This window comes from Trachurus japonicus, chromosome 7, assembly GCF_045865225.1.
Source record: "Trachurus japonicus isolate A0001 chromosome 7, Traja_1.0".
Taxonomy (NCBI): domain Eukaryota; kingdom Metazoa; phylum Chordata; class Actinopteri; order Carangiformes; family Carangidae; genus Trachurus; species Trachurus japonicus.
This window is the reverse complement of record NC_140913.1, coordinates 21,779,767-21,922,537: the sequence shown is the minus strand read 5'-3', so window position 1 is coordinate 21,922,537 and position 142,771 is coordinate 21,779,767. Positions and strand designations below refer to the sequence as shown.

Here is a 142,771-nt window from a genome sequence, read left to right as displayed (position 1 = left end):
TTCCAATCATCATTTCCATCCGAGTTATTAAGAAGTTCAAGACAACATGATTATGCTCAGAATCTCATCTACAGTTTCTCTTCATTTTGGCATGGCACACCCAAATCTTTTTTTTTCCTTGATGAAAGGATGTAGCCAATGTGTAAAGCTCTTATGCCTTCACAGCGTCTTTATAAAAGTGGGGCTCTGATCAATTCTGAAGTGTTCTCAGAAAATGACCTATCTGTGGGTAATGACCTTGTTTTAAAAGGACACTGTTTGGACTCGTCTTGTACATGTAAGTGTGTGTGTGTGTGTGTGTGTGTGTGTGTGTGTGTGTGTGTGTGTGTGTGTGTGTGTGTGTGTGTGTGTGTGTGTGTGTGTGTGTGTGTGTGTGTGCCAGAGCGCGTGTCTACAAGACGGAGAGGGCAGAGGGAGGCGGGAACGCCCAAACGATGGTGTTGAATGACGCCCGTCTGTTGCTTCTTGTGTATATCGGTGCGTCCTGCCATTGGCGGAGGACAGCGGAGGGTACCCAGCGCTGGCGCACAGGGGGCGGGTGAAAGGCCTGTTTATAAACCCAGATCTCTCCCCGTGGGCGGGAACAGCAACAGTAGAGAGTGAAAGTGAGGCGAGAGAGGGAGAGACGGTGGAGGAGACGAGGCTGTGGCGGTTGTGGCTGACCGGGGCTCGCGGAGGGGGCGAGGCGGCCGCCCCTGTATGCGTCTTCAACCGCGCATGGACGACCACCTCAGCCTCCTGCAATCACCCCCGCCGAGCGCAACCAAAACCCGGGGCGACAACCTGGTGAACCACGGATACACCGACACAGAGGCTGACATCATGACGGTTGTGGCGTGTGACAACATGTTAGAGGAGTCGGCGGCTCTCCCGGGCCACCACTCTCTGGACCGATATGAACCGGATCACGAATGTTGCGAGAGGGTGGTCATCAACATCTCAGGGTTACGCTTTGAGACGCAGCTCAAGACTCTCTCCCAATTTCCAGAGACCCTGCTGGGGGACCCCAAGAAGAGGATGAGGTACTTTGATCCCCTCAGGAATGAGTATTTTTTCGATCGGAACCGACCCAGCTTTGATGCCATCCTGTACTACTACCAGTCTGGCGGGCGCATCAGAAGACCCGTTAATGTGCCCATTGACATTTTCTCTGAGGAGATCCGCTTCTATGAGCTGGGCGAGGAGGCTATGGAGAAGTTCAGGGAGGATGAGGGCTTCATTAAGGAGGAGGAGCGGCCGTTGCCAGAGAATGAATTTCAAAGACAGGTGTGGCTGCTTTTTGAGTACCCGGAGAGCTCGGGTCCCGCCCGGGGAATAGCGATAGTGTCTGTCCTGGTCATTCTCATCTCCATTGTCATCTTCTGCTTAGAGACATTGCCGGAGTTCAGGGACGAGAACAGGGATCCGATCACCATTGCGCCTGTGATAAATGGCACACTCCCATACTTCATCAGCCCCTTCTCAGACCCGTTCTTTGTGGTGGAGACGTTGTGTATCATCTGGTTCTCCTTCGAGCTGCTGGTGCGCTTCTTTGCATGCCCGAGTAAAGCCACGTTCTCCAAAAACATCATGAACATCATAGACATTGTGGCCATCATTCCCTATTTCATTACCCTGGGCACAGAGTTGGCAGAGAGGCAAGGAAACGGACAACAGGCCATGTCATTAGCGATTCTGCGCGTAATTAGGCTTGTTCGGGTTTTTCGCATATTCAAACTCTCGCGTCATTCCAAGGGGCTCCAGATTTTAGGACAGACTCTTAAGGCCAGTATGCGTGAATTGGGCCTGCTGATTTTCTTCTTGTTCATCGGTGTCATCCTCTTCTCCAGCGCTGTTTACTTTGCTGAGGCAGACGACCCAGAATCGGGTTTCAACAGCATCCCGGACGCGTTCTGGTGGGCTGTTGTCACCATGACCACAGTGGGTTATGGGGATATGCACCCCGTGACAATTGGAGGAAAGATTGTGGGGTCTTTATGCGCAATCGCTGGTGTGCTGACAATTGCCCTGCCTGTACCTGTCATCGTCTCCAATTTCAACTACTTCTACCATAGAGAGACGGAAGGCGAGGAGCAGGCACAGTACCTGCACGTGGGCAGCTGTCAGCCTCTGGCAGACACTGAGGATCTGAGGAAGACTCGCTCCTCTTCCTCACTCAGCAAGAGCGAGTACATGGTGATAGAGGAGCACGGGATCAACAGCGCGTTCAAACAGCAGCCTAACTTCCCCACTACCACCACCACCACCACCACCACGACCACCACGCAAAACAACTCGCAGAATTGTGTGAACATAAACAAAAAGATTTTCACCGACGTGTAGCCAGTTTTAGAGTCATGGCCCTGAACAACGCAGGAAAAGGGGGTGGTGTGTCAACAACACAGCTGGTTCTGTCGTTGGCGCACAAGCGCGTGGAAGCCCCGGTAGATCAGACGAGGGAAGAAAGGAGTAAAAGAGATAAGTAGAGTAAGAGTAAAAAGAAAAAGCGAACCCCGTCTGTTCAGAGACGCCGCTTTGTGCTCCATTCAAAGAATCAGGATTTTTTTCATTTCACTGATCTTAATTCATAACTCTGTACGGTTCCATTCGCACTTGGAGAGAAAGAGCTCCTAAAAGTATTAGGCATATACTATTCTTCTCTGAGGGAGGGGATTGACCTGTTGTGCGTTGTGCAATAGCCAATATATTATCACAACAGGTAGACATAGAAGCTTTGTAGCTAACTGTGAAAGATGAGTTCAAATGTATGGACACTCACTTTGTATTAACATGCGTTATGAGTCGTGATTCGTCAGTCATAGCCTATGTATAATATTCAGAATCATTTTAATATTTGTGTGTGTTTAAACACATGTAATGTCTGAAAACACAGTTCAGAATATATTATCTCAATTAGACCGTTCTGTGCTATGCCTTTATTGTGCGTTAAAGTCTAGTCCAAATGCTACTGTCTTGAAAAAAAAAAAACGCCCCTCAGCATAAACCGTCCTGATAGGTTATTTAATGCGTAAACGGCACCATGTAAACACAGGGGCTGGCCGGCTGTCAGTGTCTCATTATCGGTGCGAGTCACACGTGAGAGAGGAGAAACAGAGCTCTTCCACAGACACACACAGCGATCAAAGATGGAGCGTGCTTCTCTTTGGATGCCTCAAATATAGCCCCGCTGTGATGCAGTCTCCATGGCTACGGTCGTTTCCTCGGTAACCCCCCAGTCACCGTTGCCATGGCGCCCTTGTTTCCACAGTAACCTCCCTGATGACTTGGAAGCTATATTGAAGATTTCTCATCTAAATAGCTTGTCTCCAGTCTCTTATAAGACTGTCAAGTCATCGCGCATCCAGCGCGTAAAAATAACGAGTCCAAACGTGCCCAGCGCCACTATCACTAATCAGCGAGCTCACTTAGTGACTGTGACATTGACACGCACAAAACAAATTGGAGCAAAGGAGGTCTGTTTACAAATTGCCACCATGAACTGCCCCCCCACCGAAAAAATGAAACAAAGGCACAACTCAGAGAGGTGCCAAGCCGGGAGAGAGAAAGGAGTGACAGCGTGTGAGGAATTATGAATGGACTGGGAGCACATTGTGTCTGGCTGTCCTGAGTGCACTACTGCGGGCGCTCAGCAGAGGCTGCTGTTCTCCCACTGATAACATTGGTAAGTTCTGGGCACTGTTATGCCCCTGTCTCTTTATGAATTACCTATTTGCCTTAAGCTACGAAGCCCCTGTTTTAAGTAACTGTGCATTTACCTAAGTGTTTTACAAATTTGTCAATACAAAATCACTGGTGAGAAATGACATGGTCACCTCTAAGATGTCTTATCAGGATAGTGTCAATTCTTACATTAGTTTATAGTATGTCACAGTAAATTAAGATGTATTTGTTTAAAAAATATATAGTAATGTGTTACTAGATGCAGATGTATGTGTCTACTTCCATCAGTCTGTGTGTGTATGTTGGCTTCCCTGTTTTGCATAATGTCTGTGATGCTCCTGCTGTGTGCCCAGGTGGTCTTTCACCTTCAGCTGACTTTGTCTATGAAAGGAATAAGGGCACCAACTGCAAGCCCACCCAGTTTGCCTCAGTGCTGCCCCCTGGTGGCCACCAGAACAGGTGGCTCCTACCTGCTTTGTGTGACTTTTTGTCTTCTTTTGCCATCAGCATCACCCAAACACAGATGCCAAGTAACAGTGAAATGCCAGACAGCAAGAGTAAAGAGTAAAAACAGAGCTGCTGGTTGTACACTAGTATTGATGCATACACCCCATTTTCTCTTGCAGATTGTTTGTTCAGTCTTCCACTTGCTAAAAGAATGAGAACAGGATATTAAAATCTGCATGTGTATATTATTTAAAATTTCAGTGTTCCTTGCTGTAGATTAGCCACAGTGCAACCATCTCCTTTTCTTTTGCTTTTCCTGCACTGGATTCCTTTCTTTGAAACTGCCGCACTGCTATCCTTGCAGATTTATGTCTAGATTTATTGCTCTGTGTCCACCCTGACTGTGATTACTCGAAACAGAACTGAAACAGAGACGAGGGTGAGCGGGAAATAACATTTTAAAAAAGAATCTAGCAGGCAGTCATGCTCTGAATCTATTTAGAGTGGCTGTGAGTCCACTTGCACGTTGGCTTTTGTGTCTGTAGTGCACTAATTGTACGTATACCACCCATATGCTGGTTGAGTATTAATCAGGGCAGTCTCATTAGCTTCAGTACCCTAAAGGCTAAGTGGGAGGTCCAACAGAATGACCTCCTCATTGATTATTCCTTTCCATGTTGACCCCTGACCTTGACATCATAATTTTTTCTATGAAAAACTCCATATTAGTCATCAGTTAAATGGACCGCTCATTTCTCAGGGCACATAAAAGCTCCAGTGAAGAGAAACAGTTCTATTGATCAATTAGCAAGATATATTATGGGAGCTTGTCTTCTAATAAGATTGGTCAGTTTGGAAGCTCCTTTTATGCACATAGGCAGGATGGATTGTTGGATACAAAATACTGGACCATGCACACTCATCTTTTCTACACTATACACTGTGCCAGTGTGAATCCTCACAGCTCCCATTGGTTAAATATTTGTTTCTGTCAGATTCTAGGTATTCTCCTTGTCTCCCTTCCTCTCTGTTTAGGTTTGCCACAGCATAGCTTAGTTGATGCTCATATACAAGTTAACCTGCAGTTAGTGAGCTGCACATCTAATCACGATAAGACAGCTGAATTTATCCTCTCCTCTCCTCCTGAACTGACAGTGTTACAGTTTGATTTTGCATGAGTGGTAATGAGACAGCGGGGACAAAAAGAGCAGCCTTGCATAGTTAAGAAGACGTGTGTGGGGTCTGTCTAAACTGTGTGACTCTAAGTATGTGGTGCGTTTTCTTTTCCTTCCCTTCCTCCCCTCATTCACTGATCTTCCCTTCTCTCAGGTAAAAGTTGTTCCACTTTTCTGCTCAGACCTCCTGGAACCCCTGCGACCCCAATTAGACTGCCTCACATTTAGGTAAATTGACTTAATTTTTTGAAGGAGTGTGATTGTGACATTGCTGAACTTCAACTTAAACATTCATTGCTAATTTTTGAGAGAAGTTTTCTTATTTTAAAGCTGTAAAGAATATCCATTAACCGCCAATGACCTTTTTTATTTTTGCAGGGGCACAATGACTCTGGTCTTTCTGTTGGACCAGATGGACCAAAGTTAAGAGTTGAGTAATAACTCCCACTGGATCAATTTTCCTTCCCCAGCCCTCGTCCTCCTGACTGGTGTCCTCCAACCTGGACTTCTAATACGCGGTGCCTAGCAGTTCTCCTCCTCCTGTGGACCACCATTCAATCCAAAATGCAGCAAAATGCAATCACAGCAATGAAAAGAAACAACAACAACAGACGTATTACATATCCCACTTACAGTTTTTGTAGCCGCAGTTTTATGACTGCTTCTGTTCTGGAGTTAACACACTGTGAGTGTAGCCATCACAGGATCAAAAGTGGTTCAGACAGTGACAGAATTCAGCTGGGGCTGTGTGTTATGGACTCTGACACTTCTCCATACTGCTTTCTATATACAATTCAAAAGGACAGCTTCAGGAAACAGCCAGCAATTTTGCAAAGCACATTTAATTCCTGGACTTTACAAGGATTTCTATATTCTCTATTCATGTTTCTGGGAAATGATGCTCATCATTACGGACAATAACAGCTTTTGCTTCAAGTCAAAAGTGGCAAAAAAAAAAAAAAAAAAACTGAAGCCAACCGTGATTTGCTGATATGAAACTGTGATACAAATCAAAGACTGTTAGCCATATGCCTTTGTTAGCTCTGTGTGCTCTGTATTGCTAATATGTGAAACACACACACACGCACACTCATACATACATGTGCTGGTTGCTGCTATTCCCCTGACCTACACATGGAGAACAATACAGAGGTATGCACATACACACAAACACACACAGACACACGTATCCACTTGCCTGTGGATGTCTATCATTTATCCCAGAGTGCACTGGTGTTTTTTTTTTTGTTTTTGTTTTTTGTTTTGTGTTTTCCGGATGGGCAGAATGTTGTCAGGGGAAGGCAGTGTATGCCAGTATTTGTTCTGTGTTATTCTGTGCTGTCTTAAACATGACCCATATAAAGAGATGATGAGTCGTACTGTCTTTATTTGAGAGGAGCTGCAGCTTGTTTTTACTGAATTACTGACAGAATGGTACTCATATATGTCTGAGAGAATATCTAGGTCCAACTGCCAACCTTATTACCTACACTATGTTTATTTCAATTATTGAAAAATGAGGAGAGAAGGTTGAAACCCATTGTTAAGCTGCCGTGTGTGGATGTTTGTGCACTTAAACCCCTTCCCTCATTCAGTCTCATAGTTGTTTTTACAATAGGCACTCTGACCACTTTGGACTTTATCATTTCACAGGTGGAAGAGGGGCAAGAGCAAAACCATTAAGTTGAGCATCATATCAAGTGTTTACAGTACTTTGCATTTACAAAATGTAATTCTATCTATGATATAAAAACAACAAAAAACAAAGACATGTTTCAAATTGTCCAGGTCAGATCGTTCAGAGTTCCATTCAAGTTTCCTGAGTGAATGATACTATTGTCCATTAAAATGGTGTTGAAACAGTGTTTCAGTTTTTCCCATTCAGAGCCTTTCAGTAGCGAACAACAGTGTCTGGCTCACAGCCGTTTAGACGCCTGGTTACGGAACAAAACACTCATACAACAGAAGTCTCTACTGTATAGTTGACTTCAGAAGACAGAACAAGGCAGCCTCTCTGCAACAGGGTGACAGGGTAAGTCCTTTATAAGAGGACACCGCATGCACTTCCGTAAACAACAGTGAAACAGGAGAAAAATATTTAAAACACAAGACAGCTTTCTGTCTGATTTAAGAAGTGCAACATCAGAAGCACCAGGGAATTGTATTTGGCATGGTGGTTCCCAATTTCAATATCATTATATCATGCGATTTGGCTGCTCCCTGAAGTGCATGTCTGGGCCTTAAAGAGAAATGAATAGTGTAGGAGCCCAGTGGAAAACTTCAGATCATCTCTGAGCCAGAGGAGATAAATATTAACATTCTTACAGAGGTTTACAGCCATCATGCTGCCATGCTGTGTATGAGCAAGTGTGCTTTATTGTTCCAGTAAACCAACCAGCTCCATAACAGCTCAGCCATCTACCTTGGCTATTGCACAAATATAAAACTGCCCGTGTGTGGTATATTGGAAATTCAGTGATAAATTTCTGGAGAAAATACCACCAATATTTTCACCTAGAAGACAATCGTGAACAAATGTGTCCATTTCTGCCTTTGCCTGGTTTTGTTTTTCCCTGGCTTTACTATTAAATATGCTAGTGAAAGGTACTGTATAGTACTGCCTTTAAGTTAATTAAAATAGCTGTGATGTCACCGAAGCTCACAACCAGCCATGGCGCTACAGCAGGAAATCTCCATAGCAACAAGGGAGGGTTGTTGGTAAGATAAATTGAGGAGCCATATAGAACAAATTCAGCTCTCTGCAGGTGCATTGAGACATCACAGTTTAAGCCGTCTGTATCAGCGACTGCAGCAGTTATGTGCACAAAGCCACTCACAGCAGTATGTCATTTTGTGTGTGTCTGTGTGTTTCTGGGTATTTTATAGGCCTACAGTATGTGTGTGTCTGTTCCTCTGGCAGAGGATCAGTGTATTGCCCCAAAGGCACACTGGGCCTTCGGGGCTCTATTTGGACAGCAGGTCTAAGTAGAGTTGAGGCAACGCCAACATTACACATTCACAAGCCAACACCAGATTATTAGCGCGCACAAATAACACAGATGTATTATGGGGCTAAATGCCAACAACAGCAACTGAGGACACTCCATGAGATGACCTAAACCTGTAGTAACTTTCTATTATGTTTTGTTTTTGTTTTTCCACTTGGGGGCAGCAGAAATAAATTTTTAACAGTGATAAGCATTACCATGCATTTGAAGCTGTACTCTGAAACCCTGACATTTACTCTCTTTTAGCTTTGTTTTTGGTCTCTATACCAAGTCCTGACTGATGCATGTGACTGTTTGGTTGCTAAAGGCTGAATTAGCAAGTCACTACTGTAAGTGTGTTTGTCTGCCATTTGGTGTTAACTAGATGTGCAGTGGGCTTTTCACTGAATATATAGGCCTGTTGCTGGTGATAACAACACTAGAGTGAACCAAACTAGTAAAATTGTAGGCCAGCTCATAATGAGCTGAAACTCTCTTTAAAAAGCTCTGTAAATCAAAGGAAAGCTGTGGAGTGGTGGGTACCTGTGGCTCCATTTTCACATGCCATCTAATGTTGCATGCATTATTCCTTATTCCTTTTTTCTTTTTTTCTTTGGTGTGTTAAATGTTTCTCAGGTTGAAGAGCCCTCTGAGACATGACATGATTGTTGAACCTTATGAAATAAGCACACTGGTATAAGTACATGTGGCTCACCTTTTCTTTCTGACATCTTCCCATGTTGACAAGCAAGAGTCACACCACTGGCAGTGCAGGGAAGGACGGTTGCTAAGGCTGATGATGCTGTTGCTAGTGCTCCCACAAAATCTGATTATTTCTTGATGCTGATTGGCTGATCAGTTCCCATTCCCAGCCACAGGCGAAGCAGACCAAGCGGGACTCCCTATCCAGACATATGTTCCCTGTGCAAACACACACAGATGCACTTTAACACACAACGGGACACACATTCAAAATAATATATTGCATATTCAAGCATGAAAAACATATTTATTTTAGTTATAGCTGTCGTATCTGCCGCCCGTCATCTCAGGTTTTGCTGTCAAAACAGACAGATGGTGGAGAGGGTGATAGTGTAGAATGGAGAGAGGGAGAGAGAGAGATGCTGCTGTGCTCTACTGGATGACTCATCACTCTGTCATTGTGACCTTTATCTGCCACCCTCTCCACCTCTATTGTCCCATCCCTCCCCTTCATTTTCATTTTCTCCACTTCTCTAACTGCATTTCCAGCAGACTACGTTACTCTGCCCACTCTTTTTTTCCCACTCCCCTTCTTCTCTGTCTGCTCTTCCTGACATAATTCCAACCCCCCCCCACCCCCCCATCAGGTGTCACATGAAGTCTTTCTCAGGATGTTTGCTGGCTCTGACCATTGCCACAAGTTGCTGTCACATAAGACACACACTAAAGGCCAAATGGTAGCTAATGCCTGTGGCTGCCAGACTGTGGTCATATACATTAACTGCTGATTTGATTGAACTGACTAGACAGGCAGCACTTAACTGTTGTCTGCAATGTGGGGGAGAAATTTGGGTGAGATTTCCTGTATCACAAATTCAGCAGCGTTCAATACAAAAGGTACAGTAACATATTTGTACATATGCCAGGTCATGCTGCATAATACAGTATACATAACCCAAGTTTCCCCTCTTAGCTAGGCCACACCTCCACATTAGTTAGGCAATTGATTTTTCTTTGTTTTCTATGGGCGAGACGACAACAGAAAGTGAAACCACATCCAGAATCAATACCGCACTACTCTACTCTGAAGGTGAGGACATCTCATCATGAAAGCAGTGATCATCATCAGCTTGACTGCTCTCAACAGGCAGCTGGACATCTTCCAAGGTCACTCTCACAACCAGGAGGGAGAGACCCCAAAGGGAGACATGCAGGGGGAGAGAGGAGTGAAGAGAGAAAATTAGGGGGAAAAGAGGGATGAAGGGTCAAAAATAACTGATGATAGCATTCTCTTGTCCTTTCACTCACATTCACTGTGAAATTAAAGGTTATGTTGTCACGTGGAGCTGGCATTCGGGGGATTTTAGTGTGTGACGATTTTCTTTTTGCATATGTGCTTGTATTTGTGTTGTATTGCTCTTTCAATAAAGAAAGGTGGAGTCTGAATGATTTTGTTTAAATGTGGATTGCACTGTGTCATGGTGGCACATGCCATGTGGTGGCTTAATACAACTCTGAGGGTGTGTGTTTGTGTTGCAGCTTGTGAGTGAGTGATCACCTGCTGCAGCACCAGCAGAGGTCATCCAGGACGACGCTCCTCCCCTGCAGTCTGCTGTCACAAGTTGGATCGGCGCCTTTTTCTCCACTTCACCCCGTTTTCTTTCTCACCCTCCTCCTCCCTCTCTCACTTCCACATGTCCTGCTGCGTAGAAAAGGGTGAGGGATTTTAGGGGTTTAGGACTCACTCACTGATGCAAAAATATGTTGATTATTATCCCACAATACAAATCAAATGAAATCAGACAACAGTGAAATGACTGAATGTGGATGATCTAATGTTAAGTGGTTCTCTGTGAATTAATTGAATATGAGAATAATGGACTCTGTGCTGGGAATCCCTGCAATTTCCTGCTGCCCCGGCCATCACCGTCTTTATTCCATCTACAACAAAGATATGTCTTTATCCACTGGTCAGTCACTTTGTCTGGACAAATTGGGGTCCCTTTTAGCTAGGACCTATGCCCTACAACTATCATGCACAAATGAGTTACAACCAAGTTAAATCTAAAGGATGTTTTGTACCATGATCAATGACATGCTTAATACAGTCATGTGGAGTCATTACTAGGAAAGTGCTCTTTTGTTTCTCCAGGAGGTTCCATTTGGTCTGCCTGGATGAACACAAAACTGAATCAATGGTCCCATTCTGCCGAGACTTGGCAGAAGTTGGAGGTGAATGGGAAGTGGAGACATAAGTGAGGATCTAAAAATGGTGGGAGGGCAATGGCCCTAAAACTGCAGGTCAGCTGTGTGCCAGTAATATAGAAGTTAAGAGGAGCATCGGATTTCTGTGATTTAGTAGCAAATTAGATATTTAATCACAATGGATACTAGACCATAACCGTGTCTTTGGAAAATCATAATGAATCTAAAAATAACAACTGTATAAACTGTCTGTTTAGTTTAGACTGAGTTATGACTTAACACAAATTGCAGATTGTGACAGCTGGGTACTGAGTGTTTCTAAGTACTTTAATTGCCTCCATTAGCTGTCACTGCTGCAGCTCCAACAGTTCATCATGTCAATAAACAGGCTGATGCAGAGACTTGCAGAAATGCACTTGCACTTGTAAATCATGTTGATTTGCAGTTTTTTTTAATTATTCAAATCTGTTGCTTATGAGCACTTATATTTCTCGGAGACATTGTAGTGTACATATCAATCTGAAAGAAAAACACCCAACAACCGTGTTTTTCTATTCGTTCGTTTTCTTCCTAGATGTGATAAATACAGATATATATGTTAATCTTAGTAATGTTTAAGGGCTTATACTGTTGATACTGTAAAGGTTTCTCTGTTCGTGTATGTGTGTGTGTGTGTGTGTGTGTGTGTGTGTGTGTGTGTGTGTGTGTGTGTGTGTGTGTGTGTGTGTGTGTGTGTGCCTTCCAGTCCAGAGGTATCCAGTTCCTCCTGTCACTTACTCACCCGCACACCTAATCTACCTGGATCGCTCCTCCAGTCTTTGCCAGACTGTTTCAGTTTGCCAAGCTGTCATAAAACTTAGCCAGTTCTAGTTGCATCACGTTTATTTCTTCGTCTTCTCTCAGAGTTAACACTGTCTTATTGCCTGTGCTCAGGTCAACACCCCCGGTGGCTCCAGAGCTTGCCTCGTCCAGCTCCCCAGTTCTACAAGGCAGACATTCCCTTCTCATTCCCCAGAACCCCTTGCACAGCACCAGCAACTTAACACATTGATTATAGCGTTAATGTATGATTATGATCGTAGATCATGGTTGTAGTCATGAACATCGCATTCTAACTTCTAACTTCTTAGTCATAACTAGTGTATGCAAATGTAAATGAAAAATAGTTGCAAGGATGAAACAAAACATTACAGTCAGAGGATATGACTCACCCCTCCCCCTACAAACTTAATCCCATATCTCTTACTCTCCTCCCCGTCCTACTCATAAAACTGTTGTAGGTAATTGCTGTGAATGTGGTGGTGGATGATGAATCGCTACACTTCTGACACCAAGCGCTGGATATTGGTGGCCCGGGCTCTCAGCTGCCCTGCATTTAGAAATGGACCCTCTCCATTTACATTTATGGACGATGGAGATTTAAGAGTTCCTAGCCATGAATCAACCTGTTTATGTTAAAGTGTCAATTGCTCTTCACTGAGACCCTCAGTTGGGGTTGGAAACAGCAGCTCACTTGATCCCTATGGTCCCATGCCAGCATTTTTAATCAGTATTTTACCACTTTGAAATTGGACAAGGATTGCATATCACATTGAACTTGTCCTTGAGCTGTGGAGAATGCATGAGGGAGGACATGAGGTGCTCCTGGTGTATTCTCCAGGGAGTCGTGGAGTCTCTCGTTTTTGCATGTGCAATTCTTGCTCTCTGCTTTATAGACATATCTGGGTTTTCACCTGGCCCACTTTCAAGCAGCAGAGTGTAGTATATTGTACACCTTAACTTTCTTGCTTTAATATCTTGTATCGTCATCATGTATTGTATTATGTTCTTCTTTGTATGTGTGCCTTTTCTGGAACTTAAGGAATGTGTGGATCTCTGCTCTGCTGATGGACTCTATATCCTGCTTAGAAGTCATCTGACTTCATGGTGTGTGTCTGGTCAATGTGAATGATTGGGTCTTTTGTTTTCTCCAACAGCTAACGGTTGTGAGAGACAGGATGTGGTGACTTCATAAGCCTAAAGGTTAAGGGAGAGGTCAAGGGTCATTTACCATGCTTTAGGGTCCTTCTCTGCCTGGAGAAGGGGGAGTCAGTATAAGGTATATAAGTTCAGAGTTCTGGGCCAGTCGGAAGGACTTCAACATACCACAAGAGGAAAGAAGGGCAGGAAACACCGCCTGCAAGAGAAGTTCTCTGCTCCAGTCAATTTCACCATATCATCGCTGGACTCTGGGCAAGTATTTCATCTTCAGTATGTGATTGCATTAAGAGCTGTTAGCATCAGTCCCCTGTGAGTGTGAGTGCGAGTGTGTGTCGGTCTGCATAAGCTTAATAGGTGGGGGCAGTAATTAGTGGATTGTGATACAGTATGCAGGCCTGGAAATGATCAGAGTGGAATCAACAACTCAAAAAACTGCACTAGAGCCAGCCTCTGTATTTCACCTCACAGGTGGCACACACCGTTTGCTCATACATTTCAGATCTACTGTCATAATGTTTGAGCACATACTGTACTGTTCTATTTGTGCAGACAAACAAAACAAAGCATACAGACAAACAAGCACAGACAAACACAGGTCTTCTGTCAGTCACCATTCAAACCTGCATAGCCAAGAGCTCAGATCAGGGGAGACGGAAGAATTACGATAAAAATGACTCACTGGGTTACTAACAGCTCAGACATGCTGACCCAGGACTTTGGTGTTTTGTTCACACATTGGTTACAGACATCCACACAGTTCCTCATTCCTGTTTTTTTCTTTCACTTTTTATTGCTGGGATTTTCTTCCTTGCCCCAATATATAAAAACGCTGTTAATACTGTGTGTATTTCTTTTTGCTTATTTGCTTTCTATCTTTGGACTAGAACTAATGCGCTATGCCATGTATGTCTGCTGTCAAGTGGAAATGTAGCGGGGGCACAGGGCAAAGGACTATTAGACCATTTCAGGAGATTATCTCATTCATCTTGCTGCATGTCGCTGTCACTTTCTACTCCCGACTGATGTTTGGATCCTTTTATTCTCTTCAGAGACGCGCGTGTTTTGTTGAAAGCCGTTCCCACCCTGTGGTGGGCGATGCTTCCCCTTTAATGTGAAGCAGCAGAGGACTGGAGGGTCGGAGAAAGGGGGAGCGCAAAGGGACGGGGCGAGGCGCGCCAAGAGAAGCTTTTAGTATGCGCTGCGATGCCCAACTGCAGCCCACGCATCTCAACTATGGTGAATTATGGTGAAATATGAGAGACGTGGGAAGAACCGGCAGCTCAAAAACAGTTGGTCGTGATGAGATGACACAGCCGCTGGATAGATTAGTCAAATGAGGGAAGAGGGACAGATATGAAGGAATGGACTCACGACCTCAAGGCACCTTTTAAGAGGAGACAAACTGGATAAAAAAAAAAATACACGCGTCTACGCACCACGAGAATCGGGGTGAATTCCTGCATGCCATTATCTGAACATATGCTGTAGTCCGACAGATGATGCTATGCTGCTTTGTTTAGTGCATGGAGTCTATTGTGGCTGTCCGCGATCCACTCAGGAGAGGGCTGCAAATGGCTTGAGCATGTCTGGCACCTGCCTCTCCAAACTAACTCGCCAGCGCTTTGCGTAATCAACTACAACACTGTGTCTTTTAATGTTTGAATAACCCAGTGCATGAACTTGGCTGCTTTGTCTCAAATTCATGAAAACAATAGTTATCCACCTATTGCACCCGCCATCAGAGGACTGCGTTATTCCATGGAATGGGTTGTGACCATAAGCCTGCGTTTGTTACTAATGTGCATCATTGGTGGGTTCGTATGGATATTCCCCATTAGGAAAAAAAGATGGGTGGAATTTACGAAGAGGATCAATAGGGAATAACTGTTTTAATAAGCGAAACGCCGATCTGCAAAAGCCTGCGGGGGGAATACGGAGCTGTTTGGGGATCAAACAGGTGATTTCGCCTTGAGATGAAATGCGCCGGAGCGAAGCATGGGTGCTCCCGAGTAGAAACAGGCGACTGACAGCATCGCCGCCACCCGCAGCCTGCTTCCTCAGTAAATCTCTGCAGATATCAGACTATATGATTACATTTGTTGCTGTAACAGGCGGTGGCATATTGTTTTTGAATTGTGTGTGCGCGCGCGTGCGTGTGTGCGCGTTGCTGATTACAACATTTTAAGATTTAATTAAAAAACAGACTAGAGTCCCACTACTACTAGCCTACTACCACCACCACCACCACCACCACCTGAAGCAGCAGCAACAGCTTCAACCTGTAGCCATAGCTGCATCACAACATGTATCTGCTGGTGACTGAGGGTAGGGAGGTAACTCCTGCATCCTCACGCCTTGTCCCCTCTCCCACTCCCACTCCTGCCTTGCTGCAGAGCTGGAGCTTCGGGTGATGTGTCTGGCAGGAAAAGGAGCTGCTTTGACCGTTGGGGGACTGACTTTGGACAGGACACTTCTGCTGGGCCCACTTAAACATTCCCATTAAGAGGACAGGCTATAAAACAAGCCTCACAAGTGCCTGTGAAAATAGGTAGGACTTGTTGTTGTTTATCCAGACATTGCTGCTTTTATTGCCAAAATTACTCTTCATGTGGCTGTGTGATGTAAAATGTCATACTTTTCCTATACCCTCATACTGATAGTCTTTATGCAGTGGTGTATGAAGTTTGAAGGTGTGCTGCCCAAACATTTCCGCAGTAATGGAGACGGCTATGTCCGCCACAGGCTATGACAAATAACCCTATAATATACTGATAAACTATTAATTTGATAAGTGACTTGATGAAGTTTTTCTTGGCTTTGGGATGGAATGTAGATCACATCACACCTACAGAGGGAGGAAATTTATCTCAGAGATTGTATGGAGCACTCAGCATATAATCTGATTTGTTGCTTGTAATTGCACCCTGTGAGAGCTGATACAGTATTACTGGGTAGCATATTGATCCTGTAGTGTGCGCAAATGAGAGAGAACTCATAACCTAGTACACATAGACACAATGGAGCCAATGCACTGAAATGCTTCTGCCCCTCCTGCCTGTTATTCTCAATTGAACTGCCCTGCTTGTGCCTGTTTGCAAGAAGACCTTGGGATAACACTGCATTTATGATGATCTTTTGTCTATGAGAGATGTTGTATTTAACAAAATTAATGGCTACTGTATGAATATATGTTAGAAGTCAGTGGATATGCACGTTCAAATTCTAAATTTATATATCAGTTTAGGAGTTTTCTTGCTCAGTGTAGGTAAAATGAAACATGAAAGTCATGGTAATCATGTTAATGTCGCATACTTTCTCCACTCTCTGATCTTTCTTGTAGCTCGTCACTGGCAGATCTGCTTGCACCTCAACCCACCAGTGTGGGGAGTCTTTATCCCCTTGTGGCCCAACGTGGCCCCACCCCGTCTGAAAACTGCAGGTCCCATCTCCCTCCAGCATGACGGTTGCTACGAGCGACCCTGCAGATGAAGCAGCAGCACATCCGGGTCAGCCTCATGACCACTACGACCCAGAGCCGGATCATGATTGCTGCGAGCGGGTGGTCATCAACATCTCAGGCTTGCGCTTTGAAACGCAGCTCAAGACTCTCTCCCAGTTTCCGGAGACACTACTGGGCGATCCCAAAAAAAGAATGAGATATTTTGACCCTCTCCGGAACGAGTACTTTTTTGACAGGAATCGCCCAAGTTTTGATGCTATTCTGTATTACTACCAATCAGGAGGAAGGCTGCGCCGACCTGTTAATGTTACTCTGGATATTTTTTCTGAGGAGATCCGGTTTTATGAATTAGGCGAGGAGGCTATGGAAATCTTCAGGGAGGATGAAGGCTTCATAAAGGAAGAGGAGCGGCCTCTGCCAGAGAATGAATTTCAGAGACAAGTTTGGCTGCTATTTGAGTATCCAGAGAGCTCAGGTCCTGCTCGCATCATTGCCATTATCTCCGTCATGGTGATTCTTATCTCTATCGTCAGCTTCTGTCTAGAGACACTGCCAGTTTTCCGAAACGAAGAAGAGGAGATGTACAAATATTCATCCCTGGCCATGTACAACACCACCTCTACCTCTTACAGCTCGACATACTTCACGGATCCCTTCTTCATCGTGGAGACCCTCTGTATCATCTGGTTCTCTTTTGAGTTCCTGGTTAGGTTCTTTGCCTGTCCCAGTAAAGCTGGATTTTTCGGCAACATCATGAATATCATCGATATTGTGGCAATCATCCCCTACTTCATCACACTGGGCACAGAGCTAGCAGAGAGGACAGAGGACAGCCAGGCAGGTCAGCAGGCTATGTCACTGGCTATTCTCCGTGTCATTCGTCTAGTAAGGGTGTTTCGCATATTCAAACTCTCACGTCACTCCAAGGGGCTGCAGATTTTGGGACAGACTTTAAAGGCCAGTATGCGTGAGCTGGGCCTCCTCATCTTCTTCCTGTTTATTGGTGTGATCCTCTTCTCCAGTGCCGTCTACTTCGCAGAAGCAGATGAGCCACATTCCCAGTTCAGCAGCATACCCGAGGCCTTCTGGTGGGCCGTGGTTTCCATGACCACTGTAGGCTATGGAGACATGGTCCCAACAACCATTGGTGGAAAGATTGTGGGGTCTCTCTGCGCGATCGCTGGTGTGCTGACTATTGCCCTGCCTGTACCTGTCATCGTGTCGAACTTCAACTACTTCTACCACAGAGAGACGGAGGGCGAGGAACAGGCACAGTACCTGAACATCCCGAGCGTGCCTAAAGCCAGCTCAGCTGACGACCTGAAGAAGAGTGGTCGGAGCGGCAGTGGATCCACTCTCAGTAAATCTGACTATGTGGAGATCCAGGAAGCTGTGAACCACAGCATTGAGGACTTCAGACCAGAGGGCATGAAAACAGGAAACTGCACCCTCGCCAACACTAACTATGTAAATATCACTAAGATGCGTACAGATGTATAATATGAGCTACTGTCGATGGTTCAACTTAGGCTGAAGTCAAAAGGGACTGTAACAGTGAATGAAGGCGTGACCCCCTGTATTGACCAACATGTGGCGCCCAGTATAGGAGTCCAGAGCAGATGAGTGAGATCAACCTGGAGAAAAGGTCAGTAGAGAGGACAACATATTCTCCCACATCTTGCGGACCTACCATTGCATATCATAGAACTGCCCCTGTCTTATTTGGGACATTGTCGGTGTCTGCATGGCGTTAGTCTTACCTATGTGACAGTAATCGTCCTGCTCGCAACAGTAGCCAAATAGTAGCCTAACCAGTAATAATCAATATTAACAGTGTAAAGGGACCACAAGTTTCAACCTTCATGCTCAAACTGCCGTCGGGAGAAGATGCACAATAAGATTAATTCCAATCAGCGTGACTTTTTCATTGAACTTATGAACTTGCAATTAAAAACCGGCCATAATATCAGCGATCCATGAGCAACTTAAATCTGCTGCTCTAACTGCCAAGGTCCTGGAATAACAAAACCACTAATATCACAACTGTTCTGTCGTGGGGGAAAAACTGAGAGAGATCATTATATTGCTTTCTCTGAGAGAGAGAGAGCATGGTGGACTAGCTTTACTCCCTCAGCCCTCACTAGATTGTCTAGTGCAAGCTAGTGGCCTCTGTAAAGACCACCAGATATATGACAGTTTTTTTCTGTAATTCGGGACACCAATAGAAAACCACCTTCTTCGTCCTGGATTTATCATTCTTAGACACTCACAAAGACTCAGCCTTTTTTCTAGCCAATGCAGGCTAGCAGGTGGACAGAAGAAATGTCTCTAAACAAAGCGAATGTCTTATTTATTGTTGTGGGTTAAATTGATTTGTGGTAATGTATGATTTTTTTATCAATATGATGAATGTGTGCTTCTCACCTACATTTTCTATGATTAATGTAGAAAGAAAGACGTGAATCTTTTCTCTGTTATGTACTGAGTGACTGCCTATTCTCCATTCTTAACTACTGTATACCTACGTATATTTGACCCCACTGCCCAGCATTAATGTTGCTGATCTTGACTTCATAGCATTCCATGTTTGTAGAAATAGATGAAATGAGATTAAGGAACAAACCTGGGAAATATTTTGTTTGTTTGATTTTTTGTTATTTTGTTTTTCTAATTTCAGCACAGTTTAATGTTTATTGCAGCAAAGCTAACTATTTTGATGTACAATCCATTCAAACTTTTTTTAACTCTAAAAATTTCAAATGAACAAATACCAACAAGTTCAGTGACCAACTAATATAAATCTGAGATTTGGTACCAGCAATGTCATCTACTCTAAGCTTGCATATGATATCAAGAAGTTTATTTGCAATATATGAAATTGATTGATCTGACCCAATCAAACAGATTAAGTCGTAAATGATCTTTTTTTTAAATCACGTCACACAGTCTCTCCCATATGTTTCTCCCATTCAATACATCAAAATGAGTAAACTTTGCCTGCCTATGGAACAAGCAAGATTTTACTGTGGTTAAATTTTGCTAGTTCTATTATCAGGTCACCAAAGATCAAAGAGTGTGCTGCCACCTGTGATATTGTATCTTGACTTAGATTAATTTTGTCTCAGAACTTTTTTTATGTAATTTCAAGAGTCATTCCATTGTTGCATTTTGCCCACATAATACAGGACATTCAGTATATGTCCTCTATTAGCTTTTTATCAGACAGATGCTATTCTGCTATTGTAGAGCTGCATGTCTTTGAAGTATTCGCTGTAGCATGCATTAGTATGGATAATACTTAAAAGGCAAATTTACTTCAGTATATTCCTATATTTCTGGAGATGAGGCGCTATGTGCAATATGTGAAAGACAAGTGTCTTGGTTAACAACTGTGAGTGATGCTTTGCATATGCATCATTTTTTTTCCATTTGCTATTGGAAATATTGTTAAATCCAGGTGAAGTCCTTAAAGCAAGGGAGAGGGAGAGGAGGAAAAAGAGAAAGATGTGTGTCCATGAGAAGATTTGTTAACTTTCTCTAATGTAAAGAGGACTGAAGGGGGAAAGAGGGAAGGCTTGATAGGTTTAGAAGATGCCAAGGAGACCTAAGAGTCCAAAACAGGGATTGGTACAGTAAACAGTTCAGTAATTAACCAATGTGCCGCTCCCCTCCCCTCATCTCTCATGTCTTTTTAGACTATCGTGAGTCACAACACAGTAACTGTGTCTCACAGTGAAATCACAACAACAGCCACTATCTGCTGCCAGCCCGGTGAATGTCGAGAGATCCAGACAGTTGGTCAGTCAGACTTTTTGCTCAACCAAGTGTAACATAATGCTCGGAGGGACTGTCAGAGTGCCCCTATCTCTGACATACAGCACAATCATGCTCAGTGTGTAGTGTTGTCTGTGCATGTGTGTGTGAGAGAGTGAGAGAAAGAGAGAGAGAGACAAAGACAGATAGAGAGCTTTCAGATGCAAGCTGAGCGTGTAGCTTTTAGAGACAATATGGTAGCAGTTATCTAAAAACACTGCTTTTCTTGACTGCAGACCAGAACGACTGTGGTGCTCTGTATATTTCATTCCATCTTAGCACACTGTTTACAGACTGTATATACTGAACATATATGTATGCAGTATATAATAGAGAGAAAACCGAAAGGAACGCCGCCACACTTAGTCAAGATGAGATCTACAAACACGTGCTGACTTATGAGATAAGCCACAGCATCAGAGAGGGCTGATACTAGGCATTGAAGAGAGGAAAGGATGAGAGGGAAAATATGATCATGAAAGTAACAGATAAACACTGCCCACACCCTGTGCTTTTTACTCTGATGTATACTTGTATTTCTCTACACTGTACTGGAACACCTATGTGACTTTCTGTGACCTATAAGCTACGTCTGGACTGCCGTCTTTTCCACTCTTGTTACCAAGCACACAATTGAAGTGACACCCTCTGTCAAGACAGAGACACTCCTGGATAAACCAACAAGACGTCACATCAGGATCTGAACCAAGGAAAACACAGCTTTGCTCTTCTTCTTCTTCTTCTTCTTCTTCACAACACAGACAAAAGGACACTTAACACACGCGAGACATACAGCCAGTGTACACACATGTACACACACACTGCCTGTGAATATATACTTTGTGCTGACATCTGGCGTCGAGACAGATGCACAGCTGTGGTTTCATTACAACTTCAAGGACACAAAGTGACTGGACTTAAAACCCACTGCTGGTGGTGAAAACACGTAGCCATGTAAACAATGTATCTACAGTTACAGCTGCTTTCAATGATGTCTTAAAATGCCTAAAGCTTTAGCTTTAAAACGAGCTTCTGCCATTTACTGATTCCTGTGTAGCAGGGAATCAAAGTGTATGCTTGTCGAACTAATCCAAGAAACTAAAGTTGTACAGTAGGTGAATTATCTCTTAGGTTTAGTATGTTCCAGAGACGGAAGTACATTTTAAAAAAAATCAAAGAGGAAATATAGTTTCTATGAGAACCTTATTTTATTTTTTTTTGTTCGTTTTCACTATGTTCTTGAATTGAAATTGCTGAGGCTTGACTGAAGTGCAGGCACAGACTTTACTCAAATAGAGTCTGTAATCTTAATACATATTTATCCACAGACAACAACAACAACAACAGCTCCCACTTACTCTACTTGCCTCTTCCTTCTTCAGCTATTTGTCAGTCAGAAATATGTTTTAATGCGCTTCAGATAATCCTCAGCTCCTTCACTGTATTATGTTCTCATGGTGGATTCTGCTCAGCTATCTGTAGAAAACCTGTTTGTTTTTTTACCATTGTGAAGAAAAGACTAATCCGCGATGCAAACGGTCCATTGAGGAGGAAATGTGGATCTGAATGCTTGCCATGCCTTTCACAAGGACATATGAAGAATATAACCTGATCAGTAGAGAACATCTAGAAAGAGATACTTTCATCACTCAAAAGAATTGTAAATTATAAAACTATTATGAATAATAATAGTGCTCTGATTATATCAATAATAACACCTTTACAATAACCTCAAGCTCCTGTGTCTCTCATGTTATGTAATGTGTTTCATAAATGTTTCAAGACATATCGAAAGGAAACTTATACACTACTTTATTTGTCCAGGGAAAAAACAATGTCCAAAAGATCCAACTCTCCTTTAGTTTAAAAAGTGTGAGAAAGAAAATCTAGAAGTTTCAAAAAATGTACACTACTGTATATATTTCCATATCCTTTACACAATGGTATATTTTAATTGGCTATTGACCCTCAGCTCTTCAATTGTTTTCCCCTTAAGTCAATCTCATGCGCTCTGTGGTTTACTAAGAAAGCAAAGTGGTCTATTTATAACACCCAGCGAGGAGAACGTGTGGCAGAGAGAATGAAGAAGACAGAGGACAGCACAATGCTCTTGACTCCTGGTTCAACATGGAGTGAGACAAGTACAAACACTCGGTATCAGTGCCGTTTAGTTGGGTCCAACACTGCCACCGGTAGCTGGAAATGTTTGTCTCTCCTCTCTCTGTTTTTCCTCCCTGACCTCATCACAGCGGTTCTCGCTTTCCCTCTCTACTATTTGCCCCTCTCACATTTCATTTCCCACACAAACCCTTCCAGCAACTCTAAGCACCAAAGTAATGCACAGTGGGTGATCTGATTCTTCTCCCAGACATATATTAGCAGGAGCATAGTGCTCCCTCTGGCCATCTCAGTTGACCGGGTTCCGGTATTCCTGCTAAGAACAGAAACTCGGCAGCCATCCAGATAACTGATGGGTATTGATCCACTGATTGCAGTTTGATTAGCTATGTATTAAACATGAGCTTGAATCAAGCCAACCAGACAGACAATATCCCAACAATATCTTACATTTGTGGTTCAGCCCATCTTATAATGTGCAGGAGGTTGTTCTCCTGACGTGTGCTTTTATTTTGTAGGCAATATTTATTAAATTATTTAAAAGCGGTCAGAAGAAAATAATGAAATTCATGTATTACCTGTAAGTTTTCCAATTAGTTTCTCTGCTAAGGCCTGTCATTCTGATGGACACAAGTGCACTTGTGTTTGAATGTCGTATATGGCAATACCCAGTGGACTAACTGAATAGCTCACACGCTGTGAACATTTGCCCACTGCAGCATGGGCTGATTTATAACCTAATACACAGCCCACTTAATGGCCTGTCATTCTGAACTTTCTTTATAGCATAGCAGGTTCCACAGGGGAAACCTGTGTAAGTACTGTGTGCACATCTGAACATGTATGTGTCTGTGTGTGGAGGAGGGGTAGCCCTTTCTTCATCACTTCTGTCCCAACAGTGGAAGCCCCCCTATATTTACCTCCTCTATTTATAGCTGTAGGTTTCCTTTCTGTTTATAGGGATTGTCTGCTTCCCACTGTAAATAGCTTAACAGCCAGTGGATTATATTTTACAGTATATTGTTACTCTAAAATGGATCACCAGGACTTTTTGTTGCACATAGACAAAAAATTAACATCAAGTTATTGTTTTTTGTTTGTTTTCTGTTTTTTTGAAGAGTAGAACCTGGAGCGAAAGAAAACACTATTTTCGAAATGGTTAAAAATAAATGACAGATCTAGGAACAATGTTTTTGCTGAAACAGTGGGTGAATAATAGAAGGGGTGGAGTGGGAGCAGGGTCAGATTTAGAAGAGATGAGGAGGCGGGTGTATTTGTAAAGAATGCCACTGGGGAGCTCCGGCCTGTCAATGTGTTTAATGAGCTGAATTGATTTACGGGTTTGGCCTACATTCTCTCGACTGCCCTCCATCATATAGCTTTACTTACAGCCCAACACTGCACTACAAGGGTCTCACATATTGTCTTACCTCCAAATATGCATTTAGCTGTTATCGGTGTATAACAAGGTGATATTTATCATTTGAAATTAAGCTATTAAAAAAAATGATGTTCACAAAAATGTTAATTAGATTAGTTTTTGTTTTTAGATGCTATAGTTAAGATATTATAAATAGTGTTTCAAACATTCTTTATTTCATATAATTTCTACAGTATAAATAATCATTTTATAGGTTCACATGGCATATGCGAGAGGGAGGCATCCCATAAACATAATGTATTTTAGTCATGCTGTTTCTTCACTGCACTCCGTCTGTCTTTATGTCAGCCATAGCAACACAATTAGACAGTGAAGCAAAACAAACAATGCACGGAGGAAGATGTGGAGAGCATTAACAAGGTGATCTACATACAGTAGTCGACAATGCATGACAAAATAAAGGAGTAAAGGAGTACACACACGATGAGCCCCATGCTCTTTTTAGCATAAACACTACTGCATAATAAGAGGCAACCTGCACTGCTGAAAGTGCAGAGACTCAGATACACTTCGCACTTGACAACCACAGTGACAACCACTGTGCAGACTGCATGAAAAAATCCTTTCTGGTAGCCTACCTACCACTGTGTGTAAGTGTATGGAGGACAAACTATAATACCCCCCTCTCAGCTGAAGGGCATCAATTTAAACAGTGAGCATGAAGATAGTAAAAGGATAAAGGTTTAGCATTCCTGCAAAACTCAACGTGCATGTGGACTGACAAACAGCATGACATCTTTGAATCCAGGTGCTGCAAAAGTGAAACTGAGCACAAGCAGCGGACCTGTATCAGACAAACAACATCAGGATGTTTTTTGTTTTGTTTTTGAACTCAATACCATTAAGAGATTGTGAACTGAGTTAAAGGGACTCATTAAAGGTTGTCCAGCAGGTTTCTATTAGAGGTTTTGTCATCAGTAAATAACTGAGTCACTGTCAACCTTCCTTCATTGATTCCCTATCAGTTACCACATGTGCCACCTAGTGCCCACGAGGAGGTATAACTATGTCTAGAAAAACTGAACTGGAATCATTTCCTGGCTCTGTTTTTGTGGTATTGTGTGCAGCATGCTTTGAACTTTTGATTCTGTTTCTGTCTCATAAGAGTCCAAATTAACCAGATTATTGTGTCTTTATTCAGTTAAGTATTGATGTAAATCAACTAGAACTCCAACTAGAAAAAAGCTTGTCTTACATGACAGACAAATACTTTTATCTTTCTGTGAGGAGGGTTTACCAAAAGTGAAGTTATTAGATGTTGTAGTTGCAAAAGAAATAAATCAAAACACTTCACATCACTGCCAAAAAACTCACTTACTAGTTGCCACAATGTGTGAGTGTGGGGCTAAGTATAATAAGAGTCCCCCCAGAAAGGACACAGGCGAATGATACCCACTTCCTCTCCCCCTCTCTGTACCCCCACCCACTCATTGCTCACAGGCCCCCAAAATGATATCATGGGGCTTAAAATATCCCACCCAGATAAATAATTCATAACCTCAGAAACTATATTCTACAATCCCCATGGTCTCTGGTTTTCTCTCCTGTTTCTCCCTTGTTCTTTGGTCCCTGCTGCGATCGTTACATTTTCTGCAGGTGTTTGTGTTAATCTGACATTCATTCATTCATTCATTCATTCATTCATTCATTCATTTGTCTTTCCTGCGGGTTCAAGTTTGCCTGTTATCAGTGATCTTTGTGACTGCTTCTACTTTATATGAGAAGAACGCTGTAAATCACACATTTTCAGATGTGTTGCAGGTCCTCTGGACAAAACACATACAATAATTGGCTCTATTCTTTTGTTATACCTCTTGGTGTATTGATCTAATGGGTGGTGACTGGAGAGCATTAGCCATCAATGGTTACTTAGGCCTGATGGGGCATTTATTTTCCCATTTAGTTTCCTAAACCAAAACCATATCTAACAGATATACCCCCCTGCCCGCCCACCCGCTCTCCATTTTTGTCTTCATAGTTGCCTAGACCTGCTCTATTTGGCCTGTTTAGCGACTCTATTACAGGAAAGCAGAGCTGACACAGATTGATGGCAGCACAACTTTGGGAGGAAGCAGAAAAACAGAGACGTGTGAGTGACTGATAGAAGAGCAGGAGATCAGGCCTGTTGAGACATGCAGCAGTAGCCTAAGATTCTTGGAAGAAGACAGCACTGCTCATAAATATGGATTGGGATGGTGTAAACACACATAAACAAACAGAAATATCCAGACTGTGTTGCTAGTATAAAGTAGAACAAGCAGTGAGATGCACGGCCAGGAGTATGTCTGGTTAACTGTAAAGTGCCTAATAACTTGAAAAGGTAAGGGGTGAAGCTCCTTTAATGTGATAATGTATTCATGTCATTAAAACTTGACTGTATGGTGAGTCTCACAGAAAAGAGTTGTTCTCAGCTGAGAAAGGAAGATATACATCTGTTCAGCTGGAAACACATGGAGCCCAACTATTGAAGCAGCCAGAAGAGAAATGGGATTTATTTTTCAATAGTATCAGTGGAAAATTAGAATTAGAATCAGCCTGTGTTTGTTGGAATTGGTATACTTTTTCCTTCCCTGACTGCCTGCCCAGTAATGACATAATACTAAACACAGCAGCAATCAGTCAGACAGACAAAATCCAACCTGCCCAAAAGCTACTGACTGAGAGCTCGTGCCTAGAAGGAAAAGTTGTAGTGTGCCAAAGTGCAGTGTCACTTGTGGCCTGCAGAGGGAAACCTCTCCACACTTTGCAGCGACTCCCTGTGTGAAATCAGTGCTGATCCGAGCTCAAGGAGCCAGACGGCAACATCTCCTGCCCAGTCTGGGGCTGAGCACAGGTCCAGGGGGTTAACATGTGGAAAGGGCCAGACAGAGCTGATGGGAGGATAAATGGACACAAGCAATACAGTGAATCAATCTTATTCAACCTCGAGGAGTTTACTATCTGACATCATGGCTTATTTGAAACACAATACATTTAAAGTACTTACAAATATGCACTAAAGTGGTGCAGGACTATAAGGAGTGCACAATTATAAAGTATTACAGAATAGGTTTACGTTTTTAAATCCCATCTTATAAACAAAACTCACATGCCCTATATGCACCCAGAAAGAGTTTTAGATCACTACAATCATTCCTCCCATTTACTGTATACTGCCCCCCTCAAGTGAACATGGGGGATTAAATCAATCCTATCAAGAACATCTAGTGGGTTTCTTCAAAACAGCCTTTGTCGATTCTATACATCAAAGTGCATTTACAGGTTTTGGAGAGTACCGTGTACAGTATAAAATCATACACTCATAGAAAGAACAAAATATAGAATAGATAGTAACTTCAGAAGATAAACTTGAATCGTCAGACTGTTGAAGCTCCATTAAACTTTAGATTTTAAAAGAGTTAAAAGTGTGGATATTGACATTTATGTCCTGGTATTAAATTTTAGCCACCTGACATTTTAACCAATTTTAACCCAATAATAACCATCTAATGCCAGCTGTGTGGCTTGTAGGTCCATCATGGACAGGAGGAACAAAATAAAAAAAAGCCACAAATAGCAGTGGGTGTCCATGGCGGCTATGCAAGTGTTGTTTTAAGACAGACTTTGAACCTTTCTTTTAAGGACATCTTGCTATAACAAACACCCCGTCAGCATTGTGATTACAAGGAGGAAAGTTACCATGGCTGGTGGTGGTTAAGAGAGCATTGGGCAGCCTGGCAGAGGGAAACAACCCTTTTTTTAATCTCCTTAGCTTCTCTCTCCCTCTCTCTCTCTCTCCCTCCCTCTCTCGCCCTCTCCCCCTCTCTCCATCTCTCCCTCCCTCCCTCTCTCTCTCTTCCCCTCGAGATAAAGAGACACAGCATTGGTTTCAGGACGAAGAAAAACAGGGATTTTGCAAACGGGGAATTGGCCAAATTAAACGTAATCATGCTGCTGTTATATCACTCTCACATCTGGCCCCAGGTTGATTGGCCGGGTCACGTCCGCATTGCCTGCTGTCAGTGCGATCAGCCCGGGGGTGACAGGAAGCGCGTGGTCGCTGTGGTCAGTCGAGCCCGTGCGCACTAACCATGCCTCCGGCCGGGCCCGGAGCGCCAAACTTTCACTAACACCGCCCGGACGCTTTTAGGATCGTCAAGGTACAGAAGGTAAGCGCTTTCTTCTTCTCTATAAGACTGTGCGACAGGTTGAGTCGCTACGATCTTTTTTCTTTCTTTCTTTCTTTTTAAATCATGTTTTTAACTGTAAAAAGAAAAATCGAACAATTGTGCAAACGCAATTGGCAGATGGTCTACATGACTTCTTCTATTAAGTCAAGTTAAATTATTTCATTATGTGGACAAGCTCTAATATTAGGCTGTAAAGTTGTTGAGGGAAAAAAAAAATCCAACATTTCTTAGTGGGGTATTTGTTGTGTGTGTGTGACTGCTTAAATCCCTGCTGGTACTTAGTCTACTAACCTGTACCTGACTCTTAACAGAGCATCCTGTCCTGTGGTGCATTAGTTTCCCTTTTCCATCCCAGTTATTTTCAAAGCTGTTTGGGACAGAGTAAATCCAGCACAGGCCTGGTATTATGAATTCTAACAGGTATAAAACAGCACAATTTATATGTAAGATTTTGATCCATCTGCAAAGTAACTGCAGCTTTTGTAAAACTCATATGAAGTGAAAAGAAGAATATATGTATAATATGTATGGTTGAATCCCTCGATTGTAAACACTGCCAGGGGTGACATGACTCTGTAGAAAGTGTTACCGCTCCCTGACCAATAAAAAACACTGAAATATACAGTAGATACTCCATAATTCACTGCTGCATTTTGTGTTCACCTGTTGCTTTCACATCATCCTTTACCCTGAATAGAGATTCATTGAATATTTCATTCACTCCCACATTTTCCCAGAACCCCTCAAAATTCCACAAACTCGCCATCCTCCGCCCACCTGTCACAACACAAACACACACACCCATTTTGTGGTCTATTAACAACTTGTATAACGCACAAGGTGGAGCTACAATAATTACAACAATAAGAAAATAATTTTCTCGGTGGGGACACAGGGTGGAATGTAAAATATATTTAACTTACTTATTACGTTTCTTCTGTTGTGATGATAACCAGAGCCATATTCTATCTTACTGTATCACTTAATATCACAAAGTTACATTTCCAGTTTGTACAGGCGGCTACATGCTGTCTATTCGTAGAATTACAGGTTACTGAGCCTGTCCAAGTTAGTGAGCCAATACTGAGTCTTACAGTATGTGTCATGATTATTTTAGAAGCAGATGTGGAGATTCACTAAATATGCATAGTGTATTTTGGCATCTGTGTGTGTTTGTGTGCGTATGTATTGTGCATGCGTATGCGTTACTTGTTTGTATGCCACCTGAGATTAGTGATATGTAACAGAGGAGTCGGACCAGATGGCCATATTTTTCCCGTCTGGATCTGGCACACAAAAAAGGGCTTCTAAAAAAATAACGTGATATTTCTGTAAATGAGACAGGCTTAATCCCCACTGTGGAAGAGGAGTGCCAGGGTGGGATTGGGGAGAGTGGGTGGCACAGGAGGGTGACCTAGGTCTGCAGTGGGAGGGATGAGAGTCCGTGGTTTGTGTGTGTGTGTGTTTCTTTGCTTTTGAGGTAAAACATAATTACATTCAACCTTGTGGCTACACATCATGAGCACATAATCTGTTATTATGCGACGAAATGTAATAGTAAAAAGTCTGCCACAAGATATTAAGTAACATGGAGAGATGTTGTTTGGTATCACACAAAGTTCAAAGGTTTAGAGTTTAACAAGTATGGACAAGGACCTTTGATTGCAAGTAATTTCATCTCTAAGGCAAAATTCTCATAATGGGGACAGATAATTGTATCATGTTCAGTTGTTTGTGTTTTAAGATTTAAGAAAATCAATATCTTGTTAGGCCAATTACTGAATGACAAAGTGACTTACAGGACATGAAAATACATTTTCTCAATTTTTCTACCAACTAAGGAACGTTTGGGGACTGTTATCTGTTCCTCCTTTTATCTTTGACAGAAAGCAGCAATGCTGCAATACCCCATCATAATTAATCAAAATTTTAATATGATGAGATTAGGTTTCCATCACTGTTTGCTGTCAATCAAATTGCATTAGAAACCACACCCACACAACGCCAATGACTCAGATTAGCTGACTTTTAAAATGTATTGTTGATAAGCTTTAAATGTGTGCCTGTCTTTATTGTGGAAAAATTAGTTACATTTAACAATAATAACAACAATAATTTAACAATAATTTAACAGATGCTTTTGGCCAAAGTGACTTACAAGTGATAGACATCAGGTTCAGGGCAAAAGGAAGGACTTGTATGATGCCCTGTTTGCCGTATGTTAATGGTTGACCTATATGCAATCAACTGGGCGTTTTGCCTTTGCATTTAGAAGTGGGCAAACCACTTCTACATTTGTATTACTCTAAAAGCAAAAACAAAGGCAGTTGACTTTCTGATTCCCTCCAGCAGCATTTTTATTTACTCTGGTAAGCCTCCAGTTTATCAGTATCTCTGTACTGTGTACTGTGCCATGTGCTGCTTTTAGATGCTCTGCAGGAAGTTTTTAATTTATTAGGAGGTGAATTTGGCTGTACTTTGCTCGAGATGTTTGTGTGTGTGTGTGTGTGTGTGTGTGTGTGTGTGTGTGTGTGTGTGTGTGTGTGTGTGTGTGTGTGTGTGTGTGTGTGTGTGTGTGTGTGTGTGTGTGTGTGTGTGTGTGTGTGTGTGTGTGTGTGCGCATGTGTGTGCATGTGTGTGTTGTCAAAAGGCCAAGGGAGGATTTTGGTCCCAGCTGCTGTGCACTGGGACTTGGCCTGGAGCCTGCAGACACACCCATGTCAGCATCAGCAGCATACATCTTCACAGACACTGTGCACAGAGACAACAAACCTGCTCCAGACAGAAGATTTAGATGTTGTGTAAATGTTTTGTCACAATATCAGCTGGGTCTAATTTAGCTTCACATGTGCCATCCAAATGCACATGTGAATCCAACTCCTGCAGTCCGTTATGTTGAATATATTTGATCACTTTGGGCATAGCAGGGCTGTGGGTAATAATCAGGCTACAGTTTCTCGGAGAATAATCTTCTTTAATCAGTGCCAACGCACCAAGACACACAACACAAGACAGCCACCTCCCCTCTCTTCCCAGCAATAGTGTTTGGAAATTGACCTGAGGCAAAGGGCTATAAATGGGCATGTTAAATGTTTGGCTTCTTCTATTACGGGAACACAATTATAAATGACAGTACTGATGAAATTTAGTTTTCCAGCTGTCCCAAATAAGAATGTGGAAGTGTTCCAACTAAAAATATTCTGAACCACATTGTATTTCAAAACTCAACAACAAAAAAGCATAAGCAATAAAGGCAGACCATAGTGTAATAAGTATAGTATAAGGTTACAAAGACATATTGTTATCACAAAAGTGATACACACACACACACACACACACACACACACACACACACACAAACCATAAAATCATACACCAATCAGCCACAACAGGTGAAGGTTTTATTGATGAGGCTTACTGGTATCTGTGGTCTGATTGAGAGATACTTCTGAACCATTAGTAATCTGATTTGAAATGTATTTTGTAGTTTCAGTTATTCTCCACAGCTTGACTAAATCCAAAAAAAACATAGACCTGTTTTAATGTTATGGCTGACGGGTGTCCATACCTCACACTGAAACACAGCAAGGGCTCATTTTGCCTCTATTTTCAGCTCCGTTAATGAGAAGCAGCATTTGGCTGTGGTTATGAAAACTGCATTACCATGATTTAAAAGGTCAAGAGAGAGGGATAACGTTATCATATTCTAAAAATCTGTTATTCGGATAATAGTAGTTTAATTATTAAAAATATATTCTGAATTGCCAACTGTAATACTATCTGGTAATGTTCATGAGCGGCTTGTTTAGACTGACTAGAAATGAGTGTGTGTACAGTAGGTTTATTTAGCTGTGTCTTCTGTTGTGTTTCTTATAAGAACTATGTATGTTCATATACAAAGTCTGTTTAATGGAAAGATTTCATATGACTGCAGAATAAAACATTTTAAAAAAACATTCAGAAAGTGCAGCACAAGGTTGTGAAAGTGACATTTTCAACCACAGGTGCAACAAGAATTATTTTCATTGTTTATTAATTAATCTATTAATTTAACCAATTTATTCTATAATTAATAATTGATTAAGTATTAGAATACATGTTCTAATGTCTCACGACCCAACTGTGTTCAACCACATAATTTTACTTGGCCAACAAGCCTAAATATATTTAGTTCACACTGATAAAAGAAAAGAACCAAACGCTCACATTACAGAAGCTTCATGATTAGCATTTAAATAGAAAATGTTTAAAGAATCAATATTTCTTTGACCAAAAGATTCATTGATCAACTGATCAGTGCAGCTCTAAGTGGGTTTAGTTCCTTAACTTCAACTGCTTTGAATATTTCTAAGTTTCCACACATGGATTCTGCCACTGTAAGAAGTTAAAAAATATCCTTTTGCTTGTACATCTGTTTGTTTTGATATAATTTGTATTTTGATAGAAACACTATGCACGGGCCAGTGCATAGTGTTTGTTGTGTAGAGCACGTTACCACTTATGTTCAATCCTTAGAGTGGCCTGGGTTTGGGTCTGCCTTCTGCTGCGTGTCCTCCCCTCTCCCACTGTGCCTATCCAATTAAGAAAAAAAAACATATGTGACTCAAGAAGCACTATATTTCTGTGTGTGCATGTGTGTGTGTGTTGCTTTTTATGTTTGTAGTGTGCATATCTGTGATGGCTCGCTAGTATCTGTGTTGATCTGACGGAAGAGATCCCTCGGCTTATGGCACTGAGCTGCCCAGTCTGCATTAATCTGCTTAATAGGGTCAAAACTAGGTCCAAAAATACCAGCTCTACCAACCCATGCCCCCACACAGCCAGAGACCCCCAATATCACCTCAACCAGCACCACTGCCACATTACAGGATCATAACAAAGGGTTCACAAGGTCAACCACACTGTATCTACTGCATCAGCTCTAACACAAAATGAGAAGTTGACTGTAATGCCCACATACTTGTGTGAGCGCACTTAACAGACACGCCATCTGGCACACTGCAGATTTATTCTTGTGATAATGAATTATATTCAGCAAAGTATGCTGGAATTTAGACTTCAGTTTGTGATGAGGAAAGTGAAATGTTGTTTGAAGAACATTTCAGGTTAGCTGACTCATTTATAAGCAGGAGGCATGGACAACAAAACTGCAGCAGCTTCAGGTTAATTGGCATAACAGTATGTGTAGCTTCATGTTCTGTTATTACGGAGAAGTATCGGTTCATCAACTACATGATGATGTACATTAGATACTGTATGTAAGGATTAATAAAATGGAAATGAGAGTATATATATATTTTTTTTTTACATTTCCAGGAGTCTGGTTCAGATAATGTGACAAAAGCTGCCCTGCAGCCCATTTAGATTAAAATGTTTAATATTCACCAGGATCAGCTCCAAGCAAGAGATCACTTAAAACTTTAATGACACTTCAAGCCTGAGTGGAATTATAGGACACACCCAAACTCACAAAGACAAAAACTGAGAAAAAGCTGAATTATAAACCTTTGCACTAAAGTCAGAGCTGACGACTTGGCTGTAATATTCTTTACTTGTGTCAAGCTTGACCTCTGTATTTTTAAAAAACCTTCAGCCCTTAAAAGATCTGAAGTCAGCAGTTTCAGTCCTTGCCAGTCAACAAACAAAATCAACACAATGTGTTGTCACTTTCTAGACTATGTATCACTGTGATTTACGTATGCTGGATGTGCCTAACGCATGTTGAGGCAGTGCTAGTAGTGGTGCATTGGTTTAGATAGTAATACAATGTTTTCATGTTTCAAGTTAAATATTTGACATCTGCATGCATCTCGAGCAAAGAACAGGCTTGTAGTTAAGCTCGATCTCTCTGGAACATCTGTTCATGTTTACACACATGCGCTAAAGTCACAGGGGTTAGCTTACTAAAATGTACAGTTGCTCAGGACAGCATATAATACCAGATTTCTGATGCAGATTCCCAGGTTGTCTCACACATGCAGTTATTTTTCATCCGCAGAGTGCCTCTCTGTGCCAGTGCTTTCCTGTGTTTGTATATACCATGACATGTAGAAAGACTTCTCATTTCTGCCACCATGACTCTCTGTGTATAAATAGCATGGCAAGAATAGAGCACCATGGGTTGGCATGGGCCCCATATGACACCTCTGTTTTACGCTGTCCTACCACGAGTCAAGGTCACACAGCCTCCTCAGAAGCATTTCATCCTCACGGCTGATCTGCACAGCTGCTAGTGTCTTTTTCAATATGAATGCATTATGCAATGTGATAAAAACATTTTAAATATCTGTTTATTATTTAGTCCATTTAATTTTTGTCACTCGTTACAGTTTTAAGCCTTTTTAACCCTCAAATGAACTCTATGATGACTAATGTGTTAACCCATCCTAATCCTTGGCTATACAGAGGCTTTTTTAAAAACTATGTCATTAATTACATGGAAATGAGTCTTAAAATCCAGGATGAAGACAATTTTATTTAAATGGTAAAATGCATATCAGTTTTAATCTGTGTTGTGTTTTGGTGTTTGACCACCTATCTATTACAACTGCAACCCAGATAAATAAAGATTAATTTTTGCATTAGCAATAGTAGAAGTATATTTGCTGTTGTCTGTTAACATACATTATGTTGATATACAGTGCTGTTTGTTTGTCTGTAGTAACGAGGGCTGTGATAATTGATTTGAAAAACACATGACAGGTTGTCATGATGACACTACAGAGGCTGATGCCTACTTCATATTCTTGCTTGGATACTTTTAATTCACAAATCAAATTGCGGGGCATAAAACAGGATTTAATCCCTCTCACATTACACAAACATTAATGTAAATAGAAGAAGACATGTTGACTAAACATTTGTTGACAAGACTCTTCACAGTAGCTGTTCACACATACTCATGAATTTATGAGAGTGGAGTGGCAACCTCTTTACATGCCTGTGTGTATAAATATGTTTTACAGTGTGAGGACAGGGAGGTATGGTCGGGTATGTCAGAGTGTCACTCTCTGGAATCTGACATCAGATCATTTATAATCTCTGAGGTTGCCAAAGGATACCTGCTCCCTAACCCTAACTCAAATTTCATCTTCTCTGCTCTAATGCTGGAAGATGTTAGACAGTAATTTAGACCAGACAGCATTAAAAATGCATGTTCTCAAGGTGTTCAGCTTAGACAGAGCTTAGAGTTAAAGAGTTAAAGGAGGTGATGATATAGCAGCTCAGTGGAGTTTGAAGTTGTAAACGTGAAAAGCTGTGCAGGGTAAGAAAGGAAGCTTTGACTCTCATCATTATTTCTTTCTCTACCATGTTGGACATGTTAAATTAGTTGTTAAACATCAATTATTTAGTCTGATACTGTAAGTAAATCAGGTATGGATACAGGCTCTGTGTGTGTGTGTGTGTGTGTGTGTGTGTGTGTGTGTGTGTGTGTGTGTGTGTCTACAGGGTGATTGAGTCAAGCACAGAGATCAGAGGATCACACACCGTTCCAGTCGAGAAGGCCTTGAACACATCACCCATATTTCTTTAAAAGGGACTGCGAGGAGTTTCCCATGAGCCACTGCCAAGCGGGGAGTTGTGGGTTCTACAAGTGAAGACCACTTCCGCGTTCAAAAAACTGCAGTTCCCCGGCGGCCTCAGGGGGCTGGGACTGGAAGTGAGCAAGTCTCCATTGACCCCCGTGTTAAAAAAGTCGACTTTACAGCTTAAAAAAAACATATTTACAGCCTGGTTCATTTTATTTTTTTGGTCTCTACCAATAGTTTCCACCTCTGTGAACACTGTGGGGGGGTGAATTGTTTTGTACCACAACCGTTTTAGTGTTGTTTAGTACATAAATGGGGGGTGGTTACATTGAGTGACAGGTTCACAGACAGTTACCGGCCGTTAATTGGTTCAGTGGGCGGGTTCTCGGCCGGCAAACCGCCGCACCTCTCCAAATATGGAAAGTAGACTCCCACTAAAATCCAAGATGGCGCAGTTCAAATGCCCGTAGTAGGAGCACAAAACAGACTACCCCAAACCAATGGGTGACGTCTCAGGTGCTACGTCCATTCTTTTTACAGTCTATGGCCTCAGCGCGTACGGTGAAATTCTTGGACCGGTGTTAAGACAGACGAAAGCGAAAGCATTTGCCAAGAATGTTTTCATTAATCAAGAACGAAAGTTGGAGGTTCGAAAACAATCAGACACCGTCGTAGTTCCAACCATAAACGATGCCAACTAGCGAACCGGCGGTGTTATTGACCTACCGGGCAGCGCCCGCGAAACCTAAACTGGGAAATGCTGGGCGAGTCAACCACTAAATAATAATATCAAAATAACTATAAAGACAAAGCGATATATTCATCGAAAATTGACCCATTAACAAGTGTGGGTAATGTAGATTCATCCACATTACTGTAATATGAGACTCTTTTATAACCAAAAGCAAACTCCCCTGGGTCTCTTTAAGACAGCTTATGGTAGACCTGTCCTGACACACACACACGCGCACACACGTATAAGAAATTGACCATTTTTAGAATCAAACCTTTCCACTGTTTACCACCCTGTATTTGGGTTAAATATGGATGCCTGTTTGTGCGTGTGTGTGTGCACGTGGCCTTTGCCACAGCTCTGGTTTCTACTCCGGCATAAGGTTACCCAGTCTGTGATAGATCAGTCATTCTGATCCTGAAAGCTGCAGTGACAGAGCTTGTAGTGGACTCTTTTTGTTTTTGCTTTTTACAGCATGTTGTACACACATGGTCTGTCCGTTTTGTTGATTCAGGTAAGGTGTGTGTTGCTGTTTATAGCTCCATCTTTGAGCCTGTCTGAGTAGTTTATACTGTAGTTCCTACCCAGTTTGTTCCTTTAACAGGAAGGATGCAGAGAGGATGTTTGATTGTTGCTGAAATTAAATTTCTATGCCAGAAACAACACCTCATTTTAGATTTCACTCTAAATTTCACTCTAAAGTAGAGTAAATCTGGGGACCATTGCAATTTAAGGTAATAGCTGAATCAGTGCAACCATCTTGATCTGTTTTAGAAACCATTTGTCTTTTTTTGGGAGTCAGACTAGTCGTATGTCTTTAAATTACTTTCAAAGACAGACATGTAAGAGTCAGTAGTTCTTTGTTACATTTAAGCAAAATCAAATAATGATGGCTTATTGGAGTATTGAAAAAACATTAGGATTGGTCAAGCAGAGCAATATCAGTGACTAATTCACAGGTATTGATCTGTTTTTGTGAGCAGAGTGGCTTCTATTTTAAGATCATCAGAAAGTTCTGGTTGCTCACAAGGTCAGATGACATCATTTCATTCATGTGGTTCGGAGAGAAGTGAGGGGTTTGATTTGATTGATTATTTCATATTTTCTACTACACTAAAGCTGGCCTTGTAGCTGTCTAATTGGTTTTTGTGTGCAGCTTCTTCAGAGTAGACATATTTACCAGTTATAAATTAACCTTTCTGTGTGCAGTCAATCACAGCTTTTGTTTCCCTTACCCTCTCATCATCATCTGTTTCTTTCCCCTGTTCCTTGTCAGAGTTGCTCTCTCATCATCCTGTCTGTCCATCCACCCACCTATCAACTCCCATGCCCTTTCCCTGTCACTTTCCTTCTTCTGCAGTCTGCGACTGCCCTCGTCCCACCCAGTGACCCCCACCCACATCCGTCTTCCCAACAATTTTCATGTCATCCCCCTTATTCACTCAGCCAACCCCTATATCTCTCTCTCTTTTCCTCTCCCTCCCTCTTTCTCCCTCTGTGTCTCTCCCAGTAGGATTGGTATCACTGGCATTGGTTTTAGGTGGTGACTCATCTCTGGAGTCGTTAATTAAACATCTGCAGGCGTCACCAATTGGCCACATACATGCAAACAAGAATAGTATAAGCACAATGTGGGCACACACACACAGACAGAGAGGGGGGGGGGGGTAACACTATTTGATGTTAACTTTATACTGATTAAAGGTTTTGCAAATTTATAATGCAAATCTCGAGGCTGGAGGAAATTAAGGGGTGCACCACTGTTTGTATGTGAGGTTTGGGGGAAGTTAGGGCCATGCTACCACAGCACAGTCAGTTAATTAATTATGCATTAATGTATGCACATCTCTATGGTGTCCTTTCCTCATAAAGTGTGCAGTGTAGTCAGTACAGGGTGTAATACTGTATGGGTGAGAAAGAGGCCAATGAATGTGAAGTGATATTCAGTGTATGATAAATTATTAGTTAAAGGTGCATTTATGCCCAAGAGTAAACACAGTTATCTAAACAGTCATTTAACAAAGAAGCCTTCCATTAGCTATACTTAGCTATACATTCATATGCTTAGCAGCTTCTTTTTTTTTGTTTGTTCTTGTTTTGTTTGTGCTTTAAAATAACACTGTTCAAAGAACCTACTTCTACGTTTTTCAAATAATCTCCTACCATTGACACTGTCTTCCCATACTACAGTTATTTTAACCTCTTCCCCCTCTTTCTGCCCTCATTTCTGTTTCTCCTTTTGTCACTCATCTTTCTGTTGCTGTTGGTATCCACAGGGAGAGTATCTAAGAAACAAGGAGTCATGATAGAACTTGTGCTTTCAGACGTCATAATCCTGTCACCTGATGACAATTAACACAATTACCCCTGCCTCTCCTTTCCTCTCTGTCTTTCACTCTACAGGTGTCCAAGGGGAAAAGAACAGAGGGGGCTGTCAGTTTTTCCTGTCACTGAAAGTACTGCCGGAGGCTGACACTCTGCTGCCAAATCCAGTGACTGAGCTTCCAGTCTGTCCATCTGTGTGTTTCTGACTTGTCTTATCCTGGGGTCCCAAGGCTTTGCACTGGCTGGACTGCAGCCATGGAGGTGGCCCTGGTAGACTTTGAGAGTCTGGATGACCTTGACGTCAGCCTTGGGGATGAGGTGGACACGTATGCCGATGAGACCACAGCTCTCACGGTGGACCTGCCCCTCGAGCACAACAGCCCCGGCAGCAACTACGTTCTGCCAGCCCGTCAAACTGCCTCTTCGCCTTCCCACCTTAGTCCTGTGCCCTCTTGTATCTGGGAATCTACATCATCGTCACCCATTCCACAGACACAGACACTAGGAGTACCCCAGTCTCCAACCATGCCAACTCCAACCAGACAGGGAAGAAGTAGCTGTGCCAGCATGATCTCCAACTGGAAATTGCTCCTGAGCAGTGAGGGCACGAAGGAGAGTGAAACAATCTTCAGTCGGCTTGCTAAGGAATGTTGCGAGGATCTGTTCGTTGATAAACGAGGGTTGGATGATGGAGATCAGAAAGTCATCATCAACATTGCCGGCCTGCGATTTGAGACACAGCTCAAAACACTGGACCAGTTTCCTGACACTCTGCTAGGAGACCCTTTGAAGAGGATGGACTACTTTGATCCAATGAGGAACGAATACTTCTTTGATCGAAACCGACCAAGCTTTGATGGGATCTTGTATTACTACCAGTCAGGGGGTAAGGTTAGAAGACCTGCTAATGTTCCCCTTGATGTGTTTGCAGATGAAATTGTGTTCTATGAGCTTGGAACTGAGGCCATGGAGCAATTCAGAGAAGATGAAGGGTTCATAAAGGATGTTGAGATCCCACTACCAACTAATGATATGTATAGGCAATTCTGGCTGCTGTTTGAATACCCAGAGAGTTCTAATGCAGCCCGGGGTGTAGCACTGGTGTCAGTTTTTGTTATTGTCATATCCATCATTATTTTCTGCATGGAAACTCTTCCAGAATTCAGAGATGACTCTGACCCAGTCGTGCCCACACCTGTACAATCATTCAACCAAACCAGTGGTTACTCTTCTGTGGCTCCACCAAATGCAAAGCCCACAACTTTCTCTGACCCCTTCTTCATCATTGAGACTGCCTGCATTGCTTGGTTCTTCTTTGAGCTGTGTGTGCGATTTTTGGTCTGTCCTAGCAAAAAGGAATTTTTCCACAATCTCATGAACATCATTGACATTATATCCATCATCCCATATTTTGTTACTGTGGTTACAGAATTGGTCACAACACCAGAAGAGAGTTCAGGACAGAACATGTCTTTGGCCATTCTCCGTATCATCCGCCTTGTAAGAGTGTTTCGTATTTTCAAACTCTCACGCCACTCGAAGGGGCTGCAGATCCTAGGTCAGACTCTGAAGGCCAGTATGCGTGAGCTTGGCTTGCTTATCTTCTTCCTGTTCATTGGAGTCATCCTCTTCTCCAGTGCTATCTACTTTGCTGAAGTAGACGAACCTAACACACAGTTTGTCAGCATCCCTGATGGCTTCTGGTGGGCTGTGGTTACCATGACCACTGTAGGCTATGGGGACATGTGTCCCATTACCATGGGGGGCAAGATGGTGGGCACCTTGTGTGCCATCGCAGGTGTACTGACCATTGCTTTGCCTGTTCCTGTTATTGTTTCCAACTTTAACTACTTCTACCATAGAGAGACAGAAGCAGAGGATAAGTTGCCCTTGGCAGATGCTCTTGAGGAAGCCATGAAGGCTGAAACAAGTAACAAACAAGGTAGCACCACCTCACTCAATATAGCTAATGGCATCTGGCAGAGTAACAAAATGATATAACTGGAGATGGACACAATTAAGGAGAACTTTGCCACAAAGCAGAAGAAGGAAGGGGATATAAAGGAAAAAAACATTCTGATTTTCTTCAAATGGTCAAAAATGGTTTTTGTTTGTACCTACTGATACTAAATGTGTTTTATAATGATATACAGGACATACCATACTTACCTCTTTAGTGTCTACTATGGAAATGACATGTTCAAAATAAGAGACAAGCAGAAGAATTAACTATAGTTGTGTTCAGGATTTTATGTTCCAAGGTCGTATTCCTTCTTTTAGTTGGATAGAATCAGAACAAACCAACATTCTCGTAATGCAGCACTATATGTACTTTTAAAGTTTTTATAATTTTGGTCCTATTTTCATTGGCCATTAATCCCAATGCTTATGATATTTTGCACATAAACTTGTTACTATTACTAGTGAGATTTTGGGCACAAGGAGGGGGGAGAGGGAGAAACTTAGACTTAGATAAATGACACAAGCCAAAATGTTTATGATTTATTATGTGATAACTTCACTGAAGGGCCAATTCTAGGTTCTGCTCCTGGAAAAACAAACAAATCTTGTTATGGAAAGGCGAGTCACCCATCATGTGTTCACAATCCTAACCCATGCAATACTGAAGGTAATGTTTATACTGAACAATACATTTTGCCTTTATCTCTCGTCTTCAAAACAGTTGAGGGGAATGTTCTGTGGTGCCCAGCAGATGCTGCTGCCATCTGTATTTGATTTGTGCAAAAATAATAAGTGACAAGGATAATGGCCAATTCTACATAAAAATTAGACTAAGATTGTTGAAAAGACAAAAAACTACCAAAACACTACCAAAAAGTTTTGTCTAAATGTTAACTTGTGTAAATGTTTGTAGATTACAGCCCTGCAGTATTTATCAATTCCAAAATATATTGCAATCCTATTATATCTATCCATTATCTCTGATAAGTAACATGGTTAAGAATCCTAACAGTAGTCCAACTGAGTCCACACTATATTATAATGGAGTGCCTTAAATTATGTATTTGTGATAATGTTGAATTCGCTATACATAATCTGACTGCAACACATATGTTCATCATGGATAAATGGTCCGTATTTTTAATTTCAGCGTGGTTGAACATGTAGAAAACAGCAACTTTCTCCATTCTAGTATTTGTTTGTGTGTTTGAGTTATTTTCTAAAATGTTGTCAAACAAAGAAATGCATTCTGACCATAGCTAAATGTTGTATTGCAGATTCTATGCTTCAAAATTTGGATGTCATGCTATATAACCATCACCATTATTCCTTAGTGGACATTTTAATGAGGAAGTAAAACTTTCAATTATACCATTATCGGAAAATCCTTTTAAAAAAAACACACACATACAGGGAAAGGGAGCAAGAAGAAGCCAAAGATAATTTCTTAATTCAGGGGATAAAAAGGGAACTGTTGCAGAGCCAGGGGATATTAGACCAAAATGTCCCATGATCTGTCTTATTTTGCTGGAAGGACAACAAATTGTGTTGTAACAGTGCAATGTGAGTATTTCTTTCATAAGAATATTCTGATTGCAACAAAAATCTTGGAAAGTAAGTCAATATTCTTGGAATACAATATGATCTCAAACTAAAGCTTCAAATGAATATTAAAGGCATCTATATGTATTTTCTGTGTTTGACAACCAGCTTAAAAAGGGACTGTGGTAATAATAGTGTTTATAGAGCATGTCAGTTTTTATGATACAATCAGCTGGCCTGTGTCATTGTCGCTACAGCAAATGAGAATTTCATACACCAAGACCATTACACTGTATGTGGATGTATGATGACATTTCAGTATGTGGGTGCAATATATTCTAAGATTTTAAATCATGTCTTCTTCTCATGTTTTGTGTGCTCTGGTGCGTTTCTAGGTTGTGTGTTTGTGTGTGCATGTAGGAGACATACAGGGTGAGATAGAAAGAAGGAGTTTGACTTGTTGTACTTTCTCCTTATCACCATCGGTGTTCCCCTTCAGGGAAGAAAATATCCCACATGTTATATAAGATTTCATCATTACTTTCAGTAACCTGTCTCTGCTTTCACTGTAATGTTAGTGCCACACACACATACACACATATACACACAAAGATAGAGGTCACAAGGCAAGTGCTGCAACTGAATCACTGGAAGCCTTCCAGACAACAACAGGATGCCAGAGTCTGGTTGACATGGAGTAGTCTGTGAGCTATTAATGCTGCCTACCATCACTTGATACCCTTCTCTCTGGGCTCACCTCAACACCTTGTCTCAGGCCAGGAAGGCTCCAGAAAGCATAAATTCATTAAATACTTGAAAGGATAAACTGTGTAGGAATCCTCCATGATACTGTTAGAAAAATGTTAAAGATCTTACACTCACCAACGGGATCCTAAAATATGCATTTGTTCCCATTCAAGGGTGATGCAATGTGAAACAACAACAGACACTTTATGGTGTAAGAAGTGAGTCTAATTTCTTCATACCAATTAACGAGGAGGGGAAAAAAGGGGGCTTGCATATTCATATGAGGTAGCTGGTGGGCAAAGTAGAAGACACTGACTGTATGTTTCTGTCACAATGTTCAGTGACTACAGCAGTAATATGGGTACTGCTACTTATATGCCATACACAACAATTAGGTAAGGAGAATAGTGTTGCAAAAACATTCATATGGTTCATTTTTATGTGTTGGTTATAATAATAATTCAACTTACTAACCATTTTTGGATATTAATGTCTTGATGCTACTTCATGATGAAAAAATGACTCTAAATCATGAGCAAATTAATATGGCACATAACTGATTAAAACTGCATAGATACGTTTCTGGATGTAATTAGAATAAATTATCATGCAGAAATCATATTTTAAAAGCCAAGCAATTATATGTATAATTATTTCTTCAGCATATTGTTTCAGTGATTCACTCTGCAAGTGGCTCAATAACATTTGTGGCTATGAGTGCCATAAGAAAATTTTTAAAACTGATATGTGAAATACTGTAAATATGACTGTATTATTGCGATATCGTGGGGAAATGTTTTTCCTTCATCGTGCTGAAGATAAAAAATTAAGCAAGAGATTAGACTTGCAGGGTGTTTACAATAAAACTTTCATAACAGCCACTGATTTGCAAGAAGTGTCTCATTAGCAATGTAGATTGAGTTGTACTCACAAGGACTTCAAAGCTGAATTTTGTTCTGTGTCACCTCACAATTTGTGTTATTATGCAGAGTTGGGGACAATGAAACTAACTCAGAACATTTCAGTCTCACAGAGAGCTGATGAGTGAGATTTGACAACTATTGCTGCACAAATTGTTTTCCAACTGAGGTAGTAAAACTGGTTGCATTTCCTCCAACCTGACAACAGGAACCCTAAACTATGAATGGATGTATGACCCAGATTACGTCCGTAAGGAACGAGGGACATCCAAGGACAAAGAGTGAAAACAGAGCCGTGGATGGAAAGTGAGAAAGGAGGGATGAATGTCACTTGGAAGGAGATGAGATCTGAGAGTTCCCACGCTACCTGGTCTCTGGTAATGCACTGTCAGCCACACAGATAGCTTACAAACATAGGGAAGTAGGTCACATGTGGTAACTACCAGACAAACAACAGTGTATACAAAAACACATCCACAAAAACACACATACAAAAACACCACCCAAATGTAAAGCAAACTGATCTTTTAGAGTGGTGCAGCAATTGCAATTTGTGTAGAGGAAAACAAAGTGTGGTAAATTTTCCAATAGCTTTACACCTAAGTCATATATTTAATATCTGAACAAATAATTCATTTAGACAATGCCCTTATCCAAGAAAGGATTGTTGCCTGTGATCTTGATCCAGGTTTATAAGCTGGCAATAACAGCTGGACTTTGAGTACAAACAAACATGCGTGATTTCCATGGATTGTAACTCAAATATGAAAAGGACATTCCCATCCCAAAGGTTAAATCCAAATATCATCCATGACATCAACCAGGACTAAAACAGCTTTTGCTATTAATCCTCGAGTGTCTGTCTCGTGATTTATCCAGAATGGGTGTTTGTGTGCGGTGTGTGTCTCATATTCTCATGCCCTGCTTCAGGGTTTTAACCACAGCCAGTCAATCCGACAGCATCCTTTACAAGGTTGGGTAGATCACTGAACTTGTATTCCAGTCACAAGATACCTCATCAAAATTGTAATTGTGACAGTGACTCAGTTACAGTGACACTGAGATTTCTTTAAGTATTTGTTGTGTAAATAAATAAGATTTAAAGGGACAACGAGGAGTTTTGGAAAGCAAAGTGTCTTCACAGTACATTTCCCTGAGCGTCCACACGCACGGTGAAATTCTTGGACCGGCGCAAGACGGACATCTTGCCAAGAATGTTTTCATTGATCAAGAATGAAAGTCAGAGGTTCGAAGATGATCAGATACCGTTGTAGTTCCGACCATAAACGGCGATTCGGCGACGTTATTCCCATGACCCGCCAGGCAGCAAAACCGAAAGTAAGGAAACGCTGGTCGGCTCGCCCAGCATTTCCACTACTAATAATAATAACAAAATAACAGAGACAAAACAATATATTTATCGAAAATGGAGCCATTAACAAGTGTGGGTAATGTAGATTCATCCACATTAATATGAGAAATACAAACTCCTTGTTGTCCGTTTAATATCTGGGGATATCTAATTCATAACATACAGAGACATAGAGAACACTGATGTCTTAGTTTCACCCACTCACCCCAAAATTCTCCCCACACAATTAGGCTACTACATATCAATATATATGTAGTACTGTACCTACACTGAATCCGCCACCGTGCTATATGCACACAGCACACCCACACATATAAATATGCCAGGGACACATTGGAATTTAAGCACATAATGAGATAAAGAGCAGCAGTCATAGTGAGTGTGGGTCATAGACTGGTGCAGGTGCAAAAAACATGCATGATCCTGTTTGTAGTAGAGACGACAGCATGAGTGTTATCTTTTCCATGCAGTGGTTCAAGTTAATCTGCTGGGACGACATAAGATTAAACCACTGGTTTTACAAAGCCCCATAAGCGCATATGCTAGGCTACACGGTACACAACCAAATAAATTAACACATTATATAAATGCAGATTTAGCCTGTTTCGCCCTACAATACCTACCGTAAGTTTAGACAAAGCAGTTTCTTTACTGCGCTAACTCTTTTTTTTAAATGGGGTGCAAATGAACTGTTGACTTTTGTATGAGATTGTGTGGTCACAAGGCTGAAACTGCACAGTGGAAGATCCCTGTCAAGCAGTTAAAGATGCATTAGGAGTACTCCATCATTAACAAGATGCTTTGACGGAAAGTTCCACAACAGAGTGAGAAAACAGACACAAGGAGGCTACAACAGGCAAAGGACGGAGCGAGAGAGTTTGTGTGACACCAAGAAAAGAACTGGCACACTGCTGAAGCTGGGGCCTCCCTCATCTTGTCGTCATGCTGAGTGCGTATGGGCATGCCTGTGTGTGTGCATCTGTGTGTTTGTGTGTCCATCTGTCAGACGTATCAAAAGAAGCACTTAATATATAATATACAATACTGTGTTTATATTATGTCTTTTTACATCTTTAGTAGTAGTTTTAATTTTGGCAATTTATATGCGCACAGAACTAATCTCAATTGTAGTGTCTGAAAAAAAGGATATTACAATCTACCTGAATAAAAGGTATAATTTGAATTCCTGCAGCCACATACACTGTGGTGTCAAAGTTTTTAAATAGCCTCTGACTAAAAGGTCAATTCCTGCATCAGCATGATACATCTATGTGGAGACACTATCTCCACTAACATATCCTTAAACAAGGTTCTTCAATTATTTTACCTTAGCATACTGGTTTCAAACTGATTTGACAGTACACTGACTTGCAGTACGGAGAGTAGAGGAACACCTGCTCCTGCACTACACATCAACTGGTCATCAGCTGGCTGAATCCTCATTAGTGGGATCAAACAGGAGACAAGGCGAAGAGACATTTTAGTACACAACTGCTGTGAGTTCAGATGTTTTTAGCCAAATGTTAACTTTACATGAGTGGACTGCATGATAGCTGGTCTGTGCTGAGGTTATTACGTTGTGTTTGTTGCCTGAGGCAGGCTTTGTTTCTGTACATGAGCCGTTCTGCTTCTGCGTCTAGCACCCTAAACCACTTCAGCTCAGTGCCCAGCACAATTTAATATGACAGTGCATCTGTTCACACTTGTTTTTACTGTAATTGCGCCTGCACATGCATCTCAATTGACCACTTGTGATCTGATCTTACTTCCCCACTTAAACAGGTATCCACTGTTGTTTTTTTGCCAGTCCAACCAACAAACGTTCCGCACCCAGCATATACTGTAATGATGTTAAATGGACAACAAGGAGTTTTGGAAAGCAAAGTGTTTTCACACTACATTTACCATGAGCCTCCGCGCGCACGGTGAAATTCTTGGCGGACATCTTGCCAAGAATGTTTTAATTCATCAAGAATTAAAGTCGGAGGTTCGAAGACGATCAGATAGTGCCGTAGTTCCGACCATAAACGGCGATTCAGCGGCATTATTCCCATGACCCGCCGGGCAGCGTCCGCGAAACCGAAAGTAAGGAAATGCTGGTCGGCTCGACCAGCATTTCCACTACTAATAATAACGACAAAATTAGATAGAGACAAAACGATATATTTATCGAAAATGGAGCCATTAACACGTGTGGGTAACGTAGATTCATCCACATTAATATGAGACTTTTTTATTGTCGCAGAATTTTTGGTTCTGCCAATGGAGAAACTCCTCGTTGTCCCTTTAAGTTCTATCAATTTGAAACAGTAAAATATTTTTGGCTAATGAAACTGTGGTGTGAGTAGGCTGTGGCAGGGAATTTCAGTAAAGTAGCTGGTCATTCAGTGAGTCCAGGACTTTGATTCACTCTGCTCAGTCTTGGGTGCATTCACACAGAGTTGTCAACTAGTTATGTCCCATAATTATTACTTTGTGGCTGCAGAGGCCGCTGCTGCTGCTTAGTTGCATAATTTCCCCACCCAATGATCCACTAGAGCATCTGAGGCCAACAAATCGCACTGTGGTTGTTTGAGACGTTTTTTATTTGTGAGAGTGGATCACAGGGTGCCAAGAATAACACAAGAGTGGTGGTTAAAAACCAACTTCTTGTGAGACCAGCTCAGAACAAACCTGTGTTTCATTGCAGGCAGTCATGGGATGCAATTAAGTGCTAACCTCTAATTCTTGTCATTTACAACAAGTGTGATGATGAATCCTTGGAGCCGTTTCCAACCAGTTGTTGCTCCAGAGACTCAATAATAATAACATGAAAAACATTTGTCCTAATTGATAAAACCAGTATTCACAATGTTGCAGTTGTTTGCCAGTTTCATTGAAAAACAGCTATGGCAAGGAATGGGCAATTTTAACGGATATAATTATTCTGATTTACTTTCTCTATTTTCTGTCACTCTAAAGATAACCCTTTCTCTCAGAAAAGGCAGGACTGTGACCATCTACAACTTGAAAAAGATTCAAGGAATTAAATCTTGAAGAACTGTGCTCAGGGAATTAACTGCCAACAGTATGCTGAAATAATATGTTTAAATTTTTAATAACTACAAGAATAAAATTAAAATGAGTTTGTTTATGAAAGGCAAATATAGACATAAGCCTGAACATATGGACATTGCACTGTTATGACTCACTAGGAAATACCACCTAAATTAAAGAGTTGGTGGATGAAAGATGTCAAAAGACGACATCTGTGCAGAGAAAAATCGTCACAATAACGACAAATGGAGCCCTGCCAGTCTGTTTTACAAGGAATCAACCCTTCGTGCAGGGCATCATCATCTAATCAAGTGGGTCCTAAATTTAGAGGATGAAGAAGGAGGAGGAGGGGGAGGAAGAAAAGATTAGAAACAGAAAACTGTCAATCTGTCACTGTTGATTAGTCAGTCGAATCACCAGGTCATGCTGAGTTGGTCTGAAGGATCATACACACAAACATACGCACGAACTCATTCATTAAACTTCTCCCTGGTGAAACCTGACAACATCTGTTTAATTCTGTCTACTCAATTAACTGACCTAATCTAAATAACCCTTCCTGATCCCATGGATTACACATCTTCAAGACAGACAGCTAGTGGCGTTGGAGCACAAAACAGTGGGTCACCAAAATCCCAAAGACAGACACTGAGGCAGTAGTGGCTGGTCAATAGAGCCGCCCCACCACTCCCCAGTAAGAAGACTTTAAAGATAGCCCGAGAAGTTTGCTTTTGGTTATAAAAGAGTCTCATTTTAATGTGGATGAATTACATGGATGATGAATCTAATTACATTTAAATATATAGTTTTGTCTTCATAGTTATTTTGATATTTTATTTAGTGGTCGACTCACCCAGCATTTCCGAGTTTCGGTTTTCTGGGTGCTGTCCAGCGGGTCATGGGAATAACGTCGCCGGATCGCTAGCTGGCATCGTTTATTGTCGGAACTATGGCGGAATCTGATCGTCTTCTAACCTCCGACTTTCGTTCTTGATTAATTAAAACATTGCCGATCCAAGAATTTCACCGTGCGTGCGGAGGCTCATGGGAAATGTAGTGTGAAAACACTTCACTTTCTGAAAGTCCTCGTAGTCCCTTTAAAAAATAGAATAGAAATACTTTGAAAAGCAGATTTTTATATGCGCAAGATAAAAGTGAGTGAAATGTATCGCCTGCAATAAAAATGTAGATTAAACATGTTGTACGTTGTCTAAGGTTACCGATTGGGGGACAGACACACAACTACTGCAAAACAGGAGCAATTAAAAAGAAAATCTTCAGAATCCATCATTTAGACCTAGAGCCCCAGGTTGAATTTACCCGGAATTGTCCTTTAAACTGCGGCCAACTTGTCGGTATTGTTTAAGTTAAGTTTCGTATAGCCCCCCCTGGAGAAAACCACACCAGCCGCCACTGACTGAACTGAGGTCGCCTGTGTCAAGTTCCCATCCTGCCCTCCACCCTTCCTGCCCCCCCCCCCCCCCCCCGGCTACTAAGCTAGCTGGCATAGCATCACTCATAGGCTGCTACTCAACTCATACCGGCATGTTATTCTTTCCGTGGGCAGTCATCATCATCACCAATGAAAACGAAAATGTTACTTACATAAGTTTGTCCAACAGCCGCTGGTACCACGGTCCCACACGGTGCTGCTGACACTTGATGAAGCCCGGTGCGGTGCTGACTTGAGAAGCTACATGTTTGTTTTCCCCTCTAGTGGCAGGACCGGGATTTGAGAGTCGACAGTCCCCGTTGTCAGTGGCGCGTGCCCTGGGCTAATATTTTCTTCATTGGCGGCCTTTCCTTTCCAGATGAAAGTTTTTTGTTTCCTCAGGGGAGAGAACTCCGCAGGTGGCCTCCACCTGACTTCCGGCTTACACCGGCTCGCGCATGCGCAGTGTTTTGGTGTAGTGTGTAGCCTAGTAACTGCTCATACTGTTTCTGTTTTTGACCGATTAGAGCTAGATCTGACAACATTGTTCGGCTGAGGTAAAATCATTTTGAGGCGATGGTATGGTTTTTGCAAAAAGATTCAGAAGTTTTGTGAATGTAGTGTGAGAAAAGAGTTTGTGTTGACAATTCTGAGAAAAGGACAGGAGGATTCGAAAAATGTGTTTGAACAATTGTGAAAAACTGTAGCCTGAAAGAAGCCTAACCATGACCTTAACCTTATACGTGCACACAAATAAGCCACTAGCTACTAGTCTACAGTAGGCACATGTGTGTGTAGAGCACCAAACAGACAATATTGACTTGAGGTGGCATATTTTTGAATATTAATGTAGGCTAGGCTATGACAAATTAAAGCAAAAAAAAAAGATATAATGAGTGTTGGTAAGATTCTCCACCATGAGCCTCTCATCATCATCATCAACAACCTTTATTTAACCAGGCAAAAAAATTGCTAAGAAAAAAATCTTATTTATGCAATGGCCTGGTAGGAGGTGAGGGTACCTCTAGGGTACTTTTAATGCCTCTTGGCATAGAAATGGTCCTACTATTTGACTTATAAAGATTCCCACGTTGTTGTTATGATGATGAAGGGTGCTGTCTGATATGATGGTCCAAAACTTACCCTAGTTTGTTAAATCAGGCTTAGACCTGGTGAGAAGGAGCCTCATGATACACATGGTGTGACTCATGAGGCTCATGAACTAGAAGAAGAGTCTGCATCCTTCACTCTTTTCCACTCATTTATTCAGGCTGTCATTTGTTATACTTCTGAAAATTAGTTAATGAAAATGCACTAAATGGACTACATTCATTGAGTGCTATTACCCAAAGGGCATCATATTATATATATACAATTCAGACATTGGCGTAACCACTGGAACCAATGGTTCTCTTGCTCAAGGACACTTTGACATCTAGACAGGAGGAGCCAGAGAAAATTAGACCTAGATAAAGTTTATTCACATAAGTAGCCTAACTACGGAGCATTCAGCACTCTATCAAGCTTTCTGTGTCACATGATGTCACAGATTGCTGGATCCCATGGTCTTGCAGGTACTTAACCTACTGAGCCATTTTTAAAAGCATCTTCTATCCTTTTTCTTTTCTCGCTCTCAGGCTGAACTAGATCCAAACAGACGTCAACAACATCCCTCCTGCCATATGATGTCTTAAGCACTTGTCATCTGATAGCACAGGATCTTTTTCACAGAACACCCACCATGAAATCTTACTCAGAGAGCTGCTTACACTTGCTGTAATTTTAACACGATATTCTATGATTTTATTGAGTGTTTTGAACAAGTAAAGAAAGAAAAACGTCAAAAAAAGAGCATGACAGAGTCAGATGGAGACCATATCTAAAAGGTCATAACTGTTCGTCATCGTCTCAAAGGTCATCCTCTTTTCTCCTCAGTGATCCATCTTCATTGATCAGGGCCAGTGAGGCTTTGATATTATTTCAGTATATAAGCCAACTTCCCTGTTTATCTCTCTGCTCCCTCTTATGCAAAGCAGCCCGAACCTTACTGGTTGGACTGCAACAGCAGGTCAGGCCTCATGTTTGTGAATGTAGGTGACTGACTGGTTGATTATATATTATATTATGTACTTCATCGTGTCTCCTTTTGATTCTCTCTTTCTCTCTCTCTCTCTCTCTCTCTCTCTCTCTCTCTCTCTCTCTCTCTCTCTCTCTCTCTCTCTCTCTCTCTCTCTCTTTCTCAACATCATAGGCCACTGTAAAAAGTATGTGTTTGGTGTTTCTGTCAGACTATGTAAATCAGGATTTGACCATAGGTGGCCCAGCCACATACTAGATTTTGACCTGGTCTTGTTTTCTGAAATCTCAACCTGCTCATGTGCTCTCAAATCACCCAAATATGCTCTGTTCACCCTGTTGCCAGGAGGATTAGTGAAAAGGCCATGTACCTTTAGAGGTATCATCACTAAAGAGACAGCAGCCACCAGTGCTCTAATTTTAGCCATGTCATTCATTTCCTCAAATCAAATTTTCATGGACTCTGATAGTCCAGAAAGAGAGGAGAGGAGGGGAGAGGAGAGGAGAGGAGAGGAGAGGAGAGGAGAGGAGAGGAGAGGAGAGGAGAGGAATAGAATAGAATAGAATAGAATAGAATAGAATAGAATAGAATAGAATACTTTATTTAATCCCCAAGGGGAAATTTAGAGAAAATACATGACAATGAAGACAACAACACAGATTACGCAACACTTAGGTAAAATACATAAAAACACATATAGTGTATTAAAACACAATAATAAATATGTGGATAAAAGGTGTGTATAAAAGATTAAAAGGTTAAAAGTGCTGGGTCCAGGATGCTTATGGTGAATGAATCAGACGGAGGAGTTGTGCAGCTGTATTGCAGTGGGTATGAATGATTTTTCATATCGCTCTCTTGAGCAGCGGGGGAGTCTGTATCTGTACTTTTGAGACTGTCCAGTGTTTTATGGAGGGGATGGGTGGTGTTGTCAGTGATCCTGAGGAACTTTGTCCGGACTCTGTCCTCAGAGTGCTCAGCTTCACCCCCACAACAGACTGGGCCTTCTTTATCAGCTTGTTAAACTTGTTTGCATCCCTTTTCTTGATGCCCACACCCCAGCACACCACAGCAAAAAATAATGAACTGGCCACAACAGTCTGATAAAACACGTTAAGCATCCTGTTGTCCTTCCTCCCGTAGTCCACAACCATTTCTTTGGAAAGGAAAGGAAAGGAAAGGAAAGGAAAGGAAAGGAAAGGAAAGGAAAGGAAAGATCATTAAACTTGTGATTTTCCTAAACATATGAAACACATCATGTTTTAGTTTCACAGACCCCACACTGCATTTCAGCTCTGCCTTGACAAAGCCATGCAGCTGGCTGCCAGTTCACTAGCTGGATCAGTGGCTGGTGGAGGACAGCAGCAGATGTGTGTGTTATCCGTATGATCCATCCACACTCATTATATAAGAGGATCTTTCCACAGGTAACAGGCCATCTGTATGAAAAGGTCAGAACATGGAGCATGGATATCAAATGGTCCATCCCTGCTCCGGACCGTACCAACACACGTTTCTATTCAGGCATGTGTGAAACGTGGATTAGCTGATCAAGTGAATATGTGGTGTACTGTATCTTGAGGGTTGAGGCACCAGCTGTGAACAGAAACATTCTTGATCCAACTCTGCCTGAGGATAATTGCACCTTTCTCTTCCTTCATTGCATCCATCTACTGTCTATGATGAATATTTCTGTCTATGATGTTTTAAAAGTGTGCCTGCAGTGAGATGATGGTAAAAAAGAAAAAAAAAAGCTAATGCTAAACAGACACAGAGTGATATAGATCTATTCTCATATTTTCGACTATTACAAGTGTTTTTAGTGCTTTATAACATCGGTATTTCATAGGTTTTGCTAATATTAAAAGTGCACCCCAGTCAGTGGAGATGGCACGGCAGGTACAGCCAGTAAAGTTGGTGCAAAGTTCAGTCCAAATCACTAAACTCAAACATTAATTGAAGAGTTCATTTCTGATTTTTTTTTTTTCTTCCTGTTCAAGGAGTTCAAAGAAAAACAATGTTTTTATGTTTGTTTGAAGTGTACTCTCCAGGCCGGGTTTGGCTGAGAGATCTGGTAGACTTTTTGATATCACAGCACATGTTTAATTCCCACCCCAGCTGTGCCATGCTCCACACTGCTCAATGCTCGCACATGTGGGTTTATTATGAAACAATATATCAGTCCAAAACAGTAATTGTCAAAATTCCCATTCTGAAATCAGTATGTAAATAATGATGAACAGGAACCAGAGAAAACATGAAAATTAACTGGGGTGAGGAGGAAGGGTGATTTTATTTTATGAAGAAGCAAGGCAAACAATTGCAGTCCCAAATACAGTGATAAAAACAAACATGAACAAAGTGGTTCATGACTGAATGAATAGCAGCATGATGGAGTCTGAAGCAAGCATACAGGCTGTATCAATGGAAACAATAAAAATACATATAAAGTCCAGCATCATTGATTCATTTGAGGTCACAAAAAGAATTCAAAGAACACTTAGATTTAGGTTACAATATATTACAATGGAGCCAGTGATTTCTGCTCCTAAAACATCAAAAGCATCATTGTGCATAGTTACAAATTACATCAGCGTTGTTTGTTTGAATTCCCGATAATTCCTGCAACCTAACTGAAAATGAGGGGCTTACTTGTAAGGAGACAGGGAGTGAATGAGTACATTGTTCAAATAGCACATCACATGACTAATTATCACCTCTCATGTGAACACAAACTTGGGAATGTTGTAGAGAAGTGCCCCGCAGTTAAATTTGAAACTCCACTTCAACCTCAAGTGTTTTTCTGGGGATGTTCCACTAAAAAATGGTGGGATTCATGATTTTTTACGCACAAGTCAGCTGATAAACCGCTGACATCCACATTTTCATCAGCTGTCTGTTTTTGTTTCGTGGAGACATCATTTCTTGTAAGATGTAAAATGGTTTGTTAGTATTTCAGAGATTAGATATTGTTGGTAAATCTACCTTATTTACATCTAACAAAGTTCAAAGATTAAAGTTATATAGTAGCCATAACAAACTTTAATCAGCTGATATATCTACACACTATGGTATGTAATAACACTTCAACAGAAGGAAAGATTATGATTTCTTAGACGTCATTACCCAGTGGCTCATCAGGTCAAGCTTTCTGTTTTCAACTACTCTGACACAGATCAGGAACAGTAATGAATAGAATAACCAAATCCTACAAAAGATACATTTTATAGATACATAGATGATTTTAAAAGTATGAACAAATTTAATTATTATACGAGCTTTCATAAAATAAAGTGACAATTAAGTAAAACAAAAACTCAACGTTCAAAACTTTTCAAAGCTCTGTCTAAATACCATATTTACATTTCTGCTTGCAGGGCAATGAATAAAAGAACAGTTGCTCTCTTATAATGTCATTTTGGTTTAATCCTGTGATGAGCGATGCGCTGTCAGTGAGGACTCCTACTCTTGATATTTTCTGAATGGGCAGAAAAGGAAAAGTTATTCCAAGCTGTTTTGTGACCCTTTTCTTGTAGAACGCCAAATTGAGGCTGAATTTTCAGCCACTGCAAGAGCAAGATGATGGGCATAACCCTAAAACACAGAGATGGTTCAAGAACAGTCCAGCTGAGTTCAATCAGGTATTAGAGATACATATTATTAAACATTTGATTGTACTTAAAATCAGTAACAAAATAAGTCAGTAAGACGTCTTAAAGAGTTCAACCCACTTTTAAAGTAAAGTCATGTATTTAAGGCTGCTTTACTGTCTTACCTGTCCATCATGTTTCTCTTGAAGGTGCAGACAAATATGTTGGAAACGAAGAAGATAAAACATCTCATGCTACACCAGGTCCAAAAAAGCAACTCTGGAGCCTGTCTGAACAGCTGCTCCATTCTGGGGGAGACAGAGAAGATACAACACACAAATACACAAAGTTAAATTGCAATGCATTGACTAAAATTGAAGAATTTGATTAAGTTATCTATAATAAGCTTTAATTAGCTTAAACCATAACATAAGCATGATCCAAATAATACTATGGTCTAGAGATTTGTCATCTCATGTGGGCTGTGTTGTTCCTTAGCAGTTTTTACTGTTTGTGTTATATAGGTTACTGTGTTGGTCACCTCTGTCCACTCTGGAGTACAACGTAAAACCACAGCATGACCGGAAAGAGAAGGTATGATAGGACTCTTGGAGGGAGTCCAAACATGCTCAGATAGGCTTCCACAGAAGAATGCAGCAGAACTGAAACACAAATGTTTTTTTGTTTTTTGTTTTTTACAGCAGCAGTTAGTAGCTTCCTTCAGCTTCAATTATGAAATTAACAACATTTACAATGAAGGTAAAAGCTGTCCTGCAAAATGTAGGAATAGTTAAGGATGGATGAGTGTGTAAGAAAGAGAGAAGTGGCTGTACCATTCTTTATCATGTCAAAATGGAGAGGAGGTTCTTGATTTGCTTGATTTCCTGTCGAGTTGCTCGTCCTCATCGTCTGCATGTGTGTGTTTTCTGTAAAAGATGTCAGAGCAGCTTTCTTCTCTTTCCCGTTCATCTCCTCATCTTCCTCTATTGCAGTGTTCACGTGGATCCATGTTTTAGTTTGGTTACATTTCAGTTGCCCATGGGATAGTTTATGGATCATTACATATGGGGCAAGATCTGAACACAAGGGAAAGATGTGGGAGAGAAATTAGAGAAGTAGATACTAAAACTGAGAGTGACTTTCATAGAATTCTGCAAATTTCCTTGTTTTGTTTTTTTGACCCACCATTGCGCAAGAGGAATTGAATTGCGTCTTTGTAGCCACTGTAGTAGGCTTGTTCCAGCGTCTGGAACAGAATTAGTTGTTACAAAACAGTCCTTCAGAGTCTCTTTCACAGTATTTGAGTTAGTGCCCTTCATTCACAGTGACTCATCAACATGAATATAATACATTGAGAACAAAATTATGCATCCAGTAAGATACAAATAAGGCCTAACCTCCAAAGCCATGGGGTAAAGAGCGTTGAAGACCCTGAGGGTGTTGGCACCGGTGCCCTTCAGAGTGGCTCCACTCACTACCATCTCCCACCTGGAATCTTCGTCTGCCGGGCAGATGTCAGTGTCTCCAGAGAATGGAGACACTGTTAAGGTTTGATTGCTGGTTTCAGGCAGTACAGGCTGCATGCTGGTGAAACCTCCATCTATGTAATACTGCAAGATAAGACAATAGATGTTGTGATACAGGCCAAACAATGCACTCCAAGTGAGTGAGAAGGGCGTCAAATACTTACAACTCCTTTGTAGGACGGAGGCATCATGCCGCAGTACCCAGGCACAAAGCAGCTGCATAGCAGAGCCTAAAAACAACATAGAAGAGTTACAAGTATTCATTTTGGGTTCCCACACTGCTCTGGGTCCCATTGAATTAATAAGGTGTAAACCTGTAGTGCAAACTCACCTGTACAATGTCCTCTTTGGACTGAAATTCAGATATCACAGTGTGCTTGCCATCAGTTAGGCGAGTCATGGCCACTGCCAGACGACCATTAGCCAGTTGGTGTGCATCAGAAGGAAGATGTTTGCATAAAACATGCTCTAACCAGTGGAACACATTGATTGAGGGGTTGAATGGTCCAAGTGTAAAAGTCTTCATCTGTTTGGCAAAATTCAGCATTTCATCCCGGATGGTAACTGTGAAATAGAAAAACTTTGAGTCAGAAATACAATTTAGGAAACAGAAGAAGATTCAGAACAATTGAGAAAGTCTCTTACTTGGGTTCATTCCACAGACCACAGCGACTGCCACCAGAGATCCAGCAGATGCACCAACAACAGAGGGTGCTGTGCCCAGTATCCAAGGTGCATAATTCAAGAAGCACTGAGCAACCCCTAATTGGTAGGTGGCCAGGAATCCACATCCAGAGAAGGAGATAGATAGAGGAACTTCACCATAATGACAACTGGACACTCCCGGAGCCATTTTCCAAAAGCTTTTCGAATAGTTTTAAATATATTATTCGCGGACAGTATCAAGCATTTGTGTAGTGGCACAAATCTTACTTTAGTGAAGAGCCTGAGTAAAAGCAGGTTAAATAAGTTCTCCAGTGACAAATGGGTCTTTTTAAAAGCAGCCTTGATTAGACATACCATATTGGTCATGGCCATGTGATATAACGTTCAACTCTATCAATGACTTTTTGTCTGTGTCAAGGCTAAAAAGTTGGCACCGTTTGGTTCTGCTTAAATCAGTCTGGCCTCAACAAATGTACAGCACAAACTGACTTTCAAAAACCTTTTATTCAAGTCATTTTATTAGAAAAATCTAAATTTTCTCAGTTTTGAAAAGGACAGCTAAAGCATAATATTTATAAACTAATGAAAATGGAATAGTTGGATTATATGACAAATAAATAAAGGTTTTTAATGCTATAAATACATCAATCGCCACCATCAATATTTCCATTTCCTTTGGGCTTTGACAAGACACAAAACTTTCCATAACAGTCGGTGGTTTCATATGATTAAATAAATGAAAAAAACAGAATGATTGTGCAATGTCCTAATTTCCCCCTCTTGTATATTTATCTGCTGAGCCACAGGTTGTTATGCTACCACAGCGCCCCCTGCTGTTATATTTTCACCATTTTTCCTTGGCCTAAGCAGAGTGCTGTGAACATGTCCATGTTGTCCTGGCATACCAACTATGTTTTATGAATACAAACTTATGTCAGTTAAGGGACCATGTAGTTTTGAAATGTCTGTTTTTGTCCTTCTGATTACCTGTGTCCTATAACCCTGACTGTCACCTCTCTGCAGCAAGAAAGAAAACAAGGAAGATGGAAAGCGAGCAAGCAAGAAAGAAAGACACAAAGTTTCTATGACAACCAAAATATTTATTTTACAAAGCAGGAAAAACATTTTCAAAACCAAGGTTTTTGACTTCACAACAAGCTTTGTCAAAATGATAAAGCACAAACTATTGTAAAAACTGGCTCACACAAAGTGTTCACACGAATATTCTAGTGTGAACATGAGGCATCCCTCCTGCCTCCTCCTGCACAGAAACACAAAACAAACTGGAACAATTTCACATTTTTTTTCTCCATCACATAGCTGCAAGACTTAAAGTAAATACAGTAGTATGGAAATAAGTGCATGAACTGTACAGCAAGCCTGACAAATTTAGTACTGGTGATTATTATTATTATGCTGGCTGAACTGAATGTGATTTCTTTCAGTATTCCCTGTCCCTTAATATTAGTGTTAGATTCACAGCAAAAGCAAAAGCAATCTCACAGTGCAGACATTACTGACAATTCACCCAATGTACCCAAGAACATAATTGTTCTTTCTGAAGCTGACACCACAAGATAAATACACTATCTGCTTCATATTCTGTAATGGTTTGTGTTGTTTTATTGTGTTTGGTACATTATTGCTGTGTTTTTTTTGTTTTTTTTTATCTCACATGGGCATCGATTGGAGGAGTCTGTGGAGAAGCGTGATCAGGGGAAACCTCAAAATTGTCCTCACTGAGCTCAAGTGTGGGACTGCTGTCCCCATCTGGAGGTGGGGTGCGTTCTGGTGACTCAGCAGGGTAAGGCTGCTGTTTCCTGATGTCCTGTGGGAGTTTCAGAAACCTGACGAGAGCCAGAGAGGAGAAGATAATGATAACTTAGCATGCTGCTGTGATGGAAAAGACAGACAGTTAATTAGTTCAATAAAGAGACAAAAACCTGAAGAGTAGTTTTTGACCGCGCTCCTTTTTGATGATGTTGAGCTTGTAGTAATGCCGCAAAGCACGGGACATTTTCTCATACGTCATATTGTCTCGGTTCTGTGGAAAAGGGGCCAAACACCATCAGCGGCCTGCATGTCAACATTTATAAACATTTGAGTGGCAGATGGACCACACAGACCTACAGTGTGCACTGTGCACTCACCTTGTGGTTTCCCCAGAGACGTGCCAGTCCATTGGGGTCGACCACCCTGAAAACCAGGCTGTCCTTGTCTTCCCATCGTATGTACTCTTGGTAGCGGTCGTCACACAGCAGCTGATACACATAGTCCCACAGCAGTCTGCACTCTGGCAATGATTAAAAACACAACACGATTTAGGATTAAAGACACACTGACGAAATATTACCGGACTGTGATCAAGTTTTTTTTTTGTTTTTAGCACCTTATTTATTGATATGTTTCCATTAATAGTTACCACTGTCTACATGTGTGTTTTCAAGCAAGACTAGCCCCTTAATAAAAACCTCCTATTCAGGGCAAAACATCAAAATACGCCACACTATTGAAGAATTAACTATATTCATGGTAAAGCAGTATCACGGTTGCAACATTTCCTGACTAAGTTTAAAGTGGGTAGGTAAACCCACATTAAAAACCATAGTATTTCCTGTGTTACATGTGCCTACCAAGTTGCAATAGATCAAACATGGTATGAGGTATCTTGTTGATCTTTTCTAGGGTTATTTGAGTCATTTTCTCACAGGCATGTGTAAAACCCATGTACATTTTCACCATGCTTGATGTGTGTGCAAAGTTTGATCAGTTTTCAAGCATTTTTCACATTCATTTTTGGGGAAAAGGAGAAAATCCTGAACACAGCAGTTCCAGGCACCACTCAGTGCTTGGGCAACAATATAGCTGTTGACCTTTTCACAGATAACATACATTTATATTTGTATGTTTTTCACAGAGAACACTGTAGTGCAGCTTTCAATATACAGTATGTACCTGGAATACGGCCATTGGCTTTGTGCATTGGGCTTCTTGGTTTCTCTCGACTGGACAGGTTGAGAGGCTCCTGGATGGTGCCCTCTGTTTGAGAGGGACTGTGAACCTGGATGTGGGGCACTGTAGGGACAGCTACTGTTCCTTCTGACAGAGAGAGTGAGAAGCAACAAAGAGAGGAACAGAAACTCTAACATGACAGTAAACTGCCAGTCACTATATTTGTGGTACAGTAGTGTGATATACCCACTTATGTGTGTGACTGAAGCAGGTTTATTGTAAAAGATCAATGGACGATCTCTGAGAGGTGACATACGCTCTGGCTGGCTGCTCACAGCTGTTACAAGAGCTACCGACACTGCAGTGGTGAGCGTGGGGGAAACTGTGAGAGAGAAATAAGAGGAACTGTGAGTAAGAGCTAAACTGAAAGCAAAAGTGACTTCATATCAAAGGGTTTAGTAATAGTCTTATACAGAATTTGATATGAGAAGGTTGTTTTATAACTACTCTATAAGGAAATACAAAGAACAAAGTCATTGTTTTGGACTCTGGTTGCTGATTACCAGGTAGCAACGACACACCTACCACTACACCTTTAGATTCTGACAATTGGAAGCTTTTCTTATGGTAGAGGCCAATGGGAAACGCATGCATTTGTTGTCTTCTCCTGAAGACACATGTCCTCACCAATGAAAAGTAACAAAGTGCTGATACTCCAGTACTGTAATTGCTGCACTTTAAAGTTTTTCGCACCACGACCTGCATGTAGTCATTTCAAATGCCCACACAGCCAGAGATGGTAGTGATTAAGGTTTGGTTTTGGTTTGGCGTTCACGGAAGAGAAGTGGATGAATGTCTCCCCCCGTTTAGTAAAACAAACACAGTAAGCCTGAATTCCTGTATGTGCTTGCACTTGCACGTGTGGCCAATCAGGAAGTATTTCAACCCTAATTTAACCAGGATAAACAGGTTTGATTTGATATGCAACAAAAGCCAGCAATTAATTATGTGTGGACATATGAACATACTCTTACTAACACTCCTTCCCATACAGCATAGATAGTTTAACACTAATAAGGAAAAGTGAACACATTACCCCTGTTCTTAAATCTTTACACTGTAGTATAACAGATTTGAAAGTGTTACCGTCCGTTATAAATCGCTTCACAACCTTGGATCAACTATATATTCCTCTGATTGAAAAAAACACACCCTACATGACTCTCTAGGATGTCTGATCTCTAGGAAGTGGTCAACCATTACCGCCTCAAGTAGGCACAAGTGGGGTGAAACACCTTTTAGATATTTCTCTGCACACAGACAGATGCAACTGCCAGATGAATTCTACATCAATTGATTTCATTTTTCTTTGTTTTCTGCTTTCACTGTAACCTACTGTATATTAGAAGTGTGCTGTACAAATAAAGTTCCTTTGCACTGCAGTGAATCTGAGTCTGAAATTCTGCCCATACATCAACATACTTGGTACGCCAGTAAAGTAAGTTATCAAGATGACTGATCCTGCACATGTTCAGACACTGACCTTGGGTGTCATTGACTGAGGGAGGCTGGGAGTCTTGGACACAGTGAGTGGTGATCTTGCAGCTGACTGGGTTCTGGCTTTGTCCATTTGCCAGGGAGGGAGACGTGTTTTGAGGCTCACAGACAACACTCCTCCTTTGTTGTTTCACACACTGAAGGATCTCATACAGAACATCACCTACAGAAGAGTTTGCAAATGAAATCATAGGCACAACACCAATCGCACACGCTCTCTTTCTGCATTCAAAACACATACCTGAGCTGGGGCATCTGCGTCTGAAGTCTTCTTTGGTCAGCAGGCACAGGGCTCTGCCGTTCATCTCGAAGCGTCCCTTCTCTGGCCGGCGCAGTGAGTACTCCCTCTGAGCCCAGTGGAGCCAGTGGGCAACATCCTCTTTATCCCACAGAGATGGGTTTATACCTTATAAACATATCACATAATTCAAATACACAGTCGTGATTATGTTATGTGGAAAAAGCATATATTAGACAGAGAAGAATACTGTATGACTCACGCAGTCGTCCAGGTAGATGCCACAGGTCTTCCTGAATAGGACTGGCCAATGCAAGCTGGTTTGGAGGAGAGTGATGCACACTGGGAATAATGTTGACCGTCCGACTAGGCGATGTAGGGTTGTTTTCCTGCTGCAAAACATGCACACATGTCCTTATACGCACACAGATTCACCTATTATTCACCAATATGACAAAAGAGCAGAATTTCAAACGTTTTACAAGGGAAGTTTATGACCATGTGTGCTCACTTATAACCTAGAACGCGTCACCTCAAAAACACCGCCACAGTTATGCTCTCTGTTTGCTTTTTAATTAGCTACAACACACTGTTAAACTGGTTGCTTACACGACCTTAACTTACCTTGACCAAAGGTGGCGGGGAAATGTTCTCCATTGAGATAGTCTTTCTTCCGCTGAACAAAAAGAAAGAAAGAAAGAAAAGAAAACTGGACTGACAAAAAAAAACTCGTCAAAACAAACGACAGAAACTTCGGGTTAGACCTCCTTCACCTCCATCTGATATGAAGAGTGACAACAACTTTCGAGGAAATAAAACTCAACCATACCATAGGCTATATATTTTTTTTTACATTCGACCCTTCCGGGAAATGAAAACGAAAGAAACATAATCCTTGCTGGGGGTGTGCGCAAAATAGGCTGATTGGAGGAAGCGACGGCGGAGGACATTTCCAAATACACATGACTGCGCTTGATCAGAGTCCGATCCAGCTGCACGCGCAGTTAGAGGAGCGGTGCATAAATAACCTCTTCAGAAAAAACCTGTCCTTCCCTCGTGCTTTGTCACTCTCAAGTCTATTCAATGTCAGATTTAATAGTTGTAAACGGTGGGGACATGAATGCAAACTGCAAGAAAGGTGTCATAAAAATAATTAAAAAAAAATAATAATATTGGAGTGTGAAAAGTGAGTCGGACCGTAGCACTTGGCGCGTGCGCTGACAGATCCAGTCCTCGCGGCTCCTCCTCTGTCTCCTCCTCCTCCTGCTCCTCCTCCTCGAACAGGAAGCCAAAACAAACCTGCTGCTGCTGCTGCTGCTCGTCCTAAACACACACGACTGTCCCTTCGTTCGGTGAATCAGGTGTTGTCTAGAGAAGTAGCAGCAACGACGGACGTAACGTGCTGTCGCAACTTTACCTTGTTTACCAGCAAAAGGGTACACACAGGGCTTTCCCTCTCGCGCCCAGAGTCTGTTCACTGGATAAAAACAAGTACGTAGCTATTTCCAGCACTGTTACAGTAACATCATACAAGAACAATGTATGTTTGAAATGTGTCTAATAGAGAGAAGCCTCGGCTGTATTGATTGTTTTATGCTGGTTGTGCAGGCTGCCTGTAGGTCAACCCAGGGCAGGGCACAGAATAACATGACCTATATTTGTATTGGATGTTGGTTTATGATAAAATCTTGAAAAAGATTAGTAAATACATACAGTAATACCAGAACAGCACTGAATATAATAACAATATCCAACAACCTACACAATTTCTACAAATAGTAGGCCTATATCTGAAAGCTTTTGTTTTTGGCTCATACAGCAGATTACAAATGACCATTTATGTAAGAAATCAAGTTGTAGGCTTAAAAAAAAACTAGAGCTAAGAATGAGAAGCGTGGAAGCTAATATTTCAACCAACCAAGAGTAGGCCTACCACCACCAGTATCATAACACACCCATCCCTTGATCCCTACTTAAATAACATGTTGTAACAAGATTCAACACAAGATTTGTAAAACTTGAGCTAGTTGCAAAGTGACTCTGAAATAGATTACGGGTATATAGTCAACTGTGAAAAACAATAAGGAATAAAACAATGCTAACATGTTTTCTCTTTCATATTTCTCTAGTGACCTGGGCTAAAAAATTGGGAAAGCAGCTGGGCCACCCAACACGATCAATACCAGGGTGGCTGACCAGTAAGTTACTCATAAGACGCAACCGGGTCCTTGAGGAGAATGCCGTGCAGCTGTGTGGCATCCAGCCTGCGGACACAGTGCTAGAGCTGGGTCATGGCCCGGGTTTGGGTCTTCAGTCAGCAGCCAAACTGCTAACAGACCCCACAGGCCATCTTATAGGGGTCGATTACTCAGAGTACATGCATCAGGTGAGGAAAGTGTGTAAATTCAATGCCACTCGACAGCAACCGCACTTTCACAAATGACTCAGAAATGGCTCAGGTTTATGGATAATAGACAAAATTGGTAATGTATTGATTGATTTCAGTGCAGCATTTGATGTCATCGATCATAAGCTTCTACTAACAAAACTACGCACTTATGGGTTCAGTGCCATGGGCTGGGTAAAGAGTTATACATTCTACAATGCAATGTGTATATTTTAATGGTAACTTTTCCTCCCTTAGACATCTTGAGTGTGGAGTTCCACAGGGGAGTTGCCTTGGTCCTTTATTATTTTCTATTTTTACTAATGATTTGCCATTGGTTTTGTATAAGGCAACCATAACTATGTATGTGGATGATTCCACTGTGCATGCATGGACAGTTATAGTGAACTTAATAGTCTCCTTCAGAAGGAACTTGACTCTGTCTCTGAGTGGGCCGAAAGCAATAGACTTGCTCTTAATATAACAAAAACCAGCTCAGCTCTAACTCCATGCTTAGGAGGAATCTCTCATCTCTCCTTATACATGAAGGACACAGCTCTTGAGCAAGTCCATAAAGTCAAACTCTTAGGACTGACTATTGATGAGAAACTAACTTGGACTGTCACATATTGATCATATACTTCTCACAATGGGTAGAGCTGTTTCAGTAATTAAAAGATGTTCCTTGTACTTGAATAATCACACTATGAAACTTGTAACTCAGGCACTGATACTTACTCACCTTGTATGGTCTTGTGCTTCAAATAAAGACATACACAAGCTTCAACTCATGCAAAACAGAGCCGCACATCTGGTCTTAGGTTGCCCTCAGAGCCAATGTCAAAGGTATGCACACCAAGCTCCAGTGGCTGACTGTGAATAATAGGCTGTCTTGCAATCTTCTTTCTTTTTTTCACAATGTTTTTACCTTAAATAATATGTTTCTTTTCTAGAACCTGTCATATTCACGATGTTTATAACCATCACACAAGACGGGTTGCAAAGGGCTTATTTGTTGTACCGAAACACGCTCAATGCAAAAAACAGTCTTAGAGCCATATCTTGTTTGAACAAGCTACCTGTTCAAACAAACGATTCGGTAACTCTTTTTAAAAAATATCTTCAAAGAGAATGCCTTGACAGGCAGACGGCATAGATTATTTTAAGTCTGCTTTGATTCCCGGTCTGTCCAAGGTTACTTTAAAGTTCATGTCTTGTTATAACTGATTTTGTCATTGTTGATATTGTTTTTGTTGTTATTGGTATGTCATTGTTGTATTGATTTTGTTATTGTTTTGTTGTTAGATTTTTTTAATTATTATTTTTACAATTATTGTTGTATTATTATTTTGAAGTTTCATTTCATGTGTGTTTGATTATTTTATGTGGCTTTTTAATTAACCCCAGGAAGAGAAGCTGCTACCAGGGGATCTTAATAAAATCAAATCAAATGCAGTCTCATCAAATGTGTTACAATAAGAGATTACCCTAATGAAATGAAGCACAGCATAATGTTTTTTTTTATGTAACAAGCTTCATGAATCAGTCTAGATTAGCCAAATGTGAATTGCAAGCCTTTCTGTAAAGACACAGACAAAAAGAACGATATAACTGCTACAGTGGAGCAATTTTGTAGGCTATTTAAAAAGCAAACTTTATTAGAGATTAATAGATTTATTATCTATTGAAATAGTAGGCCTAAAATATTATGTTCTCTTATAGATGGCAAGTGAGCGAATGAAGGAACTTGTGGCAAGTGGGAAGGTGACACTGCATCACTGTGATGTAGCAGCGATGCCACTGGCAGACAGCACCGTGGATAAAGTTTTCCACTCAAACTGCTACTACTTCTGGCCTGACCTCAGGAAAGCTGCTTCAGAGATACACCGGGTAGTTAAACCAGGTAGGATATGATATTGTAGAAGTGAGAGATGTTCATCACCCAAATGAAAGCTTCCTTGCTCTGTTTTTTTTTTTGTTTTGCTCTTAATTTTGATCTTCTGTGCAATCACTGTCATTTTTCTCCCTGTTGAACGCTCTGCCCAGGGGGACTGATGGTGACCACACTGAAGGTGGACAGTGTGGCTGCTTTTGCAGCAAAGGGAGTGTTACCAGAGAACTGGCGCCCAGAGCCCTACATGGCAGCTCTGAGAGACTCTGGCTTCACTGATGTCAGGATGGAGGACAAAAAAAACAGTTACATAACTTTTCAGGCTATCTATGCCACTGCCTTCAAATGATGCATCTGCATGATCTACCCAACTTCTGTGATTGTGAGGCTTTTTGTGCACACTGGTGTTTACTCTTAGGGTGGAAAATCTTTTTACATCTATCCATGTAACTAATTTCTTTGATTCAGGGGCACATTGTTACACACAGAAATACACTATATATTTTTTGATATGAATGAAATATGATATTATGAGGAATATGTTCTTACATCAGTACTGATTACAATGTAACACATGTACTGTGCAAAGCCAATAATTAAACTAATGTTTAAGGCCGTGCCAGTGTTGCATGTCTGTTAGCCTACATGAAACCCATATCTATTGGAAAGTGTTCCCAGACTATTGAAACCAACTATATCTAACTAAATCTCCTAATTATTACTGAATTGAGTGTTTATGCACTTTTATGCACAGAGCTCAGTTCATTTTTATGCTGGGACAGGGCTTCAACAGGTCTGCTGTTTTACCGTGACTCGGCGGCAGGGGGCGGCAGGGGGCGAGAATGCATCAGTTATAAAACAGAAGAAGAGGAAGTTCAACGAGAGGGAAAACCAAAATTAGGAATCACAGCGTCGTTGAACATCTGGTTATACTACTCGCTGTAAAGTGGACAGTGAGCTCTAAGACGGATAATAAAGTAAGTGAGTGTGATTTAAGAGGAAGTAAATCATGTCTAACAAACTCGTCACTTGTCACTGAAGCCTCGACGTTATGTAGCATTATGATTGAAGGAGGCAGCTTGTGCGTTAGTTAACATTGAGCTACAGGCTGCTAACCTGTAAACGTTAGCAGCACCCAAGACGGAGATTAACTTGGTAAACATACTGGCAACAAATGTTTTGCGTCTGTGTCAACCGATTCAGACGCCTTGGGCTTCTTGCGTTACGTCGTAAACTAAATTACTGTTAAAACATGTCTAACGTGGGGTCGAAGAAGCTACTGTAGTAACTGACATGCTGTGGTTAGGCTATCTTTACTTTTAAATGAATCCAGACAGGTCATTGTCCATCCTCTAACGCTGCTGTGTAACGTTAGGATGCAGAGGGCGTCGCGTCTGAAGCGTGAGCTGCAGATGCTGAGCACCGAGCCGCCTCCAGGAATCACAGCCTGGCAGACGGAGGAGCGGGTGGACGACCTCCGAGCACGTACGTTACTCAGTGTCACCAGATGTGAAACTATTCAAGATGCTCTTCATGTCACGATATTGTTTGTGAGGTAAAAACACCCATTCATTTCAATGAAGTTAGGCCAAATAACATAAGTGTAATGTAGTGCACTCCCACTTTACCAGAGACAATTCAGACAATAAACATTTTTTTTTTTTTTTTACAATGGTAGCCATAAAATTAGGCCAGGAATAAGGTCTGAAATGTATAACAGCCAGATGGAACAATTTTCTATATCACCCAACAAATATTTGATTATTTATTATTATGCATTTGTTCTCTGGGTCATAACACACGCTTGCTAAATATCTGTCTACACTGTCCCAGAAATAAGTTTTCCCTCCTCCTCCTTCTTTGCAGAGATCGTGGGTGGAACAGAAACTCCTTATGAAGGTGGGCTCTTCTCCCTGGAGATCAAGATCCCAGAGAGGTAACATCATTGAGGATTTTTTTTTCTACCAGTCACAATTAACAGTTAGCTGGGTTATTGTTGATTTTAACTGCTGTTTTCCTTTCAAAGGTACCCATTTGAGCCTCCTAACATACGATTCCTGACCCCTATCTACCATCCAAACATTGACAATTCAGGACGTATCTGCCACGATGCCCTCAAACTCCCACCAAAGGTTGTCAAAGATTTTAAGAACAAAACAAGCTGTATATATTTTTCACATTGATTATGTGGTTTTGGCTGTCTGCTAGTAAAGAAATTTTGTTATACACCAGCTGGCATATTAGATTCAGTGTTTCCTGATCTTTATTTTTTTTTCAGGGTGCCTGGAGGCCATCTCTAAACATCTCCACAGTTCTCACCTCCATTCAGCTGCTCATGGCAGAGCCCAATCCCGATGACCCACTCATGGCTGATATAGTGAGTCACAAGTTATTATGTATTTAGATTTACACCGTTAGAGTATGTGTCATCTTTTAGAGTAACATGACTTTGATACACGATCTCTGTATGCTGAGGTGGTTTAATTTGAGTTTATAAATGGTGTGATATCAATATAGATGTGATGACAGTGCTTTATTAAATACATTTTTGCGACATTAGAATGGGCTGATGAATAAATAACATGATCTGCACTTGGGGAAACATTTTTAAAATTCTTTACACAATGGCTTTTATCAGAATCCACTGAAGCACATAAGTCCTTGTCGAGGAAAAAGAAAAGAAAAGAAAATCCAGTCTTGCTCTTGCAGTACTTCAGATGTAGAAGAAAGCATTTTAATCATACATTTATGCAACCTTACCTCACCATGCCTGTAAAGAAACACTAACATTTTCTAAATGCAGTCATCAGAGTTCAAGTACAACAAACAACTGTTTATGGAGAAGGCCAGGAAGTGGACACAGGAACACGCTGTTCAGAAAAACACGGTGAGTTTAATTTCATTGTGACGCGATCATTCAGTTTAGTTTTATGATTCTAAATGGATCGTATGATTATCAACACTTAATCCACAGCAATGTAGGCTATTGGCATTGTATTAGTTAAGTTTAATGTATCTTATTTTACCCACAAGGTGGTGCTGTTGCTCTTTGACATAATGTTGTCTACTGTTCAATTGCAGTCTGTTTAATACTACATTGTGACCTCCATATTAATAGAGTTATAGATTGGTCATAAATGGGCAATGCTGCCATTGTCTGAAATTGTTTGTTTATGTCTTTGTTCAAGGGAGTCATGGAGGGAAACAAAGAAAATACTCCAGATCAGAAAGCTTCGTCTCGCAAAAGAGAGTCTTTCAATACACAACAGGAGGCAGACGAGTCAGCAAAGAAAAGCCGTGTGTAGTTTCCATCTCATTTGTTAGAACCACCTCTATACTACTCAGAAGTTAATTAAGTTTTTCAGTTGGCAGGTTTACTTCCATTCCCCACGTATATATTTGTATTTTTAAGTCAAAAATATGTTCATTTTTAAGTTTGTTTGTAATTGTATGTTAATATTTGTTTGTGTTGTGATATTAAAGTTTATTTTGAACACTTCTTGAACATTGAACTTCATTAACATATCACACAGAAGACTCTGGCATCTTATTTAGTGTAGAAGTGCGTTTCAGAATAGTTGCAGAGCAGAGTGGTTCATTTATACAGCATATGAAGATAATAATTTTATTCAGACATATGCTTACCAGTTGTATACAAAGTATGTACATCCTAAATAGCATGACAAGTTTTTCTTTACAAACTAAGGATTTATTTCTTAACATATAAAATTATATATTTGCTGTTTATCATATAAAAAGGGAGACAAACATAAGGCTGTAGTGAGTCAATACCATGCTAGTTCAGAGGTAGTTACATTGTATGTACATATTGCTAGCCTACTCTAACGTCTGTAGAAAGATAGCTACATCCCATTCAGTCTGTATGACTGTTTGCCTCCTTATGGGCAGAGTTGCATATTTGAGATAAAATCATGTAAACCATATAGAACTGTATGTGCAATCCATTTCTTGTTGCAGATTGCTGCCACATAAAGTATACAATTTTAATAACCATTGTTACACAGTAATTGACATTTCTGTGAGTGACAAATGTTAGCTTACTCTGGTAAAATGTCTTGACGATGAATCCCTTTATTTTGAAACAGACCTTAGCAATAGGATAGAACTTTTTTTTAAAAATACAAATAAGATAACTCCATGTAAAATATAACCAAACAATCTGTAACCCCTAAGTTGCATGTCTCATGATCACATTTCAGTAAAAACATTTACATTTAAAGTTCTACTGGTTCTACCTAAATTACTCCTGGCTAAACCATTGATTTGTCTGATGCTCCATGATTTTCCATGTGGTTAAGAACTTTTCTTTGAGTAGTTTCTGTGCCATGACTGATGCAATCCACTGAGTAGTGTCTGAAATAGTCCCTTACTTTAACAGTCACGCTGTACTGTGGTGTCTCCTTTAAATAGTCTTTATTGTGAAGGGAACTGTTAGTTTCACTCTCCATTTTCAAAGGCACTTAGTTGTGTTCTCATAGACTTCCCTACAGTGCTCGGCGATCTCCATGTGGACTCATTCTGAGGATTAATAACCCAGAGTATGTCTTGCTGCTGCCGTTCGATTATGGTCCTTGAATGTCCATAGTGTCCCAGTTATTCAGACAGCTAGCTTGGAAGGTTCATGGATGAGAGGTGAGAGAGGGAGTCACGGTTGAGTGATAGACAGCACAAGTGTTATGAATAACATCTTGATCCGAACTCCTCAGACATTCATTATCATTCAGGCTTCCACGTTCTGTTGCTCTGTCTCTATCTCTGGCAGCGGGAGTGGGTATCTGGCAGGGGATGAGAGGAACAGAGGAAGTAGAGGAACAGTGGGAAAATCGGATTGGATCCAGGCGGGATTGGGGAGAGGGCCCCCCACTGTACAGAGCATCTGCATCAGTGAGCGACGCTTGTGTTGATGAATCGAAACAGGAGCTCTTCTCTGTCTCCACCGAAACCAGCGAGTCCAGGGTGCGGTCCCGGCGTAGCTGTGGACATGCTTTGGGGCGAGGCCAGAAGAAAAACTGTGAGTGGTCACGCGTGAAGAGGAGGAAGAGGAGGGGGTTGAGGCAGGCGGGCAAGGGCTGGAGAAGTAGGAGGACTGATTTCAGCACCTCTTCTCCTAGAGAGAGGAGACCCAAGAGGGAGCAGAGGGAAAGGAAAGCTACTGGAACATAGAGGAGGCCATTGGTGAATATCAGCCAAGCAACATGTTTGATCATGGCACAATCCCACAATCCCTCGCACTCTCCTCGAAGTAACTCCCAGTAAAGGCGGATGTATGAGCCTGTGACAATAAGCAAGCACAGGGTGTTCATCATAATAAGTGCCAAGGGGAAGCCCAGGGAGGATGGCAGACGAGACGATGTGGGCGGTAGGGGTGAGGGAAGGCAGAAAGGCGATGATCCGTATTCCCCAACTCCCATGAGTGGGAGAGAGGCCAGTGTGAGGGAGAGAGTGAGACAGAAAAGTGCACATGTGCGCACACTTCCAAGAGATGGCGACTTCCCGTACGCCCGGGCACATGTCACGCTCACGCCACACTGCACAGCTGCGAGAGTCAGTAGCAGTACACTCGCCTCTGATGCAAACACCCAGACCCATCCTGTTGCCTGACAGCCGGGGCCGCCCTCCCAGCGGGCACCGTGGTGGCCAAACTCCCCCAGGGTAAGAGCATCCACAAGGGTCAGTGTGCATGTACACACACCCGTCAGCAGATTAGAAGCACCCATGCAGGCCACAGTGAAGCGGAGCGGTGACAGGTAGCCCGGTGAGCCAAAGAGAGACAGGAGCAGGAGGGAGTTCCCCAGGAGAGAGACCAACGAGATGGACCACAAGCCCACACGAACCAGCCAGCTTCCCAACAGAGAGTCGCAGGGGCGGAAAGGACCTGCGAACAGACAAATGGTCAGGTGTAGGTACACAGATTGTGAATAGTTCCTGAAAGTTCACCTGACAAAACAATACGCAAGCCAGTTGATAACAACTTCAACACAGAAGGCGTAAAATAAGTTACCTGGCGTGGGTGTGCACTGGACACTGGTCTGTAGTTTGGATTCCTCTATTTCCAGTTGGAATTCCTCCAGGTCAGGGTCATCTGGAATGAAACATTGTTCGTTTCAAAAATCAGTCTGTCAGAGAGTTTATTTTAGCCTGAGTGAGTCAGCATATTCTGCATGTGTGTACACAGAATGCTACATTGTGTGTGGCACTGGCTGTGGGGGGTTGGTGCAATAAGAGAGGTGATATAACATTCATTTGCACTGACAGGAAAAAATATTTTGGGAAGATAATTGGCACTTGCATGAAATTTGATTATCATGCCTGTTTTTCTAACAATTAAAGGTGAATAAATTTTAATCAGTGGCATGCTATGACTTAATCATGATTTGTTATTGTTACCCTTTGGTTCCCCCAGCAACTGTTTATTTTCAGCTTTAATGGTGTAAGTTTAATGGTTTTAATTTCAACTTAATTTTGGTTTATTGGTGTTTACATTTTATGCCTGCCACAGGAATGCATAGAGGGGTCAGCACTCGTGTGTCAGCTGCCAGGTAGCAGTGGTTTCAGAAAGGCTCTGACATGTTTCAAGCCAGCATGTGTCAATAATTCGGCAGTGAGCAAAGACATATGGGACTCAAATTTCCATTGGACGCATGCCATGTGTTTTATTCTGTATATATATGCTTGCATAGATTCTGCGTGTGCTTGCTTACAGTGTGTGTCAGCGTGGATGGGGTACATTGCCACAGTCCTCTTGTGTAGGTCTTCATCAGTGTTGCTTTGCTCTGTGTCCCACTGACTGGCAGGCTTGTAGCTATCACAGGAACCATATACACAGCACTGGTAGGCATAAGGCATTTCTATCACCCTGTAACAAACAGGTGGAAGCAATATTGGCAATAGACCAGGAAAAACAATGTCATAACAGATGATGTAAAACAGATGACATAAAACAGATGCACAAAGAAAGTGTTTTTTATGTACAACCTTGGACTCTTTTAAAGAAATGTCGACTTTGGAACTGTTTCTGTAACGTTTAAAAGATAAGATCTGCAGTTTTTGAAGTCTGCAAACCTATCTCAAGTCTTAAAACAACAGCCAGGTGCCAATAGAAACACTGAAACAGTTTTACTTCTTGTAATCATCATTCCTTGTCCTCATTCTGGCCCTTTTAATGCAAACGCCGGGTAAGTGATGGCAGACAAAACCCACAAGGACCATTTTGTGTGAAACTAGGGAATGTTGTACCTGCAAGTCTGAACATTTAAAGCTACCCTCTTGATTTGATTACATATGATTGCTGAAACCTCGTATTATCTCCAGATAAGCTGTACAGAATTAACACTAACTTGATCCACCCCTCATCACTTACACTGGAAGCACATTAGGGAATGGATATCTTACAAATTACACAGGGGGTTTGCACAATTAAGGAAAATTGTCCGTCATCCGTAGGAAAAATCTAAGAGAAATGTTTAGTTGATCGACATCTGGATCAACTACCCTTGGAAATGGAAGCATACGTACATGTACGTGTAGAGTTTTTTAATGGCATTCTGCCAGGATTACTGTTTTGGACAATGTTCTACAGTAATGCTGACATTGCCACTTGATCACCTGCCATCTCCTATGTCTTTGAAAATCACTCTCCGGTTTTATTTCACTGCGCCTTTCCAGGCCTTCAGGGATCTTTCTAACAAGAATTAACTTGCTGCCGACGAATGCTTCCTCATTGTTAAAGTTCAGTTCAGGAATGGCTTGCAGGGATGCACTGTAATTAGTCTATTGTCAACCTTGGCTGCTTCTGATAAATTGAAGATATTAATAGAAACTTATGAGAGGAAAGATAATTAAAGGGATGGGAAAGGATGCATTGTATCTCACAGCCACAGGACACACACCTGGGTAAGTCATCATCATAAATCAGTTTCTGGTGAATGAGAAACCAAAATGCAGAGGGCATACTGGGAAATGCAATAAGGAAGAGCAATAGGGGCAAGATGGTGTGTGTTTGTGTTACCTCATACGGGGAAAGTGATCAGGACTGAAGGCCTCATATAGATCCGTGTTGCCCCTCAGCTTGAGGTGGGTGAGGCTCCCCAAACCTGTAACAGGGACTGAGCTGAGACGGTTCTCAGTCAGGTCTCTGAGAAAAACAGAGGAGGGTGGTCAGATCAGGTCGAGCCATTGAATACAAATGTATTTTAATTTCAAATATAGCCTTGGGTCATCATTGGTAACAAAAGGCCTTGGATTCCTTGCAAATGACACTTCCTGTCAAAAGTTTGCTTAGCTAGGCATATACTTCAACCAGTCTCATACAGTAAAGCAGTTTGTATTGGCATGAGATGAAAAGAGTCTTATTACCACACAAATAAGTTTTTTTTTTTTCAAACACTAAATGCATATCTGCTTTCTTTGTGAACTCAGCCAAAGACAACAGGATTTTTGTGGTATACGCTGTTAAGTATGCAGTGTTTGTGTAAGGTCAAGGCTCTGACATCCATCGTAACTTTAATCAAAGATACACACAAGAGTGACATAGCTGAAGGACCAGATGAAAGCAAGCAAGCATGGATTTAGTGGCTGCTCCTTATCTGTTCTTACTTACAGTTTGATCAAAGAGTGAAGTGTGGCAAAGGCATCGGGGTGAATCCACTCGATCATATTCCAGCTCAGATCACTGACAAAAACAAAAAGAAAGCGAAGTGAACCTGACTGTTTGAGTGTTGTATGTTGATCACCACTAGATGACAGTAACGAGTCATGAGTGTATCTCATTTTATCTTGATCAGCGCCTCCCAATCCCTTTAACTTCTGACCCTTTGGAATAATACAGTGTCTACTTCAGACCCTTCATCACAAAACAGTGACTTTCTCTCTACGCACATACACAAATAAAAGAAGAAAGACAACATAAAGCAGCTTCACTGCTCCATGGCAGTCCTTGAACACTCCTAGAGGGATGAAAAACCATTCTTTCAAAAGATAGTTCCCTCATCAGGTGTTGTAATGGTGGTGGAAAGTGGTGTCATTTTCAGTGAAACCTTGTACCCAGTGGATGGAACCATTGTCAGGTCGCTCAAAGTTTATTTTATTAATTTGTCACCTGTCTGTATCCTGGGTGACAATGTGTTTTAAAGAGAATATTTCATTTTTTTTTTTTAAATGACAACAAGACCTGACTTACAGTGCTCTTAGAGAGGTGAGGTGCTGGAAGGTGCTTGACTCTATCCTCCTGATTTGGTTATGCTGTAGTCCTCTGTTGATAAAATACATACATTCATAAGTGAAATACAATATGTGGAGGGAAATGCAATGCATTGATTTTGGTGCACATATGTAGCCGGGGGTTCGTCTACTCACATCTCCTGCAGTGCGGAGCAGTGGTCAAAACTAGGCAGATCCTGTATCTGGTTGTAAGACAGCTCCCTTCAACAATACACAAAGCACACACACAAATCACACATAAACACAGTGACCAGCTGTGGATTTATAGCGTGGGAAATTATGGGGGTGACAGGATTATTTGGGTGAACAGTCGGCTCTGTGAGCAAGGCGATATAGTAGAACAATGATTTTTGTGCGGGGGGTGGTGATTGGATTTCATAGCGAAGTGACTGTACGAATGATTGCTTGGGGGCACAACTCTCCGCAGTTGGGTTTTGTGTATCAGTTTTGTACCTCATACTCTCTCCCCCCTCCCCGGTTTGTGTGTGTGTGTGTACTCACAGCACTCTGAGGCGAGGCAGCTGCTCACATAGATCCAGAGGGAGAGCTGAGAGACCAGCCCGGGTCAACGTCCTATAGAAAAAAAAAGTGAATCCTCTGATCATTGTTGAAGTGCAAGCAAGCGAAAGGATCCCCCAGTTCTGTGAGTCTAACTTGGTCAGACAGGGAGCTGTAAAGGTTCGCCAAACCTGTCACTTGCTGGCATAACTAACCTACCCCTCCCTATCCCTTTTTCTGAGTCTCTTGTTCTTTTCCTAAAACACACATATTCTCTCTTGGCTTTCACTGTGTGGGTCTCCCTCCTTCTTCTTATCTCTCTTTACTCTTTTCCTCACATGTATGTCGGCTTGTATTAGTATTGTATCACTGCATTTCGACCTCAATGTCTTCTTGCAAGTCCATAAAGTAATACTCTGCGTAAGTTTTGCTGATGGTGTGTGTAGGGGCATAAGGGAGACAGACACTCACAAAATTTCCAGGCTGGTGGTTCCTTTCAGATCAGGAAACTCTCGAATCTGGGTCGCTCCGTTCAGGGAACTGCAGTCAGAACGCAAAGAAAAATCTGTCAGAGAACCCTCTCTTTTTCCTTCTCTCTTTCTCTCCGTCGCTCTCTCACTCAGACACCCATGCATGTGCACGCAGACCTTGTCTAACAGCTCATTTCAGCCATCAAACTTTTCCTCCAACATCAACACAGGCTGTTTTGGCTGTCTCTCTAGACATCATAAGTCACACCATTCAACATGTTCTTACAACACACTCTCTCTCTTACCACATCAGCACGCAGCACAGCAATACGCTAACACAACATCATTCAGTAGGCCATTACACATGTCCACTCAACTCTCACTGCAAGGGACAGAGGATGATTTAAACAGTGTTTGGGCTAGCTCACTGGAATGGTTTCTGCTGACCGCATACTTACAGTGTGTGCAACTTAGGTAAGAACTGGAAAGCGGATTTTCCCACAAACTGGATGGGGTTCTCATAGAAATGACTGCAAGAAAAAGGGAGATTTTTGTCATGGACATTATCAGATTAACATGTTTTTGAAATTAGTTGTATGGCACATAATGTTGACATGAAATAGCAATGATGTGTTCACTTAATATGTGCACGTTGTAGCATTAAGAACAAGCATTAAGCTCACATGGTTTGAAGCTGAGGGTTTCCCACAAAGGCCCTCTCAGGGATAGCTTTGATATTGTTGTTATGGAAGCCCCTGCAAATATAAAAACGCACTGTTAGTCTATCAGTATGTTTCTGATTGCATCTGTGTGTGCGTGCATGCAGTGTGTGTGTGTGTGTGAGGAGCCACAGAGTGTGTTTGTGAGTGAGAGGCAAGTCATATGTCCTCATGTTGCACCTGCCATTGCACAGCTGAAAAACATTTTTGGATACATGAGATGTAAACACACACACATACGCTGTATCTGTGACACATATGCACGCTGCGGAACATCTGCTGAAGCTGAGGGAAAACACGGTTTGTGTGTGCGTGCGTGTGCGTCTGTGTGTGTGTGCAGGCGAGCGGGAGCGTGGGTGTGTAGCCAGCACCTGCTTAGGGCGAGAGAGATTGTATCCGAGTGCCACATTAAAATCACTTAACGGGATTACTCCGGATAACGCAACCATGATAGTCATGTCAGGCAGGTGTGTTTTCGTGTAGGCCATGTGTGTGCGTGCGTGCGTGTACTCACAGTTCCTGAAGCTTACTCAGAGTCCTGATGGCCACCGGAAACTCCTGCAGATCATTGTAGTTTAAATCCCTGAGAAAAGATGGAGAAACAGAGAAGATAAACAATCATGATTAAATATATTTATATACGATGGAGGTTTCATATCCCCGCAAAGGAAATCATAATTCATCCATATGCAATATTCTCTGTCTGATTGCATATGTATGCGTAGCCATTTCCTCTCCACTCCAAGAGGCAGACAGCTGTAGAGTGTGAAGTCTGGATGTGACCTTTAACCTTTGCTGCTCTGACCTGATTATTTAGGTCTGTGTCTGATTAGTTTCCTAGGAAACACTGTATCAAAACAACTCTCGCTATGGTTGACACGGCTCGGACGCAGGTGGCAGGAAAAGGGATCTTACTGTATTTCTTGTCTGTATAAAAGCAAGTAACGTTGATATGCATGGGGGAAGTGTCTAGTGTGAATTTGTGCATGCAGCTATATTAAGACACATACGTATGTACTGTATTTGAAGATTCTCAGCCATTCGGGTCAAAGGATATTTAAAAGCAATAACTCATACTTGAAGGCATTTGTTTTTCTTCCTTTAAAGTACCAAAAGTGCTTTTGATGAAGCACTGATAGGTATGTGTGTTTTTCAGTGGCTGTTTGTGAGATATTCGTCAGTCTCTGGATCTGCCGTGTCTTGTTTGCGTATGCTGTTGTGTTTTCCAGCAGTCGCCTGGACAGTTCTTCATAGTAATGATTTTATAATGCACACCAGGGGCGGGGGAGGGTGCTGGTGATGCAGATGGTCTCTCGTATTTCTCATAAGCGAGGCCGCTGTGAGAGATTAACCCCTCATACCAGCGCAATCCCCACGTCAGTGACACCTGTCATCTTATCCCGCTGAATCATCTGTCCCTCCCCACCTCTGACGACCCAAACACTTTAACACAAACTATTCTGGTCTGGAGCGCTCCATCCCTCTTTTTCCTCATTCTCTGGTTTTCCTTCATCCCCTTAACCACGGCTTCCCCGACTTACACCCTCGTTCCCTCACATTTCCCAGCATGGATAATAGCTTTTAAGTTGACTGTTAAGTTGGCCATATGCTTACGAGTCCACAGGCAGAAGTACTTGCTTATCTGCAAACACATGCATGTGCCCACACACATGCTCATAAAAGGTACGCATAGTTATTTTTACACTTCAACAGGTTGTTAAGCAGCATGCCAGAATCGTTTTTTTTTTCATCAGACCACCATGAATTTTGCAGGAGACACCGTTGCACTGTCTCACTTTCTCTCACTTTCTTTCGTCACCCCTTTCATAAGACTCTGTCAGTTTCCTGTGGTTTCCACAATGGTGTGTGGTTAGGATCGAGCCATCAGAGCTACGGCACGTACTCTCAAACAGCTCTCTTTTAGCCATGCTGAGCCATATTTGACCTCGGCGCTGCTTAGCAATTACTTTTACAAAACACAGAGGAATCCGTTGATGTTAATTCAAGGTAATCAAAGACGAACTTTTCATTCTCCCATTCCTACCACTGATTTGTTGGTTGTGGTTTTGAAAAACGTTCAAGCACCTGCTGAAATTACCAGGACATTAATCATTATGACTTTACGATTTAGCATTACACTTCATTATTTTTAACACTCGCTACATATGAAATATAAAAACATATTAATTTCAAATGTTCCAGGCATTGCCAAACACTTTTATACACAAAAGAGAAGCAGAGCTGTAGTTAGACACAGGATTTGAACAAATTAATGGCTCTTGGTTTTATTACCTTTTTGAGGTTATAGATCAGTGAGTTCTTCATATGTCTTCTTAGGGTTATTCTAAGGTTTTGTGATTGTTGTAAACACTACCACACTGGATGAATGTTGATACTTGCTGATACTTTGTCATCACAAAGCCTGTGCTAATGTTTGGGGAAACAGAGGAGGTACTCATTTCGGCCTATGAAATCATTTCAGGGTGCATGCATGTGTGTGTTTGTGTGTGTGTGTAGGATTGCAAGATTGCGAAAGTGTCTAACATGTAATTTATAACAGTAACCATTGTCCAAAAAGTATGTGCGTGTGATTATATGTAAGTGTGTGTGTGTGCGTGTGTGTGTGTGAGAGAGATACTCACAGTGTCTCCAGACTGTGTAAACCTTCAAAACATCTCGCGCCCATGCTCTGGATCTGGTTGTTATGGAGATGCCTGGAGAAAGGCCACAAATATTTTTCAACAAATCAGAAATTACTCCCTGAAAAAACGTTTCCACGCTACAATCATCTCCGCCCTGTTCTAAGTCAGCGGAACAAATAATTTCTCTGGTAAGTTGAGAAACCCAGGCTCAGGAGAGTTTTATGTAAACAAATCAAGATGTCACTTACAGTACGACAAGGGCGGAGAGGTTGGTGAAAGCGTAATCTGGGATGTGTGTGATCTGGTTGAGGGCCAGCGTCATGGCCTGCAGGGAAGGCAGGGAGTCCAGGGCCGACACCGGGATCTCTGTCAGGGAGTTGTCGTCCAACCACAGGTGTCTGAGAGAGCGAACCCCTCTGAAGGTCCCAGCCGGAACCTCAGACAAGAGGTTAGCATCAAGACGCCTGCAGGGTGAGAGGAACTGAGCTTAGAGAGATAATTACCCAGTCTAAGCACAGTATGTTTGCTTATGTGCATGTGTATCAGTGCTTTTGCGTGCATTAGTGCGTTGGGGCATTGAAGCACTTTGGCTTACAGGAAGGTTATTATGAGAATTACTCGTCCTTTATTCTCCTTCTTTCATCTTCGCTGCAACTTCTTAACGGTGTCTCATTATGATTTATTCCCATGCTAAATAAGCCATGTCTAGCCCCGCTAGCACAGACATGTATGAAATGTAAGACGACAGAGACACAAGCGAGTAGGAACGTTTGCGGTGAGCCCGTTTTTTATTCTACTTCGCTTCATCTACGTTGCGTAAAAGCCTTCTTCCGTCAATGTCTGGAAAAAGAGAGAGACCAAAGAAGGGAGGAAAAGTTAAAGATGCATCTTCAGCTGTTCCTCCCTCGTTCATTTCCACCGCGCAGACACAAACACCACTCCTTTCAGATAATGAATTTATGACAAGGGCTGAGCACATTCACATAGTCTCTCACACATGTACTTTCATCTCTTCAGCCGCACAAAACCTAACAAACATTGTCCCCTCTCGCACTTGGCGTCTTCACCCCAGAGGCAATGAGAGTGGACTGTAACACACACACACACACACATACACCCCACGTAAATGCACACATGCAAACACACGGTCCATAGTGATGAATGATCCCCTCAGGGCAGAGTTGACAAGCTGAGACCACTTCCTCCTGCTATTCTTCTTTCTTTGGCCCTTCACACTCATTCATTAATCTCCTTTTCCTCCCTCCGGCTCCTCTCACACTCACATTTTGTTTCTTAACATCTTCATTGATGCACTCCCGGTGCCGCAAAACCCCTTTGCGTCTCACTCCTTAACTCTTGTTCGTCTTTCAAACATCCTCCCTTATCAATCTTCCACCGAGGTTCTTTGATTCTTGCGCTACGGCTCCTTCTCAGCCTCCTCGCCCCTCAGAGGCTTCACCAAACAAACAGCATCATCAAAGTGAAATCTGAACTTGAACTCTGAACTCTGGGCTTTTCTCCCCAGGGAAATTTTCCATCAGGAGAGGCAACTGTATACACTGGCAGATGCTCACACACACACACACAGGCACACAGACACCCTCCAGCATTCATGTAAATACACATGAACATGTGTGTGTGTCTGTGTGTGTGCGCGCACGGGCGCATGCACACACAAACAGCTTCAAAAAGTTCTCATCTTCTCTACTTCCTGTGAACACACATTTTTCAGTGCTAAAACATCATCCTTGTGCATCCTGTGCGCTCCGACTGTGGACATTGTTTGTCCTTGACCCAAATCACAGGATGAAAGCTGCGGAAGACCCTTCAACTCTCACGTTTGTTCTCCAGGGCAAAAATAATAATTGCTCCTTTGGGTGGACCTGCCCGGTCTCTAGAAGGTCCAGACAGAACTAGGAATGTTCCACAGAAGCCAATAAAGCTGCAACGATTTCCTGCCCGTCACATCAAAGTCTGAGGTACGATCGTAGGAGAGAGAAATAGACAGAAAGAGAGAGTTCTTTTAAATGATCCAGGAGATCTGTTGACCTCCCTCTGCAGATTTAAATCTGTAGATGCTTAAAAACTGGGAACTTGGGAGGAAAGGGTTTCACTGCATTGATTCACATCTACAAACCAGGGATGTGTTGATTTAATGTGGCTTGTGGAACTCATCAGTGCTGACTACGCTGCTTAACCTGTGGGTTGGGACCCAAAACACATCTGTCTGCAGCTGATGGCACCGAACTAAACACCAGCATTCACACTGTGTGTTGTAATTAGCCTGTTCCAGGCGGTGAGACAAATTTCTTGACTCTGTTTCAGTTCTCTGCTGACAAAAGGATTCTTGTCCAAGATTAAGTCATGATTTATTCTGGATGAAAGCCTCCTTTATACATTTATACCAATTTAAAACCCATGTGCTTACTCAGGTGCTGCGTCTCTTTCTTTTTACCTGGCGTGTTTTATGTCAGTGAGAGGCGCCGACAAGCTTCACTCTCCAAAGCCTTTCCAGTAATCTCTCTGCACTGAGCTTATCATTACTGTAATGACAAGGTACGTCTCTATACACTGGCTCTGTGTGTGCACTGTGTGTGTGTGTGTGTGTGTGTGTGTGTGTGTGTGTGTGTGTGTTTCATTCCGTGAGACATTGTCTAACTGGAGAAATTAAGAGAAGACCACACACTTGTGCACACACATACATGCATAGTCTGAAGACAGAGACAACAACATGACAAACAATTGTTATGCAGGCGTAAGGTGTAAAGACAGGCTGAGTTCTTGTGCCTGGCTGTGAGTTCAGTATGTGTGTATGTGTGTGTGTGTGTGTGTGTGTGTTTGCAAGCTTGGTGACTGTATTAAGTGAGAGCAGGCCTGCTTTATACCAGACGGCAAAACGTTGTAGGTGGTAGAGGAGCTCCATGTGCACGCCCCCTTCTGTGTTACGACTCCAGCAATTAGAGTGTGTCTGTGTGATGAAGGAAACGGCTCTATGGATATTTACAAAGAATTATTAATTTGGAAAGCAGGGATGTGGAGTGCGTGTGCGGTACAGAGTTGAGAGAGAGAGACGGGTAGGGGTGAGGAATTACAGATGAGGTGGTCCACATGCACCCGCCCAAACATGCACACAGACTCACACACACACACACACACACACACACATACACATATACAAATGTACACTGACCCCACAGATGAGACAATTACGCCACCAAACACTCTCATTAGCCAGGGGGATAGCGGTGTGGGTGGTGGGAGAAGAACGGACGAGAGGAGCGGAGGAGGAAGAGAGGGGGAATTGATGGAAAATGGGGTTGTTTCACAGCTCATTGGAGATGCTCTCCCTGGCCTGCAGTGTCTGCTGTTTCCCTCATGGCTTCCAGATGCTACCATGAACTGCACTGACAGAGTCAGGCTGTGACTCCTACCGTCAGGCAGTACAGCACTGAATGCCGAACTGTTGCAGCCGGCATTTGGGGAATGGTCTGTAATATGTCAGTGGTACTCTATACCTGCATTGCGGTTAGAGCTGAGATGTGTGGGTGGGTGGCCGGGGGATGTTTCATTCCTTGCTAGATGAGGTAGAGTACCGTGATTAGTGCGTGTGTGTGTGTGTGTGTGTGTGTGTGTGTGTGTGTATAAGAGACTCACAAGGACAGTAGGTTGGGTAGGTCCCATGGAGCATCATCAGGAAGTCTCTCCAGCTGGTTGTTTTGTAGCATTCTGAAAGGCACACACAGATTACCAAGTTAGAGATCAAGACTGTGTGTCTGTAGGTGATGGAGTCTGTGTGTTGTGTGCGAGGGCACATCAGGCAGAAGAAATAATTCTGGGAAATCTGACACAAGACGGAAAGGCTTGAAGAGAAGCAGAGAATGAAGGTTAGGGGAAAAGAAAAACAGAAGCTCCTTGGGTGGGCTGCTGATGTCATTCTCAGAAGAATGGAGCAAAACGAGAGGAGGAAGTGGGGAGCAAACAATAGCTATCTCTCTCTCCTCTCCCTCCCCGTCTTTCTGTCTCTCTCTCCCTCTTTTCTTTAAAGTTTTCATGGTGACCAGTCTCCAGTGTGTCGCTGTCAGCGGTGCCGTTAAGCCTTTATTGTGGCATTATGATGCCACAGTGGTCAGTCTTTGTGTGTCTGTCAGCGAGAACCCCTATAACGTCACAACAATGGTTAAATATCTGTCTTTGTGAGTATGGAAGGATCTCGGTTTCCTTTCTGTCATGAACAAGACACATTCTTAATTTCAAAAATGCATTCATTTTTCTGACCAGAAGTGACGGTTAAAATATTGACAATACAATGCATCATATCTCAAGATGTGAGAAGGATTTGTATTTACACACCTCAGTGTGTGTGTGTCACAAACTTTCATAGCGTATATTATTTCACCACAATCCTCAGCGTTAGATATGATGATTGCTTTAGAGGAGAAAATGCAGGTTTGAGAGGATCAGGGGAATATGATGATGATGCCATGATAAATGTACTCTGTTGAGTCTTTTCCTGTTTCAAAGAAATTCCCCATGTGGAGTTTCTCTGCACTGCTCTCTATGTTCATAACCTTTCCTCTGTAGTTCTGTATAGTGTGTATGAAAGAGAAAGTGACTAACCTAGTCGAGGTCAGCGGTCCATCTGTGTTTAACACAGACTGACTTTATCGGATATATTGAAGAAGGAAGGTCAAAAAGAATGTCCAAAGGTAGTTTGGATGTTACAAGCATGAATGCTTATAGCACACACTCACACACACACACACACACACACACACACACACACACACACACATTCCCTCAAATTACAAACCACAGGTATCTCGCTAGGTTTATATTCTGCGGCAGGGGCTTCTCAAACCTTTCTCAGCCCGGGTCCAAAAGGAATTGAGTTGGTTGCCAAGGCTCATGAAAACCTCCTTAATACCCTTGTCTTGCACCCACTAGAGGTAATAGCCACAAGTCATTAGATGCCGCACTCTCAAGTCAGAAGGTAGTAAGGTACTATGGTTTTTATGGTTGCTTTGCACATTTTTGTGATTTAATACTTCACAGCCGCGCTAACAGTTGGTGGCCATGGATCATAAGGCTCTGAATACACCATGAGAAATGGGGTGTCAAGAGAATAGCTTTGAGTGGCTTTTTAAAGTTTTTTTTTTTTGTCACTTACAGTAATCTCGGTGGGTGGTGTGACTGGGAGGTCCCTGCGTTACACCTGTGAGGGTGTGCATGTGTGTGTGCATCTATGTCTGTGTGCTGCTTGCAATTGAAACGAGGCTTATTTGGGGAATGAAGGAGCTGCAAGCAGGGCAGGTCTCCCCCAGCCCATAAACTTTAACTGCAGTTAATGATGCATGGCCTGTGTGTTTTATTCAAGGCAAGAGCACGCACACACACACACACACACACACACACACACACACACACACACACACACCCTGAAAGACTGGAGTGGAACAACCCACCTGGGATGTGGACTGAACAGGAGTGGGGATAGGGAGGGAGAGAGGAGGAGGTTACTTACAGAACTTTGAGGTTGTGGAGACCCTGGAGAGCGTGACCTGAGATATACCTCAGCTGATTCCCTGAGATACGCCTAGGGGAGAAACACAGAGATCAAAAAGAAGAGAACAAAATATAAAAGTGAGAAATGAAATATAACCACATACACAAAAAATTTACAAGTCTCATAAGAGGAGTTTTGCCTTTTGCTATACTCTACGTTTTTGGATTGAACTATGATATGACTTCATCCTTGAGTTCCTGCTTCGGGGTTACTTTTGGGGCAGTATGCAAATAACAATATTCTATTCCATCCAGTGTGGTTGCTATTGGCCCAAAGCACATCCTGAAACCTTAACCAATCCTGGGAGCTCTGATGAGTGAGTAAAGACTGAATTGAATGAGACTGAGACTGGGTCAACAAGTGCAGCATGAAAAGTGTATTTGCTTGTGCTTACGTGAGTGTGTTTATGTATGTGTATAGACTAAGGTGTATGCTATATAAGTGCACTCTAGCCGGTGTGTGTGCAGTGTGCGAGCGTGGAGCTATTTTCCACGTCCTTGAGGTAAATTGGTCTCGTTCTGAGGGGCCTTGAGGACAGCGAGGGAGAAAAACCACACACATTCACACAAGCAATCCAATCAGTTTGTTTATCAAACACGGCACCTAATGGTCATTTGTGAGTGTGTATAAGATGTCCAAATAAATAACATTCAGTCCAGCAGAGTAACTCTCAAGGTCACGAGCTGGAAGCACGGTTTAAACACAGATTTTGTCTTCACAGCTCGAGACCACCCACTTTTATTAAACACGCACACCAGTTAAAAGTTACTCATTGGCATCCTCCTCCTCACACCGTTGCTCTAAAGGTGACATTTGTCTGACATTTCAGCCGTATGCTAAGCAGCCTGCCTCTGGTTGGAGTTTTTCCATCAGTGCTTGGATATTGGAATATTGATGTAGAGCGCTGTCAACCTTTCCAAACCACTATCATCCAGATGGTAATGGACGAGGGCTCCCAGCAAACTCCCTCTGACATCTGACACCCTTGTCAACATGTCTCAGTCTTATTACTGTGCAGTGGCAAACCACACAACCCTCCTCACGCCTGCCAAATCTCACACTCAGCACGAGCTCTTATTTATCAACACAAACACACACACACACACACACACACCTGCATATACACACATATGCACACCCACATCGACTTACTAGAATACAAAATGGCCTGATCGTTATCCAGGCTATTATGGTGGTACTTAGTCATGCCGCTCAAACCACAGTCAAAACTCATTCAAATAGACTTTGACTGCACCACATGATGTCTCAATATTTGCACTGAGATGAAACATGTGGATGACAGAGAGCTGATCTGTAGTTACTGCAGCTCTTAGACCCCACAAATTCCAATATTTGTTTGTGTTTTTAAGATAAAGGAGTTCAATTAGCTCTTAGATCTGATTTGCACTCATAAAGGAAGCTTTATACTGCTCGTTTGCCGTCCCTCTGAGCACAGTAGGTCTGCTACTTCAATACCATTTCAGGTTCCGCTATTTCACAAGCTGGTCACCAGGGAGCATTTCAATAGCTACTTTTCCAGAGGTAACTGTTTCAATAGGCTCTGCTGAGGTCCTGACACCAGTAAAATAGACCTAAGCCTCTTTCTGCAAAGACCCCTAAGTACCTTCTTTTGGTTCCTGTTCAAATGCAGTGATTGGTTACAGGCGCTCTGGACGGAAAAAAGATATAGGTAGCACAAAGAAAAATAAATGTCTTTTTTATGCAGAGATGAGGAGGGCCAGTAATTTAGAGTTTTAGAAAACAAACATTGTAGTTAAGGCCATGGTATGATGTGCATATCGTACTGCCAGCCCAGCCTTTCTCTATTAGCTGCACCATTGGAGCCAAAACAGCATTAGAGTGGAATCATGCTTTTTTTTTTGCCTACTTCATTTGTCAAATGGATAATTATGTCGAAAGTGAAGATGGATATTGAAAAAGGAAAGAATTGTTCAGACGTTCATGATAGACATCAACAGAACACCGGCAGTTGCCATTGACCAACTGTTTCCATGATATCAGCGTGCGTATTTATGTGTGTACGCGTGTGTAAATGATCGCACGTATGAGTGAATGTTCCGCACTTAGCCTCCGAGTCGTTCCACATCAATCTCATTCTAATGAAAGGCGCCTTGCTCTTGTCAAACCGTGGCTCCAACTGTTTTTTCTTTTAATTTGATTTGGGGATGGTTAGAATTTTTCTTGGCTCCTGGACTGCGTAGATAAAAATTCCACCTCAGCATAATTCAGCTCTATTGAAGTGATTCATAGATAAAATAACAGAAGCCTGTGTAGTTCAAACGTATAGGAGGGAGGGTGCTGCCGCTCATAACAAAGGTGAGACCACCCTGCTATCAGAGCTGATCAGTTAGGGTTTTACTGAAGCATACCAACTCCTGATTATCCGATGTATCACCATGTTCTATCGCCTCAAAAAATAAACAAAAAGATGAATTAAAGACCTGAAGAGCAAAGACAGCATCAGATTTCGGGGATGCTATCTCAGGCAGTGATAGGACATCATAGTGGCAGCAGGACCAGGATGGTTGATAGGAGGCAATGATGAAAGGAGATGGATGGGATAAACAGGTCTTATCAGAGAGAGGGCAGTTCATGTGTGTGTGCCTGCAAGTACACATGCATGTATGACCTTTTTCACCCTTGGTCCATCAATAGAAATGTTATCCCTCCTTCTGTTCGAAGGTCCAGCCTGAGGGTCAACCACTTAACCTGGCGTTAACCTCTGAAATTACTGGAGTAAAATATAGACATGTGGAAACAGTGTGTGTGTGTGTTCGGGTGTGTGGGACGTATGTGGGTGCGTGTTTGTGGGAGGGAAAGAGACAAGCAGACGAAAACCAATGTTGGCAACACTAAAAGGAAAAGTTTTAATTGACCTAGATAGTCCCAGATGTGTTGTGCACCTGGACTATCAAAACAGCCAATACTGTAACCCCTTAACCCTCACCTACGTCATACTTCTGGCCTATCAGCAGACAATCTTATCACCAAGGGGAAGACAAGCAGGGCAGCATTGGCTTCCACTCACCACTTCTCTCCTCTTACATTTGGATTTCATTTGTGTGATAGCTGGAGAGCACCTTGGTGCACTCTCAGAGGGTTGGAGAAGCCCAGGCAGTATGGATTTTCCAGAGTGGGAGGATACCGACGAGACAGATTTATCAGAATTTCAGTCTCGAGTTGATAACGCGAGCTAGCAACAATATTCGAAGCACATTCGTTCGCAGTGGAAAAAAATCCAGGGAGATTGTTTTACCTGTTTTACTTTGAATAGACTGAGATTTCAGCTCTGTATTTACAGTAAGAGCTGAGTGATTGCTAGAGATAATGATAAGATGAGCGTGAGAGACACATCTCAAATGGCTGGTTAGGAAAGGATTCAAAGGAAAAAGGTGGAGTGAAATGTGATCTCCGGAGACACTTTGGTACTGATGATAGGCGGAGAGCGACGCTGCCTTCTTAATTAGTTTTCAGGAAGGGCTTCTAGGGGGACACTTTAGTTGAATACTACCCCCTGCTAGTTCAAAGTTGCAATTCAATCTAAAATAGATAGAGCATCTTTGATACCAGAGGAGGACGTTTGAAAAGAGAGGATGTCTTTGATATGTTAGGTAGATGAGCAACCAGTCTCAGAGTCTGTACCTGAGCGCGGGCATCGCTGCCCTCTCATTAACCCGTCGACATGCAGCGTGTCTCTCAGTCACCTCCCTTCATGTTCCGTCTGACATTTGCGTGCAGGTTTGTGTGTGTGAATTAAGAGGTGATTCACTGATCAAAGCTCTAAATGAAGGCTTAATAAGAGGGATCTGAGATCATAGAATAAGAATTTAGAAATAAGGCCTTTGAGTTAGAGAAAGGCCTGGAGGGCGGGGCGATTACACTCATATCTTATTATTAATATTAATGCCACAATGAATCAAAGGGAAGTTTAGCCTGGCAAGATTCGCTACCTGCTTTGTGAATTAATTTTAATTACCTTATTTCGGGTTCAAAGGGATTAGCCGTTGAACTGAGCAGGGAGATGAGAGACGGCATCTCTCTAAAGCACTGCTTCAGAAAGATCCTCTAAATGTGGCTTGTAAGATTTTATTCCCTCTCCTGCCCTTGGTGTACAACTAGATGAATGCTGAGCTTCTTGCCGTAAGCAGATGTGTTTTGGTTTGTAAGAATGTGGAGAGCGCCCAAAACCTGGGGAAAAAAATAGAAAAACTATGAAAGGCAGCGACTACAGCTTGCAATAGCCTGCAGTAAAATTGAGATGGGGGGGGTGGGGGTGTAGAAATGAATTGGAAAAGGAGGGAGATAGAGTGAGGGAGGGCAGGCAGGGAGGTAGAGCCCAACATCAAACAATTTATCACTCTACCAGTCACAACACGCCTGGCCCTCGCCTTTCCCTGTGCTACCAACAAGTGCTGTCGACCCACATCAAACGCTCCCTCTCAAGCCGACCGTGTTTGTGTTTAGAGCTTCGGTTTGATTTTCTAAGCGCCATAAGTTGTTGTGATTATAATGTGTTTACCATAACTTGCCATACTTCATTCTCCAAACATTCTCGTTGAAGAGTGGATGTCATGAATGTGCGCTTTTCTTCTCAATGCCAAAGATGGTCAGCAGGCTATAAAAATTGGCTTTGGGGCAAGAACATCCTCCTTGGAGGACTTCCAGAGCAACAGAACATCTCCATAAAATGTCAGAACATGAGAGCAATTCAGAGGAAGGAAGATCAACAGGGCTGTAAAACACTGGGAGGATTGTCTCTGGACAAACACCGCAGGTGAAGCTGCATCCAAGACCCCCACCCCACTTTTTCCCCAATGCAGGCAAATGTCAATCTTACATCACTCAGCTCTATGTGGTTTTGATCATTACGCCATCAGCAAAGTTTGACTTTTTTTGCAACAGCGATCAGATCAGCAATTCAATTAATTGCAATGAATTCTTGAACGTGATTCTGTAACTTGAAGACGTCACAAAATTTTGTTCAGCTTTGTTCTGCTCTTCAGACCATATTTGACTGTGATTCAAAGTCAACTGAACGGTTATCCAGCAAACCTTTTGCTTTCATTATCATTAGCTCATGCCTCACAGGCTGCAGCTGCAAGAATTAGCAAAGAAAACAGCAGACTGTTCAAACACCCCATGCAGACGCACACACACTGCAGGCTTCAGAAGTCAAAGAATCAGGTGAAGGCTGACATACACACATAAGCCGCCATGAATTAGTACACACTTATGCACACATTCACACCCTTGGGGCAAATCTGTGGGCAGCCTTTGTCAAACCGAGACTCAGCCGAATTCTGCTGAGTGGTCAGATCAGATATCGGTGAGGTCCACTGAAAAATGTGTTCAAAACGTTTTGGGATTTTGCTGCAGCGTGTGTTCTTTCATCAGCCCTGTGAGAATGAAACCAATACTTTCGTACTTTGTGAAGTGCTGACCAAACTGTGTTGTAGCACAGCATATAGAAGTCAAGAAATCTGGCACAGTGGCAGAGTCAAATTCTTAGTCTCGTCTGCTTATTTTGACATCAGATATACCCAGAGTTGAATCAAATTTATTTTAATTGTGCACAGTTTTGTGGCAACATATTGTTGATATTATTAAATGAAATTTTTGTTGAAGAAATTTTTATATTTTGATATCTAACTCATTTAGTGTCTCCATACCTATATTAAAGCATTTCTAACGATACCCAGGCATGTGTATGCCTAAGATTATAAAAAAGAAAAACATATGATCTATGATCTTCTCTTCATTTTCCTCAGCCCTGTCCTGATGTTCTCCTATAGTGTGTTTGTCTTGGCAAGGGCCCGTGTCTACGTGTATACTGCTCCTGCTGAGCTCTCCAGATGAAAAAAAAGTCAAGGAGGGCAAGAAAGCAGCGGCGGCTTGGATGCTGAGCACAGAACCTGCTCTCTAAACACTTTGAGGACCATATATTCCCTCTCAGAGTGAATATCAGAGAGTATATTCACTCTCTGAGTGAATATCGGGTTCCCTTCGCCTCCCTCTGCAGACGTCCCACGATATACTAGCATATTGCTGCAGGCAGTTTCTTGGTAGGAGAGATCAGAGGCAGGCCAGAGTCATCAATCCACATCACTGAGGGCTGCACGTATCAGTGGCTCGAGGAACGACTGTTTCTTGTCACGAGTGAGTTGTGAAGACGGCGGTTTAATAATTAAATGTGAGGTGAATGATTTTGTACTTACAGTTCTGATAACAGGTGCAGTCGGTGAAAGGCCCTGGGCTGGATCTCACTGATGTTGTTCATGCTCAGATCCCTAGAGAGAGGAAACAGGGAGCATCAATATCAAAGACTCAATCAACATTTTCCTTATCAATGTTCGTTTAAGTCACTCTGGACATGTAGAATTACAGATGTTTAAATGTTTTTCACGTGGAGATCAATCATCCAGAGTGGGAGTACGACACACAGAGAGGTTAGAGGGATAGGTAGAGCGATCGGAGGACGAAAGGGAGGAGAAGGAGATGTAGATGAGAATTTTCCCCAATGAATCATTGTTGGGCAGCTGTAATTTCCTCCTCGTCCCAGTGACTCTTTCTCTTTTCCAGATGTCTCACTCTACCTACTCTTACATCTGACCCCTCAGTCTCCCTCCATATCTATCTATCTCTCCTTCTCCCTCTTCTTTTTTTTTTTCTCCCCCCCTGGTTTCTCTGGAGACCCCCCCCCCCCCTCCCCTTTGTTCAGAGCTGTAACATAGACACACTCCATTTCTCTCTGTCCCTCTGACACACACTGACGTGAGAGGGTGTGTTGTGGGGTGAGTGTTGATGCAGCTGCGTTGCGGTCAAAGAGGGAGAGGTGCAGGATGCTCGGACGCATGCATACACAGACACACACACACACACATACACGTGCGTGACATATCCAACACAAACACACACCTATGAGGACAACTTATGTGTCAGCCTCTGGTAAAAAAACATATATAACCTTTTGGCCACAGTCATGTAAGGTCATCTCTTTGATAAACACAATGAAGGCAAGAGGTGTTACGTCACCCCTTCTTTGCTTTCACAGCCCTTGGGGTCTTGAATGAGTCTTCAAGAGAGAGGCTTGTATGTGCGTGTGTGCGTGTGTGTGTGTGTGTGTGTGTGTGACACTAACCATTGCTCATAAAGCCAGACCACCGGGCTAGCAAGTGTAAACTGTGCTCTCAGAAGCTCTTCGCATTTGGGAGTTTTGACACACTGGCTGTTTGTTTGTCAAGGCAGCCAAGCTGACGGGGGGCTGGATGGATCTATCCGCGGGCGTGATCTATATTCGGCTTCAGGGGAGATGTGGAAAAAAACAGCAACACGCTGCTCACAAATTTTTTGGCTATTTTAGTTGCCAGTCATATTTAGCAATTGTGACAAATCCAGTGTACCGAGAGCTCATTACCTTGTCAAGGATATAATGTTTAACATTGGGTTCTGGGATGTGGAGGGAGGAGGTGTGCTCTCACCATGTGATGAGTTTGCAGTCTCCGCCGTGTCCTTTTTGCCGTGAGATTTTTGTAGGTCAGATAATTATGTAGCCTTTTTACAGGCTCTGCCGACATTGACTATTATCCTTATGAAAGCATGATAATGGCATGTTAGTTTCCATGCATGGGAATTTCCTGTTACAGATGCCCCCCTACTGGGAGGTCCGACTGCAGAACGAGGGGTTCAAGGTGTTACTCAAGGACATATGCAGCACGGATGCTTTCAATCAGTGTTGAGGGGGGAGAAATTATTCCTCAGAACAACGCAGGGAATTAATCTTTCCGTGTCATTACTCACATCACCATTACCGACTTGGAGTTTATTGCATGTTTTGATACGCAGGTTCCTGTGTTATTTGTACCTCATGCTCTGCTGGCACAGTATGAGCACAGGAGTGTCATTACACACACTTATGTCAACTGTGGAGAATGGTTCATATTGATGGCTAGTGCGAGAACTGTGTCATAAAAAGGTAGCAAAGGGCAAATAAAAGAGTAGAATAAAGGGGATTACAAGTCAGAGTAAACAATGCTGGTTGTAAAACACTTAATAAATGCTTTGCAAATGTTTTACTAGATAAAGGAAACTTATTCAACTTGTTTGTAAAATGTTAAGGATACATTGTTATTGTGAATAGTTGAATACAGTCCAATCTGTGTTACAAGAACAACACCACAGTTGGTCTTTCATGTAAATGACACAGTACTTAACAGGTCAACTCATAGGACGGGATGTTTTTGGTTCCTTTAAGTGATTATATGGTTTTGTTTTGCTTTAAAAAAAACAAAACAAAAAAAAACAGTAAAATTATTCAGAAAATTAACAAATTACATGTGATTTATTACTTTTTATATGTCCCAAACTCAAACATCGTTGCTGACATCCCCCTGCTATCATGGGACCTGGAGCCTAGCTCTGCACAAAAGCACTGCGGTGATGTCATGTAAATTATATGCTTCATGTCTGTCCCATTTTTTGGCACAATCTGGTGTAGCTCCAGGCAGTAATTTGGGAATGAATACAACAAGTGTAATGCACTACCGCTTGATTAAAGTCAGAGGTAAATATAAGTGATAACAGAGTTGCCATGGAAATGACACAGCGGGCGGTAACAGCGGACAAATTGACATAATCAAGGCTGGGTGACATCACTTATGACACAGGAAGCACAGGAGGCCACACGGGGCCTCATGAACAATATACATACACACCTTAATCCTATTTATTGTGTGTGTACTAATATTCTACTGAGGAAAATATTTATTGGACCGTTCAAGGGAGATCATTAAAGCATAGCAACACACACATGTGGACACACATATCACCGAGCTTCTGGGGATGCGCCCACGGATGGAGACAGCTCGGCATTATCTGGTCCTGATTAAAGAAGCCATAAACAAACGTGTGTAGTCCATAACAGCGGCCTCACTCAGACAGAATAAACATGCAGCAAAGGAGAGAGAAAATGTTTAAAAATAAAGACAGAGTGGTGAGTCATGGGGAAAGGTTGAATGCAGCTCAGCTCGGCTGTGCTCTCCAACCAGCTCATTGGGAAGCCGGAGAGAGAGAGAGACATTTCTGCCGCGCAGGCCAAGGCCTCCGCTGACAACTTGACGTATCGTTGGAAGGCGCTGCGCTATGGCTTGTTTTTAAAATCAAATAACAGCTGTGGCTTTTTTAAACCATGATAATTATGATTGATGACTACCACATGTGCATTGTGTCGGCTGGCGCTGTGACGTGCAGATATTTTCAACGCAAATAAACGGCCACAAAAGAAATGAGAAAGAGAGCGGTTAAAGATTTTGCAGGCTCTGCAGCATAGGGGAGTTTCACAATTAGAACTGGGGTTTCTGTGTCCCCATTTTACGGGCATCTCGAGGGGTCTGAGTGTGTGTGTGTGCGTGCGTGTGTGTGTGTGTCCTGTGTGAGAGAGTGCGAGTATGTGTGTCAGTGTCTGCAGTGCGATATTTATTCCATTTATAGGTGGCTGCGGTGTGCGTGGTAAGATGTCTGTCGCTCATTTTCACACCCCTATTGTTTTCCAGTGAGCCTGCAGATGTGGTGGGTACAGGCCCTGGTTGAGCTTTCACCACATCATACATGGACACTGCCGGGGCATGGAAATGGATTGCTTTGTGGGTCAGTGTGTGTGTGTGTGTGTGTGTGTGTGTGAGGGAGAGATGTGAACTACATGTGGTTTGTTCTCCATTTTTCATGGAAGTATTCAGTAGGGAACTGTCCTGCCCTATCTTGGGCCATCACGGCGTCAAGAAAAGAGACTGATATCGCTCGCCGAACAACACATCTCTCAACCGACAAGAGGCACACGGGGTCATCTGGTCCCCTCAGATCTCCCACTGCCGCTGACTGATGAACTGAAGATTCCTGAGCAGCGATCGGGGTAAAGGATGCGCACATGGAGACCCTATGCCCATCCCTCAACAAACACGCTCACAAATGTGCCTCTAACTATTCTTACTCCATCAGTGACTGACAAAGCCTCAGTGATTTCTCCATGTTTGCCCGGGAAGGAATTACTGGTAGATTTTCAAAGTGTGTTCATGCAATTTGTGTGTTTTAAGCACAGTAGCATGTGTGAAACCAAGGCCGTTATTGCAGCAATTGGAGGAGTAAAAAAAAAAGAAAAGAAATGGACACTTTTCCATCCGTACTCCCTCCATTGTTCCGTGATTTGCAAATACACAATATGCTCTGATAGACCGTTCAGTCTTTCCTCTCTGAAGAGTGGGCTTGCTTATGTGCTTGTGAATGTGAGAGAGGAGGCTTTGGCACAGGATCAAAGGTAAAGCGAGAGATATCTGACTGCTTTATGCTATGATTAATAGAGTAGCCATGGTAAGGAGTTTGTCTTAAGGGGGGAACGGAAGCATGAAGAGGCAGAGGTACATTTCCATTCATTGGCCTTGGCCCTGTCTCTCTCTCTTATGCCACTCTGTCACTCCCTCTCACTCTTTCTCTCCCCATCTCCGCTTCAAATTTCATCTGGAGCATGAGGTTACACAGTTACAATAATGTGATTTATCATATTTCCTCTTCGCCGTCAACAGAACTACCGAAGTATGTTATCGGTTGTGTGATCAAAGGCAGTGTGTGTGGGGGTGTGAATGTGCCCCTAGCTCCATTGTAGCCAGTTTCAAACTGGAAGCATTTCTGACAAGAGCTGGTGATTTAGCGCAGCAAAACAACTTGCCACATCATATGAAAAACACGTCTGTTTATGTTCAGAGACACACACACACACACACACGCCCACGCCACATCCACATCCACATGCACTCGTACACACTCTAGGCTCCTGGTGGCTTTTGTGGGGTGGATGATGGACCACCCTGGTGAGTGAATATACCCTCAGACTGGGGCAGATGTGATCAGCAGTCAGGTGTCTGTTTCTAACATCAAATGTGATGAAATGTGTCAGTCAGACAAAGCTGAGTCGGAGCCGCCTGAGGAGAGATGACTTGATACTGTTCACTTTGGAGAACTTCATTGTCTCAGATAAAGAAAAGAAGAAAAAAAAAAGATTTCTATGGAAAAGTTAAGTAGATGCAGGTACTGTACATAACAATACAGGCAAAAGCATGTAAACAAACAGGCTTACATGGCTGCCCTTGAGAGGTATGTTTTTCATAACCACACGCACACATGCACACATGCACACACGCGCACACACTACAATCACTTCACAAGAGCCATACCCCGAGGTCTTCCTTCTCACTTCCTCCTCTGCTCTGCTCTCTCTGTCTTTCTTCTTGCCTTCCTGCCAATCCCTTTTCTCTCTCACTCAGGTGGAGAGTTTTTACCAAACAAACAGCCAATAATGGCAGTAAGCTTGACGCCTTTGAAGGCGGCTTATCTGTGAGGAACATTAGAGTAATAGTTCTTTAGTGGAAATCAACAACCAGAGCCTTGCCCACAGGGCAGGGGTTCTGCACTAGCGGTGCCTGAGCCACACCTTGGCTGTCTTTTACAGTAACTATGACAGTAATGTCTTCAGTCAGATTCAGCCAGTCTGATCCTCTCCGCTTAGCTCTTTGAAACAGCTAAGGCCACGATGAAAGGGGATCTTTTATGCCACACAATGCAACTGGTAGTCAATGCTCGGGCGCCGCCTTAAAGAGGGCCTAAATGGTTGTGCGTACTTGCGTGAGTGTGTGTGTGTAAGAGAGATAGAAATGTGTGTGCGTATACTGTGAGTGAGGGTGAGGTCTGTGTGTGTGTGTGTGTTTTTTTTGCTTTTTTCTATCTGACTAGACTGACTGCTTTGGCATTCAGTTTCTCTCGCAGTCACACATGAGCTTGCACACACACACACACACACACACACAGACAGACAGACACACACACACACACACACACACACAAAGAGTCAGGAAGGAGGGTACAATGCTGTCCTGCCCTCCTCCTTCCTCTAAAGATGTGTTTTTTTTCTCCCTCTCTCCCAGACTTCCTGGGAGGGGTACACTGCCCTTTGTGTCCGAAGGCACTCTCTCTTTATCTTTCCCTCTCTTTTTCTCCCTCTCTCTCATTCACGGGGCACAAAGAGCAAGGGAGAGGGCGAGGAGAAGTCTTTCACCTGGACAAGGAGGGCCACGGAGAGGACTCGGCCACAAAAGAGCAGAGAAACAGAGAGGGAGGGAGAGAAAAGACAAGATAACAAGGCAGAGAAGGAAGATGCGTCCGTGTTTTTTTGTGTTCCCATGTTTTGTGCCCTTTTCCGCTTGCTGCGGTTTAGCAGAGAATGACAGGCGGATGTCTGGGTGGAGAGAGCGGCTGTTTAGTCTGAGGCCATGTCATGGGAAACATATTCATGCCCTCTGGGACTTATTCATACCCTGGTATACCGCACACACACATACACACGTGCATATACACACTCTATGTCCGTTCCCTGTCCTCCCACACACACCCTGTCATGAGCAAGAGGGGAGGGGGTGAAAGGTCAAGCACTTCAGTAATGGAACAGGAAGTGTTGGAACAGTCGGCGCTACACAACCTACAACTAACTCCAACATGTGGATAGGACTGACAGGCAGCTGTTGTGGGTAGGAAATAGCTTTGGAAGGCAGAAGGCATTCATAGCCCTGCCCATTAGTCCACTAATCTGGTGTTTACCATGTATGTTTTGTTTTGCTTTCATACGTGTGTGTTGATTATAAGCTACATGACGAGTAGCAGAGGATATATTTGAGTTTTTAGCTAAACTGAGGAGTCATGCCACAGAAAAGAACACATAGGACAAACACATGCCACTCATGTGACGAGGACGGGTTACAAATATCACCACTTTTCCACACATCCAGAAAAAGGTATCTTTTACAGAAGGTTTTTCGCTGCACACTGATTTGAGGCAGATTCTCAGCAGTGGATACAACAGTAAATGAAACCCGATGAGTATTAGTGTCAGGCTCTATTATGACTTCATTTGGTTGAATGGCAGAAACAGGAGGACACTGGATCTAGTTAGAAGACTGCTCAAATCCACTCCTGGCTCACTCTTCCTTAACTGCTGCACTCACAGATCTATGATCAGCTCATCTGCTCCATATATTTAACTGTACCCACGGATAACATCTAGAACTGAACTTAGATCAGCGCTCGATGAAATCTTACCCCATACCAATGAGGACATGTGGCTGCCGTTGGTTTAAAGAGATTTAGTTTGGCCCCTTGCCATGCATGTAAAAAGTCCAGATTTCCTCTTTTGCTCCTTCTCAGACATGTAATAGAGACATGAGTAAGTCTGGCTGCAGTTGCCGAGGCTCTGCAGCGGCCGAATTCCCTCCAGCCTCCCTTCACAGCAGATGGAAAATACACCTGTGAAGTCCAATTGCAGCTAGAGGTAATACTATTGCCTTATGCCATTGGAGTGACCTGACTGCTGTTTCTGCACTCAGGTCAGTCAGTCAAATGAACCCTTCGAAAATTAAGACTGCTGCAAATGACTTCTATCATTCTTTCTCTCCTTTCCTCATTCAACTCCTCTACCTTCTGTTTTCTACATCCCGTCTTCCATTTCCTGGACATTCCTGTGCTGTTAGCCACATTTGGCCATGCTATATATGTGTGTGTGTGTGTGTGTGTGTATGCCTGTGCGTGTGCCCTGAGGTGTGTGCAGATGTGTGTGACATTTAAGTGCATCTGCGATTGCTTTCTTTGTTCCCTTTCTCAAACTCCTGTCCCAGAGGCCCATTTTCCCGACCTAATCCCTGCTAGCGTCGTCGTATCAGCGCTGCAGTTGGGATGCTTTGATGCTGCACAGGGAGATCGGAGAGCGCACTGATCATCGTTAAGTCAGTATGTGCATGTGTGTGTGTGAGCGTGTATGTGTGTGTGCTCAAGCATGGATGTGTGTGCATCCGTGCGTAACGTGCACGCGGGTCTTGTGGGTACATAGGTGTGTGTTTGTGTGTGAGAGAGAGAGAAAGAGAGTGTGTGCACTGTTGGGAAGGGCATTTAGGCATCATTAGCTCTTACTAGTCATCACCTGCACACTGCCAGCCCCACATGAGCCACTTTAGTCTGCAGGCCTGGCCAGCGATCACACAGATAGGGAGACAGAGACAGACGGACCCATGTGGAGGCACAGAGGGAGCTATGTCCGTGCTATCAACACTCATGTAAATATTCTCATCTATACATATAGCTGGTTGTTTTCCACAGACGATTCTGTTGATTTGTATTTTAGAATGGAGTGAATACCAGATTTTAAAAAGTACGAATTACCACCCCCTCTTAAACCTAATCAGAAGCCGAGTTGTTTTCTCCACAGCATTTTAGAAACAAAAATGTTTGGTTTCTGCATCACTTTCATTACAATTGGACGTTATGTAACGTTAACCGCGATTCAAACTAGTCATTACAAAGCGCTTTAAAGAAGATGGAAAAGAAAAAGAATTAGGAAAGAAAAGAGACGAAGAAATGAAGAGGAAAAGACAAAATCAAGAGGCATCCCAAAGAAAACAAGTCAATTTTAAGATGATAAAGACAATGTGGGAACCTCGTAATATTTGAGGGACAACAACAGCAAAGAGGATCTCAGGTCCTGTGAAGTGCATTACGCAGTGTCTTGCAGTGGAAAATGGAACTACTCTTGAATGTGTGGAGACATAAAATCTGAAAATCCGTTTTAAAAGATTTGATTTTTTTGCAGTGAAAATGGGCCTAACCTGTCTAACGCCTGTGTTATCCAACATTAAGTATCTACTGGTAAGAAAAAAATAGCTTTCATTGGTCACGGTTGCACACGTGTATAGATTTCCACATATGCGTGTATATGCACTTGGACATTTAGGGACATTTGTCGTGGTCTGGCCCAGGATAGGACAATGCCTTCTCTGTGGTGGAAAAGAGAGGGCTAGCGCACTTGCACAGATTCATGCACACACATGCACTCAACGCACACACGCACAAACATTCCCATGGATTCCCAGGGTTGGAAAGGGGCTGAATAGGAATCTGGGCCATGCAGGCGTTCTGAATCCTCTCAGTCAGAGGCAGCCCTTCACCCTTCAACCACACGTCACATAGAGCACATTCCTGGCCCCCGTGTCCCACTTGCGTCACGCTGGTATCACACGAAACACATACAGATCCACATATTCAATCAGCGAGCATGGGTAAACTAACCACCGTTGTGTTTCGTCCACGTATAGGTTTGTGAAACGCGGTCCCAAGACATAACTCCGCTTTACTTCCCCGATCCTCCTCCACCCTCGTTCCCTTCCAGATCTTGTGTCGTGATTGCTTTCTGCTGTTTTCTAAAGGACAGGATATGGAGTGGTAGGGTAACACTATAGCCTCTGTGTCTTCCCTGCCTGCCGCTCCTCAGGGAATTGTCATTGTTTCCATTGTTGTCCTCTGCCAGCCTACCTGCCGTCTGTCCCCGAGCGACATTTAAAAGCCTCCCAGGTTGCTCACAGGAAACCACAAACCACTGCACTATCCAGCGCTAACTGCCTATCCCTTCCCTCCAACACCCTTCTGGCATAAATATCACTTTTGTTGCAGGCGGAAGTGGGTTTTTTTCTGCTGGTGGTCACCGCAGCAGGGCCTCCAGGGAAACTAGGAGAGAGCCGAGGAATTGACACTCTGAGGCGAACACTGCAAAGATTGCAGGAAGGAAGGAACAAAAGAGAAAATGAAGGAGTGAAAAAAAAGAGAAACGGAAAAAATGAAGCAGTGCAGAATAACTACGATGACATGTGTCACTGTTTTCTTCCTCTGTATAATCTGAGGTGCGTAACTCTCTTCTCCAGCTCTGATCACAGCTGACAGTTTGCTGGCTTGTAGCCAAAGCACCTCCACAGCCCCCCTACAGACACACACACACACACACACACACACACACACACATACATGCAGACACATACACACACCTTGAAAACATCTACACTATTTGGCTTATGGGTACACACCCTTAACCTTTCTCAGCCCCACTGCCCTGAGCTACAGTGCGTTCATTTGGAGCCGCTAACAGGCACACTGCACATCAGGGACCCTATATATTTGCACTTAGTGCTATATGACCAGCTTCAACACCTGCTCTGAGAACACATGCGCACACACGCACACACACACACACACACACACACACACACACAGGCACTTAATGTATGGATTCTTCTTCCAACTGAAGGAGACCAGAGGAAACAGGTGAGGAAGGGAGAGGGAGGGGAGTGGAGGCGGTGGGCGACCATAGACGCCTGGAGCCAGGACACTGATGCAGGAGCTGATAGCTGCTGTATAGAGGACACACACACACAGACAAGAGTTCTCTTTTCTCTACAATTCTCGTATTTTTTGTCCACCCCCTCCCCTTCCATCCCTCACAACTCCCCTCTCTCTTTTTGTGTGTGTGTCTCTCTCAGACGTGATGTTTACAGTGTGACCCCCGGTTGCTCATGATAGGAATCGTTCCATCAACATAATGGCTAAATGACACGCACACGACTGTTACAGTCACGGCCACCACAAAGAGGCAGGATGTTGTCTCCTGCATGTGTATGTGTGTGTAAGAGAGAGAGAGAGAGAGCGCACCCTCAAAATTTTCCAATACACATATTTCTGTCACCAATTCCTAATCCTCACCTTTCTCTTTGTCAGTTTTTTCACCCCCTTTCTTCATCCTCCCTTCTTCTATTTTTCTTGCTTCACCTCCACAAACTAGAAAAAAAAACCCTCAGCTGTCTGGGTGGTCCTCACACACACACACATACACATACACACACACACACACACATGCGCACACACTCACACACTCCATGGTTTTCCTCTGTCTGGTAATGTGCTAGCTGTGGTTTCCTGGCCTCGGCCAAAACACCGTTAGAAGTTCACCGCGCTCACCACTACCACAAAGCATCACCTAATCGCAGCTCAACCCTCAGCCCCAGACTCACATAGAAATGCACACACACACACACACACACACTCTTTTCCTCTTCACACACACACACACACCCCACAGTGGAGACCGCTGAGGGAAGTGCGAGATGTGTAAACACGGTGCACCTGACAACCTTCCAAAGTGGATTGCACAGGATGTCACAACAGCCGGATCATGAACATCTTCTTTATATTCAACACGATTCAATATTTCATCTCAATAGGTAGAGGTCTATCAGGCTGGACAGCTACTAATTGCTTTGCTCCCAGCCAACATTTGTGACAGCCTACTTATTGTGTCACTGTAAGGCCTTTTTTTTTTTAATGACAAGTTACAACTTTGCTTGCAGCTACACATAAAACAGCACCGATCCCCGATGCACATGCAGGACTCAATGTTCTCAAACTCAACACACATTAATGCACATGCACACACATCCTTGCTGACACACACCCTTGGGCAGTGTCTTTCCTCTCTAATCTGATATCAAAGAGAAAGGCTTTCAAAGCATCTCACATGACAGCTCATTTCATGTGTTGCCCACGGAAACGATTATTGTCATAAATCTCTACCCACTTTTGCTTGGAGTTGCTCCAAGCATCTTTTTTTTTTGTGTGCTTCCAAATAGTTTAATTCCTTTTGCACAGTCATCCTTGCATTCACCTCGGCGTTATGATATCATTGTTTGTGTATGACTGTTTCTACCTATATGGAGGGGGAATGGTCCGAGTGTGCAAATAAATAAACACTAGAAAATGGAGTGAACCGCGGCAGCGCCTGGATTGCCCTCTCGGCCACTACAGCACGTACAGTTGCGCTCGCTTTGAAGAGCTCTCCGGTGACACGGGTGAATGATGTCATATACTTTCACAGCATTGTGTGGATGTGGTTTGTAATGTGGACTGTTCCCAGGCAAATCCCTGTGACCTCTGCAGCCTACAGTATGTGCTGGGAGGCTAATCCAGCCTCCACAGCACAGCGGGGCGTGCTGGACGGTTTGACAGATCCTGGTGGGGATTGGACCGGCTCTCCGCTGTTGTAACCTTTTATACTCCAGGACGAAATGAGAAACTGTAGCCCGCTGTGCTGGGGTTCTGGGTTATGTATGCATGTGGGCAGGGCGAGGGAGGGGGATGTTGTTCTGTTTGCGTTTGATGATTTTTATCAGCGAGGCAAAAGAGAAATCTGTGAGCCTTGCGCGCCCGCCGCGGTATTTTAATTTGTTGCGGCATCTCTCCTGCTGTCTTGCATTCCCTTCTTCTTCTTCTTCTTCTCCCATCTGCAGAAATGTGTGTGTTACTTTTCTGTGCGTGTGTGGGCGTGTGCGGTTGGTCGCTGAGTTTATTTATCTTATTCTAAATCAGCTCTCAAACTCACTAATTGGTCCGGTTCCACTGTTAGGTAACGAGGGGAAATGAACAATTACTCTTGTGTTTGTAGGGAATGATGTAGGGAATGTGTTTGTATGTGTTTGTATGTGTGTGTGTGTGTGTGTGTGTGTGTGTGTGTGTGTGTGTGTGTGTGTGTGTGTGTGTGCACGTGGTTGTGGTGCATTACTTCAGAGCAGTCCATATCTCTACAGAGAGAGTCTCAGGTCTTCACTGTTTTTATTTTAGAGAAGCTCAACGCTCTCCCTCCCAGATTGTGTGTGCGTGAATCTGTGTGTGTGTGTGTGTGTGTGTGTGTGTGTGTGTGTGTGTGTGTGTGTGTGTGTGTGTGTGTGTGTGTGCACGTGTGCTGGCTTAGTTGTGTGGCATGCCCCCATTGTTGGACTGAGCTGCTGATGTTCTCATAGGTAGAGTGGTTCCTGGATGGAGTTAGTGACTATATTTCACCACCATAAACTCTGCATGTGTTTTAACTTTCAAATGAACATTGTGAAATCTGGCGGTCGCAGACAGCTGAAGAGTCAGGCATCCTTCAACTCGAGCTGTTCTTTTATGTGTCTCTTTAAAAGTCGTTTGCTACATAAACTGTTGATCTTTCCTCACTCCCTCTGAATTCTGTCCCTCCACTCTTGTAATACTTGTGGAGCCCCTAGTGAGCAACTGCTCTATCACACCCTGTTTCCTGGATTCAACTTCTATCACTTCAATATCAGTTATCACAAAGTGTCTCTAATCTGTCCTCAGAGGCTTACGCAGTCAAGCAATTTAAAAGATCTGGCTGTAAGCCACAGCAGGGTGGTGTAAGGAACCGCTCAGATCTCCTGTCTTTTATAAGTCTAAAGCTTCTCCCTGCCCTTAAAAATACAGGGATTAAGTCCTCTAGATCGCATCTTCATAAAATATTATCGATTTATTGATTTTATAAAAGTGTTTTTAATGATGTCTACAGTATGTTTATGGATGTGTTGTGCTCTTTAAATGCAGCTCACAGATCATATTTGAATATTATATTAGCTTTTCTTCAGTCATTGAAACTGTGATTGACTGAATGACAAAAAAACAAACAAAACAGACTTAAGTTGATCTTGAGTTTTTGTTTGTTTGTTTGCTTGTTTTTTAACAGTATAGATAATAATAATAATTGATAATGAATCCTACAACATTTAGACTTTATCTCTGTTTAAACATATATGCACATATACACATGCATTCATACTTACAAAGTCATACACATGTGCACATGCACGCACACACACACACACACATACATAGACACTCTCATGCTGCGTCTCCAGTTGGCGCTCAGAAATCTGACACTGAAAGAAGTGGTCCAGTAATTTTGCTATAGTGGTCAGCACACACACACATGTTCCCACTTGGCCCTGTCCATTTTTATCTACATGTGGGTTCTGCTGATGATTCCTGGTCACACATCCAACTGACTGTTGCCTGTTGCTCTACTTTGAAAAAGAGATGAAATCCCACATACACTAAATACGCAAAATAAGAATAAGCATTTGAAGCTTTCCTAAAATGATTAATCAGGAGTTAACAGTTAGGACTTGTGATTGTTTTTATACTCTTCATGTGAAATAAACCGGCACCATGGTTGAATGGGAGGAGGTTTTAGACGATCAAGAGGAAGGATTCACCCTGACATACAATATGCGTACACAAGAAGGGGTCAAGGAAAGGGAGTCAGAGGCCTGGAGGTGAAGATGAAACAGGACAAGATAGCACACCTGGAAGTCCCTTAATGTTAAAAAGAGAAACGTGTGTTACTCACAGGTAAGTGGTGAGAGGGCTGAGGTTAGCTGGCACAGATGATAGTCCCAACTCCGAGCAGTCCACCATGACGAATATCCCATCTTCTTCACACTGGCACTGAGACGGGCACAGCAGCGCCGCCGGCCCCTGTCTGTCCTGGACCCGTCCGTACCCCCACACTCCAGGGGCGGACGCGGACGCGGACCCCCACACTCCTCCAGCCATGCAGAAAAGGAGAAGCACAGGCAACATGTCTGACCGTCCACCTGTCTGCATCTACACCTGTGATGTTTCCTGTCTTGTCACGCTGTATCTTGTCCTCTCTCTCTCTGGAGAGCCAGCTGTGATAACTGAGGACGTTCCAATGTCTCTCCTCTTCACTGAAGACTTTCTCTCCTGTGCAGGTCCACACAGTAAATCTGTCCCTGTCACAAGTTCTACCTCTTCATCTCTCTTTTCTCTCTTCAGTCACTACTTCATTCCCAGGGGTTCACTTTGTTGTAACTTCTTCCCCCGTCTTCCCTCTCACTCTGCCCTCTTCCTTCTCACTGTCTTTCACCCCCAAACAGTCACTCTGTCTCTGTCTCTCTCTCTCTCTCTTTGTATATATCTCTTCCCCTCTCTGTCTCTCTCTCCTTACCTATTGTAGAAGGACCGCATGAGTTGTGAATGAGCCACCCTCATTGGCCCACAATTTAGGGATGGGCTGGAGCATCTCCGGAAAGTAGGAGGGGCCCGCGATTCTCAAACTCTTCCCTCTCTTTCTCCCTCTCTTCCTCTCCCCTGTTTTACTTTGCCCAGAAGCTCTCTGTGAAGAGAACGAGTGAGTGTTTAGTTTGAGGGAGGGAGAGGGGGGAAGAAGGGAGGGGGCAATGCAGCACAGTGATGTGAGACAAGAGTTTCTCCTTGTGGGACCTTATGAATGGAACAGAGAGAAAATGAGACAGTGTTTACAGTTGAAAGAGAGAGGAGGGCAGAAAAGGCAAGCTCTGGAGGATAAGAATGAAGGCAGCGGAGAGCGTTTGGCCGTGTGAGAGAGATGCAGAGGGTCAGAGTGTGTGACTGGGAGTGACTGTTTTTAGGAAATTGGAATTCTGACACTTCAGCGCCCCTCAGTCCCCAGAAAGAGCAGAATCCAGTGTCTCGTAAGTCACACCTTCTCAGGTTTCTGCTGCTGGAATGTCACGATTGCACACACACACACACACACACACACACGCATGCATGGTCACCCATAGAAAATAACAGATTATGAGTGACCGACGCAAAGGAGTGCACGTATCCATTTCACCAACACACACTCCGGTCTCTAGAGAGAAGAGTGTAGATTTGTGAAGAAGTGTCAGCTGCCTTGGGCTAAAGTCTATCCATATTTCACAGCGCTGACTCAAAGTTCTTCCACACCGTCTTGAAAATAATCTCATCCAAAAAGCCTTCTTTTCTTTTATTACAGCACGTTCAGTCAGACCTAATATTAAAAATGAAAGCTGGGTTTTTTTCCTGATTAAGGATGAGGCCCATGAACAGCAGGACAAGAATGCTGTGAAATTAGACCCCTATAGGATGCATACAAGTCTGCTTCATATGTTACACAACTAAGCTTTACATGCTGTGCACCTGTAAGTACAGGATGTTGCGTAAGAGCTCAGTGATGCAGTATGTAATCACAGCAAATCAAAGAAAGAAAAACTGCCTCGCTGTTGAAACCGGGCCCTTCTCCCAGCAGGAAGCTCGGACCAGTAAAAAGCTGTAATAGGGGAGGGAAGATAATGAATTTTTCCACTGAAACAAACCATTACAATAAAACACTACCAGCTGATGATCACAATACATTTGAGAAGTTTAGCAGAAATCCTAGATGGGGTTACCAATTAATCACACCTCATAACTCCAGTTTTGGTGACTTTCATGTTTTTACGAGTGGGATTACATGGTCTTCAATGAGCTGATCAAATCTGACAACAACTTGGGCTCAAAATCTTTTCAAACCCCACCGGATCAACTCAAAAATGCATGGAAGTCAACGCTGACAACAAATGCTGTTTTCTCAGTCCCTGGAAATCCGAGACTTTTAGAAGCTGATTTCATGTTATATGCAGGCAAGTAAAAATGCACACATGCATGCAAAGGTGCATTGTGTACATTTCTAATAATATAAATAAGACTGTGAAAAGGTGCGTGGCTGCAGAGGAACTGGAACTTGATTATGTGCACACACAAAATGCGATTTGAAACATAGAACAGCACAGATAAAAGTCTTTGCGCCCAGTTTGAGGTTGTCTACTCGTCCAGCCGGTCTGTCTGTGGCTCCGGCTCTCTTCTTCTCTGTCTTACTTTCTCTACCACTCTCTGTAGACTGAATAGTTTCTCATTAATTAATTAACATTCCTATGCCACTGTGTTTTCTGAGGGGCCTTTGTTATGGCCCCACAAAACCTCTTTCAGAGCCGTTCTTCACACAGTCTCTCTCTCTCTCTCTCTCCCTCTCTCCCTCTCCCTATCTTTCCTCCCTCTTTGTAGTGGTGTGTCTGTCGCTTCTTCTGTCCATTGTTGGTTTGAAAGCCATAATAGTTAAATGCCCATAGTATTTTTTTTTTGCACATGTAATAGCTCACAGGAACACCTTATATGATCTGACGCTACACCGACCTACGTACAGCACATATACTTATTCCCGGGGCGTTCATGTACATATACAAAAACATGCACATGCTCCACATACACCTGCAAACTCTTCCACTCCTTGTGCTCTCCGCCTCTCCCCTTCTTGTGTGCAAGAGCTCTGTCATCTTTTTAAATGCTCTTTAATTGTCTGGCCCTGGGGGAGCCCTAAAACACGCTTACTGTAAAAACCTGCATGTCTGGTCTCCTGCCTGTCTCTGTCTCTTTCTCCATGCGTCTCCAATGCTTCTTCCCCTCCTTCCTTTTCTCCTCCTACTCCTTCTTTTGCCTCTTCTTATTTGATATACTTCTTCCTTTCAATCACAAACATGCATGGCGCTCCTTACAGATATAACAGTAAGCTATGTATTTGTTTTCTTTGCACCTGTTCTAATACAGTTGTAATAACATGTGTGTCTGTTTAAATATGATTCACTGTGATCCAAACTCAAACTTACCCCATCAGTAACACAGTGACAGAATATGTATGAGTGTATCGGTCAAGTTCCAAACATGTTCCATCATAAAACCTCTTAAAGCAAATATCTTTTTAGACTAATATGAACAAGCTGGAGAACCACTGCATTAAAATGTGTTAAGTTGCTTGTTTCTTCTTGTTTGAGTAACTTCCTCTTCACATTTGCCCATGATTTATCTGTTTCCCATGTGTGCTTTTATATGAACTTGTAGATGTTGTATGCTAGGTTGTTCTGTACTGAACCCACATCAATGGAGGTGTATTCCCTCTACCTTTGATTGGAGCTGCTAGCGAACCCATAGCATTAATATTTAAGCTTCACATAGAGTCATAGAGGTGAGTAGAAATGCTCACACTGAACATACTTTGCACCTTCACTTTTTCGCTGAATCTGAAACTCTGACATGATCGATCTACTGAGCAACTCTCTAGTGTGTTACGTGTGGTAGGTTATTCTAGTTTGGTCCATCCATTGAAATTACACAATGCACCATGATGTTGTGATTATATGCTAAAGGCTTGGACTAATGAGAACAAGTCAGCTGGGGGAAATCTTTGGCCTGTGGCAGCCTTTGTCATTTAGTTTAGTTGTCACCGCACACTGGTGGCTTGGAATCAGCTTCTCAGTCAAATAAATTCCAGTTGCCTTAATTTGAAACACACACAGCAACACAACAACCCAATTATAACTTGTCACATTATGTCACTGTCCTATTTCCCTGCACGGACACAAATCAGTTCTTCAGGGAAGTGCCAACTTTTTCGCATTCACTTTTCCCAGTTGCTGGAACTTGCTTCCGTTCGGAGCGCATAGATGCATCTTGTGTGACATTGAACGATGTCCAGCAAATGATGTGAGCCTCCTTTATATGGTGTATGCATCACCTAAACAAGCTCTGTGTCAATAATATACATCCCATCCCAGACAGTGGCTCGAACCAAATTCTGCTGTGAGCTCCAAAAAGGCTCAATCCTAATTCTGCATTTAATGAATGTCTCTCACACATACAGTTATTGTTATAGTGAAAAAGTATGCATGCATTTATATTATTTCTCTCTCTCTCTCTCTCTCTCTCTCTCTCTCTCTCACACACACACACACACACGCTATCAAACAGTCTGCATCAGATCAAAGCCGGTGCTCTCTCTCCCCTCTCCTCCCCCATCCTCTGCACTGTGCTCTCTGGGCTGTAAACACTATCCAAGCAACGGCACCCTTGAAGACACAAAGACAAGTAGCTACCTGACACCTGACACTAACTTGAGAGCACTCACCGTGGTGTACCTGGGGATAAAACACACACACACACACACACACACACACACACACACACACAAAAGGCTACCTGAGCTCCTTGCAGCAAGAGTCCATTCAGAAAGAACAGAGAAAGTAGCCGTGCGGTCAACCCCCCCCCCCCCCCCCCCATGCACACACACACACACCCACACACACACACCACCTCACCTCCTCGTCCATATCCCTTAACCCACCAACACCTCAAACATCAGCAGAAGTGTGTGTACATTTGTGCACACCTGTGTGCACATGCTGACAGATGCATGTGCTCACAATCTGTGTGTGTGTGTGTGTGTGTGTGTGTGTGTGTGAATTTCTGCATGTCTGCGCTGTACAGGCAACTGCAGGCTAACTCAGGTATACTCAGCGGAAGCAAGTGAGACGCAGTGGGTCGCCAGTGGCGGCAACCTAGGTGTGTGCTCTGGCTTTTCATGTGAAACCACCTGAAAGCCAACAAAAGGTCTCTCTCCTTCACTCCATCCCTCCCCCCGTCCCTCTCTTCCTCTCTGCATCTCACAGTACAAAGGAAAGGAATGAAAGAAAGAAAGAGCAGCAGAGGAAGGGGGATAAGGGAATGAGAATGCAAGGGTGGGGCACTGAGGAGGGGGTTCTGAGAGTGGGCAAAACAGGGGTGGTTGAGGTATTTTCCTGTGTGTTTACATGGGACAATAGTAAGGCCCAAGGGATGTGGTTAAGGATTTCAGCAAAGCAGCGTCACAGGCCGGAGAGACAGAGCTCCTGACCTCAGCTGGAGGCTCGGACGGAGGTTATCAAACACATCAGCAATGCGCGTTTCAGCAGTGTTGTGTATTTTTTTAATAATCCAGATACATTCAGACTGTTAACCTTTCAAATGATGATAGCTAGGATGTTCTAAGTGGGAGTTGTTTCTGTGCTTATTTTAATTTCCTTACCAGAGTTATTATATTCATCTGCAGTTTACAGCACCTATCACAGTACAAAATAGTCTCATAAATAAAAATATTCTCATGTTCTCCAAACATAAGTCAGGAGAGTCCATTAGAATTCAATTAACAATTAACAACTTTAATTAGAATTTAAAATGTGAAAGCTCAGTATCCAGAGTAGACAGAGTTTAAAAGAAGGTAAATTTGTAGCAGTATTAATCATATCTTCTTTATATCAGACTATCTCTTATATCTCTAGATTCAGTTTTGACCTTTTTTTTTTTTTTTACCACCGGCAGTTTCTGCAAGGAGTTCTTCTGGTAGTACATTCTCAAGGCCAAAATTGTGTTTCGAGAGGTCTCTGTGATCTTGACCTTTGACCTTTGACCACCAAAATCAGGCTGTTGCCAGCACAGAAGCATAACAAGAAAAAAAATAAAATAAAATAATTCGGACAACGGCCAATATTGTAACAAACCATCTCTATGAAAAATATAAGGGACAGTATTTTAATATTGTTGCATGACTTTCCTCTAATTTCAGTAGCCTAATAATAAAGATAATATTAACAAGTAGGACCTAACCATAAGTTGACTTGCTTTAAAAACTCTTTTTTTCCGAGTGAATTGTTTCCAAATTCCAATTATTTCTATAAAAATATTTCAGTTGAGCCTTAAAAGTGTATTTAAACTGTATAATGGAAATGAAACCCATTTGACATTTAACAATGACATTTAAAACATTCCTTCACCTTCTGAAAAAATAATTTCATACTTTATTTCAGTACAGGCTTGTCCTACACTCGAAAGCCAATTTTGTAGATCTTGGGTGTCAGCTCACCTGCTCCGACTTTATGCATAACCTGAATGAAATTGAATTGTTTACGATACACTCTGGGTGCTCCAGGTGCAGTTCACATGAGGCACTTTCCCTAGAAAACATCTTCGACGACGCTACTTTTCCACGTGACCTGTGCTCTTAATAGGTTCAAGTGAGGAGAAGACTTCTTCCTTAAGGCGGAGAGACATTATTTATTACTGTTCCTTATAGACAGTTGACCTGCAACCTAGATTCCTGAAGATGTTTGTCAGATTTGGCAACATGAAACAATTTAAAACGCACAAAGCACAGCTTGGAAGGGTTGTATTACAATTTAAACTTAATATAATTTTGAAACAATTTGTCAAAATGTTCCCTGAATTAAAATGTACCCATACAGTAGTAACCAAATTTGATTGCTGGTATTCCTCCAGTGGTACAGCCTCCCTCACTTTAATGCAGTCAGTAACTGTTGCAATCAACTGGGCCTTATTCATTCCACGATGAAAAGCGTTAGATGGTGAAAATGACAGGATTTCTGAGTGTGAAGTGAAGAGAACATGGCAGTTGTTTTCTTTGTCATGAGATGAACGTTGATCATGTTCAGACAAGTTGAGTGAATTAGCCAATTAGAAGCTGGCAGAGTGCTACAGTGGTGATAAAGGGGTGTGGTCCTGGATCAAAATGGATGGAGCTCAGTCTGTTGAACTCAAAGTGGTGAATACTATGATTTACTGAGACTGGTTAAGTCGTATGTCACGCACTATATGTTTGAGTGGTTAACTGTTGAAATAGAAGCAAAATAAGTAGAAACAAATTCCAGGGTATAGGTGCACTTTCCTTTTCATCATGATATCTCTCATGCAGACATTACTATTATACCAAGACGAAGCTTTCTTGTGTTTTGATCTCTGCTCCGCTTGTTTTCTCTGCAGTGACAGCTTGATATACGAGGGTTAATATGGTGAAATAGACTGACTAAAGCAGACAGGTCTGCACCTGTACAGTGCCAAAGACGGAGACACTCCACTCTGTTTGATGCTATTCTGAGCGACGCCACTGGCGCTGCAATCAGGGGGTGTGTGTTTTTGAGTGACTTTGTAGGTGTGTGTGTGTGTGTGTGGGGGGGGGGTGGATGCCACTGTTTAACTAGTTCACAAAAATACTATCTATAAAACATTTGTTGACCTAGAAATAAAGGAGCAATCACTGTGGCAAAGAAGAGTAATCATGCTTTTGTGTGTGTGGAATTCTATAGCTGTGTGTGTGTGTGTGTGTGTGTGTGTGTGTGTGTGTGTGTGTGTGTGTGTGTGTGCGCGCGCATGTGCACTTGTGCATGCATGAGTGTGAGTGATGAATGTTTGTGCCGTCTTTGTAGTCATACCCAGTTCTGCATGATAGTATCAGCCGTGTCAGTGTGGAGGGAGACAGATGTGGAATGTTAACAGAGACTGAAAGTATTGGACTGTCTCCATAGAGTCTCGTTCATGCAGAACTTAGATAGGACTGGCAGGAGACTCAACACAATATAGTGAGAGATGAAGAGAGGAGCCTTATTATTGTAGGTTTCACACCAGCATCAGAGAATTCCAGTCATCTGAAAAGTACAGAGCAGCAGCTGAAAGATTACAGCTATTAAAACAGAAATTAGGCACCTGGGAGGAATGAAACTTATCATCACTGAGAGCACGATTACAATAATCTTATTAAATCATACCATTATACCGCGTGATCTGCTCTTTATGAGAGTTTGAGTTGAATTGTAGATTAGGAAATGGCGCCATCTTCAGTCAAAAGACTGAATAACATCAGTGCAGGGAGTCAGGAAGTGACCAACCAGCTGATGGCGACAAACCTCGTGTCTCACTGCAACATCCACAGTGCACTGAACTGTTACTGCAGAGCTCTCGCAGCTTTCAGCTCTCAAGACGTGTACACTTTATGAATGCAAATAAATACACAGCTGAATTCACAGGCCACACAGTTGTATTGGACACTAGATACAGTATAGCAGCTGAACCAGGATGTACCTTGTTAGTGGGATTTTATGAATGTTTGTAACAGAGCTCATGCAGTGTATTCAAGTCCAAAAGAACAAAAATGTGTTCACTCTCAGTTCTTTTCAACAGAGTAACTCTCTTAATGGAAAATTACCTCATGACCGAATCTCAAGTTCGAGTAAAGTTTTAAAGCTGTACAGAAAAGAAAATTGAATTTGAGCCCACTGCGGGTCTTAACATTAGTGTAATAACTCATCTATCAGATGATGTAGCCCAAACTTTGTGCAAAATTCTATTTTCGAGTAAATCCGGGATGAAAGTGTGTTTTTTTTTGCATTGGATAATGCAGGCGCACAAATTATGCGTCACCCTGCTCACGATTCATCAGCCACTGATATTGGATCCGTCAATCAAACGTCTGAGACAACACACACACACCGAGCTCGGTCTCGCCCCAAGCATTGAATATCCCGCCCGCTCGATAACGACCAATCAAATTTGTTTGCCTTAAACTCGTGCGGCAACTCGTGGAAACTCGGCGCGACAAACAGGACAAACGGCCATTTCTCAATGGCTCAAGGCCCCATGTGTGTGAGAGCCTGTGTTGACTCATGAAAACATCACCACCAAAAAAACTTTGCAGGCAAAAATAATCAGATTAACAGAAGTAACTCAAGTGCACTGTTGATATAGTTATTTTAAAAAAGTGAACTACGAATAATTTCCTTCCTCTCAGATACACTTTATCTGCGTATTGTCCCTTACTGTATGATTGCTGACCCAATTTACAGTCAGTCAGAACTTTTTTATAGACACCAACCCATGAATCACCAGGGTCATGATTAAGCCTAATAGACCTCTGCAGATTGATTGGTACAACTGACAGATGAGTAATTTAGGTGGAAGTCTGCTAAAAAAAAATGCTGAAATTACTTCAGGTTATATTCATCACTGTAGAGCAAAGATTGCTGAAGTATAAATCCTTTCTAGAGTTGGTCTTCTTGACTTTGCCTTCACCTTTTCACTCAGCTGCCTATTGACATCTGTGATTTTCCCGTGGTCTAAATCCTCCTTCTCTTACGTCTGAAAGTTTTCCCTTTCTGCTGAGGACGCATGTTTACACACACACTGTGATTGGGATCTTTTCTTGGGCAAAAAAACTGTATTCGTTAGTATCAAATAGAGAAGTTGGTTGTTGAGTGTACAGACAGAGAGCCCCTTCCAGATTCCAGTTCATCAGTTACAGAAGGTATTGTGAAATTGTGTGAAACTTCATATCTATTTAGCAGAATATTCACATGTTTTAAAACAGTATTCTTTACTGTAATGAAACACCTAAATTCTTTAGCTTTACAGAGTTTTCTAACTAATAATCAGAAATCAAATCACTCTAATCCACTATGATTTGTGCTGTAAAAGAATGAAGAAGTTTATAAGCAACAAGCGACTGCAAATTGAGCACAAAAAACCAAACCGCAGGAACTCACAGTCCCACGAACACAATGAATGCCGCTTCATTCATTCTGCTGACCACTGGCCAAAGAAGAGCTCAGCAAAGCAGAAGTGAACGTCCAATGGTGTCTCACACGGTGTTATGGTCTTCTCTGGAAAGAGGAAGCCTTTCCCTGTCATGACATCACAAGCCCTCTCTACAGCAGCCATGCTTACCATAAACTGGTGTGCACTTATTCAGACACAGGTATCCTGACTCCTCTGGACACTCCTAAATGTGCAGAAGTCACAGCACAAAAAATCCCCAAATGGATGTAGTTCCCATGGATTCAACAAGAATCAAGTTGAAGTGTCGTTATGTCCTTTTTGGATTTTTTTCCTTCCCTGTCTGATCTTTATTTCCCATGAGATTTGGTGATTCATCTGTTATTCAAATGTGACCTTGTAGCCTACAGCAGAGATGTGAACTTGAGTTAGAATTAAACTTGAGGACTGAAGACAAAACAACTGCAATTTAAGCTTGACTTGAAATCTTGAGACTAAAAACATCATATTCAGGAGCAGAGGACTCGTACAGTGTTCAAGGCCTAATTGAGGGTCGGTTGCACTTTCGGTAATCGCCTTTTTAAGGAATTATTGTAATCTAATGATAGGAGTTGTTCCTGGTGGATTTCCTCAAATAATAGGGACTGTGGGGTTTTTTGTGAGATGAATTTGATATATCACCATCAAACCAAAAAAAACACCCCTGGTCAAACTGTCTATTAATGTGGACAGTTAAGCAAGTGGAAGATGAAATGATCTCCAAAAGGCATAATGACACATTCCCTTTTAAACAATATGATTTTTTTTTTTTTTTTAATTTTATCTTTTACATTTGGAAAATGCCAAAAAAGGAAAAGGACAGCAAAGGTTTGGGCATCCTACATAGTTAGTAAATAGTAAATAGCATGTCTGAAACCTTGGTCAAAGTTATCTGAGAGCTCAAGTCTCCTGGGTTTCCAATTTTTTGCAGTGTGCTGCTTTGTTGCTCTTTTTCACTCTGAAATTGTAGAAAACAAAAATAATTCACTGATATTGCTTAAAATATTGCAAAAAAAAAAAAGGGTTTCATGTTTAACTTTATGCCTGGAGATCATTTCATCTTCTGCACCATAAAAAACAGCACAGTATTTATCCACACGCAACCGATCAAAAAGCCACTTATAGCCACAAATAGCCTACTGCTCAGAACAGCACCAAACCAGGGTCCCAGCAGAAGCATCAAACATCTGTTAGCTTCGCCTGGTTAACTCACCCACTCTCCTCCAGTTATACGCTATGCAGCAGCCTTCCGCGTCCAGCATACGTCCAGGCACTGACAACACAACAACTGGTTTCAGCGGCCACTGGCAGGCAGTGACCACACTGACCACTTGATTCCCCCAGGTCCAGTAGCTACATAGACTCTACCCTCAGCTCTCCCTCTTTCACTTTTCTCCTCCATTTCCTTCAGCTCGTGTTCGGTAAACTCGGTCTCAAACTGATAGGGGCGCCCATCGAAATGAAACCAGTCGTCGTCAAACTTCATAATTTCAGCCGTGTTGTCCCTTCTGCGATGTCTGCTTCGGCAGTCTCTTCCGGCAACGAACGTCGTCCTGATCGCGCGGGTGACGTCGCGTCTAATCTCGCGCTTGTTTACGTGATTCTCTCCCTGCCCAATTCCGTTCAAGTCTCTGTGAACACTTGATAATAACTTTTATAAACTGATAGGCAAAATACATAGGAACTTTGTATATATGGAGTAATACACACACATTCATCCTTGAGCTGCGGGACTCTACTGAACTTGGTAATCGCCTCAACGCCAGCTCACTACCTGTAACCATGGCAGTAACAAGCAGACATCACAGCAGGGACAACACGGCTGAGTTTATGCAGTTTGAGAACAACGACGACTGGTTTCATTTCGATGGGCGCCGATCAGTTTGAGACTGAGTTTACTGAAGACAAGCTGAAGGAAACGGAGGAGTAAAGTGAAAGAGGGAGAGCTGCGGTGCATTTGTGCTGGAAATTGGGGAGAAAAGTGAAAGAGGGACAGCTGCCTGGTGGAGTCTATGTGCTGGACCTGGGGGAATCAAGTGGTCAGTGTGGTGGTCACTGCCTGCCAGTGGCCGCTGAAACCACATGTTTGTGCTGCCAGTCGTACTCCGACGTGTGTTGCCAGTGCCTGGACGTTATGCTGGACGCAGAAAGTTGCTGCATGGAGGAGAGTCGGTGAGTTGTGAAACCGGACCCTGTTTGTACTGTTGATGACGTTTGGTGCTGTTCTGAGCATTATTTGTGCTGAGTGCTTTTTGATCGGTTGCGCGTGGATAAATATACTGCGCTGTTTGTTATGGTGCGGTCTTTGCTTAAAGGGACAACGAGGAGTTTTGGAAAAGCGAAGCGTTTTCACACTACATTTTGAGCTACTTTATGAGCCTCCGCGCACACCGTAAAATTCTTTTGACCGGCGCAAGACGGACTCATGTTTTCATTCATCAATAATTAAAGTCAGAGGTTCAAAGAGGTTCACATACCGTCGTAGTTCCGACCATAAACGGCGATTCAGCTACGTTATTCTCATGACTCGTTGCGAAACTGAAAGTAAAGAAACGCTGGTCGGCTCGACCAGCATCTCCGCCACCACTAATAGTAACAAAATAACGATAGAGACAGATCGATATATTTATCGAAAATGGGCCCATTAACAAGTGTGGGTAGCGGAGATTCATCCACATTAACGTGAGACTTTTTTATAACCGATTAGAAACTCCTCGTTGTCCCTTTAAGTTGCTACAACTAGAGAAGCTAGCGGTTAGCAGGGGTTCTAACTCGGTGTCACGGATTCGGAATATCAGACATTTTGACCGGGGCTGCCCAAACTTTTGCATACCACTGCAGCCTATTATTAAAATGCACCCATTTATTTTTTAACTTTTGTGCCTGTTTTTTGTACAGCACTCATCATTTAGTTTTTGGGATGGGCTTGAGTCTCAACATTTGTTTCTGAGTTTTAAATGATACCTCTAATGTTTGCACTGCATGATTCTTAGCCATGTTAGCAGTCTGGCCCTAGGGATGGTAATGTAAGCTGGTCTATCACATTTGTTCAGACTGAAATATTCTGTCCTGTAGTGGATAATCTTGCAATGTAACCTTGCACAAATTGATAGCATGCTAACAAGCTATAACATGGCAGGTATAGGCCAAATATCTGCATGTTAGCATGTTACTGAGAGCAAATTAACAGGCTGACATTAGTGTATAGCTCAAGAGTTCATCCAAAATTAGTCAAAATCTTGTTTGTTTGCTTTGTTGTTTGTTTGTGTCTAGGCAACAGTACAGTAGACAAAGGTAGAATCCACACTACAGTGTTTATTTGTCTAGAACTGACTGATTGACAGGGTCAGATTTTGTTGTGTCAGTGTCAGTATAAATCTATAAATCATGTTTTCTTTATGCTGCAGTGTCAGTATCATTTACTGTTTTAAAGGGCAGAGAAACATTTTGCTCTGTCATGTTAACATCATAGTTCAAGCACCATTGCCTTCATATACCATGCAAAGTGAGACAACGGACAGATGTAACGTGTGAGTTTGTTGCTAATGAGGCAGCAAGTTCAGATGTGGGAGGCTGATAGAAAAGACAGCTATTGTTTTCGTCTACCCTCCCTTCATGACAACAGCTGCGGAGTGGAGGTGTGGGCCTCCAGCAGGAGGATACGCAGTGATCTGGTCAAGCTGTACAGAGGGGTGTGTGGGTTCTCGTCTGTGCAACAGGCACTGGTTTCAAAATAGCTCATCAAACACCCTCAGGCCCTTTTCATTGTGTTCTTTGGAAGCAAGATGGAAAATTTCTTGGAGATGTTTTACTTCATCCTCTGAGCTCAGATAAAATTTCACTCTTTTGCTCAGGCTCTCTTTGTCTTTGCTTATCTCGCTATGAAAACAGATGATTTATGTACAGTCTTCGCACTCGAGTTTATGTGTTATTCCGATAAGGCCCGGTTTCTGCATAGTGTGTTGGTGTGTGTGGTTTATGAGTGTTTATTGAGCCCACAGATTGCAGGACTGCCTACTGAAGGACACACACAGTCTTCCGTGGGAATGCAAAGTCCCACTGGTTCCCAATCCCTATTTCCAATCACCAGCATTCCCATATGAGTGATGTATATTATTCTCCTAACCAGGACCACTTGCTAGTCACCACTTGCAAATGACATTAATTTCAACTTAGAAGCGTCGGACAAATACAAAACTGAAGTGAGGGTATATAAATACATGCATAAATGAATACAGGTCACATTTTTGCAGTGGAAATGAAGATAAGGTGAAAATAAAGAAAAGGAAAGAGAGACAGAAGAGAGAGAGAGAGAGAGAGCAATAGAGAGGTGGTGATGTTGGGGGTCAACCTCAGGTTTTGCATACTTGCTCGTGTCTCTGACACCCAGGGTGTGTGCCAGCGCCGCGACATGTCCAACTGCCTCCTCACCTGCCAGATTGTTCACCTGATTCCCCTCGCCTCCACTGGAGCCCTGCCCATGGGTATGAACATCAAACAGAGTTTTTCTTTTGTTTTGTTTTTTTAAACCGTTCCTCCTCAGAAATCATTCAAATCATCATCATGTTGAGCATCAGACCCACACACATGATTGTGTCTCACTTTGCAGCAAAGCCAGATGAAATGTGATTCATTTAAATTAATGTGAAGTGTTGGCTGAAGAAATTAACATACTACTCAATTCAGTTCAGTCCCACTGTTTATAGAATATGTTGGTGTTTTATCAAGAGGGTGGGGGGTGGCTTTGTTACTAATCACTTGACAAGCACACACCCCAATACACACACACACACACACACACACACACACACCGTTTTGTCCAACCCTGGGGGAATTCCCGGTTACCTGCATGTGTACTCGAGATTTGCGTATGTTCACTAATCTGGGGGGTTTGGCTATAACTGTAAACCCACTACACCTGGACACACACACACACACACACACACACACATAGCACCTTACTCATCAGTAACTGATGACTGAGTTGATAAGCCTGAAAAGTGGCACAACACACTTCTCACACTAATGGTCAGCAGTGTGCGTGTTTGTAGTGTAGTGTGTAGTTTTCAATTCACCTGCCACCCGTTAAACCCAAGTGACACAGATACACTACAGGCAGACAGCTGATTAAATTTTCTCTCTCTCTCTCTCTCCCTCCCTCACACACACACACACACACATGCATCACTGGATTTTCCCTGCAACATACATATTCAAATGTAATTAAATTTGATAGTAATTGCAGCAGTCATTTTTCCATGGTATTAAACAGATTGTCTGTAGATAAATAATAGCAAACCTCTTAATCTCTTGCACTGATGTTTTCTGACATTTGCCAGACCATCGCTGTAAATAAGAAATTGTTCTGGATATTTTGCAGGGTAAACTAAACGTTAAATAAAAAGTAGTAAAGTGGTACATCTTCATGTTGGAGAAAAAGTGGGATCTTTAATCTTTAGGATTTGTTTGGCCGGTGTTGGTAGGCCTATGTTTCCTGAAATCAACCTCAGATTCAAAACTCTCACCACCCCCCCCCGCCCCTCTTCGATTCCCTTCACTACCTTCGGATTATTTTTAGATGCAAACTTGTATTTTTAGCTCAGACTTCCCCGCTCTTTCTTAAAGGGGGGTGTTAAACAACATTTTTTATGGCAGCTCCAAAAACACAAGTCAGATAAGTGTGGCGGTAAGGTGACAGTTCTCAAGTTTCACCTGCCTCCGTCTGTGTATCTGACTGACAGAGTCCAATGTCTCTCCGTCCTTATCACCTTGTCTGAGTCCTCCAGGTGCGGGCTGGGTTAGAGGAATCCTAACTGTCACATATTTCACTCAATGCTGCGGGATTTTCCAAACATGTTTATCAAGCGTTCTTATAAAACTCTCAGGAAGTGTCATCATGTTTTGATAAATAATAACTACCACTGCTCCTGCTACTGATGTTATTATACTACTGGCAGTGCTACCCTTGGAGATATTAAAAGTCTAGTGCTACTGCAATAACTATTACTACTACTGTACTGGCATGACCTCTGCCACTGCTACTACCCATGGGAGTGGACTTCGGTCACCTCAGGTTGATTCCTGTTTGTCTATTGGTAGTACTAACCACTGCTGGCAACATTTTATTACCTCTATTTTCTGGGATAGAAATGGAATTTCCTCCCATACTTCATCACTTTTGGAAATGTTAATTTGCTTTCCTGCAGAGAGTTGGATGAGAAGCTTCGCTCTCATTTGGTTCATCATAAAACTATAAAATGTCATTCTTACACTTAAGCTGTTGAGCACTGAACAAACAAGTCATAATTTATTAATTACAAGGCCTCAGTAGAACTGGTCACCTTGTCAGCAAGAAAGCAAACAATCATATTTTATAAAATGTCAAAAAAGCATTTCTTGTCTCATCTAACTTTAAATATTGTGCCTTAGTTTTTTAAATTAAAGTCAGAGATTTCTTCCACTGTGAGTAAATCTTTCTTACTATAACATTTTGATTGAATTAAATGAAAGCCTTTTTTCTAATAGTTCAAAAGTTCGCAAATAATGTCAGTACTAGTCAGTCTCTGCTCAAATAAGAAAATCACTCAAAAGAATAAAATGAGCAGCTTAATACTTTTTACATAATTTTTTATAATGTTATAATTTGATATTTGTCTATGTTATAATCAGTGTACTTGTATTGGTACTGATTTGGTTAAGACATATTTGGCTTTGACAAAGATAAGAAAGTAGATTAACAAAGGTAATAGAGACTTATGATAGATGCTGAGGGAGAGAGGGGTGGAGGATGGTAAAAATCTGCCCTGCACGCAAATATTAGGCACCTGAGATGTTAATACAATAAAAGGATTTCAGGTCTATTGTTCAGTTTCATTTCTGGTGTATTGATTTGCTTTCACCTGTTTTACATATACAGTTAGGATCCTGAGGGTTGACGGGGTGTATGACATGTGCATCAACTACGGGAATCACTTGCAATGTTTCACGGAAGCTTTTTGTCCACCCTGCTCAACAGGTTTGTCCGAGCGCTCCACTTAACAAACCACAGGTGACTGTAAAGTCAAGTGTGAAGCACAATTAGTTCATGCTTTGATGTTTCAATCAGAGCAGAGTCAAAATATTTAAATACCTTTCAAAGTGAAGTTTAAGCAGATCAGCATTGTTGGTTTAACTGCTGTACTTTTCCAATCAATTTTCAATTTCCAATATGTATATGTATGATTAGATGGATGGACACACACAGGTACATGTAGGCTACATGTGTGCAGTACAGCAACAAATATAAATACATGCACTTAAGTGGTACAGATATTATCTAAAGTTGTTTTCATGGTTGTGTTCGGTCTGCAAACAAACCATGATTGCACTTTGTTACACTGACCTGCCACGACCCTCCAAATATTTCTTTGTGTACTCTGATAGGTTTATGGGTTTATATTATGTCAGGGCCTGTGGTAATATTTCATTGTGGTGAATTGCTACACTAAACCATGACAATTTGTAAAGTTAGTAATGTCCTTCCTGTAAATACTGTAGAGTTTGAGTTTTTATCATGTTGAGATGTTAGCCCTGGAATAAAACCTAGGTTGTAAATATTCACCGCCTCTCCCACGATATGCTCATCCTTATATAGCATCCCTTTTTAAGGAGGTCACAGGCTACTGCCACTCCATTTGGATTTATTAAGAAACAACTTATCAGGCTGCAAATACCTGTGTCAAATGTGTTCTTTTAAATATATTTAGAGCTACTTTGTTTTACTTTGTATAAGTTAAATTAAATTATGTCAGGTGAACATTTACTTTGAATGTTTCTTCCCTCTTTGTACTTTATAGGGGAACTCTAAAAACAGGTCATCAGTCCACAACAGACTCAACACATTCACACAAAGCTCCTGATGTTCCCGCTCACACCTACAGTATGAAAAATTAGAGTTTGTGGTCAACCAGACTTAAACGTCAATGAACTGTTTGACCACACGGTTGTGATTCCAACTCGTTCATAATTTCTTCTGTACTGTATGTTCACCTTTACTACGAGGACAGTTGTTGTTTGTGAATTGGTTCAATGCTTCAGAAAAAACAAAAAAACAGGCTAGTTGTTAAACATAAAGGTGTCCTCTACTACCTCTGTTTGTTTTATGCCACAGAATCTCTGCTACTTCACTTATTAGAGTTTGTGTGTTTCAGACCTGCGAGCTTTGGGGAAGTCACGCAGCTACAAAACACATGTTGCATATCAACAAAAAGGAACATGCTCCCTCGCAAAAAACAAATGATGTCACATAATCTTTAGCTGCCGTGTGATGTAATGTTTGTGATTGTCTGCTGCTTAACCACAGTGGGTTAGGGGAAACAATGACATTTTTAGATAACAGTTTAATTAGGAAGTTGCTTTAACCATACTATGTATCAAATCAAGTTTTCAGAGGGAGGGGGACTTTAAGTGCATGATTTTTATTCACTCAACTATGAGTAAATGCCATGGCATACCAAGCATAGTTGATGTGGATAAGTCTGCAGGGTAAGTATAGCTGGAGGGATTTAATTTAACACCCATATATAGCTTTTGTAAGCATAATAGATACATTTAATAAGTAGTTCATAACATGTATTTAACATTATGTTTCCTAATGTAGATGCTGGAAAATATAATATAATATATATCTAAATTACGACTAAATATATAGTTGTATTGTATAACATATGGGAGAAATTATATCATTATGATACGTTTATGATGCGGCTTCAAAAATGATAAATAGAGGGTTAAACTTATTGTCACTGCTCAAAGGACAGGTGGCCATAAACACATTCCTTATTTAGTGCTACGTGTTTGATTCCACACATGTAAAGCCGCATGATTATCTTCCATAGCTCTGTACCACTGCTGTGTCAAACGATAAGAAACCACAGATCCACCACAGGTTTTGATTCCATGAACTAAAACTTTGAACAAAAACTTGTTGTGTAAAATTGAGTGTGTCAAGAAAAGAATAATCACAAAATGTTGCCTCTTTTTTTTACCTAAAAGCCTGCTAATGAGCTGAGTATTTGTTTCTCACATAATATAATATTTAACAGCTCTTTATTTTAAATAATCTAAACAGGCTTTATTATACTCAGAGACAATAGCTAGAAATACCCTTTATTTAAACCACTCCCACTCTTGTGTAAAGGGGCTTGGCCAAAAATGTGAAGATATAAGAGAGGTGAGGTCCAGGTCATCATCACCATCACACAGGTGAGCTTTCACATTCTTATGTCTCCACTCTCTGTTGCCTGAGGATAATACTGCATCGACCCAGACCCAGGAGTACACTTTGGACTTAACAAGGTACAGCTCACTTCTTCTTCATTGTGTTCATTCATTCAGTCTCTGACTGTATGTTGTCGTCATATGATCATCTGCTAGCGTCTGATGAGTTGGAGAAGTATGCGTGACAGCATCTTTCACTTCTCTCTTCATGTTGTAATTTTGTTTTTCAGCTTTAATTCTGGTGTTTCATGACAATGTTTTCTCTCTCACAGATTGTCCTTCAAGTATGTTGGCAGAAATGGAGACGGTGAGTCTGATACTATTTTTTATTTTAAACTAGTCTTTTTTAGTCATTTTGTTAGGGGTTCTGGGAGTGATTTTGTTATTTTATCATGTCAACCCATGACTTGTAAAAGAGTGTTTTGTTTATCAAACCAGATGTACCCTGCTCTAAAAATATATATTTAACTCTAACTGATGTTACTAGGGAAAAAGGTTATTTTTAAGAATAGCAGCTAAACCACACAACGCTGGCATGTGAATGGTACACAAACACTTGCATAAATTTGCTAGTCAAACTAAAACAAACATGGTCACGGTGTTACTGCTGGCTTATTTCCAAGACACAAACAGTACAATGCAAAGCTAGTGCTCAGGTTAAAGTTCATATAGTCCACAGCAGCATGTAAATGTCACTGATGTGTGCAGTTTGACAAAACTATGCTTTATGAAATAATAACAACCATCTCTGTACGTGAGCCATCCGTGCTTCACCTACAGTATCAGATGGAAAATAGAAGCTCAATAGACGAGTTGAAGCCCATTTAAAATCTTCACATCTCCCGGCAACATCATTCACTGTGCATGTGTGATGCACCACAGCACCGCTGTTGCACCACAACAAAACAACAATGGGTTATCCTGAGAGAAAACAGTGGGGTCTGATAAAAACAACACCTCAGGCCATGACTGACACCAGATAAATGCCACCATTCATAGAAAATGTTCCAGGCCCGACAGCATCACTAACAACAGACAAGCCAAGGTTAAAACCTGTTAACGATTGGTGACAGCTGTTGTCCTGCTCTGCCTCTGTCAGATGGCCTATGTGACTGAGATCAGGCTGAGTGCGGGTCGGGGGGGCTGGACTGGAGTGGCCCAATCCTCCTGCCCCGAAGTGGACCTGGAGGTCATCGAGGAGTACCTGCAGGAGCATTCACTAGAGGTCCAGCCTGCACACACACCCACATCCCCTCTGAGCACCGTGGGCCAACAAACGCACACACACCAGGCCACCAGGATCATAGGTAGGCGTGACGATGCTGACAGTGTTTTGGGCATTTGTATATTTCTACAGCTCTTCCCTGACCGTGTGTTTGACCCGTTTCTCTGCAGAGAATAGCTGGTCAGGTCAGCATGCGTATGAGTGGCACTGTGGCTCTCACACTCCCAGCAAGGAGTATGAAGAGCAGGCCCCACCTCTAGCCTGGCCTAGTTCCCATGACAACCAATGGGTGAGTTCAAGAACCTCAGTCTGTTCATAAAGTAGAGTTTAATTACTTCTTTCATCGCTGAGCACTACAACGCTTCACTGTGATGCTGAATTTAAACTAACACAAGAAATTTGATTAGCTTTAAACATGACTTTTGAAGATGGTTACACTTGTGAATGATTAACATTTTATGTGTTTTATACGTCTTTTCTTCAGGGACACATTGCATATTCCTATGAGGCACCCGCGTACATTGACTCAGACTCCCAGTCCAGTAGCTCTCAGTACCAGGAATACCAAGATTCCCCATCACCCTCATCAGACAGAGGAGGCAGAGAGGATGGAGAGTCGCTCCCTCTGGCCCCACTGTCAGGTACGAACACACACACACATGTATAAAACAAAACTCCTAAGTGTCCAGTACTTGATCAACACACAGCCAGAGAGTAAAAATATAAACAATCTCACACGTACGCAGTTGAATGAATCATCGTCACCTCGTATTTGTGTTTACATCCTCTTCCTCCTCAGCAGGAAAGAGGAAGGAGCGTTTGTTCCAGTTCCTGTTCGAGATGCTCCAGACGCCATGCATGCGAAGTTGCATCTGGTGGGTCCAGTCCTCCTCTGGCACCTTTCAGTTCTCCTCCCAAAACAAGGAGCGGCTTGCACAACTGTGGGGCAGACGAAAGGGAAATCGCAAGCCCATGACGTATCAGAAGATGGCACGGGCGCTGAGGAACTACTCCCGCACGGGCGAGATTCAGAAGGTGAAGAGGAAGCTCACGTATAGGTTCGACGAGAAGACGCTGAGAGGCCTACAAGGAGACTCTAATACACCGTAAGAGGTGTGATGGCAAGAGTACATAAGCAGAGAAATTCAATGGGCTAATGGCCATTCAGAGAAAATTGCTGTGGATGTTGCTTGAATGTCCTTTTGTACTGACGCTGATTTTGACACATGGGAACAAATGAATACTGAGTATTTGAAAAGCCAGATGATGACACACTGAACTCTCTGTAGTAGCAGAACATAATGGAGTTTGTGAACTGAAAATGATACTGACACGAAGACACAGACTCCAGGCATACAGTACAGTAGGTGATGTGTGATAAGTCAGCTGGTATTAAAAAGTATGTAAATCTAAAAGGTTGTTACATAATCTACTTCATAAGTAGAATTTGAATCATTGTTAAAAAAAAAAAAGTTATGTTTTTCTATTTTTCTGTTTTGAGGATATCTAAGATCATTTTTACAGACTTTAAAATTAGGTGGTGAAACATACTTGTGTTCAAATCTTTTTTTTAGATTAAATAAATCAGAAAGTCTCGTCCGAATATCTCTGTCTGTCTGTGTATCTATTTATCTATCTGTCCATCTACCTATAAGAACAAAGGCATACTCTGTAGTGCATATCTGCCAAGCAAATACAGATGTGCTCATAAACTGAAGCAAACATGCATGCATGCACGCACACACACACACACAGCCAAAAGTGTATGCAAAGCAAGTATGCACTGAAAAACTGCCGCTCAACACAGCCCAGTTAATCAGTAACATCTAAAAAGTCCCCTCACACACAGAGTAACAAAACACAAACACATACACTGGACACACACACACACACACACACACAGTAGCTGTAAAGTATTACTTTCTTGTTTGAAAATTAAATTAACTTCATTTTCATAGTCAAATAATGAGGTCGTACACATATTATGTTTAAAACCAAATGACACAGGGACATATTACATTGTATTCGACACACATACAGTACACCATCAGTCCTGACTGTCGGGCACATACACAATGTTTATAGTTCTGGTACTTGCCAATGTTGAAGTTTAACTTTTAACAAAAACTTAATCTGACTTCTTTTCCGTTTTATGAACATACCTTTTCCTCACCGTGACTCTCAACAGCTGTTGTAATTAACATGTGACATTATACAATGTGATGCTGTTGCACCTATAAAGTAATTAAAATTAACTGAGACATTCACTTACACATGAAAAACAAATTAAACTCATAATAAATCATCCAGATCTGCCCCAAAATCTAATGGCTTCTACCTTCAGTATATTTTGCGTAATCCTGCCAACAAATAAAAAGACACTAGGCTATATAACCAGAGGTGGAGATTAAGATTTGGATGGAGCTATTTTTTGCATTTTTGCTTCAGTACTTTTACATTGTAGTCACGTTACTATAGCTTTGTGACTTCTACCATTACCTAAGTGAGTCTTTCACCTCTTGTTTGAAAAATGTGACATGGCTAGATCAGAGGTCCTCTCCTCTGAAGCTACTGAGCCACATTTATCACTGTGAGAAAGAGATTTTCACTCAGTGATGATTTACAGATGGTGTCTCTATGGAGTGCCTGTGCATGCAGGCGTGAGCGCGTGCGTGTTCGTATATAAAAAAGCATCTGCTTGGGACTTTTTTTGGTCATTTGAAGCCAAGAGTTGAAAGAAGCGATAGACTATGTGAAGAACGAACTCGGGATTATGTTGGATTTTTCTCTGCCGTCTCTGTTGCACTTGTCGTGGAAACCTGCTCGATCAATTCATTCATACATCCCTGTGTCTTCCCTGCTCTCCATCCTCTGCCATGGCTGAATTGAGCTGGGTGATTTACACAGTACTTGAAGTGCTGATTGCTGTGGCCTGTTGCTTTGGCAATGTGTTGGTTGTGTGTGCAGTGTGCGTCGGTATCCGGGATTCCCTTCGGGAGCCGACCTTCTGCTTCCTGGTTTCCTTGGCAGTGGCCGACTTCCTAGTGGGTGTGGCTGCTGTGCCCCTGGCTGTGGTATTGGCTGGGTGAGTCTGACCCCTTACCTGTGCCTGCTTCTCAGCTGTGTGGTGCTCGTGCTGACACAGGCCTCTGTGCTGTCGCTGCTGGCTATCGCCGTGGACCGATACCTGCGGTTACACACACCGCTCAGGTGAGGTGCTCACTCTGAAACACTGGTTTACAGCCAGAAAAGCTATGTGGGTGGCATGTTTCCTTATTCAATTTGTTCAAAAATATTTTAAAATTCTCTCATCTTTGGCTTCTTTCTGTTTTATCCCTCATTCTCAGATACAAAGCCATCGCCACACAGACGAGGACATGGTTGGCTGTGTCTGTGTGCTGGATACTCTCCTGTCTGCTGGGGTTCACACCTCTGTTTGGCTGGCACAACTACACCCCAACATCTGATTCCACCAATACATCTTCCTCTTCCTTCACCTCTCCACCCTGCACCTTCCTCTCTGTCATTTCCCTCCCCTTTATGGTCTACTTCAACTTCCTGGGGTGTGTCATGGCACCCCTGCTGGTCATGACGCTCCTCTACGTCCGAATCTTCTGGAGCCTACAGGGCCGTCTAAAGGAGAGCTGTCCCCAGGCCCAGGCCTCTCTGCTTAGGGAGAAGAGGCTGGCCTGCTCCCTGGCTCTGGTTCTCATTTTGTTTGCCAGCTGCTGGATTCCTCTGCACCTGATGAACTGTCTGCTGCTGTTTCACGGCCCTCAAGCTGTCACGCCAGGGACACTCTATACAGGCAGGTGACTGTAACTTTACTAGTCCTTGCACAGACTGCAGCTTGTTCAGAGACTTGTTTGCATTTCCCCTACACTGTTCTGCATGTTTTGTTTTTTAATACAGGATGTTATCTCAGTTCACAATACCCACCAGATCTGACTGTGAAAAATCCCATTTTCCAGGTATTCTCCTGTCTCATGCCAATTCAGCCATCAACCCTGTGGTGTATGCCTACCGCATCCCAAAGATCCAGCAGGCCTACAGTCAAATATGGAGGAGATTTCTATTGAGGCTAAACTGTTGCCATGGGGACAAGCGAGTTCGGGGATCAATAACAAGCAACCGAGCCAATCGCACGGAGACATGTGGATCAGGAGGGAAGACCACACCCTAACAAAACACCACGGGATTAATTAAAGTGGAGGATGTTTGAGGTTTGACTTCATGGGACACGAATGAAAATTTGACTGTGTCCGACAACCATTTAAGGTTTTATTACAGGAAACCTTGTAGGTTGAGAAGCAGTTATCGCAGGCATGTTGCGATAAAATCTTCCCTTGCAGTGTTTGGTTTGAATGAAACCCTGCAGACTCCAGTCCGCCATGGCATTCGGCCGCCCAATCCGTGATCTGCAAACTTTATTTTAGCTGAAAGCTCCTGTCTCCTGTGTCTCCACTAGAGGGTGCCCGACACTAACAAACTCAACAGCTGCTCATGTACACAAACCATGGCACCATCAGAAGGCAGTACAGTGCATGACAACAGGCGATTTCAAGATCTCATTCACTGATTTTTGGACACCCGATTTGAAGCAAGTACAACTTTATTGAGATGTACATATATTTAAGCAAGTCATGTGACAGGAGAAAGCATTTCAACACTAACGCTTTGCAGCAGATATGTACCTGGTCCTTTTTTTTATGATGTCAAAGAATAAATGTGATGCTCAGTGTTGAGAGTTGGGTACTGATGAGTGTTCAGTGAGCTCCTCAGGGAAGGCAATAGACTGTATAGTTATCACCTGAGCAGGGTGCTATCCCACCCACCAAACTATACAACCTACTACCTCACCCTGACAGAGCCCAAATCAAGCGCACCACGAGTTCACCTGTTCGGGAGCACGACACCGAGTTCTTTTCTGCTCTAGCAAACAAAATAAACAATGCTTGTCACAATGCATTATTTTCATTTGCCGCAAGCATATGTTTTGTTTGGACAACATGTTTGCCCATCTGGAGATGACAGTCGGCGAGTGGCTGACTCAGCTGTCTCCTTGGGAAAGACAGTAGATTGTATAGTTATCTCAAAAAGAGGTTAGAGAACCCCACAACTATTCAATCTACTACCTCAGCCCCAAGGACAGCATCCATGTTGCTTCAGCAGCATAGATCCTCAAAGGTAAAACTCCTGCAATGGCACAAAGAAGAAGAGACAGAGAAGGTTATCTTAATTAACTAGTCTTTTCTGTATAATACATGCAAGATCAAACTGAAAGTGTGTATTGATGTAACATTTTTTGACTGTTGTGTTCAAATTCGGTCCCCGTAGAAAGGAGTAAAATCTCGTTTTCGGTTTTATCTCTGTGTCTGATTCTTTGTTTTCGTTTAAATCGCTTCCTGGAAATGATTCAAAATCATGACTTATGGCTAAACCTGCTCGTGCTTCATGACAACAAGTCTTGAATTGCCAAGATTTGAAGAAACGTTTACCACGGAAATTTTGCATATTGGCACATCTTCACCGAGGATGTTTTTTTTTTGTTTTTTTCGGTTGTTGTTGTTGCGGAGCTGAAGAAATCCATTCCATTAAAATGAATCAAAGACAAATAATTTAACAGCAAGCAGACATCGGAAAGTGAGAGCACTAATGTGTGAAACCCACCAAACAACTTACTGACTTCCTTAGACTCTGGCATGTGATCGAAAGAGAGAGAGAGAAAAAAAAACAGCTCGACTCTGTGCCAGGAATTCGTTTCCGTTTTTGCCAAAAACTGAGCTCATTCCAGTGGGCTATCCCTGTGTAGGCTGGCTGCTGCTTCTCAGACGGAGGTACACACACAGATGCCTGCAAATATGGCTTCCACCAGCTGCCTCTGATTGAATACAAGGCTGGGATTCTGCCCCCCAAAACACAACAAGGAAACACAAAATGGCGTCTCGCTCATCGGCCATTTTAGGTCTGCTTAAAAACACTATAAGGTCTACCTTTCAGGTTTTTGCCCGAGACTGCTGTCTCATGATGAAGAAAGAGCCGCTGTTCTATCGAGCGTGATGAAGAATCAATCTTGTGCCAAGCACTGAGACGAAGCCAACAGACCCAGACGACACACTCTATCACGGGCACTGAGTGAGAGAGCAACTCTAACATTTCTTATCAGACAGCTGCAAAGTTCACAAAGGAAAAGCATCACTGAAAACAGAGTGCAAGTGTCTCTGTGATCTCCCTTGCAGCATTCATTTAATCAGGAAATGCGTTGTTTATCCTCCAGCCACTGCTCTCTTATGGGATAAAGGTTGGGATGGGCCAGCAGGTTAACATGGCAGCGGCTGAAGGGTTAATGAGTGCCAGACTAAATGCCAGACCTAGGCCTCAGATAGACAGAGAAAGGGTTAGGAGGTACACTGCTTGCATAAATTAGCATACAGCCACAACCCCTGAGACTTGGTCCAGACCAGCCCATAGTTAACATGCAGTAGACCCTACTAGCCTGATTACAGAAGACCAGACAGACAGAAGGGGGTGGGGGTGCGTTGGCATGATGCCCAACTCTGCCACCATGCCAGTGACAGATCTACGAGCTCTGTTTGGTCGCCAAGAAACATCCCCTGACTGGATCTGTATTTGGAGGACGAGGGCAACAGACTAATAATGATATAACACAGTGCACTGGGGGAAATGGGTCAGAGTAATGAAGATTTAACAGGACATGTGAGCATGGCCTTGAATGAAGAAAAAAAAGATTTAAACATTAATTGCGGGGAATTCTGTGCTTCTGGGTTAATTGCAAAAAATTGCTGCTGTCCCATACCCCGCACAACTCCCGACTGTTTTGGAAACACTGAAATCAGACTCAGTCATGTGAGCTCCACTGGGCGCTGTTGTCTGTGATCGTGGACTTTGTCTATGGCACATAAAAGCGGCACACATGGCTCTGCTGGGGCAAATCATTTTCTCTGTCAACAGCTCCAAAATAAATGTGCCTCAAGCCTGTGGGGCAGCTGAGAGGATCCTGAAGAAAGGACAAGAAAAGGCAGAAATGTGGCCTATTGAGTTAATCTCATCTGTCTATCAGACACTCTGTCTGTGCATCTGTCACAGCAGAATTATAGCTAAATGGTAGTAAATTCACAGTAGCACTATTCTTTGTAAGCCAAGAAACATGGACCTTGTCCTCTCTTGTCCTCTGATAACACCGCTCCGCTGTGACCAACCAGGATATGTTTTTCTGGAGACAATTTCCTGCTCGAGTATGTTAATCTTTCTCTGGGTGACAGTTACAGTTAGCTTCTTTTGGGTTTGCCATAACCTCCTCTCAGTTGTAGCACTGAGAATTTCATCTTTAATTAGTTAAAAGCACGTTTTGCACTTAATTTGTTGTGTCTGTGCAACATCATCAAATTCATTTTATAATGCTGCCAAAAAATGTAGGGCATTTAAGGAGATTAGAAGGGAAACATAATAATAATTAAGACAAGCTGTTATGATCAAACTATACACTAACTCTGCGCAATTGTAGAATAAATTATGTGGAAAAAATGTCACCAGTATTTATTGGTAAGTTTTACAAACTTCCAACATCAGCCTAAACCTGGCATACTCTCCAAATACACAAAGAGAATAAATGAATAAAGAGCCATGCGAAAATTAATAAAAAAATATATATATAATTGAAACAATAGGCCTTAGCTTCCTCCCCTCCACTGTGAAAGGATGCAGGATTCGTCGGATTTACTCCTCACCCAATACGCAAACGACGTAAACACACAAATTAATTAGCAAATCCCCAAACACACACAGCACACTCGGATGCCAACAAAACTCGTCAGAATTTGGAGCAGATTTTCGCAGGAAGCAGCGGCAGGGAAATACCTATTGGATTGCCTGGTCCCTTGGTCCGCGAGACGGGATGAATGCTTGGCACAGACACAACGGAGGTACAGGTACACGATTGGTACAGGTTCTTGTGTGTTTCTCCCTCTCTCTTTCTCTCTCTCTCTCTCTGAGCTCTGAGCTCTGTGCCAAGAATGGCCAGTGTCTGTGTGCCAGGCAGAATTTCAATGAGGGAGGAAGGAGGTGGTGATGGTGGGCAAGGAGGAGGAGCGGTGGGGGAGCTGGAGTTGGCAGAGGAAGTATGCCACACAATAAATGGCAGGATGAAGAATTCCCACAGTCAAAAAAGATACAAACGGATGTCTCCTCTTACTCATGTCCAGTCTTACTCCAGAGAAAAACTGTGTCCAGGCAACTGGCAAATGCAAGAAAGAGGGCTTAACAAAGCGCTATGGTTATTTTATGGTACCTGCCTTTTCACCTTCCCCGCTCCCTAAGGAACGCCTGTTTTCCTACATTAAAGGACGAAGGACAGGAGCACAGAGCCTTCTCCGTGCCCACTTGGCATGTTGCCCGCTCTTATGTTCTGTATATCCTCATTAACCAGACGCAAGCACACAGGGCTCATGCTCATATGTACAGTACTGAACTGAAATACGCTGCCATATGCATGTACTTACATACAACTGCTCGGTGGTAGACACAACACACACAACAACAACAGTTGCCTGAACTGTGAACACAAAAGAAGCTCAGCCTGTCTTATCCTGATTTACTAAATAGTAATTAAATGAAAATACTTCCAGTCCTTTGCCATCGGCTTCTCCCTTTTGTCAGACAGAGGGCTGCACACACACAAATGTTGGACTTGCAGGCGTAAGAGCTAGGTAAACATACAATGTGTCTGATGAAACGATAGTATGACCCAGATAAGGCAGGAGTATAAGGGGAGCCATTGTATTGACTATCGCAGTGTCCAGCAATAATTTCACCCATAGATACCCACACCGAGAAGTGGAGCAAAGTTGAATAATCAGTACAGAAACATCCAATTTTAGATCCATACTTGGGTATCTCAGGTTAATTTGTTGTAATGCAATTTTCTGTAGATGAACTGGTTTCAGCTCACTCGACAGAATGTGTCATAATATGATTTTTTTTAAAAGAGAGCAATCATTGGCTATAGCTGGTGTTTTAGTCATGCCCTCCAACTACACAGATGGCCGATGACCTGCATGAAGAAAATATACATCAAAGGTTCCTTTCCTCCTCTTCATCTACACTCTCCATCCCCTCTGCTCTTTTCTACTTGTCTATGCGTTTGCTAATGTGCTGATGAGATGTGTAGTTACCATGGTTTCAGATGTTTCTTATAGCTCTGATGCCTGGCCTGGCATGTTGCTACACGCCCACATATTGTAGCATTCACTAATGTCACACAGAGCGGGCCATACGTGCACATGCGCACGCATACACATGCGGCATACAGCATACGGGTGCAAACACTTGGAGAGGTATGCCCTTTGAAAGAGGGTGTGCGTGCATATTTGTGTGCATGTATACAGAGGGTATGCGTGCAAAGTGGTGTATGTCGGGACGAAACAGCTGCAGCTTCCTGCATGAGAAGAGAAACTTCCTGTTGCCTCGCTGCAAAACGAGGCCGGTCAGCCGAGATATCAACCAATCAGCTATGTTGAGGCTGAATGCAGGAAGTTAGCCTGACTGCCTCTAGGAGAAAAACTCAGAAACATTATGAGGCAACACGATAAGTTCATCTGAGGATAAGAGAGGGGCGGGGACAGAGCTCTCCCACTCCTGCCTCTCTTTCTGTCTCTGTAACCCTTGTTCTCTCTATTTTTCTCCAGCTTCTTCTTTCTCAACATTTTCCTCTCATCACTGTCACATGTCGATTTGCTTAAAAGGAGATTTCTCTGGTTCTTTTTCGTGATATCGTTCGTCGCATGGTGCCAAAGCTGAGTGATTTGAGGTGACAGAGGCTGATGCAGACGAATTGTGAGTAGTTTACCCAAGATTTGTGAGGGGTATGTTGAAAGGGTCTGCCCATATTCACAATTTCTTAAACACGTGGCACGAAGGCGCCATCTTACCACCAACCCTTATTTAGACCAAGATACAGTACTAACAAGAAGCAGTCCTAATAATGCAGACAATGCGCAGACATTTTAAGACTCAATTTCCCCTCGAAAAGTAGGTTCAATGATCGAATAGGTTGTTGGTTCTTTTCTATATTCTGATTGGTTTGATTCGCAAAACACAAGATTGATATTTTGCTTTTGTTTTATGTCATTCTGCCCTCTGACGTGTGTCTGTGATCAAAATAAACATTGTAATATGAATTGCGTTCGTGTTTTCTCTCTGCTGACAAAGATACACATCGATCAGATAAAGTCTACCTTTTACTTACTTTTTTGCAAAGGCAGGTCAGACTAGTGACAGACAATCAACGGCATTACTGATAAAATGCTGACGAACTACTGAGGCACAAAAGCATCAAAATGCAATTTCTGCTTCACGATTTTCTTAACAGCTCCGTCTGTTTGTTTGACCCTAACACAGTTTCATTTCTGCCTCTGTCCTCCTCCAGTGTAAAGTATCATTTACAGTAGCTGATGACGCAGTGTGTCCAGACAAACATTACAGTTGCCACCTTTAAACAAACTGTCCCACCTCTAGATCACAGATAGAACTAATAAAAACACACCTGTTCCTGTGGTGAAGCAACAATCTTCCTTTTTAACGGAGGCAGAAAGTGCAAACAGTGTGTGAAGCGAATGAGAAACAGAGTAAATATTGCCCTCGTATTTCCTATCATAACGGCTGTGGATGATAAGAAACCCTCCAAGCGCCTCACTTCGTCCTGTGGGTGCAGCTTTTCAACACTGGTCAGCAGCTACACTCATACTGACCTGCACACAACAACAGCTCCCTGGCTCGGTCGACACTCTGAGGTCAGAAAGCGACCAAGAAGGCCTGTCCTTCCTCCTGCCAGTCTACGGAGAGACACCTGTTCAGAAAGCCACAGAAAGACTGTTTACCACCCTGTCAGAGCCTGCTGTCCAGGAGCAGAGAGGGGGAGAGGACGAGGAGGACAGGGAGGGACAGAAAGACACGAGGGAAGGACGGGAAAGGGGATGGTCAGCAGGGAGTCGAGGGGTCCCTCCGAGCTCTAGAAAAGTTTCTCCTGTTATGTCCATCGAGCCAAAATGGCGGCGAGCGGAGTGCGGCGTGGCAACCGACGACGATAGACACGTTTACAGGAGGAAGACCATGATGAGGACAGAGAGGAGGGCGAGAGGGGCTGGAGGAGAAAGATTACAGGGCAGTGAAAAAGACGGGGAAGAGGTGTCGCAGGATAAAAAAGAAAAATACCTGGAGCCTGTATGTGAGCGGCGGGCTGGGCCGGAGGACTGGAGGAGAAGAGGGCCGTGATGGCGGGAAGAAGGGAAAAGAGAGGAGTAGAGCACACCCTCTGAGAGCTACACCCCCTTCCCACAATCCCCTCCTACTGGCGTGAGTGCGTCTGTCCGTACACAGGGTGACAGAGGGACGTCTGCTCACACACGGCTCTATAACACACACGCTCACGCACACAGAAAACACACACACAAGCCACAGTATCAACCCACAGTGTGCACAGGAAAAAAGGAGAACAGCTCCAAAACAGACTTGCGACGGACTCACAGTACATGCAGTTGCGTTACGATCAAAAACGAGAGAGACACGCGAAACGCACAGTCACAGGACAGTTCAAAACACAAACATACACATAATCAATTCGCCAGCCTTTGTATCGCCCTCTGCTCTGCCCTGTGCTGTGTTTGCCTCGGTCCGCCTGCCCACTTTGGCACTGCTGCCAAGAGGGAAGGAGAGAAAAAGGAGGGGTGGGGTGGGGTGGTGGTGGTGGTGGGGGGGGGGTAGAGACACAGAAAGAGGAAGGGAGGGACATGCTGTAGCGAGAGAGGGGGAACAGAAAGAGGAGGAGTCAGAGAAAAAGAGTTAAGAAAGACAGTGAGACAGTGAAAGACAAGAAAAAGAAAGAGAAGAAGCGTAAACTGTCGTGAGCAGTGGCACAAAGCTGTGGGACAGCACGGACGACTTGTAACATCCAAACTGCACCTTTCGCCTTGTACCGAACAGACTATGTTACAACCACAGACAGATGGCGAGGGAGACAAACAGATCCTGACTCTTCTGCCATGTTGTTTCATCTGACTATATTGCCACAGCTAAGCGATTGATCCAAAAAAGCCCACAAACTAGCTTCAGATTCAAACTCAAAACTCTCTTGCAAACTTCTCTCGCCCGAAAGAGGAGTCCTGAGGGACTTACTGTCTTCTTCGACATCTTTATTCTGTCTGCTTTTTCTCCGCGTCTCCCTCCATCCTTCCCTCCACCGGGGATAATATCGGCCCTCCTCGGTGGGAGGGGTTTGAGGGAGTTAAGCTAAATGAATCAATGAGCGAGGAGGGTGGATATCTCAGAGAATGTCACTTCTTTTTTTTTTCATCCTTTGGCATTTTTCCCAGGTCCCCCTTTGATTTCTCACACTAGCAAGAGACTTGAACACCAATGCAGATTCTGGATCAGCGAGCTGTTGCCTCTAGATGACCTCAATCGTTAAGACAGAAAACATAAATCCATCTGTTAGATAGAAATGGCCAACACTCTCTATATCCTGCTCACGGACCAGTCACTGGCATTTGAGCGGGTATCCCAAGCGCAGCCAACCAATCAGAGCGCACCTCTGAGCTGACATCGTTTTCAAAATGTGAAGTGTGACTCTAAAAGACAGGAACACTTTTTACCATCGAAATGCAAACGAATACTGTTTCTCCTTCACGGCTCACAACAATTACATTAAGACCAAAAAAAAAACAAACCTTGTTCTGTCCTTGACAAGGTCATTTTTCGTTGTAGATGCCGTTAATACCTGAGTTACCGAGTCCTCAAACCGATCAGCACACACACACACACACTCACACAGGCACACACACACATTGGGAGGGTGCTGCCAGTCCTCAAACACCCACCACAGAGACAAAACAGACCACAATAGTCCAGCTTCACGGCTCAAACTCCGCATGAGCCTTTTCTCGAAGATAGGACAATGAGCACACACACACACAAACACACACGCATTCATACTGTACACAAGCGCGCGAACACACACACACACACACAGACACACATGTGGTGCGAACAATCCGGTTCTTCCATGGAGGCTCAGATTCAGCCAGCAGGTTGGACAGCCCCTCAACCTGACGTCACGTCTCCTTTGTTGTTTATGAATTTATTTCTCTCCTCAGCTGAACTCTCTGAACCCAAAGTCCCCCACCCTCTCCTCTCCTCCCCTCCCGTCCTGTCCTCCAGCCCTACACTTACCCCCTGCCAACGAAGGCGGGCAAATACAGTATGGCTTTAACAAGGAATAAGAAAAGAAAGAGAGACAGGCAGACACCGAGAGGAGAGACAGGGAGAGGGAGAGAAAAGAGCTCAGATGTCTATCTCACTTTTTCTTTTCCTCCTTTTCTTCTTCGATCGTTCTCTGTGTCTCTTCCTGCTTGGCTTGTAAAAGTTTCAGCTGCATGGCGGGGCCGGCCTCTTTTGGCAGCCGTCCAACTCTTGACTCTGCTGTCCCCTTGCAAGAGAGAGAGAGAGAGAGGGAGGGAGGGAGAGAGAGAGAGAGAGAGAGAGAGAGAGAGAGAGAGAGAGAGAGAGGAGGGGAGGACAAATATAGTCACAGCTCGACTGTACTGTACAGTTGTGGAGGCAGATGTACTCTGAATGCACAGCGACCATTTTTATTTCACACTAGCCCACGCAGGAAGAGAGCAGTTTGTTGCACTCCTTCAAGTATTTATAATGAGTTTTCAATGAAGCAACGTGCACAGTGGATAATGTGTAAAAAAAAGAATACAAGCTAATCATTGCTCAGGGCATCATGCAGAGTTTAAAAAAGGCTGAGCCACAGTTGTGTTAGTTATTCTGCCTTTAACTGAGTGTGACAGCTGAATCTGATAACGCTGCGTTTGACTGCTCACACCCAGTTCACACAGGGACACACTGACTTTGTTATTTCTCCTGGTATCGATAACGTGAACAGCTTGGCTGTTCAAACACGCACATGAGAACATTTAATTGTCACTGATTTACACACAGTTACTGAGAAACAGTATCCTGCTCACCTGCTGCTTTGTACATTTGAATGATTATGGAGCAATTTATTGAGCAAAGTTAAAGAGATCAGGCCTTATGTCATGGTGACTTCTTACTTGTACTTTAAGTAACTCAAAACATTAAGTATCTGCACTTTTTGAAGCTCATAAAACTGTTCTACCATTTACCATGGTTTCTAATGTCAAATCATGCTATTGTCTCCCCTGCAATAACATTCAGCTTTGTGAAACACTTAATAAAGATATGAAATTAATGGGCCAACATTAGGTCATTAAGGGTAATGATATGCAAGAATACTGATGTCTATATTCTCCACAAGCATAGCTCTTTTTTTTTGCATATGATTTCATTAAAGCCACAAATCCTGTTAAATTAACGATTTTTACTCCCATTATCATTTATAAATCACCTTGTGGCTAAATGTTAGGCCTACTAGCCTAAGCTACTAGCTTGCTCACTTTTTGGACGTGTATTGGAGAAGCATTTTGTGTTTGCGAGGTTTTCATAAAATGCTAAATGTAAAACAACCACTTAAGCAAAAACAAACCTTTCCAGTCCTTTTATATAAGTGTCTTACCTGGGTGGGTACGTCTTGGCACTGGACATAAAGTGAGTCTAAACCATACCGTCTGGTCTGAGGACTGTATGCGCACTTCATTGTGCGAACGTCTCTAAATTAATTGGACCTGTGTTAAAGACGGTCGAACCAATAGGTAGGTCCAAACCTTCCCGGCTGGATAGTGGGTGTGTAGGGTGTCGCATTAGCTGTTTCACCGGTGGATGCCGTGTTTATGTTGCTCTAACTGGTTTATGGACAGTGATAGCAAAGACTCAGTTTAAATGGGTTAGTGTCTGGACCAGGGCCTGCCATGAATTCAACTTTTTTTTTTCTTTCTTTTTTTTTTTTAGGCAAGGACCAGTAATTAATCTATACTGCTAGACCTCTTGTTCTTGATAAGGCCCAATGTATGAAGGGTTTATAAGATAAGATTCAATCTCAATAGATCATTTGTTATTATTTTATAAATAAGTTGTAAGCTTGGTTGCAGTTAGAGATCATATCTGAATATTTTTTGTATGATTTACCATCAATACATTTACAGTCTAATTCTTAGTATGACATTGAGATGTGTTGGTTTCTCATTTTGTCAATAGCAAATTGAATCAGTCACCCATAAATATAATTGTTACTATATTATTAAGAAAAGTTTCTAATATTCACTAAGTTTGCAGTCTGTCAGTGTTGATTAGCTATTTGAAATTGATTTTGTTTCTGAATGTCTTTCGGGGGTCAAACAGTCTATTGGAGGAGTCTTACTAACAAGCAAATCAACATTTTCCACAACTGGGTAACCCAGGAGTGATTCTTAGATGGCTTGTAACTGGCCTGAAAAGCATTAGTACATTATGTATTACTATTAATTAACCCTTTTATTCCACCTTATAAACCCTTTAAAGATGGTGTCAGTTGTATTAAAGATGTGATGTAATTTAACAGTCTTTGTTATTTTCCTGTCAGTGGCTTAGGTTAAACTTCTGTCCTGGGCAGTTTTCACTGAGGAAAGATGGGGTACCCCATCTACTGGCAAATTAATGTAAATGCAATTTGTGAGACAGTCTCACTTTCCTCACAAATTATTTTATTTCACCTACTCTTCTTTAAAGGGCATGAATTATATTTATAGTAGAGACTGTACAGTTTAGCTCTATGGATATGTCACCAACAAGCAGTTTTTATTGCTGATTCCACTTTCTGATAATAGCCTATTTATGAAGTGTTTCTAAACTGTAAGTAATAGCTTTATTAAAGGTAGATAAATTATGGGTTAATGCTTTATAGGTATGTTATAAGACATTAATACTGTTGGGTTGTCTGGATGTAAAAAAAAAAAAAAAAAAAAAGCTCCTCCACTAATCATTTATGGATACCCTTTCAATGGACCGTTTAAACACTTACCCTCTGGGAAAGGGCTGCAGGACATCTGGACCAAACTCCATTTATGAACTGCTTAATAACATTTACAGCTGCAGGCTTGATGGGCTGATGATGGTACCATTTTATTTTATTTTAAACGTGACCCTTTAAACAGTCGTCTATGCAGTGGTGAGTTGAGTTTTATGAGATAAGCCAAGTCGTTTACACTTAACATTGTATGTACAAACATGAGTGTTTATGGGCTTTGGACAATCATGGGTATTTCGTATTTTATCAGTATTACTAAATGGTCAAATCGTCAAACAAGTAAACCCATTTGCCTCCAATATAAAGTCAAGCAAAAGTGACAAATAGGTTGGAAAGAAAGAGAGTAATGAAGAAGGAAGGGAGCTCTGGAATGATCATTCAATTTCTTCTTCTTTTTTCCAGCTCGAAGAGCAGCCTCACCCCTCTGGGGGCTTAAAGTAATAATCCTGAGGAGCCTGCCCTCCAGCCAGTTTCTGAGTGAGTGAGACAGGGGTGGAATTTGAAGGATAAGAAAGATAGATTGAGGCTCATTCCCAGTTTATCTTACTTGAACTTAAGATTGATAAAATAAATAATATAATAATGAGGGATGGGACCTTTTTAAAATTCATGCCAAAGTCAAGATGCATTGCTGCTATTCTTATTTCGTATTATTAGTCACTTTTAAGTGTGTCTATAAGGTGGTAAGACAATGAACTACCTCTAACTACCTGATCTCCACTGATACCACAGACCTC

At 42.4% G+C, this 142,771-nt stretch overlaps 10 protein-coding genes and 1 long non-coding RNA gene across 20 annotated transcripts; 7 read left to right on the top strand and 4 right to left on the bottom strand.

Annotated features, from left to right (window-relative positions):
• The first annotated feature begins 496 nt into the window (after positions 1 to 496).
• On the top strand, positions 497 to 5,890 carry LOC146984733 (potassium voltage-gated channel subfamily A member 3). The gene is made up of 3 exons (XM_085782126.1): positions 497 to 3,661; positions 5,437 to 5,510; positions 5,661 to 5,890. Exon 1 carries the CDS (start codon positions 700 to 702, stop codon positions 2,320 to 2,322), a length of 1,623 nt encoding a protein of 540 aa, XP_085638252.1. The 5' UTR covers positions 497 to 699; the 3' UTR covers positions 2,323 to 3,661; positions 5,437 to 5,510; positions 5,661 to 5,890.
• An 8,383-nt stretch (positions 5,891 to 14,273) lies between these two features.
• kcna2b (potassium voltage-gated channel, shaker-related subfamily, member 2b) lies at positions 14,274 to 19,109 on the top strand. Of its 3 annotated transcripts, XM_085782123.1 has the most exons (3): positions 14,274 to 14,605; positions 15,550 to 15,704; positions 16,497 to 19,109. In XM_085782123.1, the coding sequence occupies exon 3, from the start codon at positions 16,614 to 16,616 to the stop codon at positions 18,114 to 18,116; it is 1,503 nt and encodes a 500-aa protein (XP_085638249.1). In that variant the 5' UTR covers positions 14,274 to 14,605; positions 15,550 to 15,704; positions 16,497 to 16,613; the 3' UTR covers positions 18,117 to 19,109. The 3 variants fall into 3 exon arrangements, with proteins under 3 accessions (XP_085638249.1, XP_085638251.1, XP_085638248.1); XM_085782125.1 differs by lacking the exon at positions 15,550 to 15,704; XM_085782122.1 differs by lacking the exon at positions 14,274 to 14,605 and having other exon boundaries at positions 15,367 to 15,704.
• An 8,727-nt stretch (positions 19,110 to 27,836) lies between these two features.
• kcna10a (potassium voltage-gated channel, shaker-related subfamily, member 10a) lies at positions 27,837 to 42,601 on the top strand. Its single transcript, XM_085782121.1, has 2 exons — positions 27,837 to 28,136; positions 38,823 to 42,601. The coding sequence occupies exon 2, from the start codon at positions 39,000 to 39,002 to the stop codon at positions 40,743 to 40,745; it is 1,746 nt and encodes a 581-aa protein (XP_085638247.1). The 5' UTR covers positions 27,837 to 28,136; positions 38,823 to 38,999; the 3' UTR covers positions 40,746 to 42,601.
• An 11,685-nt stretch (positions 42,602 to 54,286) lies between these two features.
• pnpla1 (patatin-like phospholipase domain containing 1) lies at positions 54,287 to 57,928 on the bottom strand. Of its 3 annotated transcripts, none has more exons than XM_085783122.1 (9): positions 57,594 to 57,928; positions 57,280 to 57,512; positions 57,113 to 57,178; positions 56,820 to 57,032; positions 56,608 to 56,668; positions 56,256 to 56,405; positions 55,964 to 56,084; positions 55,608 to 55,730; positions 54,287 to 55,426 (listed from the first exon to the last, which is right to left on the bottom strand). In XM_085783122.1, the coding sequence occupies exons 1-9, from the start codon at positions 57,799 to 57,801 to the stop codon at positions 55,282 to 55,284; spliced, it is 1,320 nt and encodes a 439-aa protein (XP_085639248.1). In that variant the 5' UTR covers positions 57,802 to 57,928; the 3' UTR covers positions 54,287 to 55,281. The 3 variants fall into 3 exon arrangements, with proteins under 3 accessions (XP_085639248.1, XP_085639247.1, XP_085639249.1); XM_085783121.1 differs by having other exon boundaries at positions 56,256 to 56,498; positions 57,594 to 57,925; XM_085783123.1 differs by having other exon boundaries at positions 54,287 to 55,310; positions 56,256 to 56,498; positions 57,594 to 57,922.
• A 765-nt stretch (positions 57,929 to 58,693) lies between these two features.
• On the bottom strand, positions 58,694 to 63,634 carry etv7 (ETS variant transcription factor 7). 4 transcript variants are annotated; one of them, XM_085782134.1, is made up of 9 exons: positions 62,986 to 63,634; positions 62,624 to 62,750; positions 62,365 to 62,529; positions 62,110 to 62,286; positions 60,817 to 60,948; positions 60,570 to 60,713; positions 59,765 to 59,907; positions 59,558 to 59,658; positions 58,694 to 59,461 (listed from the first exon to the last, which is right to left on the bottom strand). In XM_085782134.1, the coding sequence occupies exons 1-9, from the start codon at positions 63,016 to 63,018 to the stop codon at positions 59,281 to 59,283; spliced, it is 1,203 nt and encodes a 400-aa protein (XP_085638260.1). In that variant the 5' UTR covers positions 63,019 to 63,634; the 3' UTR covers positions 58,694 to 59,280. The 4 variants fall into 4 exon arrangements, with proteins under 4 accessions (XP_085638260.1, XP_085638259.1, XP_085638262.1 ...); XM_085782133.1 differs by having other exon boundaries at positions 62,624 to 62,753; positions 62,986 to 63,619; XM_085782136.1 differs by lacking the exon at positions 60,817 to 60,948 and having other exon boundaries at positions 62,986 to 63,607.
• Positions 63,617 to 67,254, top strand: LOC146984728 (uncharacterized). The gene is made up of 4 exons (XM_085782143.1): positions 63,617 to 63,852; positions 64,491 to 64,747; positions 66,470 to 66,650; positions 66,794 to 67,254. Coding segments are annotated over exons 1-4 (633 nt in total). The 5' UTR covers positions 63,617 to 63,851; the 3' UTR covers positions 66,988 to 67,254.
• Positions 67,255 to 67,474: 220 nt separating this feature from the next.
• ube2t (ubiquitin-conjugating enzyme E2T (putative)) lies at positions 67,475 to 70,587 on the top strand. Its single transcript, XM_085782142.1, has 7 exons — positions 67,475 to 67,615; positions 68,014 to 68,123; positions 68,505 to 68,574; positions 68,665 to 68,770; positions 68,917 to 69,015; positions 69,442 to 69,525; positions 69,827 to 70,587. The coding sequence occupies exons 2-7, from the start codon at positions 68,015 to 68,017 to the stop codon at positions 69,941 to 69,943; spliced, it is 585 nt and encodes a 194-aa protein (XP_085638268.1). The 5' UTR covers positions 67,475 to 67,615; position 68,014; the 3' UTR covers positions 69,944 to 70,587.
• Positions 70,249 to 108,958, bottom strand: lgr6 (leucine-rich repeat containing G protein-coupled receptor 6). The gene is made up of 18 exons (XM_085782131.1): positions 105,872 to 108,958; positions 92,007 to 92,078; positions 85,729 to 85,800; positions 83,862 to 83,933; positions 80,456 to 80,671; positions 80,208 to 80,279; positions 78,080 to 78,148; positions 77,530 to 77,601; positions 77,305 to 77,376; positions 76,848 to 76,916; positions 76,380 to 76,451; positions 76,014 to 76,079; positions 75,838 to 75,909; positions 75,259 to 75,330; positions 74,668 to 74,793; positions 73,361 to 73,515; positions 72,661 to 72,741; positions 70,249 to 72,534 (listed from the first exon to the last, which is right to left on the bottom strand). The coding sequence occupies exons 1-18, from the start codon at positions 106,126 to 106,128 to the stop codon at positions 71,279 to 71,281; spliced, it is 2,943 nt and encodes a 980-aa protein (XP_085638257.1). The 5' UTR covers positions 106,129 to 108,958; the 3' UTR covers positions 70,249 to 71,278.
• On the top strand, positions 76,408 to 127,633 carry LOC146984725 (uncharacterized). 3 transcript variants are annotated; one of them, XM_085782140.1, is made up of 6 exons: positions 76,408 to 76,521; positions 125,082 to 125,116; positions 125,909 to 126,116; positions 126,205 to 126,323; positions 126,519 to 126,675; positions 126,834 to 127,633. In XM_085782140.1, exons 2-6 carry the CDS (start codon positions 125,096 to 125,098, stop codon positions 127,142 to 127,144), a joined length of 816 nt encoding a protein of 271 aa, XP_085638266.1. In that variant the 5' UTR covers positions 76,408 to 76,521; positions 125,082 to 125,095; the 3' UTR covers positions 127,145 to 127,633. The 3 variants fall into 3 exon arrangements, with proteins under 3 accessions (XP_085638266.1, XP_085638267.1, XP_085638265.1); XM_085782141.1 differs by lacking the exon at positions 76,408 to 76,521 and having other exon boundaries at positions 124,945 to 125,116; positions 126,837 to 127,633; XM_085782139.1 differs by lacking the exon at positions 76,408 to 76,521 and having other exon boundaries at positions 124,945 to 125,116.
• A 1,111-nt stretch (positions 127,634 to 128,744) lies between these two features.
• On the top strand, positions 128,745 to 130,352 carry LOC146984724 (adenosine receptor A1). Its single transcript, XM_085782138.1, is given in 4 exon segments — positions 128,745 to 129,109; positions 129,112 to 129,244; positions 129,382 to 129,842; positions 130,006 to 130,352. Coding segments are annotated over 4 exon segments (1,005 nt in total). The 5' UTR covers positions 128,745 to 128,910; the 3' UTR covers positions 130,218 to 130,352.
• Positions 130,353 to 130,628: 276 nt separating this feature from the next.
• On the bottom strand, positions 130,629 to 137,450 carry LOC146984723 (uncharacterized). The gene is made up of 3 exons (XR_015036167.1): positions 137,264 to 137,450; positions 136,801 to 136,898; positions 130,629 to 131,230 (listed from the first exon to the last, which is right to left on the bottom strand). It is a non-coding gene; the product is annotated as an uncharacterized LOC146984723 (long non-coding RNA).
• Between the last annotated feature and the right edge of the window lie 5,321 nt (positions 137,451 to 142,771).

Coding starts and splice junctions, on each gene's coding strand:
- LOC146984728 (XM_085782143.1), top strand. Junction 64,748..66,469: donor ACTCAGAGTACATGCATCAG/GTGAGGAAAGTG, acceptor GTTCTCTTATAG/ATGGCAAGTGAGCGAATGAA. Junction 66,651..66,793: donor ACACCGGGTAGTTAAACCAG/GTAGGATATGAT, acceptor CGCTCTGCCCAG/GGGGACTGATGGTGACCACA.
- ube2t (XM_085782142.1), top strand. CDS start 68,015: ATGCAGAGGGCGTCGCGTCTGAAGCGTGAGCTGCAGATGCTGAGCACC. Junction 69,016..69,441: donor ACCCACTCATGGCTGATATA/GTGAGTCACAAG, acceptor TTCTAAATGCAG/TCATCAGAGTTCAAGTACAA. Junction 69,526..69,826: donor ACGCTGTTCAGAAAAACACG/GTGAGTTTAATT, acceptor TCTTTGTTCAAG/GGAGTCATGGAGGGAAACAA.
- kcna2b (XM_085782125.1), top strand. CDS start 16,614: ATGACGGTTGCTACGAGCGACCCTGCAGATGAAGCAGCAGCACATCCG.
- kcna10a (XM_085782121.1), top strand. CDS start 39,000: ATGGAGGTGGCCCTGGTAGACTTTGAGAGTCTGGATGACCTTGACGTC.
- pnpla1 (XM_085783121.1), bottom strand. CDS start 57,801: ATGGCTCCGGGAGTGTCCAGTTGTCATTATGGTGAAGTTCCTCTATCT. Junction 56,085..56,255: donor TTTTGACATGATAAAGAATG/GTACAGCCACTT, acceptor TTTGTGTTTCAG/TTCTGCTGCATTCTTCTGTG. Junction 55,731..55,963: donor GTACTCCAGAGTGGACAGAG/GTGACCAACACA, acceptor TGTCTCCCCCAG/AATGGAGCAGCTGTTCAGAC.
- etv7 (XM_085782133.1), bottom strand. CDS start 63,018: ATGGAGAACATTTCCCCGCCACCTTTGGTCAAG. Junction 62,754..62,985: donor CCCCGCCACCTTTGGTCAAG/GTAAGTTAAGGT, acceptor CATGTTTTGCAG/CAGGAAAACAACCCTACATC. Junction 59,908..60,569: donor AGCCAATGGCCGTATTCCAG/GTACATACTGTA, acceptor AATCATTGCCAG/AGTGCAGACTGCTGTGGGAC.
- LOC146984725 (XM_085782140.1), top strand. CDS start 125,096: ATGTTGGCAGAAATGGAGACG. Junction 125,117..125,908: donor TGTTGGCAGAAATGGAGACG/GTGAGTCTGATA, acceptor TGCCTCTGTCAG/ATGGCCTATGTGACTGAGAT. Junction 126,676..126,833: donor CCCTCTGGCCCCACTGTCAG/GTACGAACACAC, acceptor CTTCCTCCTCAG/CAGGAAAGAGGAAGGAGCGT.
- LOC146984733 (XM_085782126.1), top strand. CDS start 700: ATGCGTCTTCAACCGCGCATGGACGACCACCTCAGCCTCCTGCAATCA.
- lgr6 (XM_085782131.1), bottom strand. CDS start 106,128: ATGCAGACAGGTGGACGGTCAGACATGTTGCCTGTGCTTCTCCTTTTC. Junction 76,452..76,847: donor ACCACCAGCCTGGAAATTTT/GTGAGTGTCTGT, acceptor TTTTTTCTATAG/GACGTTGACCCGGGCTGGTC. Junction 75,910..76,013: donor TGCTCCGCACTGCAGGAGAT/GTGAGTAGACGA, acceptor TTTTATCAACAG/AGGACTACAGCATAACCAAA.